This window comes from Zingiber officinale, chromosome 4A, assembly GCF_018446385.1.
Source record: "Zingiber officinale cultivar Zhangliang chromosome 4A, Zo_v1.1, whole genome shotgun sequence".
NCBI lineage: Eukaryota > Viridiplantae > Streptophyta > Magnoliopsida > Zingiberales > Zingiberaceae > Zingiber > Zingiber officinale.
In genome coordinates this window covers 156,742,406-156,886,584 of record NC_055992.1, presented here as the reverse complement: position 1 = coordinate 156,886,584, position 144,179 = coordinate 156,742,406, and the positions used below count along the sequence as shown (strand labels likewise).

Genomic DNA, 144,179 nt, shown 5'->3' with positions numbered 1-144,179 from the left:
TGTTTTAATTTGGGCTAATTGAGTAAGAGTTTCTAAAGTTAGCTTCTAGGTCGTGATGAGATACAGAGTCTTTTTGAGAATCGGAACTATAACCACTTCCTTAGACAAAGCTAGCTTAAGAATCTGGAGTTAAATCAACTTTAATATAATGCCTTAGTCTAACTCATTTAGAGTGAGGTTAGTTAGCTTATTCTAGTTTCACTTAACTAGATACACCAAGTAGGGTACTTCTTATCCAGCCTAGACATATACCTAACCAGGATTTCTTAGCGTACTATCAGCTCAACATGCTCTTATACTAAATTGTAGGATCAAACTCGACACTCGAGGGAGGGTGCATAGAATTAAGAATTTTTAAATGAGCATATAGTAAAAACAATTGAATTAATCATAGTAGCACAACATAAATAAAGATTACTTAAACCGATTCAATCAAATAAGACAAAACAATATAAACATGTAATAGATTCAGTTAACAATTTAAGCATGCAAGTAGGTGATCAATCACATGCAACAATAATAATAATAATCATAATAATAATATGCTGAAATCAGGCCTTCCCAGCCAAAATCAGCAACTTGGATCGATTGGAGTTGGGTTCCAATCGATTGAACCTTTCTGAATCGATCCACGGATCGATTCAGACTCCCTGGATCGATCGGCTGATCGATCCAGCGAGCTTCTGCTCGCGGGAATTGCCGTTTGAATCGATCCATGGATCGATTCATGGAACTCCAATCGATCCATGGATCGATCGGAGCTCTGATAGTTGCTGAAATTCCATTTCAGTCAACTTCAGAAACCCCTAGAAAATTCTACAAAAATCCAAAAATTATGAAATTTCGTGTAGACATTATTTAGGGCATACTTAAACATGGAAAAGTAGTCTTCTATGAAAATACATCATATTTTCAAAGATTGACACAAACTTGAAAACTTGCAAAAACTTTAGTGTTTTTCTTCAAGTTTGTGTCTAACTATTCAATGGTGATTACTATCAAAAGATAGCCTTCACCAAGGTTTTCCAAAAATATTTTAAAAACATTTTCAAAACCAATATCCCATCATGTTCCTTGGGCATAATGCACATGACTTGTACATTAGCTTTCCCAATGATGGGAAAACACATAACTATGTGTTTTGATGAACTTAAAACTCAGAAGAATGCACTAAATCAACATCTTGAGTTTTGTTCATCTTCCTAACATCTCACTTGTATCTAATGTGCACTTAAACACATACAAGTCACCTTATAGTCCTTGTGAGATGTGAGATTTTGGTTTTAACCTATTCTAGGGATCATGCATATCTATCTAGGCATTTTAAAGATATTAAACATCCACCTAGGATGTCACTTGTTAATAAGTGATGTTAAATGCCATTTGTCCTTAATTTACAAGGAATTAAACTTAATGCATGATTATGTTATGACATACATCAAAAGGAAATAATTTTCAAAAGAAAATATCCTATAACTACATGATGTATGTATGACATGACATGGTATTTTTGTATTTTTCATGATAAGTCATGAATGCAAAATACAAATAAGATAAAATATGATGTCATGGCATATTATGAGCAAACAATCATGGCAAGGTTTAGCATAAATAAAATATACCTAGATTACCTATCTAAGTATCGTTAATCTTAGCTAATCCTAAAACTTAAACCCTAGATTGCCCAAAGTGCTTCAAGAGAGTGCCAAAACCTAAATGGGCATTTCTAATTCTCTTGATTAATTTATGCCAATTAAAATGAACATGTCCTCAAATGTTGGCATATTCCATTTTTCCTCAAGAGCAGCTTTTTTTTTTTTAAATTTAAGGCCCGGATTGCCTTAAATTGCCTAAGAGCATACCAAAAACCCAACTTGATAGTTCTTATTAATTTTCCAATATGTGCCATTTAAGATTAAAAATCAAATCTTCCACCATTAGGCACATTTTACTCTTTCACGGAGTAAATAATAGGTCCATTTCATTTTCAAAGGTTAACTAAACCTTGAAAATGCTCCTTGAGTGTCAATTTCCTCAAAGTTGGGTTAACTACCCTTCTAATCGGAGTTGACACTCTCTAACCCATCTATGGGGTAGAGAAGATGCTCCTAGGGACCCAACACCTATTGGTGCTCCTTGGATGCTCTAGGTACTCACTAGGGATAACTTCCCTAGATACCTTCCTAGTGACCTTGTTGGGCTTCTTAGAAGCCTTGGTCACATTTTCTAGGTCAACTCTAGGGATAACCTCCCTTGTGACCTTGTTTGTGACTTTCTTAGACTTCTTAGAAGTCTTAGTCACATTTATTGCAAAAATACTCTTAGGGATGACTTCCCTAGTATTTTTGGCTTGACCACTAGACCTAGGGTTTGTTCCATAGCTATATGGAACTCTATGGTAAGAGGGCACATCCTTCTTAGCCTTTGGTTTGTATCCCAAACCTCTATGGCCATTAGATGACCTTTGTGCTCCTAGACCTAGGTTATGCTCATTTTGCCCTAATAGGATATTTTCCATCCTTTTTAGGGTCTTTTCCATTTTATCAAGTCTTGACCTCAAGACTTGATTTTCTCTCACTAAGTCCTTAGTATTTGACCCATGAGCATTTTTGTTTCTAGGCTTGTATCTAAAATCCTTAGAGTTTACGCCTAGATTTTTACCTACAATCCTAGCCTTAGGTGTAGTAGTTTTAGCATGAAAAGCTATATGTTTTTCTTTAACACTATCATGCTTTCTATTTTCATGGTAAATAGCATTAAAATGATAAAAGTTAGAACCATCATGCTTTTTACCATAATGTAAAGGGGTAGGCTCAATAAATGTTACCTTCTTCTTTACCTTGGAGGCTCCCCCTTGCCTAGTGCCTCCTTGAGCCTTGACCACCTTCTTCCCCTTGGGGCATTGACTCCGGTAATGCCCCTTTTGATTGCAAGAGAAGCATATGATATGCTCCTTGCTCTTCTTTGTCCCGGGGGTGGTCTCCTTGGGCTTCTCCTTGCCCTTTTTCGTCACTTGACCCTTCTTCTTGGCCAAGTTGGGACACTTGCTCTTGTAGTGCCCACTTTCCCTACACTCAAAACATATTATATGATTTTTATTTTTAATTGAAACATTTATACCTTCTTGTGTAGGGATGGCACGTACATCTCCATTTTCTATGTCTTAAATATCGGAGGTGGCACCATCTTCTTCTTCTTCACTTGACCCGGATGTAGAAGCTTCTCCTTCTTCTTGATCCGGCGTCACCAAGGATTGCTCCCCCTCAATCCTAGAGGTGGAGGCTTCATCATCTTGAATGTGAAACAAGGAGTATGCTCCCTCCTTGTTCCCTTCGGTGCATTCCCTTGAGGATGAAGCTTCTTGGATTTCCTCTTCTTCGGAGATTGAGTATCTCTCAACCTCGGGGTCCTCCTCTTGGTCTTGCTCCAAAGAGTCACCCTCTTTGGATTCTTCATGATCTTGTACAGTGGAGGGGATCTCTTCATGAAGCTTGGCCAATTTGCTCCAAAGCTCCTTGGCATCTTCGAATTCTCCAACTCGAGCCAAGATGTGGCTAGGCAATAAATTGACCAGAAGCTTGGTCACTTTGTCATTTGCCTCGCCCCTTTGAATTTGCTCTGAGCTCCATCTGCTTTTCTTTAGAAGCTTGCCCTTGGAGTTTGTTGGAGCTTTGAAGCCTTCCATTAGAGCAAACCATTGCTCTATCTCCATCATAAGAAAATTTTCGATTCTTGATTTCCAAGAATCGAAACTTGTAGAAGTGTATGGTGGAGCCACCCTTGTATCAAATCCAAGTCCATCTTGGAATTGCATCTTGAAGTTGAGCTTCTTGAATTCTTTGACTTTGATGAATTTGCTCCAACTTCTTCACCCTCTAGCTTTTCTTGATATGCTTGACCCTTCCGGCGATGATTCCGGTGAAGAGCAACCTCGCTCTGATACCACTTGTTAGGACCAAAAGTAGCTAGAGGGGGGGGTGAATAGCTCGTCGCGTGCTCGTTGCTCGGTGTTGCTTGTTTCTTCAAGAATGCGCAGCGGAAAATACAGAAACAAACACAAACACGCTAACACTAGGATTTTACTTGGTATCCACCTCACAAGAGGTGACTAATCCAAGGATCCACACCAACGCACACACCCTCCACTATGAATAACACTCCTTTATGGTAACTACCAAAGGCGGAGAAGCCCTACAACACTCTCAATACAAGAAGAAGAAAGGGAAATACAAGTTAAGCAAAAGCTTACAAGATGTGCCGTAAAAACCCTAACCCTAACTTCTTCCTCTTGCAATAGATCCGCCTCTTGACTTGGAAAGCCTCCAAGAACCTTCAAGAACTGGCGATCACGTGCTTGTAGAGAGCTGTGGAGGAGCTGGAATGAATCTGAGAAGAGCTCGTAAAGAGATCCCGAAGACCACGCTCGCCTGCGGCTTTAAACCCGATGCAACGGTGGGATCCCGATCGATTCGAATGTTCCGATCGGAGGCTTGGATCGATCCACGGATCGATCCAGCGCCTCATATCAGCGCTCCGATCGATCCACGGATCGATCCGGCGCTTATCGCGCGAAGATCGCCCGATCGATCGGCCGATCGATCGGGACCTCGATCGATCCACGGATCGATCCGTGCTTCGTCACTGGGAAGAATCTAGATCGATCCACCGATCGATACCTGGATCGATCCACGGATCGATCCAAGACTTGGTTTTGCCCAAAACCAAGTTCCAAACCTCCCTAACCAACATCCGGTCAACCTTGACCTGTTGGTACATCATGCCTCGCATCCGGTCACTCCCTTGACCTGCCAGGACTCCCCACCAAGTGTCCGGTCAATCCCTTTGACCCACTTGGACTTTTACTCGTCGTGCCAAGTATCCGGCCACTCCATTGACCTACTTGGACTTCCACCGGATGTCCGGTCAACCGACCCATCCGGTCTTCCTTCCTTGCCAAGTATCCAATCAATCCTTTGACCTACTTTTCCAACACCTGATGTCCGATCATCCTCGATCCATCCGGTTTTTCCTGCCCGGCTTCACTCACTGTGGCTTTCACCTAGCTTTACTCACTAGGGTTTTCCATCTGCCTAGCTTCACTCACTAGGACTTTCACCTGGCTTCACTCACCAGGGTTTCCATCTGCCTAGCTTCACTTACTAGGACTTTCACCTGGCTTCACTCACCAGGGTTTCCATCTGCCTAGCTTCACTCACTAGGACTTTCATCTGCCTGGCTTCACTCACCAGGACTTTTCTTCTGCCTGGCTTCACTCACCAGGACTTTCACCTGGCTTCACTCACCAGGATTTTCACCTAGCTTTACTCACTAGGGTTTTCCCTTGGCTTCACTCACCAGGACTTTTCTTCTGCCTGGCTTCACTTACCAGGACTTTCATTTTGCCTAACATCCCAGTTAGGACTTCCCAGTCAAGTATCCAGTCAACCTTGACCTACTTGACTCTTCTTCAATCAATATCTTATTGTCAAACATCTAAACCCAAACCAAGACTCAGCTTGGTTACCCAGGTCAACCTTGACCTGAGGGATATTGCACCAACAGTCCAAATTAATGTTTTTCACTGTTGGTTGAACCTGTTGGAACCCCAAGGTGTTTTGATGTAATCAAACGAGTTAAGTTAGGTCATGTTTGATTTAACCCTTATGTCTAAGTGTGCAGGAGCTTAGGAACACAAGAAGTCGAGCGGAAGACGCGGCTAGCGAGAAGGACGACACGGGGAGAGAACCAACGGGTTCGATGCGTTTGATGGACGAGGTGCCGCGGAAGAGTACACCAGTGGACGAGAAAATGTACACGACATTCGGGGCACGAGCTAAAGACCTAAAACAAGCGCTTCTTGGGAGGCAACCCAAGGGGTTTCAATTTAATTTGTTATCAATTTGTCATTCTATTTAGTTCAATGAAGTTTTTTTTTATTGTCGAATCTTAGTTCTCAGGATGTGCATAACCTCTACAAGCTAGTCATGATCGTTTCATGGGTGTGGAGGCGTCAGAGGACTACGCGCGTAAGAGAGTTGGTAGTGTGACCCCACACGGCCGTGTGAAGCTAACAGAGGAAGAAATGACACTAGCCGTGTGACCCCGCACGACTGTGTGGCTTGTGCAGAGAAAGAACAATATACGACCATGTTGAATGGCACGGTCGTGTGAAGTCACCAGAGGGGATGTAACACCCACTAAGCTTTTAAGAATAAATATGAGAATGATGAATTTGCCTTAGAAAAATAATAAGAAGTGAGTTGAAGTAAAAAGAAATAAAATGAAATAAAAAGAAGTGATGGTCAAGGATTGAACCTTGAACCTCTTATATTATAATTCATAGAATTAATTAGTAGAAACGAATTGGGATAGAGAGAAGATATTGATAGCAAAGGAGGGAAACTCATGATAAAGGTGAGAATAAAAGATAGCTAAAAGAAAACAAGAAAAGAGCAAGAGAAAGGCAACTTGCCTTCCTCCCTTTCTCTCCCTCTTCCTCTTTGATCTTGCCAAAATTTTAAAGAGGAGTTAAGGGGATTCATTCCCCCTTATTTTATCATGAATGGTGAGAATAAATGGAAAATAAGATAAATAAAATAAAAATGGAGAAAAAGGCTAAGGGAGAAGGAAAGCAAAAATCAAGTTTGCTACCTCTTCCCCCTTAACATAAAAGGGAGCAAGAAAAGAGAAAATTATTTTTCTCTCATTTTTCTTTCACTCATCCTCTCCCTCACCGAGAACACCACAGTTCCCTCTCCTCCATCTTCGGCCCCAAAGCCAAGTTTGTCCCTAAGAAAGCCTAAGATACAAGGAGGACTTAGCAAAGGAATCAAGGGAAAGGAACTAGAAGAAGAGACTATTTCTTCTTCACCATACCTTAGATCCACAAGCGAAAAGGATGTAAGATTCCCCTCACCTGTGGCACAAGGCGTTTTATGTAATTTTCAGATTTTATGAGGATTTTAAAACCTAGAAACAAGTTTGAGAAAATTCGGCCAAGAAGAGCTTTCAAAATCTAATGATGTTTAACTAGTCTACACTATATGATAGATTTTTCTATGCTATGTAGAGGGGTTCTTCTTCATGCTTTTATACCTATATGATGCTTGATCAGAGGAGTACTGAACCCTAGAATTTCCGCCAAAAATATTCTTAAGAGGCTAGGGAAATTTATTGTTTTACCCAACTAGTACAAGGTTCTCCCTATGAAATATTAAGGATTATGTATTGGTTTTCTTCCTTAGAAGATATTTGAAACTAAAAGAAAACCCACTCATATGTTTCGGCCAAGGAAGGGTTTAGGATTAGGAAGGCCTTTAAATTTAAATAATCATGCTCATGCTATAGAATACAAAGATCTTAAAGGATTTGTATGCTTGAATATTGCTAGAATTTCATGAACTCCTTCTTAGTGTTTTTCGGCCATGATGAGATGGATAGCTTAGAAAGCTTAAACAAAATTTTAAAATGCTCAAGACCTCTGTGCTGTTTAGATATGAAAGTTGTTTAATGCCCTCATGCTTAATTAGGGTGTAGAAAAATTAGTAGCATAACATATATCATGTATGACCACAAGGGGTCCTAGTTTACTCATGAACCAATTTGTATATATGTTTCTTAGTAACTTTTGCCATGAAACTTACTTAGATTTTTCATGCTTTAGGCCACTTAAAAACCTAGCTAAAGAATGGTAGGTTTCGGCCATGGGAAAAAAATAAAAGAAAAAGAGAAAAAGAAACCTAGAAAGCCTAAGACACAATTCATATGTATACTCATTAGGCTTGTCTTTACACATGCTATGAAACTCGTATGACTTCACATGTTTTTTATGTTATTGAAGCAAGTTTAAGCACTGATGAGTTTCGGCCAAGTAGGGTTTAAATGACCTAGAGGCCTTAGAATTTAAACCAAAGGTGTTAAAATGCTTCTTATGAAAATATGATAACCTATTGATTGTGTCACATGCTTGTATAATTTTTCCATGATCTAAAAGGACTATTGTAAGTCTCGGCCATGGAGGGTTAGACACCCTAGGGACCCTAGGACTTAAATTAAATATGCTCATGTCACCCTACATGAAATGTGATAAGTAGAAAGCCAAGGTTCAATTGCTATATGTTGTTTTATGACCTAAAATGATGCTAGGGTATGTTTCGGCCATAACTATTGTATGATGCTTTGTATGAATTTATACATAATGTTAGTCCAAGTTCACATGCTTGTATGCTTGTTTGTAGCCCTAATGAGAACTTGTTAAATTTCGGCCATGACATATATAAGGGCTTAAAGAACTTAGGAACTAATTCAAATATGTCAAATGTGTTTACCTTATTTCTTGGTAAAAATGTTATAGATATGATTTCAAGTTGTCTATGTTTTTATGTCATATGGAACCTTGTTTCACACCTTAAGGTTTCGGCCACATGAAATTAGGGACTTGAAGAACTTAGAAACTAAGTTAATCATGTTTATAATGCTTCCTATGAAAATGTTATGATGATAATTTAGGTACCACATGCTTGGATGTTGTGTTTAGCCTAAATTGAGCTCTAAAGGGGTTTCGGCCACAAGGGTTAAGGAAGCTTAGAACCAAGATAAATATGATACCATGTTTCCTATGATAGGATAATCACAAGATACACCCTTATGCTTAATATGTATGCTTGTGATTTATGACTTATGATATGATATGCATGCTTTTATGATATGATATGCTTTGTGCTTAAAATATGCATGTTTTTATGATCTATGCCTAAGTGATGCATATTGTTATGACATGATGTATGCCTAAGTGATGCGTACCTTTATGATATGATGTATGCCTAAGTGATGCATACCTTTATGACATGATGTATGCCTAAGTGATGCATACCTTTATGATATGATGTATGTCTAAGTGATGCATACTTTTATGACATGATGTATGCCTAAGTGATGCATACTTTTATGATGTGTACCTAAGTGATGCATGCTTTTATGATGCATGATATGTATGACATGTACTTTACTTTATGTGTGAGTGGCTTGTACCAAGGGTGGGCTCCATAAGCGCCCCGGGGACTAAGGACCTCGTTAGGGATGGGCTCCTAAGTGCCCCTAGGACTAAGGGGCTAGTATGTTTGCCTCGTAGGGTTCAAGACTTGCTACCTTGGACCTACAAGATTGCGCGCAATATGTAAGTGGTACATAGCCGGGATCCCCCTTATGTTGAGATTATTTTCAAGTATATATACATATAAAAGAGAATGGTTTTAAAGATCATGAGACATACACATGTTTTTTCGGATACATGTTTTCCAAAATCATATTGCATACACTTTTTGATTATGCTATGTTTCATGCTATGCTCTTGATTATGATATGCCATGATAAGGTATGTTTATGTTATGTTCATGCTATACCTTATAGACATGTTTCGGCCATGGATATGTTGATGCTTGATATATATAGATTTCGGCCATGGATTTGATGATGCCTTGATGTACATATTCGGCCATAGCTATGATGTTTTGATATACATGTTTCGGCCATGCTTTGATATACCATGATACTTGTTTGTTATGCTATGTCTAGCTATGTTTTATGCAATGCACTATGTATATGTTTCGGCCATGATGATGTTTGATATGCCATGACTAGTTGTGATTATATTATGATGCATGATAAGCTTGAATAGAATGCTATGTTATGCCATGATTAGCTGAGATTATGACTTGTTGATACATTCTTGATTATGTGCTGATTGTTGGCTTTAGTGAGTAGGAAAGGAACTTACTGAGCCATGAGTGCTCATAGCTTACTTTCCTTGTACCACAGATAAAGGAAAAAGCTGGATGAGTTAAAGGAGCAGCAGGAGGGGCAACAAAGATGTGTGTGGCGGTGGCTAGGCAACTAATTAAGAACCTGCTTTAAAATCTTTAAGAACTATGCTTTGGTTTTGTGAAATGTAATACAATATGAGTGACTTGATTAGGGCTGCAAACGAATCGAGCCGGCTCGCGAGCTTTTCGAGCCGGTTCGAATAATATTTGATTCGTATTCGAAATTATCGAGCTCGAGCCGAACTCGAACATGTTCGATACTGTTTTCGAGCCGAATTCGAATACTTAATAATTTGTTCGAGTGTTCGCGAGCCGCTCGCGAGCTTTTATTTAATTTATTATATATTTATTTTTTTAGATACTGATTCATTATTGGGTTATATTCTAATCTATTATTGGGTTAATGGGTTAAAGGGTTAAGTAATTACCCATCCATTAGCATTTGTGCCTTTCTACTAACACTATATAATCTAATAACCCTAATGTTTACAAACCCTAGCCCTGCTTCGAGTTTTTTTCCCTTCGACGCCGCCGCTGCCCGCTGCAAACATCAACGAGTGGATCTGTGGAAGGGCTAGCTGCAAACATCAATGAGTGGATCTGTGGAAGGGCTAGCTGCAAACATCAACAAGTGGATTTGTGGAAGGAGATAGCCCTGCTTCGAGCCTTTGACGTCGCCGCTGTAAACATCAACGAGTGGAAAGAGGTTGAAGGCGACGAGTCGACCATAGAAAGTTGAGAGTAGAATCACATTGAGGACTCGAGGTCATGTGATCGTGCTTCTAGTGGTCGGGAACTCCAGATCTAAAGAGTGGAGATCATCCGCAAGCTTCTTTTTCTGCTTCAACGTTCTTCATCAAGGAAAATCTGAGACGTGAGTTCCTTTTTTCTCTTCACAATCTCTGTTTTACTTACTGCTTGTTTTAATCTGTATATTCATTTTATTTCGTGATGAAATAGAAGCTGCTCGTGTGAACATGCTTCTAGTCTAGTGGTCGGTAACTTGGGATCTAAAGAGTGGAGACCACACATGATCTTCTTTCTCTACCTCAAGCCCTCAACATTCTAATTAGAGGAAATCTGAAAAGTAAGTCTCTTTTTTCTCTTCTCAACCTTTCTCTATTTTTTTTTTGAAGCATATAATTACTCTAGTTCTGTATCATTCTTAGTATTTTTAAAATTTTTCTTTTAGAAGAAATTATTTCTTGTTGTTTTAATCTGCCTGTTCATTTTATTTCTTGAAGAAACATAAGTTATTAGATATTGTTTTCAGTAGAATAGTATTGATTTTGATAACTTTTCGAGTTTATAGTTTTGCACATTTAAGTAGAGTAATGTTCGTTTTCATGAAATTTATTTGAGAAAATTTATTCCTTGATCTTGAAGATATGTTAATTTCATAGGATAATTTCTCTTTCAATCTTCAAAGAATATGGCTGATTCTGCTCCAGCAGCAAATTCAGCTATTCAAGTTTCGTTAGATTCAAATGAAATCCCAGAACAGATAAGGGATAAAGGGGATAGTGTGAATAATAATGCGACTGGGGATGGTAATTTAAGTCCTAAGTTAAAGAAACAAAAGAGATCTCATGTATGGTCAGAAATGATTGAGGTTGAGGATCCAAAAGGTGATAAGTATAAGTGCAAACATTGTTAACTATTCCTTGCAAAAATGAAGACTGGTACTACAACACATTTAAAACGACACTTGGATCATTGTGCTGAACACTTAGAGTCTAAAAAGAAACTTGAAGATAAACTCAAACAACAACAACTATTGTTAGGATTTGAAAGTGTTGATACAACTATGCCACCTTTGTTACATGATGGAAAATTTTGTATGGAACGCATGAAAGAAGCAGCTGCCTCATGGATTTTAATGCATGAACATCCATTTACATTATTAGAAGAAGAAGGTTTTAATATGTTTTGTAGACGTGGAATGCCTGAGTGGACTCGTATATCACGAACAACAGGAAAAAAGAGTTGTTTTGCAATATATGAAGCTGAGAAGAAAAAATTACATAGTTTGCTGAAAAATGTAACAAAAATCAGTCTCACAACAGATTTGTGGAAGTCAAAAAATCAAAAAATAGAGTACATGGTTATCACTGGTCATTGGATTGACTCTTCTTGGAAATTGAATAAACGTGTTCTCAATTTTTTTAATATACCTCCTCCTCGTGGTGGCCCTCAAATTTCAGATACCCTTCTTAAGTGTGCAAGGACATGGGAGATTGAAAATAAAATATATACTGTTTCTGTTGATAATGCGAGTGCTAATGATGCTGCAATTAAATATATGAAGGAAGATTTCTTGAAAATAAATAACAATCTGATTTGTGGGGGAAAATTATTCCATGTTCGGTGTTGTGCACATATTTTAAATCTTATAGCTCAGGATGGTCTCAATGAAATTAAGGATATTATTCATGTTATTCGTCAGAGTGTGGATTTCATTAGAAGAACAGATGCTAGACTCATTCAATTTGCTGAAATTGTGAAGCAATTGAAATTACAAGAAAGAAAATTGGTTGATGATTGTAAAACAAGGTGGAATTCAACTTATGAGATGTTGAGAACAGCAATTGCTTTCAAAGAAGTTTTTCCAAGATTTAAAGATCGGGAACCTAACTACGTTCATTGTCCAACAGAATCTGATTGGGAGAAATTGCTTAAAGTATTTTCAGTTTTGAAAGTTTTTTATCAAGCAACCAAAATTATTTCTGGAAGTGAGTATCCTACTACCAACCTTTTTCTAAATGAAGTTTATCGAGTAAAATTAATCTTGGATGAGAAATCTTGTGATGAAGAAGAGTTCATTAGAAAAATGGTGCAAAAAATGAAGGAAAAGTTTGATAAATATTGGGGCGAATGCAATTTATTAATGGCTGTTGGTTCAGTTTTGGATCCTTGATGCAAAATGCGATTACTTGAATTCACTTTTCCTAAACTTTATAACACATTTGAATCAGAGAGTAATATTAGAGAGGTCCAAAAGCTTTTGTATGCAATTTATAAAGAATATGCAGATGCAGCAATTGAAAATCTTCAAGGATCGAAATCCAATTCTGAATCTCAATCTAGCAACAGCTCAACTCAAAATATTAGAGAGCAAGCTACCTTTTCTTCTGGATGGTCTGAGTTTTCATCTTATTTAAAAGAAATTGAAATGGTACAACCTGAAAAATCTGAGCTAGATGTGTATTTAGAGGAAGGGTGTCATAGGCATAATCCAAATGATGCATTTGATGCTCTTGGTTGGTGGAAGCTTAATACATACAAATTTCCAGTGTTGTCAACTTTAGCTAGAGATATATTAGCAATACCCATTACCACAGTAGCTTCAGAAGCAACCTTTAGTGCTGGAGGTCGTGTTATTGATAAGTATCGTGCTTCTTTAGCTCCTGCAACAGTAGAAATGCTGATGTGTGGTGGAGATTGGTGTCGAAAACGACATGGAGTGACTAAAAAGACTAAGGTATGCCACTGAGAGATTTTGCTTCTGTTTTTAGCTTCCAATCAGAAAGTTTATTTTAAAAAAATAAATGATACATTTTATTCTTATTGTTGTAGGTTGAAAAACAACTTTTGACAATTGATTTGCCCATAGATTAAATGAATCATTTTAGGTTGAAATTTGAAAAATCAGTCATGCCACTAAGGTACAAGTTCAGTTTAATTTTTAGCCTTTTATATTTGAGTTTACTAACATGTGTTATATTTTATCTTGTGATGTTTTGCAAGATTGAAGAGGTGGAAGTATCAAACTTTTTATTTTATGAAGCTTTTGTATATCTTGCTGGATTGAAATTGTTGGTAGCTGAACTGGGAAGGGATAGAAGTACGAACTGTCAGTGTAAGTGTCTCAATTCTCCAATGTAGTTTCTTATAATTGATGAAGCAAATAGAATATTATTGGAGGCTAATTTGTGGAAGACATGAAGCACATATTTAAACATTTACCAAAGGTATGCTATGTAGTTTCCTGGGTAGTCCTCACAAAAGTGGTGCAAAGTTTGCATAAGATTTTTTAACGTTACATGCTTTGTTTGCTCATTCTTTCATGGAATATATAGTCTCCAGTTAACACCAGCTTAACATATAATAATAATATGCAAACAATGCAAATTGCTATATCTACAGCCATCGAGACTAAGCAGATTTGATCTACTTCAAACCTTTGGTAGAAGTATCAGTTTTTGCTTGTTTTTATAATGACGAAACTTGTTTTTATAATGACAGGTTGAAGATGGTAGATTGAACTTTGAAGCAGGGGTAGCAGCCAGCATGAACTTTTTTTATTTTCTTTAGTTTTGTATGTTTTTTAAACTGGGAAATGTAAGGGCAGACCGGTAGAATGAAGATGCAGAATGCAGATTGAAGCTGGGATAGATTGGCTGTATAACTTATTATCATCCCTTTTTGTTTGTTTTTCAAAACCCTGAAATGGAATGTTAACTTTTAATCTGCTAAATTTGGATGTTGAGTGTTCTATGTTTTGAAACATAAGAACATCTTTTATTTTGTTATAAATTATTGAACTATCATTTTGTTTATTGGCCATGTTTATTGTCCTTAGTTTTTATTTGTCTAGATTTATTTTATTTCTTTCCAAATTATTGGAATGGAAAATGGTGTTATATTAAATTTTTATTCTATTTATATATATATATATAAAATGGTGTTATCATTTTATTTATTCATATTCTATTGCATATAATTTTAGTGTAAATGACTATTTCGAATCATTGGAATAACTCAAATTCAAGACATTTTGAGCTAAAGTTCGGATTTAGTTCGAATCGAAGTTCGAATAATTCGAATCGAATTCGAATTCGAATCCATTTCGAATCGAGCTCGAGTCATGGTAATTAGTATTTTCGAACTTCGAATCGAATTCGAATAGTATATATATATTTCGAACTCGAATCCGAATATCAATATTTTTATAATATTCGACTCGATTCGATTCGTTTACACCCCTAGACTTGATACTAAGTTTTTATTTATTTCGTTATCATGTTATGAAACCATGTTAGTGTAGTTCGGTTTTAATTAAGTTAAGAAAAATAAATTTTAAGTCTTCCGCTGTAGTACGTACGTAGAGTATCGTAGCCCCGTCCCTTAGGGTTAGCAGGGAGGGCGGGCGTTACAGGGGAAGAGGGCACGGACCGTGCAAATTTGGCACAGCCGTGCGATCGCGGCCGAGAGGAGGAGAGAACCGGCCGTGTCAACTGACACGGTCGTGCCAAGCTATCAAGAGGAGGGTGTGCGGATTCTTACACGGTCCGGCCCAATTCCACTCCTATTAGGGCACGGGTGAGCATAGGCTTACACGGTCGTGCCGCCACTATCATCTCCTTCCTCATACCTCCTTCTCTTTCCTTCCTCCCACAAGTTTCCAAAAGTGCTACCACCCATCTCACACATTCATCTCATTCAAATCTACCTCTCCCGTCATCCGTGATGTCGAATACCATCGAAGAGAGCTCTCGTCAAAGGAAAGGAAAAGAGTTGTTGGTTGTCTCAAACAAAGGGAATCCACGCCTCAAAAGTATATCTAACAACTGCGACATTACTTTCTCTAGTGATGAACAATTGCATCGTTATCACTCTTTATCCAAACGTTCTATTTTGAGCACTAAGTTTATGGACCAAGAAACCTTGGAAGTGCTGGGGTTTAGGAATAATATTGATTGGTTGCTTGATAGAATAGGTTGGACTAACGTAATGACCACGAAGAACCCAACTTATCATCGTATCGTTTTGAAAATTTTAAGCTCCATCACTGTTGATAATGTTCAAGGAGGAGGAAAATTAAAATTTCATTTATTTAATGATGACTATGAATAGAGTCTTGAGGATTTTAATGTATGCTATGATTTGCCTAAGGATGGAGATTACATAATCCTACCTGCTTTTGAAAATTCAAATTTATGGGACCAAATTGGTGGGCGATCTTGCTTTAATCCACATGTTTCTAATGGTACTAGTATTATTAACCCAATTTTTCGATATATCCATATAATGATGAGGAACACGATATTTGGAAGGGGCGGTAAAGAAGGAATTGTAAGACTTTCAGACTTGTATTGTTTATGGGCAACAATAGAAAATGTGTCTATTAATTCTAGATATTTCTTTTTAAGACACTTGATAATATTAGACAAGGCTTCTTCCTCTGCCCTCAGTATTTAAGAAGGATTCCTTACTCATATTGCGGAAGTACAAGGATATGATCTGAGTGGTCTTGAAATGATTGAAGATGTTTATCGAATGGATTTAAATTTTTATTTAACCACTCATTTGATTTGCCAAGAGGAACATGAGTATAGTCTTGTGATTAAGGATAATTTTCCTCATAGATTGCCCAACCCGGCTTTAACCACGATCCATGTTAAGGAGAATTGACATTTGACTTTAGCAAAGCAACAGATTAACCCACCTCCAACCTCCCTTCCTAGAAATATGCCTTCGGTTGGTCGAGATATTTTGTGATTCGATTTCCAAGAATTTCGTCCTATTATCAACTGTCTTGATCATGACTTGGAACAAACTAATAGATTGTTTACTAGAAATTTTTACATGAAGGAGGAGCAATTTAAGCACTTGCAGGACTGTTTTAGGAGTGAAAGAGATTTATGCACCCGAATGCTTGAATTCATGGGTGCTCATAGGAAGAAAATGGCTTGGAACGAGGATTTTAGGTGGTATATGAGGAACTTTCAGAGTAGCATTGACAAGTTGTTCTCGTGTCATAAACAAGTAAGGGACTTGAGATGGGTAGTTGAGTCTTATCCCGAGCTTCCCGACCTCCCCGACCTTCAGCCTCATCGGCCATTTTGATTTCATCGGGACGATGAAAATTCTAAGTCTGGGGGGTGTTGTGTTTGCACAAATTGAGTCGTGTCGAGTCCTTTTCTTTTCTTTCTTTCTTTCTGCAAATTTATTTAGTTTGCTTTATCTACTTGCATTTCATTTTTATTTCTTTTAGTTTTATATTTCTACTTGCATCTCATTTGCACTTTTTTTCCCACTTATAGTTTTGAGGCATATTTGAGAACATCAAACCCTCTACTTCCTTTACTGACTTGTCCAATAGTAAAATGACTAGCACGTGTATTTTCTTAGTTCATGTGTTGTAGAAATAGTGTTAGTATGTTTGGTGTACCTCCTTTCTCTATCTTTAGTATCCTGAAATAAGCTAAGCATTTTACGGAGTTTAGTATAAGTCTTGGCCTAACCTTAAGGATCTTACTTTCACTTCACTTAAGTACTTAAGCTTGAATAGTAAAAATATTTTGAAATAGTTATGATTCATCCAATCTGCTTAGTACTTTTGTTACCATGAGGATTCCTTAGTTACATTTTGGTTATTGGACGACCTCAGATCATGAAAGCTCATTTGGAAAAATCTAAATCCCAATATATGCATATGGCATTTGTGATTAGTGTTACATCTCTGTAGCACCAAAAAAAATAATAATAAGAAAAAAATAGATGAATAAGGGATAAAAAATAGTTGTCGTGAGTGGAAACTAACAATTTACCCCTTTGAGACCGAGTTAGGTTACTGGGAAATAAATGTTATGTTTCTCTTAATTCCGAGTAGTATCCTTTGAGACCTTGTGTGATTTAAGGAAAACGAACCAAGTGTGTGGCAGGTAAGTGTCTATCACCGGGAACATTAGAAATTCAATTATATGACGACTTAACTAGGACAAAAAATTGAAACTTGAAGAGTTTGAGTTACTTATTGCACCGAGCACAAATAACTTATGCTTAGGTCATACTTAGGTTACTCCATAATCATATTTATCAATGAAACTAGTTGATAGAGTTAGGTGAGTACACTAGGGATTATGATATACTATAGGAACTCATGAACATAGATTACAGCGTTTTGCTTGAGGACAAGCAAAGGTTCAAGTCTGGGGGTATAATGTGCGTAGATATTATGATCGTTTATGCATGCTTTAACGCATATTTACTTGCTTTATTTGTATATATTCTTTGCATGATCATCTCTCTTATCGTTTATTCAGTATTTATACTCTTTTGTCCGAGATCTTCTCTTTGTTTAGTTTTGTGTTGACAGGGATAACTTTTGGAGCGAAAACGACGATTGTCGATGCACCCGAGCAAAGAAGAGCACGGTCGTGCACCCCTGCATGGTCGTGTGGCAATTCCATACAGATAGCAGAGCACGGCCTTGCAACCCTACATGGCAGTGCAACCCTACATGACCGTGCCTCACTACCAGCAGCCAAGAACCACACGGTCGTGTGAACCTCAAACGGCCTTGCAGTGCAACCCGAGCCCAAGTAAGACACGGCCATGCAAACGTGGCACGACCGTGCCACTTTACCCGAAGACAAGAAGAGCTTGGTCGTGCGGATTTTGTACAGTCATGGCACGGGTCGTGCGACGCCCGTGCCCTAGCCTATATAAAGGCTTTTAGCTCTTCTTCTCGGGGGGAGGAGGCGAGCCGTCAGAAAGGATTTATCTTGGTGTCGTTTCACGTTATCCCGGACTTCCGAGATCACCGTCATCATCACATCAACTCCAGAAGCAAAGGATTGGACCCGAAGATCATTTGACGTTATTAGATAAGCATCTTTTCTCTTTCTCTCTTCTCGTTCGAGGATTGTATGCTTACTTTTATTATGTCTTTGGATTTTTCTCCGACGTCTATGAAGTAGATCCCTTGTTCTAGGATCAGAGAGTAGTTTTGGATAGGGTTTGATGTAATACTCATGTTTATGCCTTTACTTATTGGATGATTTCGCTTGCTTTGTTTCTATTTGATATGCATGAGACTCGCTGAGATTATCTCGTCATATTGGTCGATTGTATATGAATTGCTAATTTCGTAAAGAGAGGATCTTAGATCTTATACTCGAGGGGCCCTAGTGACAGGGGCAACCCGTTCACGGACATCTAGAATCCTCACTTGAAAAGAGAAACAACTTCTCCACAAGGAAGTAAGAGACCGAATTAACCAAATCTCTATCTCTATCCTTAATGATACTGATTGGATTTGTATTCTTGTGATCTACCGAGGTGCCCTAGTGACAGGGGTTAACTATAACAGGATTTTACAGGGATCTTCTCTGTTTAGTGCTTAAGGATAACAACTTTAACATCCGGCGAATGCATGTTGATTGACAATGAGGAAAATGTAGAACATGATACATCAGGTTCCACCACAACGAAACTGAACTCCTAGAACTCTTCCCAAGGCAAGTTAACCTTTTTCTCTTTTGCTAGTTCTCACGTCTACTTCCCCATTCCCTTTCCTCTTAGAAAATAGTTAACTTACAACCATCGATAGTTTAGCTAATTCTATGTGAACAATCGCTAGTGCTTATAATCAGTCTTCATGGGATCGATAATCTTTTATTACTAACGACATATCCGTGCAGTTACGGAAACGTAACATTAACGTTGTAAGAGGCTACTCCGCCCGAAGAAAATCTTTAAATAGTGCGCTACTTGCTCCTTGGATTAACAATCTTCTGATTGCAAACTAAGTAACTCCCTTGTGTTTGCTTTCTTTTAATTAGTCTCTGTCTTTTTAATTACAAGTATTCTTTATTTAGTTGATAGTCCGAGAAAAGGTAGATTTATTTTTTCAGGGCAATTCACCCCTACCCTCTTGTCGCCCTCTAAAGGGACCAACAAGTGGTATCAGAGCGAGGACGCTTCAGAAGGACTAACCGCCGACCGAAGCAAAGCAACCAATGGCCCGACCAAATTCCACCGAAATTCAAGGGAAACTTCGCACACTGGAAATGTCGTATGGAGGTATTTCTGAAAATCGATTTTGAACTTCATTTAATAATAAAATATGGTTTGTAGCTCCTACGAATCAAAATAGAGAAGACAAAGAAGAGAGTCTTTGGATAAAGAAGGAGCAAAATGATTCCGTTGCGAATAACCGAGCAGAGTATCTCTTGCTGAGGTGCTGCCGCCTCAAGAAGTCAACCGCCTCGGAAGCTACTTGTCGGCCAAAGAACTCTGGGAAAAATTTCTAGAACTTCACGAAGGCACGTCCGAAGCCAAGCTCGCTAGAAGAGATATACTTCAGAACAAGCTGACAAATATCCGTTTGGAAAAAGGTGAGAAGGTAGTCGATCTACACGTTAAGGTAAAAGAACTAATTACCGGACTCAAGAACCTCGGTGAAACGGTAACCAACCGGGACATGATACGCTACGCATTCAATGTCTTTCCCAAAACTCCAGAATAGACCTCAATCATCGATGCCTACTCATCTCAAAGGACCTGGAGGTAAGTACCTTAGAGGAATTATTTTCTACTCTTGAATTACATGAAACCAAATATGCAGGGAAATCAAATGACTCAAGCCAAATTATGACCCTAAATGCAACCAAGAAGGATGAACCCGAATCAGATTCAGAAGAAGAACAAGAAGCTTATATGGTAAAAAATTTCAAAAAGTTCTTTAGATCTAATAAATTTAAATAAATGCAGAATAAGAAAAATCCAAACAATAGAAGAAGGGTTCATTGCTACCAGAACTCAAGAAGGTTAAAGTCAAGATACCCAAGAAGCACAAGAATCTAAAAGTAACTTGGGACGACAGTTCATCATCTGAGTCTGAAATACAAGAATATGTCGGACTAGCACTGATGGTGAGCTATGAAGGGCAAAGTACATCAGAAGCCAGCATCGATGAAGGGGGAGCGACTTCAGATGAAAGCAGCGAAGCAGAGGGAGAGTCAGGTTTCAAGTTTGATATGGTAAGTGAGGTATGTCTGTAACGCCCAAGCCCGGGCGGGCCCCACCCGGACCGAACCAGGAACGACACCAGAATTACATATCGGTTTGATGACTAGCTCCACAGACCACCGGAGGTCCTTTCAGCGTGCTTTGTCCTCACTCGCACGCACCCTGGAAAACTTCCCAAGAGGTCACCCATCCTCAGATTTCTCCAAAAATAGCACGCTTAACTTTGGAGTTCTTAAGTTTGAGCTTCCGAAAAAGAAGGTGCACCTTGGTGATATGGATAGTATCATCTAACCTTTTAAGTCATATTTAACCAGAATCTCAGAACCGGGGTATTACAATCACCCCCACTTAAAGACACAACGTCCTCGTTGTGTAACCACAAATCACACCACAAACAAATCTCAGAATCTCCCTCGCTAGGTGGTGCCCTGGGTGCTCCTACCACAGGCGCACTCACGGTCGCAAGGTCGCTCTGATACCATCTGTAACGCCCCAGCCCGGGCGGGCCCCACCCGGACCGAACCAGGAACGACACCAGAATTACCTATCGGTTTGATGACTAGCTCCACAGACCACCGGAGGTCCTTTCAGCGTGCTTTGTCCTCACTCGCACGCACCCTGGAAAACTTCCCAGGAGGTCACCCATCCTCATATTTCTCCAATAATAGCACGCTTAACTTTGGAGTTCTTAAGTTTGAGCTTCCGAAAAGGAAGGTGCACCTTGGTGATATGGATAGTATCATCTAACCTTTTAAGTCATATTTAACCAGAATCTCAGAACCGGGGTATTACAATGTCTCTTACCTCCTGATCAACTTTATTATGGTATTAAGTCAATGGCAAAATCCATGTACAAATTAAAAAGTAAAAATAATAAATTAAAAAAATGAAAACTTAGAAATAAAATTTTTTTTAGCAAAATCATGTCTGTTAGAAGATCTTGATAAAGTAAGACTTGAAAATGATAAATTAAAAGAAGAAATAGAAAACTTGAAAAATTCTACTTGTTCAAATATTTCTACTTTTAGAAATTATAGAGGATTAAACTGGTACTATAGGTTTTACAAAAGTCAAATCAAAAAAATATCAAAAGCCTATATACCTAGAAAATATCTGATTAACCCTGTAGGAAAGAACCTCTATTGGGTTCCAAAAACTTGTTTAATTTAAATATAAAATTAAGACCTAGCACTTTCAGCGAGAAAATTAAACTTTTAAATTCTTTATGAGGCTTTGTCTAGAAAGTGGTTGTTGCTCCAATAACCAAGAAGGTCTAGTGCCTCACCACTGCTTGGAAGTCAAATATTGAAATAAAAAATTTAATTGACTAACTGAAAAAAACATTGAATTGAAATTACTTAATGCTTTTAAGGGTTATTCAATTTGTTTTAGAAAATTCTCAAAAATATTTATGTTTGCAAAAACATAGAATTTTTTTAACTTATAAAATTAAATTGTTTTCATTTAGAAATTTTCTTTCTGCTAGAAAATTTTTAACTTAAATTTTTTTTTAGAAAATTAAATTGTTCTTACTTAGAAATTTTCTTAATTATAATTTTTTTCTACTTAAAAATTTTCTTACTTAAATTTTTTTAACCTTAGACTTGTTAAGAAACCTCATTTTTTATGTGATCAAAAGGGGAGAAGAATGTTAAGTCTTGAGGGAGGTATAATCAAAATTTTATCATTGAAAAATCTTATTTGCACTTATTTTCAAAATTATTTGTCTTTACATTATGTTTGTTTTACCTTAGCTTAACTTGGGTTACTCACATCAAAAAGGGAGAGATTGTTGGAACCCCAAGGTGTTTTGATGTGATCAAACAAGTTAAGTTAGATCATGTTTGGTTTAACCCTTGTGTCTAAGTGTGCAGGAGCTTAGGAACATAAGAAGTCGAGCGGAAGACACGACTAGCGAGAAAGACGGCACGGGGAGAGAGCCGACGGGCTCGGTGCGTCCGAGGGACGAAGTGCCGCGGAAGAGTTCACCGGTGGACAAGAAAAATGTACACGACGTTCGAGGGATGAGAAATCGGGGAGGAAGGCTGCTCAAGGAAAAGGTCGGAACTTGGGTTTGGGTGAGCCCTATTCCGGATGGCCGAGATCACCCAAGCTAACGAAGTCGGAGCGGAAGACCCGGACCGAGACGAGCTGAACCAGAGCAGAGGAACCAGACCGCAAAAAAGTCAACTTGGTTGACTTATGTGGTCCAGGCGCCCGGAACCCTTTCGGACGCTCGAAACCTAAATTCTATCAGCAATGATGTGGACACTAACCGACGCGTTGGGGATAGAATTCTATCCCCCCAGGCGCTCAGAACCCTTCCAGGCGCCCCGAATAGTACTATAAATATAACACTGATTTCAACAGTCAATTAAATTCACTTGTGATCCATTTATTTGTGTTATACTTTTCTTATGTGCTGTTAACGCTATAAGAGGCTACTCCGCTCGAAGGAGATCTTCAGATAGTGCGCTACTTTCTTCTTGGATTAGCAATCTTCTGATTGCAAACCAAGTAACTTCTTTGTGTCTGCTTTCTTTTAATTAGTATCTGTCTTTTTAATTACAAGTATTTTTTATTTAGTTGATAGTCCGAGAAAGGGTAGATTTATTTTTTCAAGACAATTCACCCCTCTCCTCTTGTCGGCCTCCAAAGGGACCAACAGAACCCTCTTTTTATAGCCAAGTTGAACCTGATTCGATCCACTGATCTCGGGATCACTATTTGACTCAACTTTTATCGGTAGACCAATCCTCCCTGATCGGTCGACTGATCCTTTTGAATCAGCCCAGCTTCCCATCCAGATGTTGTCGCTTCGGATAAAGTCTTCATTCGGTCGATTGATCCCATCGTTCGGTCGACCAATCCTCTAATCCTCCCCGGCTTATTTGGTCTAACCAACCCGCTATTTATCCATCGTTCGGTTGACTAAACCTCTATGTTCAATCAATCGATCCCTTGGTTGAATCTTCACCATAAGCTGAAATTCTAATATGATTTTCTAGGGTTCGGTCGACTGATCTGGACATTCGGTCAATCGAACAAGGCAAAATCCTAACTTGAAAATGTTAGTCTTCCTGCAACATAAAGTTAGAATAATAAGGAAAACATAGTATTTTGACAGTCTCCAAACTGTCCGGTCCTAACTTTGTGTTTTACTAAAATCCTAGGTTAGGCTGACACCTACTGTTACCTTTACAGGGAATACATTCTCACCTACTCCTCTCAAGAGAGATTACCTTTTTCCAAATTGGTTCTCCAGACCGTTTGGACTTTTGATCAGCATCTAAGACCTCAAGACTTTCCGCTAGAAATTCGAATCCCGACCAGTCCAGTGTTTTTTCTAGTGTCCGCAACCCCCATGACTTTCACCTAGTGTCATCGACCTTAGGATTTTGTCCAACGTCCTTGACCTGCCAAGACTTTGCCTAGTTCTACGGACTAGGACTTTGTTGTCTAGTCGCAACTAGAACTTTACACCTACCTAGTGTCTATTATGACTTCTTTGTCTAGCCACAACTAAGACTTTCACCTGGCCTAAGATCACTTTGGACTTTCCTACACACTCAGTTAGACTTGTTAGATTATAACACAGCTTAACTTTGAACCTTTGTTAAATATTAAAATACAAGTTTAATTAGCTAATGCTTCTAGCACCAACGTTAGTCACTGCTTTGTACCTAACTAGGACTTTAGCATGCATCAAGTAATTTGCACTTGCATACTTGGCATAACTATTAGATCACAGGCATCAACCTACATACATAAAAAATTTATAAAATAAAATAAGCTCATTAATAATAATAAAATTGTAATATAACTTTATAATTGACTTACCAAGTTTATTGTATGCTCTACAATAGATCATGATCCAGTCATATATGTTTTGTGGATCTAGTGAGGGGGCCAGAGGCCTTAGAATTTCTATTGTTTGGATCAGCCGATGAATTTTGCTACTTTTTTTGTAACCCAAGTATTCTTCTATACATCCTAAATCACATCTGATATATGAGAAGATGACCTTATTCCCTCTATATCAGTTTGTATAACAAATCCTTCTATAATTTTATACAATAATTATTTTATGTTCCTTTAAACTGTGTCTCATATACGGTCTCCAAATATATATTTTGTTACAATAATATCAAGAAAATAAATTACTATAAAAGAATATTATATTTATGATCTTGTGGTATGTCTCCGTGAGGTATCAAAGCTGCACTGACGTTTTTTAAATTTACTGCTTATATTCCATTTCTTTGTGTTGCTTTAGGATGCTGTAATTAGTCAATCTGTAGAGATCTCCATGCTGACTTCTCTCAATCACTGTCATGGGAATATATATATATAAAAAGAGCATCATCACTGCATAAGAGGTTGCATATAAATAAAACTGAAGAAACTGCAAACAAGTGTAATATCCTAGATCATTCTTTTGTATTAATAGATATCTGGCGTATGCAGAAGCATTTCTTTGGGTTCTTTCCTTTCACTGTCATGCCTTATTCATGCTTCTGTGAAGGAGTGGTGCTATGATTCTTATATTCATCACTTGTCCAGATGAAACTTGATTGGCCAAAACCATGTGGCCAAATTGCTTAAACCCAACTAGTGATTAGTGTCCTTAAGATTAATCAAGGTTCATCAACAAACAGACTGCATGCGTATATCATAATAATATGAATCTATATGCTGCCATGCAATAATAAGATTAGAAATTCAGATTTAATTGTCAGTGGATAAAGGATTAAGATATGCTAGTTAATGAATCAAGCTTACACATGCATATATCAACAATATTCTCTTGCAATTTGCAGATAATGCAAGAGATGCTTATAAAGCTTCTCATGATATTTTCCTCATGTGCATTTTAAATTGGTTTAGCAAATTGATATATTGAAGGCAATTTATTGCCATTCTTTTTTGAGCATATGCCTATCCTGGAAATTCTCAATGGAACTTTCTGCTTTAGAAACAAAGGTAGTACTAATATGCCTTCCCCAGCTAAGGTTTCTTGTAATCGCATTCTTTAGAATATATTTTTTTTAATGAAATATCTGATGTTAGAACTTATGTAAAGTTAGATACAAATATATATTTGCATAATTTGGTCTTCAAATCTCATAAATTTTTGATATATCAAAAAAAGTTCTTAGATACACAAAATGTATCAAAGCTTAGAACTTGTGCAAATTTGATATTATGCTCATGGGGAGTGGGTTACATGCGACGATGCTCTATGACGGCATGTGCATTTGTATAGTGCTTATATGATGGTGGTTCTTGTTGGGACCAGATGGTGAGATAGTCGGAAGGTAGAAGGGGGGAGGGGAGAGGAAGGGAGGGGTGAATACCAATTTTACTTGCGATGTTAGCAGCAAAATAAGAAATGCTTAGCGGAATCAAACACAAAGCTTGAAGTGCATAATTATGTGCTTAGTTTATATATGTTCAATCATCTTTTTTTTTCTATAATCTCAACAGCCAATGTCTTAAGTTTTTCATTCCACTAAAGGAAAATATACTGTAATGTGTCGTAACTTAGAATCAAATCATAGGTGTTTGAGTAACCAATTTAGTTTATTATTATATACCTATTGAGAATAAATTTATTTTCAATGAGTGTCAGGGTAGAAGCATACCCATTTAAATTAGTAAATCTCTTTTCCCTAACTGGAAAGAAAAATGGTCACCTCAACGATAACTTACTTGAAGATGAAATCCCTAATGGAGAGGGAGCCATGAGTTTCAGATTGTTTATCTATTTCTTTATTTAGTTTTTACCCTAATTTAAATTTTAATTGGCAAATATCACAAAGGAAGAAATTTTTAGTGTAATGATGCATCTAAGTGGTTGGATTTAACTAAGTTGTTTTGCACTACAAAAAAAACAGTTTTACCGACAAAACTACCAACGGAAATTTTTATCCATCGGTAGAGTCTGAATATTACCGACGGAATAAACTTCCGTCGGTGATGTGTGTTTTTTTAAAAAATAATAGCTTTACCGACGGAATCTAGATTCCGTCGGTAAAGTCGAAATAAACCCTAACCCGGCCCCTTTCTTTTCTTTCCACGCGCGCGGCAGCATCTCCTTCCTCTTCCTCCTCCCCGATCTCGACGATAAGTTCCTTCTTCTTCCTCTTCCTCTTTTCTAACTTCTTTTCTTTGTGGCCGCCAGTGCCCTGCTGGCCTTTGTGCCGGCCGCCAACGACCTGGTGGCCGTTGTGTCGGCCGCCACTGTGTCGGACGCTACTGTGCCGGCTGCAGGTATGTCAGAACTGCTATGCTGATGGGTGTGTCGAATATATGCTGTTGTGCTGGCCTGTGCCAGTCATTTTTCTACTTGTTAATTTTTTGATAAATTTTGTGCTAAATTATTTTTATTTTATAAACAGATAGCATTTGCTATTTTTCTCCGGTACACATTCACATCTTCAGGTATAATTTAGTTTATTGTATTTTATATTATTTGTCATTGTTTAATTTACATATATGTTATGTTCGTATCTTAATCTGTAACATAATATCATTCTTTTGTTTGTTTTGTATTTGTACGTTAATTTAAGATAATTTATAATTATCAATTTATTAGTTTAAGGTGAAAATGTCTATGAATAAAGCTTGGATGTACAATCGATTAGAAAATGAATTTATTAGAGATGATTTTATTGCTGAAGTTGAAGAATTTGTCAACTATGCTAAAAGTCATCCAGAATGTATGAATGATGCAGAATTAAAGTATCCGTGCAATCATAAAAAATGTCAAAATAGAGCTTTCCATGATGAAGATACTGTAAAAATGCATTTATGTAGGAATAGTTTTGTGCCAAATTACTACAATTGGTACTGTCATGGAGAACCTTATTTGTACGAACCAATTGGGTCTTCCAGTGGTTCATCATCTGGCACAACTTTTACTGCACATGACTCATCAACTTATGATATTGGAATGCAATCGATGGTTCACGATGCAATGAATGTCGCAGTTGATTATTCCAATCTAAACGAAACACCTGCACCTGAATATCAGCAACTATATGAAATGTTAAAGGCTAGTGAAAGAGAAGTGTGGGAAAGCATTCCCTAAAGTCACTCGCAATTATCAGCTACTGCAAGGTTGTTGAATATGAAAGCAGAACATCATTTTTCTGAAAGATGTTATGATGACATTTGTCAATTAATGTCAGAGTTACTTCCTGCTGACAACATAATGACAGATAGTTTTTACAGTACCAAGAAATTGGTTAGAGGTTTAGGTTTGCTAGTAGAGAAGATTGATTCTTGTGTAAACAACTGCATGATATTTTTGCATGAAGATAACGAACTGAGTGAATGCAAAATCTGTACTCACCCTCGTTATAAGAATGTTACCCGCATACCTGGGAAGAAGAAGAAAAATATTGCTTGGAAAGTGATATATTATTTTCCTTTAACTGTTAGATTACAACGTTTGTATGCATCTGGCGCTACAGCTTGTCACATGACGTGGCATCATGAACATGAGCATGAAGGAGGTATTATGTGTCATCCTTGTGATTCTTCTCTATGGAAACATCTTGATACTGTATTTCCCTCGTTTGCAATGGAAACACATAATGTGAGATTGAGATTTTCCACTGATGGATTTCAACCATTTGGTCAATCGGGACAGTAATATTCATCCTGGCCAGTTATATTAACACCATACAATTTACCACCCTGGATGTGCATGAAAGATGACTTTATGTTTCTTATTGTGCTTATTTCTGGTCCAACCAATCCAAAAGAGAAGATAGATGTTTTCTTGCAACCTTTAATTGCAGAATTAAATGATTTATGGAATGTAGGGTCAGTGACTTATGATGTTGCAAGTAAAAGTAATTTTAGATTGCATGCTGCATTATTATGGACGATCAGTGATTTCCCAGCATATTCAGTGTTGTCAGGATGGATCACGGCGGGTAAATTAGCTTGTCCACACTGCATGACAGATTCTGATGCATTTTCATTATCTTGTAGTAGAAAAGTATCTTGGTTTGATAATCACAGAAAGTTTTTACCTATTGATCACTCTTTCAGGCGAAATAAGAAATATTTCCTAAAAAATGTTGTAGTCAGAAAACCTCCTCCAGCATTCCATATATCAGGTGAAGAAATCATTGAACAAATAGACAATAATGGATTTCTACCAGTACCTCAATTTGATTCTGATGAGATAAATAGATACATTGTTAGGATGTGCCAGTGTGGTTGGAAAAATAGGAGTATTTTTTGGGAGCTCCCTTATTGGAAGTATTTACTCATTCGACATAATTTAGATGTCATGCATGTTGAGAAAAATTTCTTCGATAATATCTTTAATACTGTGATGAATGTGTCTGGAAAAACTAAGGACACTGCAAAATCACGTGAAGAATTAAAACAATTAGTAAACAGACCAGAGTTGCATCAAAATGAAACTACTAATAGATTTCCAAAGGCTTGTTATACATTAGACAAAGATGGGAAGCAGGCTTTATGTAGTTGGTTGAAGGAAGTAAAATTCCCAGATGGGTATGCCTCAAATATGACTCATTGTCTGGATATGAATATGTTAAAGATGTTTGGGATGAAGAGTCATAATTGTCATGTGTTCATGCAAAGACTTATTCCAGTAGCTTTCCATGATTTACTTCCGTATAATGTTTGACAAGCTCTCACAGAATTAAGTCTATTTTTAAGAGATTTGATAGTGAGGTGTATTACGATGGACGATATGCTTCGATTAGACATAGACATTCCTCTCATATTATGTAAGTTAGAGTGCATATTTCCACCCAATTTTTTTAATTCAATGGAACATCTGCCGGTACATTTGCCATATGAGGCACAAATAGCTGGTCCTGTGCAATATAGATGGATGTATCCATTCGAACAGTTTTTGAGAAAATCAAAGAATAATGTTCGTAATAAAACAAGAGTTGAGGGCTCAATATGTAATGCTTATCTGGTTGAAGAAGCATCTTCTTTCTGCTCCTATTATTTTGCTAATAATGTCAAAACCAGACATCACAAGGTTCCTAGAAATTATAATGATGCTCAAGAAATAGACAATTCGATGCTTTCTATTTTTAAGTTTCCTGGCAAACCAATGGGTGCATCTATTTCTAGATTCTTAGCTCCAGAAGAATATCATGCTGCAAGAACATACATACTCTTAAATTGTGAAGAAGTCAAACCATACATAGAGTAAGTTGACTTCTCTAATTAAAAAAGTATTCCCCGTTCAATTTGTTGCTTGATATCTCATTTACCTTAAAATTACCTTCTTTTCCAGCTTATATGAACAACAACTATATCTACAAAATCCATCAATGGATGCAGATGGTGTAGCTGAAAAGTTAGAGGTTGAATTTGCATTATGGTTTGAAATATATGTAAGTTGGAGATTTTATTAAGTATTAAAGTTCGTGTGTGTTAAGTATTGTTCCAATATTTACTAATTGTGCAGGTTAAATACAGTAGAATATCAAATGTGACAGATGATAGGATCATGAATCTTGCATCAGGATCTCTTCGTAAAATAAAGGTCTACTCTGGTTTCTATGTTAATGGCCTCAAATTCCACGTGGCACTACGAGATTCAGGGAGATTAACCTATAATTCTGTTGTTTGTGTCAAAGGATCTATGGACAATAATAACACTCAGTATGATTATTATGGTAGACTTGAGGAAATCATAGAAGTTGAATATCCTGCATTACCTATTAAGAGGTGTGTGTTATTTAAATATTCATGGTATGATCCTACCCCAAGAATAGGTACCAGAATACATCCAAAGTATAATTTAGTTGAGGTTAATGCAAACAAAAGGTTCAACAAGTTTGAACCTTTTATTTTCGGGGTACAAGCAGTACAGGTTTTCTATCTTGAATACCCTACAAAGAGAAGAAGACCCAGTAAATGGTTGTCTGTTTGTCAAACGAAACCTCGCTCGATTATAGAAATGCTGAATACCACTCAGGCTACTGATGCATTTTAGAATGACGAAGTTGAGAGACATTCAATTGATACACAACTTGAATCTACATCTCAATTACTTGTTGATATTGTTAATGTCACTTATGAGGAGATAGATGATAGAGAGATGTTCAACAGTGAAGATGAATTGGTACTAACAGAGTCTAGTGATGAAGACTTGGAAACTTTTAATGTTGATTAAATAGTTGCTAATGTAATGTCTAAACTGTACTTTTCTATATAATTTTGTATTGTGTTGCTAATGTTAATGTTATGCATGTGTGTATATATATTTTTGTATTGTGATGTTAATGTTATTACTAGTACATGCATGCTATGTTTTTTTGCAGATATATTATTATGGCTGAGCAGCAGACAGTAGCACCCCCATGGCTACAAGGTTATTAGAGTTGTCGGAGATACATATGTATTTTTGTTATGATTAATACAAGTTATTAGAGTTGTCGAAGACTTGTTATTATTCATATCTATTTTTTTTTCCTTGCAGATTTGTTCCTGATGACCACCGGGTAGCCTCTTATACCACTAGTAAGTTTAAAGAGCGAGTATGTGCTTCTGGTACTACATGGAGGCATGTAGATCAGGAGATAAAGATATTTTATTACAATGAATTCGTAGTAAGTAAAATTAATATATTTGGTATTCAATAATATATTTATCCTTTCGTATACTAAAATCTATACTTATAATTGCAGAAAAGGTATACATGGGAAGATGGTCAAGAAAAACAGTTTAAAGCTACATGGAATATTTATTGTGCTAAACTGTACAGAGACCTCATGTATTATATCAGGAAAAAGGGCACTAGGCCAGCGTATGTTTTGGAGACGATATGGAGTGCATGGACGGCCACCTGGGCTGCAGAAAGATGACGAGAAAATGCTGAAAAGGCTCGATCTAATAGAAATACAGAGCCAGGTGACCCGAGCACCGGAGTCGCTCGGCATATGTCAGGATCGAAATTTATTGTTGAGCATGCAATGGATTTGGTAATTTAATTTAAAGCTATAATTTTTAACAAATTTTTATTTTATTATCACATTAGTATGTATAATTATGTCTCAAAATATTTGTGTATGTAGGAGCATGATCTTGCTCGGCAGCCCACATGCATGGAGGTATTTCTGAAGACCCATAAGAAGAAAGATAGGTCATTTGTCGATTCTCGATCTCAGGGCCTACATGTAAGATTATTAACTTTATTTCATTTGTTCATGCATTTCTATTTTGATTAATTTTAATAATCAAATTAAATATTGATCAATATTATAATTTTGAACACAGAATCAAATGACAGAAAGAGTGGCTCAGGCCTCTCAGCCACCATCAGAGGGGGGAGTCACAGTCTCTATCCACCGACGCGCTAAATGAGATATATTATGATGTTGTCGGTGGAAGGACAAAAAACTCCACCCTCTACGGCCTTGGCTCCCAGGCCAAAGTGGCATTTGATCGTTTGAGGACTCCTAGGGTCGTGCTAGTTCCTCTTCTTCTAGTGAGGTGCAGTCATTAAGACGCAAAAATCAAGAACTGCACACTCAACTGAAGACAATGGATGAGAGGATGGCTTCTATGGATGAGTGGAGGGCTGCTGAGGAGAAGAGGAGGACTGACCAGGAAACTCTCTTTGCTGGTATGCGAGAGATCGTGGCAAATTTTGCTCGCACCCAGACGCCAGATGGTCTTGAGTCCTAGGAGACTTAAGACCCATCAGACCGTGATGATTAGTATGTTTCGAGGTTTGTTCAACTACTATTTAAATCTTTATTTATCATACAAGTTACATGCAAAATATATTTGATTGTTTTATTCTACTCTGCTCATTTCTAATATTTATATTAATATATGTTTCAGACGTCAGGGTGTATATATTCAGCACGATCATCATCATCGTCATCATCATTTACTTTCTATCTAGGTATTTATTTTTTAAAATGTAAAATTCATTGTACATCTATGTAACATTTAGAATTATAGATCGATATCAATCTCATCATAATTTATTGTATTTTACTTTTTGCAGGATTTTACACTATTAGTTGTTTTTGGAGTATTTGTTATCATGGTATGAATTTATACATTTGAGCACGGAAATACTTTGTTTATATTATGTTTGTTTATATATGTTTTGTTAGAATATGTAAACTGTGATTGAGTTAGTTTATTTGTAAACTGTGATTGTATCTGTGATTCGGTTAATTTATTTGTAAATTATGATTGCATCTGTGTCGATATTTGTGATTATATCTGTGATTGTGTTAGTTTATATCTGTATTTGAGATTATAACTGTGATTGTATTTGTGATTATAATTTATATACATGGGATGAATGGGAATACAAAAGGAATCTGTCAGTTTTTTTTCTTTTATTGATAAAATACCGACGGAATATGGATTCCGTCGGTATTCCATATCGTAATATACCGATAGAATTGGTATTTCCGTCGGTAATTTCCGACGAAAATACCAATTCCGTCGGCAATTGCCGACGGAAATACCGATTCCGTTGGAAATTACGATATGAACAGGACCCCCCTCCTCCGATGGAAATTATATTTCCGTCGGAAAACTGGGGCGCCAGGTGTCCGCGTGTTTACTGACGAAAATAGATTTCTGTCGGTAGATACCGACGGAAATATTCCCTCCGTCGGGAAAATAGGTCCCGACGCATATTCTCGCGACAGATTAATATCCGTCGGTAATCTGTCAGTAAGACCCATTACCGACGGATAATTCCGTCGGTATTGCTGGATATTTTTGTAGTGTTGATGTGTTTGACAAAAAATTTAATATGAAATCATATGCTTAGGGACTTAACGGAGGGCACATGAAGCTCATCAAGCTTGTGACTTAACATAGTTAAATTTTGTTGATGGATGACCTAACACGATCAAGTTGGAGGTTTGTGCTTGATGGCTCAAAGATTTGATGAGTTGAACTCAGAGATGATTCATGAAGGATGGTATGAGGCATCTAAGAGACTCAAAATTGCTAGCAAGGTGGACTCTAAGACAAGGAGCATAATACAATTTGTTGGTTTGATTGTTTGATGACCTATAATGAGGTGAGCTTGTAGGTGATCAATGAATGAGGGTATGAAGCATTTAAGGGTTTGGAAATTCCTTGTAAAGTGTTCTTTAGGACAATGAGTTTTATATGACATGTTAAAGCAAGATTGGAGGGCTTGATGCATGCATTTAGAAACTCAAAGCTTTGCCCCAGTGAACTTGAGAGTAACATAAAGGGCCATTAAGGTTGAAGACCTACTTGCAAGAGAACCACGAGAGATTACAAATGAAATGTAATTTTGATTTTGAGTTTTGACAACGTCACCATTCCTCTTGGAAAATATGTGATATGTGAGACATTATGAGTGACTATGATATTGAGATTCACACTTTAGGGATCCCTATCAGGAATGATGTGTATGACTAAATATAGGCGTAGGCTACCTAGTGGCTTATCAGAAGCCTCAGACTAAGGGAATCATAGTTGTAGTTGATAGTTAAACTTGATCATGCAAGTTTACGTAGGCTTATGAGGTCGTAAGACGAGTGAAGTTAGGATATTTAAGTAGATGAAATTGGTTGACGGTGAGTCTTAATTGATTAAAGTGTTTAATTGACTCAAAATCAATTGAACACGAGGGTTTTGAGAACAATATATTGTTGTTCAGATTCCAATTGGTTGGAATCTTCGGTTAACTAGATGCTTAAGCACTCGACTCAACTAGACTTCTAGTCTTGTCACTAACACTCCATCTCTACCTCCCTCTATCCCGCTGCTGCTCCTCCACCCTTTTAAGTTTTAATTGTATATGGCTGAGTTGATATTCAGGTAGTGGTAAAATTTTCATACAGGAGCAAGTTTTGAATCTCGTGGGTTCATTCCCATAGGGAATAAGTTCATTCCACCTAGGAGGCCACTCAGTATTGTGATTTATCATCACAACTTTTAATCGAGAGTTTTGATGTATAATTAAGGTTAAAGTTACGTGAGTTCTGATCTAATAATTTGTGTCAAATGTATAAGTACAAGTTACTTGACAAGTGGTGAAGTCTTATTCCGTGTCAAACAATGACTAAGCTCTAGTGGAACTAGACAACTGAAAATCTAATTGAGTATCATGCATGAGCTAAGTCTTGGTTAGAACTAAGTACGAAAGTCTTAGTAGAAGTCAGGTGAATCAAGTCCAAGTGGAGTCAGCTGAGAGCTGAAAGCTTAGCATACAAAGTCCTAACTGGGAGCTAGATGAATCAAGTCCAAGTGGAGTCAACTGAAAGCTAAAAACTTGATAGACAAGTCCAAATGGAATCAATCGGGAGCTAAAAGATTGGCAAATAAAATCCAAGTAGAATAAGCTAGGAGATATAACTTGGTAACTCCGCCTAGATGAGTTAGCTGGAAGCTGAATATCTAGACCCAAAGTAAGTGTGAGTAACTTTACATTTCTATTAAACTCATTGTGTATAACAACTATAGGAAAGCAATGTTCGATGGTTCCAGGCAACCTGAGGGAGTCCGAAGGTACTGAAGGAAGCCCAAGTGATTGTATCGGGTCTAGGCCACCGGAGGATACGGGCAACCGGAGTAACTTCCAAGCAATCGAGAGATGATGTTATCAACAATCAACACCAGTTGGGTCAAGATTAGGGTTGCCCCCTCTCAAGGCAACCAGAGAGCTTTGTTAACATTATCTGACGGATAAAAGTTGCAGCCATATCAGCACCTCTCTAGGTGACTAGGAGGCTCCAGGTGATCGGGAGACTCTAGGCGACCGGAGAAGAGCTATCAATAGAGCTTCGAGACAGAGTTTAAAAATTACTCATCTATATAGAATTCACTATTGTTCTCGTGCTCTAAGTGCTCTTTTACCTTTTGTACTGTGACACGTTGCAACATACGCTTCATTTTTTATCGGCAACACATGAATAGCATTTTCATTCTATTTTTGAGTTTGGCATATTTTTGTGTTTGTATTTTACTTTTTAGATTCCTTTTTAATAAGGTTTTTCTACCCCTAAAGGCTTTCTAGAAAGAAAAAATTAGAAATAAGAATCATATTTTTATAACTGCTACATTTGTCTAGTTTCTATATTTCTGATTTGGTTGATCAACTGCTTACATGTCTACTTGATTGTTAGTTAAATATTTTCGATGCTTACATTGTTTTATCTTATTTGATTGAATCAATCTAAGTAATTTTTATTTCCACTGTACTACTATGTTAGTTCAATTAATTTAGTTATTATCTATTCATTAAATTTGTAACAATATTCATTGGCCCCCTCTAGCATCGAATTCAATCCTACACCTTCCTCTTCTTTTCCTCCCACATTGCTCCTCTATGCTCCACGTATCTCTTATAATATGGCGACATGCTATGAGATGTGCTTGGGATGAATGAAATCATCTTTTGCTAAAACAATTTATCTTTTTTTCTTTTGGTCCCTCCCTTCATCCTCCTCTTGCATCTCCAACCACTGAAAACCCTAGCAAAGTCCCTTACCCTCTCTTTATTAACCACCAAAGTACCCACGCTCTTCTACCATAATCAACTCCATCATTGTAGTTCCTCCTCCCCAGCTAGCGATATGCGAAAACTCATAACATTTCTTACATTTCCTTTCTCATTGATTGAGCTAATAATTTTAGCAATTTATCTTAAATTTTAAATTTAATATTTTATCATTTTACTAATTGATATATTTCAGTTAACATTTATAATATGGAGTAGTTAAATTTTATTACTTAATTATATGTGATATTGTAGATAATGATTGAATGATAACTATTAAAATCTAGATGAGTAAAGGGTGTTCTTATTGTTTTCTAGGTTTATTTTTAGGATTATTAAGATTAAGAATTTAGTACTGTAAACCTTATGTTAAATCAAATTAAACTATGATAAAGAGGGCAAATTAATTCTTGTTGTCTCGAAGTAAATATTGTCAAAATCACTTGTAATCAAAGGGCAAAAAAAATAAGGTTTTAACACATTTAACATTTTATGTCATTGACAACTTAAATATTCTTAGGAAAAAATAATAATATGTGTAAAGTAAATAACAAAATGATTAATTATTTTTATAAAATATATGTAATGCAAAAGGGGGATAACACTCACCCTAGGTCTCCCTCCATTGTTTATGCCAATGCCTTGTAGAAGGGACGTACCTCACGGTACTAAACGGCCTCCTAAGTGTGAGGAACTTATTCCCTAAGGGAATGAGCCCTAGGGATTAGAACTTTGCTCTTGTGATGCAAATATACCACTTGAGTATCAATTCAGCTATGACCATGGGGCAATTTTTATAAAATATATAGGTCATGGTGATAAAAGGGGAGGGGTAAATAATAAACCTACAAATTGCAACCTAGCAATGTCACAGAGTTAATTAGCAACGAAAATAATAGAAATAAAATGACACAAATGATTTTACATGGCTTGACAACTCGTAATCTTCTAATCCACGACGTATGATTCTTTGGTGAATCAGTCTCTGACTCCTCTATCTTTCTTCTCTTCATTGAAATGACTCTAAGTGGAGAAACCTCTTTTAAGATCATTAAGGATAGTTGTGGAGCTTACAATAGAATTCTAGGATTTCACAGTGTGACTCAATACAATAACAAAAGAAATGATTACAATCAATCTATTATTGTTGTCTTTGTCATCTTTTAGCCATCTTTTAAATCGTGACAAAAGGTTATACATTCACCCTAAGCATTCCTCCACATTGCCCAAGACATTTGGAAGAGAGATAAATTACGATGAACGAGCATGTCTCTTTAAGGTGGAAGGGATTTTATTTTTCAGGGAATTATTCACCTAGAAATTCAATCTCTCTCTTGTAGCAATCTATTATCGGTAGGGCTGTAAACGAGTCGAGCCGAGCCGAGCTTTGGGGTGTTCAAGCTTGTTTGATAAGATAATCGAGCCGAGCCGAGCCGAGCTTAAAATGAACCAAGCTTTTGAAATGACTGTTCAAGCTTGGCTTGGTTTATTTTTTATGAGCTTGAGCTTGTTTGAAGCTTGACTTGAGCTTGGTTCGTTTAGATGTTATCAAGCTCTCAATTCAAGCTTGGCTTGAGCTTGGCTTGGGTTTGGTTCGAGCTTGGCTTGAGCTTGGTTCGTTTAGATGTTATCAAGCTCTCAATTCAAGTTTGTTTGATTGTTTGAAACTTTTAATTGTTTGATTAGTTATTAAGATTGATAATTTAAATTTATTTATTTTATTTTATTATTTATTTAGCATATTGAAAGAGTTTTATTAATAAATATGGTTCGTGAACATTGTTCACGAACGTTGTTCACGAACATTGTTCACGAACGTTAACAAGCTGAACACATATGTGTTCAAGCTTGTTTGTTTAGCTTAACGAGCTGTTCAAGCTTGTTTGTTTAATTAATCCTATGTATATTGAACGAACATAAACAAGCTCTTACCAAGCCGAACACCAAGCTTGTTCACGAACACTTGATTCATTTACCGTCCTAATTATCGGAGTACTAACTCACCTTTAAACCCTCTTTTAAAGCCTCCTCAACACAATAACATTTTCACATGATCTTGTTGACGTGACACCTATCAATCCATTGACAAATCACCATTAGTCAACTGATGCCACTGATTCTGTGATTTGCAATTGATTCTTCCAACAACTTCTCCATCTATAATTCATCAGTCGACTAACAATCATCCATCGTTCTACTTGGTCATGACCAAATCTAACAACTTACAATTGATTTTCTTGATTCCTCGTATAACACCTACATCAGTTGATTGATCACAACTAATTAGTCGATTGGGCCAAAAAAAGTATAAAACAAAATATTTCTTAATTGGTTGCACCAAGTCAATTAGCATATCAATCAATTTCATAGGAAATCGATTGACTACTCAAATACAAACAAACTCAAGGTAAGTTTTATGGTCATTGCCCTTGGTCGACTAGTAAGTTGATTCCAACTCATCTAATGATATAGTCCACTTAAATTGATCAGATCAACCCACGGTTGAGAATATTTTCACTCAACGCTTAGCATATCAACAACTATCTTCCAATACAAGATATTTTTCCGTAAGTTTCTTATCTTTCGGATGCACTAAGCTCTCTAGTTTTCTTCCCGTGCTATCTTTCTTATTTTGCTTATGTAGTATCTCCACCAATCCTCTTCCAAGCTTTTCATTCTTAGGGTACACCAGGCTCTCTGCTCATTTCCATATCATCCTTCTTGATCTACTTAAGTATTCTGCTTTCTAACCACATTTCCCTTTGATGTTGCTAGTCCTGCATCCTTAGGTGTCCTATATAATCCTTCTTTGGTCTTTTACAAACCTCAAGTCATCATATGCTCTCTATGTGTATGCTAAGTGCCTTGTACACTTAAACATGCAAATCAAACACTAAGACATGCATGACCTAATTAATTTAAATCCTTTATCTAAACATCAAAAAAATGTGGTTGCACCGACTATTTGGGGACCTAAAGTTCCAACGTAACTAATCACCATAATAAAAATTACTTTTAGTGTAATTATGTCATGATTTATCTATCTTCATATAATCTAAGGATGAACTATGAATTATGATAGATGTTTGTCGTGATTATAATAAACTTTTTCCTACATTGAATTTAATTTATTGATTTTGATAGTCAACTAATATTTTTAGTGTGACTTTTAGCAATCAAATCACTCTTAGAAATCTATTAATTGATGTCATAACAGTAGAATCATAATTAAACTCCTATTGTGATTGCGACCCCAAATCACCTTTTCTTAATCTAAATATATCTCTCAAAAGAAAAGCAATTTACTATATATATAAGGTTCTAAAACAAAATTCCAAATTAAAATATTATATTCTAGTTTTGTAAAAGGCTACTCACCTAACATTTCTAAACGTGTTTTTATTCCATGCGTGAGTCACTCCACATTGGAGGCACAATTAATTTTTTTTTATTTGAACGATTAATTTTAAAAGTGATGGGCTCTTGATTTTTTTTTTGAAAATCCTTGTAGTATGTTTTTTTGAAAATTATATTGGCAATGGAAATAAACTGAACCAAAGTGGCTAGTGTTTGCTAATGGCAAACCACACATTAATGATTCTAATTCTCTATCTTCAACGCATTATTTTGTTCTCCAGCATCCATGAATTTACACCTAATATAATTATTTTCCATGCATGTTTTCTATGCATCTTTCTTTCTATTATTAACAGGTATTATTCTCCAAATTAATTAGCTTAAAATAACTTAGCCACCAACCCACTGTTCCATCCACTTGCCCCACCAAGCTCTCGCCTCCCATCCCTTTAAATACTCGATCGATCTCCAGTTTCAATCACTCTCCGTCCACGAATTTCCAATTCATCGATCGAAGATATATATAAACTCGATATATATTCTTCATGTAAGAAACCAATTCACGCTGTTCCATCTTACTTTCTCGATGTCCTCCGACGCTTTGTTTAAATTTGCATGCATGCAGAATCAAAATGAATGGGAAGAAAGGAAGCGACGACGTCCGGATCGACATTTGCTTGGCTGCACGAGCAGGAACTGTGAAGAAATTATCTACTGATGTCGATGACAAGGCGGTGGCCGTACCTATACCGATGAGGAAGATGATGCTGGAAGTGTGGCAGTTTGCTAAAGAGGACAAGAATAGGGTGACATTTTCCCTCAAAGTGGGCTTGGCTTGCCTCCTCGTTTCCCTTCTCATCCTCATCCGTGCTCCTTATCAAGTCTTTGGCACCAACATCATCTGGTCCATCCTCACCGTCGCCATCATGTTCGAGTACACAGTCGGTAATTAATTAAACAAAGAGTATGTGTCTATAGATATATATATAGAGAGAGAGAAATTAAATTGAATACTTTTAATTAGGTGCAACTTTTAATCGAGGGTTCAACCGAGCGTTGGGGAGTTTGCTTGCAGGAATCTTCGCCATCGTGGTGATCCAAGTAGCCATGTCCAGTGGCCACATTGCCGAGCCTTATGTCATTGGCCTCAGCATCTTCCTCATCGGTACAAATTATTTAATTTAGCTAATTAAAGATTGAACTGCATGCCGTACGTACGTTGATCCATGCATGCATGCATGAACTGGCCGTGCAGGGTCCGTAGCGTCGTTCATGAAGTTGTGGCCGTCGCTGACGCCGTACGAGTATGGCTTCAGGGTCATCCTCTTCACCTACTGCCTCATCATCGTCTCGGGTTATCGGATAGGAAACCCGATAAGGACGGCGATGGACCGGCTTTACTCCATCGCCATCGGCGCCATCGTCGCCGTCCTCGTCAACGTCCTCATCTTCCCCATTTGGGCCGGCGAGCAGCTCCACAAAGAGCTCGTCGACCATTTCGACTCCGTCGCCGACTCCCTCGAAGGTACGTAAAATATGACTATATATATATCTATAAACACCATGGCCAACATGCATATACAAATTTATCTCGCCAGAGTGTGTGAAGAAATACCTAAGCGATGATGGAACGAACCACCCGGAGTTCTCAAAGACAGTGATGGACGACTTCCAAGATGAACCAGCGTATCGCAAGTGTCGAGCCACATTAAACTCTTCTGCCAAGCTTGACTCATTGGTACGTATTCCATCGTCAAGATCGATCGTAATATCCTCATAATTAGCATGCGTATAACATCTAAGTATTATGTGCAGGCGAATTCGGCAAAATGGGAGCCTCCGCATGGGAGGTTCATGCGGATGTTCTACCCGTGGGGAGAGTACGTGAAGGTCGGAGCCGTGCTTCGCCACTGTGCTTACGACGTCATGGCACTGCATGGCTGCCTCCACTCCGAGATACAGGTATATATATACGTATTAGATATATATAGTTATTTGGACGTATATTCTTTCTGGTAAAAAGAATTAAATCTGCGAAGAATATTAATGGTATCTAGCTAGCACAAATACTCTGCACTGCAAGGCTGAGAATAGCATCGTATGCTTAATTTGTACTCTCGAATTTAGCATCTGAATCCGATTCCATGAAACCTTAAATATGAGACTGTAAATTTACCAGACGTGCGTGCATTCTCTTGGTTTCTCTTTCAGGCGCCGTTCAATCTGAGGAGCACATTCCGCGCAGAGATTCTCGATGCCGCCGAGCAGGCGGCGGAGCTGCTCCGCAGCTTGGCAGAGGGAATCGGCCACATGAGGCACGGCTTCCGGACGGGCCTGCTCAAGCGCGTCCACAGCTCGGCCGAGCGCCTCCAGCGCTCCGTAGACATGCACTCCTACCTCTTCACCTTGTGCCGCCGTGAGGTCGCCGGTGCCTCCGCCAAGCGTCCCAGCACCGTCGACAATGGCGACGACGACAAGGGTGGTAAAAACAGCTTCCCGATGGCCGCCAAGCTGTCCGCTGACCTCTCCTTCGGCAGGAATAGCAGCAACCTTTTGCCGCCGGCGGTGCAAGGCGAGTCGTACCATGAGATGATGAAGAGGCAGCAGCGGCGGCTCCACTCGTGGCCGTCGAGGGAGGTGGACGACGACTTGGAGAAGGACGTCGGCGAGGAGGCGATCCCGAGGATGCGCGCACTGGAGAGCACCGCCGCGCTGTCCTTGGCCACCTTCGCTTCCCTTCTCATCGAGTTCGTAGCTCGGCTCGATCACTTGGTGGAGGCCGTGGATGAGCTTGCTAAGCTGGCCAACTTTAGGCAAGAGATTGCGTGCTAATTCTAAATCTAAATCTGGAACGGGAATTAATTAATCTTAAAGATCTTTGAATACATGTAACACAATTAAGTAATTAATAAGAATAGATAAACAAAAAGACAAAAGGAAAAAAGCGATATTTAACTAATCCATTCTCCTCGTTGAGTTTCCACTGTACTACTGGATGGTAAATAAATAAAGGTGTCTTTAATTATCAATTTTTTAAAACAATATATTTTCTAAAAAATTAAAATAATTTTACTATCTTACTATTTTATTTTATTAAAAATAAAAAAAATAATTTTAAGAGTTATTAATAAAAATTTTAAATTATTTATATATAAAAAATATATACTAATTCTTTTTAGTCTCACATTTTAAAATTGACAAATTACAAAGAGAAAATTTTATAAATACTTGGGTTAACGATTGATATGAATATAGTTTAGGGGCAAGGGAGTAATTAAGAGAGGGAGGAGGAGCATTTTCATCCGTTTGCCGTTTAGGACTTAAGAGGGCTTCGTGGGTTTGGTTTAAGGGGGGTCTTCTTCTTCGTTTGGCTCCGCCGCCAACCCTCTCATGCTCTTAGCCTACGTCGACGTCGACCGCTCCCCTCTTCTTCCTCCGCCCGCCACCTCTTCTCCTCTCTCTCTCCCTTTCTTCCGCAACCAAACCGCATCTCAAGATGAGGGGAGGGCTTTCCTGCTTCGTGTCTTGCACCGCGTCGCCACCTCTGCTCCCTCTTTCATCGCCACCCTCGAGCGACGACCGCCGGCAACGACCTCCTCCTCTCCTCTTCCTTCTCCTCACGACGCCACCCACAGCATCTCCTTTTCCTTCTTCCTCTCCATGCCTCTGCCATCGTCGATCAGACTGACGCCAACACCAGCAAGGGCTTCTTCTTCCGCAGCTAAGAGGAGCCAAGGGAGGAGCTCGCGTTTTCCTTCCTCGCTGCCACCACAACAGCGAGGGACGTTGCCGCCACCCCCATTTGGCGATGCCTTGCCGGAGGGTCTCGTCGTCGTCGGGTCCTTCTCGCACCACCTCTGCCCTTCCTCTTCTCTCTCTCTCGCACAGTCGCCTCCTGCCATCGCCGGCTTAGACGCACGCCACATTTTCTCCCTCACTCACACTGCCACGCGTCGATAGCCCATCGTCCTCCTCTTCCTCTCTTTCCGTTGCCACCATAGTTGTTGGAACCGCTGCCCGCACCTCAAATCCGTTGGTCTGGTTCTCCGGCGCTTGATCTGTAGTGTTGTATGCCTCCGATGTGTTGGACGTTTAGGCGTTACTGGAGACGAAAGGGTTCGTCCCTTTCGCTACTGCAAACTGATGTTTGCTGCAAACGCCAGGGAGACGAAGGGGTGTCCTTTCCCCTTTGTCTTCCTCACCCTTCTTATTTAAGGTGCGCCCAAGCACAGATCCGAAGAGGAGGGAAGGTGAAGAGCGAGCAAGAGATCGAGGTTATCAGAGGAGTAGCGGAGGTGATCGTGTGCGAGCAAAGGGAGAACATCCGTAGGTTGGGATTTGGCTCGTGAACCTTGAAGCGCTTTCCGGCAGCTCCGTGATCGCGCATCCAACAACGGCAATCTCTTCATCGATCTGCGTCTTTGGTTGTGGTTCTTCGGGAGATCACTGTGAGTGGTCACCGCATTATTTTAATTGCTTCGCTTTAGTTTTCATGCTCTCGAAACAACCAACAATGGTATCAGAGCATGCATAGTTTTGAAAGCATGGAAATCGACGCGAAAAAGTTAGCATTTTTCTTCTTCTATCGCGAAGAAGATGATACTGTTCATCAATTGAATCGATTAATCAATCGATTCAATTTGAATGAATCGATTGAAATTGTACTCCAATCGATTCAAAATCGCAACAGAGAAAAAAAATGCGCAGAATCGATTCAACGCTATGGATGAATCGATTAAAAGCTACTGTGTCTGTGCTGAATCGATTCATTAATCGATTCAAAAAGTTTAATCAATTCTTCAATCGATTAAAAAGAAAAAAAAAAAAAAAAAGGGTATGAACAGTGCATAGTACCGTTCGTTTCTTGCATGCATGAACAATAGTGCTCAGTTGAAAAAATCGTGTGAGAAAAAAATGAAAACGTGTGTATAAAAAAAATAAATAAATAAAATAGAAAAAATGTATCCATGTTTCATTTTTTCCTTCACGTACAGAATATCTAAAATTTAATTAAATATCTATTAATTAATTAATAATACATATCTATATGTAATTAATTAATTAATTAATTAATATATTTAATTAATTTATGGTTCAATTTACTTAAAATGAAACCAGACCAACTTGGTCGATCAAACACAGGTCTGATTTAAATTATTAATTAATTTAAGCAGACCAGTTTGATTCAATGATACTTAAAGCTGGTTCAAATTATTTGTTGGTTTAACCAGCTCGGTTTATTGTTGAATTAATAAGGGTGATCTTGATTACAGAAGTTGGGTTGATCAAATATGACCGGATTAGTTATGGTGTGTCAGATTTGATCATAAAAAAAATTAGATTTGTTCTAATGAGTCAGACTTAATCCAATAGGCATTGGAAGAATCAAACGGACCTAAGTTTGATCAATAAGTCTGAGATTGACTTAAATGGGCTTAAACGATAACAGAACATAGGTCCAATTAGATTAGTTCTAATGAGGATAATCGATTAAGTTTAAGATTCAAATTCCTGATCGACCAATCCAATGTGTCAGTCACATGAGACTACCCAAAATAAGAAAATTTGTTTTTCTTAATTGCTTGTGTATATTGTATATTTTGTTCTATATGTGGGAATTGAATTTGACCGGTTTTGTTACTGGTCAGTCGATTTTGTACTGACATCATGATTTTCAATTCCAGATACAAAGAACGATATACACGATGACTGGTCGCTATGAACGACAACATAATATGTGGGAGGAGATCAAGAAGCTGGAATATGACCCGGATCACGGAGTTGGTAGGCTTATTGGTCGGCTCGATTGGTTATTCTGGAATCTCGAGCAAGAAGGGTATCTAGTTCAGGAAACAGAAAGAAGATAGTATCTAGTTTATTCATTATCGGAACATCTAAGGTAGATAGCATTCCAACTTTGGGATCAGTTTGAAGGGCACATCTCATACTAAGAGATGTGCAGACAGTTATTTCATTTGGAATGGGGTCCTGATGAATCTGAAGAGAATCCAGATCCCGAAAATATGGACCTCGAAGAATCTGAGGAGGATCCAGAAATGGATTCTAAAGATTTAGAGGAGGATCCAAATCCCGAAGAATCTGAAGATGATTCGGAAATGAATCTCGAAGAATTTGAAGAGGATCCAGAAATGGATCCCGAAGATTCAGAGGAGGATCCAGAGATGGATCCCGAGGAGGATCTAGAGATGGATCCAGAAGAATCAGAGGAGGATCCTCAAGAATGTGTAAAAGATCCAGAAATGGATATGATGGACACATCTGAGGCTGATCCACCCATCATAGAATCTGGGATGAACGGGATGCAATTACCCACTGCTCTAGCATTTATCCTAGTGGGAGTAGTGCTAGCTTATCTAGTCTATTAGTGTTCTGTTTACTGTCGTTATGTACGAACAGAGTTAGCTCATTTAGGTTTGAGTCATGTAATAATTTATATTGTTTTGTACGAACAGAATTATATAAGAAAAGTTATGTTATATGTTAACTAACTTGGAAATGATTAGTTCATTTCATGATATGATTAGTTCATATAAATATGATTCGTTCATATAAAATGATTTGTTCATTAGTCGGGATATGTGTAATATAATTGATCAGTGTTGATTAGATTAGAACATACAAATGATGAGTGGAAACAACGTTATCACTTGATTTTGTAAACTAATTCTAATTTACACTGAGTCAATAAATAGTTGCACATATATGAATTACACTGAAATAATAAATAATTTATTTATTTATGTAGATCATGACAACTAAAAACATTATAGCTGAACTCAATAAGGGTGAGAAATTATATGGGGATAACTACAAAATCTGGCACCGCAAGATACAATACGTTCTTGAGGAACAAGAAGTTATAGAGGCTGTAAATCAGTTCATGGAGGAACCGGTTGATGGTTCCACAGCATAACACAGACGTGACCTTGATGCCTATAAGGCATAGAACAGGAAGGACTTCATTGCTAAGGGTATATTGATTAGTTCAATGGTGGATGACCTAGTATTTGAGTATGAGTCATTACCATCGGCTCATGCTGTCTGGGTAGCCATTAGAGAGAAGTACAGTGGAGTCAGTCCGAGTAAGCTCCGTCAGCTAACAATTAAGTTTGATAGCTGTAAAAAGCGCTCGAATGTTACCATGGCACAACATCTCAGGGAGATGGGTAACATGATTCGGGAGTTTAAGACTATCGGTTATACGTTGACCGATGAACAACAGGTTCAGACAGTTATTCATTCCCTTCCTGATTCTTGGGAAACGATGAAACAGAACCTGACCCATAGTGAGAGTATCAAGACTTTCACTGATGTGTCATGCTATGTGGAACTTGAGGCGGAGAGGATTGAATCCGCAAGGATTTCGGGTCAAGCTTTTGTAGCTAAAGGTTCTGGTTGCAAGAATAAGAACAAGTGGTTTAAGAAAGGAAAGGGGAAAGGAAAGAAGGCTAAAGTTGTTGCTGTGAAAAACCAAATCAAGAAGAAAGGAAAGAAATATGGACAAAAACCTAAGAGCAGGTTGACTTGCTTCAACTGTGGTAAGAAGGGTCATTTTGCTCGGGATTGTACTGAGCCTAAAAAGGTAAATCCATTTTTATCTTCTTTTCACGAGCAATATGTTGCAAGTACAGTGTTGTTAGCTTATTCGTATCCTTTGTGGATTGAGATTCAGGAGCAACGAACCACGTAGCTCGTGATCGAGCTACATATGTGGAGTATCGTCGGGTACTAGCTGGCAACAAATGGATATATGTAGGAAATAATTCAAGAATTGAAGTCAAAGGAATTGACACTTGCAAGCTCAACCTACGTGGTGGAGGCACTTTGTTTCTACATGATGTCCTGTACGCTCCTAAGATTCGACGGAATCTAGTTTCCGTCATTTGTCTTCTTGATTTAGGTTATAATGTAAATTTTTATAGCCGTTGTGTGGAACTTCGAATTAACTCTGTGTTAATTTGATATGATTATGTAACAAATGGTTTTATGGTTCTTGATGTAGAACCAAATAATAATAGTTGTTTTTCAAACATTGCTCTTACTAGTAATGCTGATGTTAATGATGAAATTTGGCATGCTAGATTGGGACATATAGGACAAGAACGAATGAATATATTAGCTAAGGAGGGCCTCTTAGACACTCATGATAAGATTAACTTGTCTATATGTGAGCATTGTCTTGCAAGAAAGACGACTAGGAAACCATTTGGTAAGACTATTAGGGTTGAATCACCATTGCAATTAATTCTTTCGGATATTTGTGGTCCGATGAATATGAAGGCTAGAAATGGGAGTTCTTATTTCATTATATTTATCGATGACTTCACACGTTTTGGTCATGTGTATTTGATTTCTCACGAATCTGAAGCATTGGATTGCTTTATTCGTAACTTGAACGAAGTTGAGAATCAATTGGAACGTAAGGTTAAAACCTTACGCACTGACCGTGGAGGAGAATATTTGTCTGATCAGTTCAAGACAATGTGTAATGAGAAAGGGATTATTAGACAGCTAACTATCTTTGGAACTCCACAACAAAATGGGGTTGCTGAAAGAAGAAATAGGACTCTTCTTGAAATGGTTAGGTCTATGATGGCGCAGACTAATTTACCAATCTCCTTTTGGGGAGATGCATTATTAGTTACGACCTATATACTTAACAAAGTGTCTTTAAAGTCAGTTCCATCTACCCCACATGAACGTTGGACAGGCAGAAAGCCAGATTTGAGTAATCTGAGACCTTGGGGGTCAGCTGCCTATGTTCATGATAAGACTCACGAGTATGAAAAATTATGACCCAGAGGTAAGAAGTATATCTCTATAAGGTATTCTGAGACTTCTAAGGGTTATGTTTTTATTGGTGAGTGACAAGATGGAACCATCTCTGAGATAGAGTCAAGAGATGTTACTTTTCTATAAACTGAGTTCTCAACACGAGGTGAAGTTGATAAGACAATTCCTCTATATGAGATAGAGGAGGAGGATAATGTTCCTTTATCAACGAATCAGGAGATGCCTGAATCTAGTCAACCGAATGGGAGTAATTTGCCACTGAATGAGTCAGTTTCTCAACAGTCTAACCTTCGAAGAAGTAGTCGTCAGATTATTCCTCGGAGAAGGTTTGATATTGAGAATGAGGCATTAATGGTTCTCCCAGTTGACGATGAGGAACCTCGAACAGTTGAGGAAGCTTTGAGCAACTCAGTTAGAAAAAAATGGAAAATTGCAATGGATGAAGAAATGAAGTCAATGAGAAAGAATCAAGTTTGGGATTTAGTCGATCTTCCTCCGGGCCGAAGGGCTATTGGGAATAAGTGGATTCTCAAAGTAAAGAGGAAAGCAGATGGATCGATTAATCGATACAAAGCTCGATAAGTTGTAAAAGGATATACCCAAATGGAGGGTGTTGACTTTAAAGAAACATTTTTCCCAGTTGTGAAGTTTGTGTCAATACGTGTCATCCTAGCTATAGTAGCACAATATGACATGGAATTACATCAGATGGATGTAAAAACGGCTTTCCTTAATGGTAATCTTGACGAAAAAATCTATATGGTACAACCAGAAGGTTATGTTATTGAAGGCCAAGAGAAAAAAGTATGTAGATTTTGGAAGTCTATATATGGGCTAAAGCAAGTATCAAGACAATGGAACATAAGATTTAATGAAGTAATATTATCTTATGAGTTTGAAATGATCAATGAGGATCATTGTGTTTATCTAAGAAAGGAAAAAGGAAAGCTTGTCATTTTATCATTATATGTTGATGATATGCTAATAGCTGGAAGTGACATAAAGTGTGTGATAGAAGTCAAAAGTTGGATTTCATCACAATTTGACATAATATATATGGGAGAAGCAGAGTACATCTTAGGAGTGAAGATCGTTAGAGACTGATCAAAGAAGTTTTTGGGTTTGTCTCAAGAAGCTTATATCTCTAAGATACTGCAACACTTCAATATGCCATATTGCAACATTGAACAGATGCCTATAGCAAAAGGCACTGTCTTGAGCAAAAGTATGTATCCCAAGACTCCTGAGGAAATAGCCGAAATGAAGAAGAAACCATATGCAGTGCTATTGGTAGTTTGATGTACACTATGTTGTGTACTCGTCCCGATATAAGCTATGTTGTTGGCTTAGTTAGTTGTTTCCAGTAAAACTCAGGATCGAGACACTGGAAAGCGGTGAAGAGGATATTCAGATATCTTAAAGGAACAACTGATTATTGCCTCTGTTTCCAAGGATCAGATATGAGCCTAAGTGGCTACTCAGATACAGATTGGGTAGGGGACCTTGATGACAGAAAATCCACATCTGGCTATGTCTTCTTGTTGAATGATGTCGTCATCTCATGGAACAGCAAGAAGCAGGCTTGTGTAGCCTTGTCGACAATGGAAGCTGAGTATGTGGCTTGTGCAACGGCTGTGCAAGAGGTTGTCTGGCTAAGAAGGTTCCTGAAGCATCTGAGGATTGCTGAGGATAGTGGGAGTCATGTTACTGTGTACTGTGACAGTCAAACTGCGATAGCTTTTTCCAAGGATCCTAAATACCATAGCAAAGACAAGCATATAGAAATTAAGTATAATTTTGTAAGAGATATTGTTGACAAGAAAAAGATTATTCTTAAGTACATCCCTACACGGAATATGCTTGCTGATCCTTTTACTAAGTCATTGACTAAAGAGTCATTTCATGGGCATATGAAGTCTTTGGGACTTCGAAGAATGTAACAATTATAAAGACATTTTGATAAATGAAAAATGTCATGCTCTATTCAGTGTATATGTCTTGGTTACATTCGAATAAAAGTCTCGATAAACATGTTGGCAGATTGGGATTGGTCTACTCACATGGACAATCATCTCTATTTGTTAAGTACGAATAGAGGTAAGACCGTTGCTTATGGGACAGCTTATGTAGCTGTGAATAGAGACATACCCATAAGTTAAGGTCGCCTTGATATTTGTGTCAAAATGAGATCATTTGTGTAATGATTAGAGTAAATGCACCCACCATTTACTGAATCTGCTTGAGGCCAGATTAGAATTCATATGTTGAATTCAAGATTAGACATTGGGAATATCTAGATCGAAATCTGTACGATGTTAAATTTTGGAAAAAAACATGCGCTCTTTTTGGAAAAGAGAATAACATCGTAGCATGTGATTCATACCACATGTGCTATGACGACAAGAAGGGTAGTAGGAGAATGGATCTCTGCTTCTCTACTATGTGAGACCCTTGAGATTATAAGTTAATCTCAATCTTACTCTAAGTGACTATTTAGCTGTCTACTTGAAGTTCTGATCAGTGTCTGCTACTTTAGCATGTTTCCTATTGGCTATGGATGATTCGGTCTATGGAGCATAACTAGAAAAGCGACTAATTAGAATGAATAGATTCTAGCTAAAAAGGAAGATTAAGATTGATTTACATCTGTGACATTTATTCACTGGTACCAGTTACATTTTTAGTTCAGTACATAAAATGTAATTGTGAATAATTTGTTTGATTGGAGATATTGAACATGCTCTTGACATATGGTCAATATGAGGGATTAGAGATGTTCATGATGATGTAAATAATTTAATCTGGGGTAAAAGCAAGCCATTTATGTCTTTGATTTGTTCTATGGACATTTATGTCTCTGATTTGTTCTATAGAGCAACTAAGTAAGGTGTGACAATCTTCTTAGCAATTGAATGTTCACTGTGCTTGCTGTCGCACAAACCATTTTCCCTAATGTATGGAATGAATGTTCTTATTTGGTCTTTGTGACTAAATTTTGCTCTGGTCTCGTGACTTGATCCTCATAAAGTCTACGTGACTTATTTGGTCTTTGTGACTAAATTTTGTTCTGGTCTTCATGACTTGATCCTCATAAAGTCTATGTGACTTATTTAGTCTTTGAGACTAATTTCGCTCTGGTCTTCGTGACTTGATCACCTTGTGGTCTATGTGACTAACATGGTCTATGTGACCGTATGGATTGACTTGGACGAGTGAGAGATGTTGGACGTTTAGGCATTACTGGAGACGAAACGGTTCGTCCCTTTCGCTGTTGCAAACTGATGTTTGCTGCAAACGCCAGGGAGATGAAGGGGTGTCCTTTCCCCTTCGTCTTCCTCACCCTTCTTATTTAAGGTGCGCCCAAGCACAGATCCGAAGAGGAGGGAAGGTGAAGAGCGAGCAAGCGATCGAGGTTAACAGAGGAGTAGCAGAGGTGATCGTGTGCGAGCAAAGGGAGAACATCCGTAGGTTGGGATTTGGCTCGTGAACCTTGAAGCGCTTTCCGGCAGCTCCGTGATCGCGCTTCCGACAGCGGCAATCTCTTCATCGATCTGCGTCTTTGGTTGCGGTTCTTCGGGAGATCATTGTGAGTGGTTACCGCATTATTTTAATTGCTTCGTTTTAGTTTTCATGCTCTCAAAACTACCAACACGACGTCGATCGAGAGCCCCAAGCCCTCGTTGTCATTATGTTTTGACCAGACTTGTGTGATGTTTTATGTCCCGATATGCGTGTCGATATTCGTATTCTGGGCTACATGTCGATATTTATATCCCGGCCTATGCGCTGATATTTGTATCTCGGCCTACGTGCTGATGTCTTATCTCGGCCTGCGTGCCAAGGTCACATCCGGTTTCGTGCCACCGCGTTCGGCTCCGTGTCGTCAGATCTAGCTCCTCGTCCGACACATTATCTACCCTTCTGGGTCACGACAACTTGAGCAGCGTCCCATCTGAGGGTGCCCCCCTGGGCCAGGGTACATTTTCCGTACGCGCCCCTCATTTATTTCATTATTATATTATTAGCCTGTTACTTATATATTCGTTGGATCTGCCTCGAGCCTCGGGGCACCAGAGACCAGGGCGACCCGGTCGTTGGTTGCAGGTAGCGTTGACCAAAGGACTTTTGACGACTTGGTCAACAAAGAAGTTATCTCAGCATACCCCCCTCCGAGACATCTTAGCCCGGTCAACATTCCATCCACCTCACCCCACGATCCATCTGACTCAGTTTCCGGACAGAATCAACCACATTAGAAAGTATATTTTTCTCGACTTTTTGGCTAAAATTAAATATGATATTAAATTAATTTTTTATGAAAGATAATCCATTATAGTAACTTGTGTAGGATTGGAAGGGCGCTCGCTAGTTTTTCTCCTTTCTAAAAACTTACTAGAGACGAAGAAACCACTTACAGCTTGTTTTACAATCATAAATAATATAAAGACTCAACACATATATAAAACAAATCAAACAAAAGATGACGGTTGATCTGGAAGTCTTGAGCGCAGCGCACTTTTCTTGGAGCTTCCCCAGTAGTAGAGCTTCGCAATGTAGATTTCTGTGCAGAGAGATGGTAGTAGTATAAAGAATGGATGCATTTGAAGCTTTGATCGAAGTTCCTTTTATAAAGTGTTTTCGGGAGCCCGAACCAACCCTAGGCGCTTAGACTAGCCCTAGGCGCTTAAACTAGCTTCATTTGATCCAAATTCGTCACACGTCTAGGTGTTTGGACCAGTCAAAGGCGCCTAGACATGACCAATCCCGACCATGTGTTCAGTTGCCTTCCGTTTGCGTCTATTTGCTCCCCGTCTTACTTTAAGCTCTAGATTCCTGTAAGACAAGTTACTACAACAAATAAGCAACCTAAGTTTTAATCTTGTAAGTCTACTCTAGCTACTAGATTTATCTTTTGTTTAGAGGTCCCTCCTCTAAGTCTACCACCTAAGGGTCAATTCTTTAAAATCAAAACATACTACTGTAAGTCTACTTGACCTATTAGGTTTTATGCTTAGACTACATCTTAAACTTTACCACTACCCAGGGTTACCCCAATGTGTTTTCTCTCGCTTAGAGTTCCCTCTTCTAAGACTTCACTACCTAGGGTTACCTCTCATAGGATTTTCTACTGCCTAACATCACTTATCAGGGCTTTTATCATCTAATTTTACTCACTAGAGTCTGCCTTCACTCACCAGAATTTTCACCATCGGGGTTATCTCCACCTAGAATTTTTTCTTGCTTAGAGTTCATTCCTCAAAGATTTTTATTTGCTTAACATTCAGTTATGACTTTCCTTGCTAATTATCTGGTTCCGACTAGATTTCTCTCTTTCAAATACCAAATCCTGTTTAGATCAATCCTTGGTCAAAATTGAATAGATTTTGGTATATTGTCAAATATCGAAACTCTAGAGGCTGATTGCACCAATGACTTGTTGCTTGAGTTCTCGAGCGTCACCCTTACGTTGCACTATTACATGGGTTTGACATACTTTTATCAAATCCAATTTATAAGTCTGAGGTACTAATTTATTTGTATTAATGCATTATATTACAATTGCAATGTGTGCACGATGAATTGTATTTTATTATATATATATTTTATTTAACTATTATTATTGTTAAAATAAATTATTCATATTATTTTAACTTAATAAAAAAATATTTTTATAAAAATTATATATCAATTTAATTAAAATTATTTAAATTTAGTGAAAATTATTTTATAATATTATTTAATAATTACCAGAGTAATATAGTAACTATTTAGCTGCTGATTAAATAGCTGTTATTATTTTTAAATAATTGTAATTAAATAGTAAATATTAAAAATAATCTACTATAAAAAATATAATTGAGTGTTGTTTTATTTTATTTTTTGGGTTGTTTTTATTAAAAAAAAGTTTTTTTAGTTGCATTAGATTGGCCTCTCAAGATGAGCGGCTATTGCCTCGCAAGATGAGCCAGTATTTAAGAAATTGTTCATTCGCCACAAGAATAAATTAAGAAGCCTTCATATGATCTATCAATTCAATTATTTTAGATTAATCATCAATTAAAAGAAATTTATCTATTAAGTTTTAAACTCGATATTAAATATTTGAAAAACTACACTATTGCCTCCGCACAAAACGATTTTTCTTTTTAATTGACAACCATAAAAATTTCCTACTCGGATAAATCAAACATTTATAACGGTGGCTTAACAATTTCATAGTCTTAGGTCCACCAAATTTGATTATTAAGAAACTGGCGCCTTACATTATGTAGGGGGCAAAAGTGACTTTTTAAACAGTAGGGATCATCATTCATCGTTGGCGCTGAAAGTAAAAATAATTTATCGCAAGATCCACCGTCGTTTTGTTTCCGATGCACAATCCAATGGTTGAAAACGATACGGATCTAATCGTCATTTCCAGATCGACGACGCCTCGATCGAGTCCTGGTCCATGTCCTCGCCGCTGCCTCGCCTTTCGATCGCCGCCCTTAGCACGCCGAATCCGAAGATGCTGCGGCGCTTTGCTGCTGCACCCGTTCGCTTTCGTTATCCGACGATGATGATGTCGTCGTCGAAGACCTGCGAGTCACGGCGGCCTGCGTCGTTGGAGGCCGTGTCGGAGGCCGCGGACCTCCGCGAGTTCCTCGATTACATGGAGAGGCTGAAGAACTACGAGATGGTCGGTGTTCCACAAGGGGCAGGAACGGACACCGATGAAGGGTTCGATCTCGGGAGGATGAGGCGGCTGCTCGGACGGCTTGGCGATCCTCACAAACAATTCAAGGTGCGCGACGCCTCGTCTTGAAACCGAGACTTTTCTATATTTCTTCGTTCTAGTTCAGGACAATGACTACTGATCAAGGTTCCACTGGTTTTTATAACTGTGTTTTTTTTGCCTCCCCTCTTGCTTGATAAATCTGTAATTAAGCTCAGAATACTACCTTAGTTTCACCATGATGGCATTTTTAGGTTGTTCATATTGCTGGCACCAAAGGAAAAGGATCCACTTCAGCTTTTATATCCAATATTTTACGGGAAGAAGGTTACTCAGTTGGCTGCTACACTAGGTGCTTAATGTTTGGTTAATTGCTGCACTGTAAGTCCATTTATTACTGAAAATGCCAGGTCAACCACCTAAAAATGGAATGAAAATATGACTAACTACTACGAGGCACCTAAGCATGTCTGTGTATCAGTATGTATCAGTTGATTGCTTTATATCCGACAATGGTATGTTTCCTTGCATGCAGTCCTCATCTTTTGAGTGTTCGGGAACGCATTTCTGTTGGAAAATCTGGGAACCCTGTTTCAGCAATATTACTGCAGGAGCTTTTCCAAGAGGCAAAGGGAATCCTTGATCAATTAATAATAAAGGAAAATGAGGCTTTGAGCCACTTTGAGGTATTTGTTCATCAAAACTTAGAGCAAGAATTTTGGGTAATATCTTATCAATTCTGTATTTCTGTGAATAGCTTAATAGGAAAGCTCTAACACCTGTCCTGTTACATCACAATATACAGATTGAACCAAATTTGTTTCCCAAGTTTATATTAAAATGATTTGTGTGGCTATTTATAATTAAATGGTTTGCGGTAGAACTCTAATTTCGATTCCAACATTGAACCTACGTTGAACTTATTGGTTTAGCCCACGTATGGATGTCAGTGTGAGCCGTATAGCAATGAAGCTATTGGCTCTTAATCAATAACTTGATTTGCATGTTTATCCTGATTGATTATGTAGACATATATCTGTTCCTTTTTCAGTTTTATAGTATATGGATATTTTATTTTTTTTCTTCTAAGTATTTTTAGCAGTGCTAGTATTTTCTTACTAGGAGATGCTACTTTTTACTGCTCAAGACATTTGACAGTCATTTATATTGTCTATGTAGGTCTTCACTGCTCTATCGTTTCTTCTGTTTGCCAAAGAAAGGGTTGACATTGCTGTCATCGAAGTAATTTTTTGCCTTTGACACCTTTTCGACTAACATTTTGTACCTTATGATTAACATATATTCTTACATTTCATATTTTATTTTTGTTTCAGTACACTAGTATGATCGTATTGTCCTTATCTATGGTCAGGCAGGCCTTGGGGGAGCTAGAGACGCTACAAATGTTGTATGCAGTACTGAACTAGCTACTGCAGTCATAACATCCATAGGCGAGGAACACTTGGCTGCATTAGGTGGATCATTACAAAGCATAGCATTGGCCAAGTCAGGAATCATCAAGAGTGGGTGTCCAGTTGTGTAATTTTCTTTATTCTTTACATAGAAATCCTTTAAGTTTTTAAATAGTTTCTATGTGTGGTTCTATATCACTTCACAAACTTTAACCTCTAGTGTGAATATAATTCAACCTAAATGTGCCTTGTTTTTAGTTAATTTTTATCTTGTAGCTTTTTGATAGATGCTAGAGGTATGAGATTTGTAGGGTTATTGGTCTAATGGGTTTGATTTCACATTGGTAATTTTATAACATGTGTCTACATTTTCCTTTTCCCAAATTCAGTAGTGGTATCATAGCCTTCTTGTTAAGGTTAGATTTTCTTAAAGAGGTATTCCCATAGGTCTACCCCTCATCTGTTGATCCTTTCACTCCTATATCTTTCTTTGCCTTGTGTAGCCCCATTTGCTAGCCTCTTCTCTCTATAACACGTGCTCGCTATTGAGTCAACACTACATCAAATTTATCTTGTTGTGCATGGTCTAGTTACCTTTGTTTTTGCACACCTGCATCCTTATTCCTTGCAGGCATCTCTACATGAGCTTCTTGGTTGTTCTTATGCTTTGTTTACTTCGAGGTGTCGATTTAAGAAAGAAGGAATCCAAAGTGGAAAAAAGTCACTAGGGAAAAGGAAAGGAAAAGAAGGGCAAGAAGAAGAAAAGGAGAGGGAAAGGGAAAAAAGACAGTGGACTTCTGCGAGTTCACAGTCGCCTTGCGACCGTGAGTTGCCTCTCTCGTGGCCGCAAGCTACCTCGCGACGATGCAGCGCCATGGGAGAGATTCGAGCATTCACAGGCTTGACGACGAGGAAGGAAGGAAAGTTCGTTCTACTTGAAATTCAGGGATGAAAAATGTCAAAAAAAATATCACGAATGAATTCTTTAATGTCTCTTATACGATAGGTAAACAGAGGAAATGATTAAGTCCTTATTGGGTTTGGGTTTTGATTTGATTGGATTTGGGATATAATGATTAGATGGTTGTAGAGTACTCATTTTGGATCATTTATTCTTTGTGCAAAACATGAAGGGTCAATTTTTTTTTAAAAGAGAAAACAGGACACTTGATCTGTTTGACGGAACCATTGCGAAGACTTTGGACAGAGCTAAATCTGAAGGTTTCAGTTCATTGACTAATATGCTAGATCAAGCTGAGAGAATTAGTATTATCTTGCAGCGCATACATGAATTATACGATCCAATTACAGGTTGCACAGAAACGGGAAAGTAGATTTCAGAATTAGAAAAATAAAATAAAAATTAAGATGCCTTTGGATTAGAAGATTAACCAATGTACTGGGAAGGTTGCACAATGTTAAGGATTGAGAATCCATGATTGATATATAGAAATGATGGATATACCACAACAATATCCTGGCAAAGCTAGTGAAGAAGTCCATTATAATTCTAGTTATTTGCAACAATTTGAAAATTGCCACTGAATATAGGTACAAATAATATGAGAGGAAGAAACATGGAAAGAGAACATGAAGGTATACATTTAATTTGAATAGTTATTGTCTTATAATTTGTTTGCATTGCATGCACAATTAGTGAAGCTTACCTCTTGGTGGGTTTAGCTTGTGCAGGGCATGACATCAACAACTGCCTAATTCTTCTTATTCTAGCATAAGAACTTGCACTTATCAGCAATATCCTCATGTTTCTCCTAGAGGATAGGCTCCACTTGCTTGCCATATTTGTCTAAGAGACCTTACGAACTAGCCTTGCCAGCCTGATTCTTTGATGCTTTCTTCTACTAGTTGCCAAGACATTTGAGGAAAGCGAGTACTAGCCTTTGCTAGTTACAAGGACTTTTAGGCTCTTTTTACTCAAGAGGGCGGATAGAGGAGGGAAAAGGTTAAGGGTGAAAAAGCAATAGAAAAGGAAAGCAAAGAATAAGAGAAAGAGGGGAAGAGGAAAGAAATTGGAGAAGAGGGGAAAAGGAGGAGAAACTCATGACGACCAAGCCACGAGCTCGCTAAGCTATTGGCTTGATGGAGGCAAACTCACTGGGCTGTTGCTCTGAGCAGTTAGTCGCTGGATTTGGCACGAGAACTATTGGGTCATTGAATTTGTCACAAGAGGAAATTAGGAAAGTTCTTTCCGCCAATTTTGGGAGGTGAAAAATAGATTAAAGTTGATCCTCAAACGGATTTGGAATCCTTCTTTAATTTTATGCAAGTAAACAAAGGAATGTGTCTTGACTCTTGTGCAATTCATTCTTTTCTTCATCCGTCCTTCAAGATCAAAGAGCATTAGAAGGCGTGAGCATTGCTAGTACTAGCCTTCTTGTAAATTGACAACTTGCCAATAATCTTGTCTCATGCAGAGATGATCACCACCACCACTAGTCTCATGACTTGATCAGACAGTCTACAAATGATGACGTGTCAAATAGACACGAGAACTGCCACTATTAGCCTCTACTCGTGGCCCTGCTTCTTGTGTGCTCCGTCAATAGTTTCCATTGTTTTGCTAGTAGTTTGTTTCTCATTTTATTATTGTCATATCTAGGTTATGTTTTGCTTTTGAAAGGTTTGCTAGTTTATGTAAACATTAATGCTTCAGCTTGAATTGGAGTGTTAGAGGGTATTAGATTAATTTGATTATTGGTTTAGTGGATTTAATCACAATTTTGTAGTTACATTTAAATTCTGGTTTTTATCACGAGTCTATATGCACCGTTAGTAGTTTACTCATTGATTAAACAATGCAATATTTCCATCACCAAATTCTATAGTAGAGCTATAAAGAAAGATTTGAGTGAGCCATATTTGTATTTTTCGCTTGAATTTGGTTAACCTATCAACTGTCATACACCTTTTTTCCTTCTCTAAAATAGATAAAATTATTCTATTCATTCTAAAACACTACCCATGTTGCTGTCACCATTTTTAATTCTAATTCATTAATCAAATAAATCTGGTTGACATTATTTTCCTGTTAAAATCATTCCTATTTTTACAGAAGTCTTTCAAAATGTAATCAGAAATGTCATTTAAATGTAGATTATCTTGTTCCAGATGTCTCCAAAGATTGACCAATCATGCATTTTGCTAATTTTCTGTTAATTTATTAAGATAATAATCAAAATTGAAACTTTTAATTTTTCTTATATAAGTTCAATTACTCATTTGAATTATGCTGTTTGTTGTAAAATATCCGTGGATATCTCAGGTTGTAATTGGTGGGCCCTTTGAATCACATATTGAAGAGATTATTCGTCATAAGGCATCCTTAATGAAATCCAAGGTCATATCAACATGTGATCCTGGCATACAGAAAACATCGAAGTGCTTGACAATGGGAAAGGATGAAATCCCTTATCAGACTTGTGACATACAAATCCAAATGCATAACTTACAATCAGTATGAATCAATAGGTTTTTTGGTTTTGTGTACTTGTTTTTTTTAGAAAAACATTCCGAATTGTAATTGATAATCCATTATAAAATAGCTGAAAGTTTTTTATTTACTGTGCAGTCCATCACATTGTCTAATGTAAAACTCCACTTGCTTGGTATTCATCAACTTCAGAATGCTATCTCAGCCGTGTGTACAGCTTTAAGCCTTCGTGATCAAGGTATCGTTTTTTTGGTTCATGGTTTTCTTTTCCAAACAGTACAGTGGTTGTTTTTAACTGCCATTGTTTTTTTTCATTTTGTTAATTACTTTATTTTTTTCTTATATGAATATTTAACTGAGAGAAATAACATACAACCTTATATTTTCATGGAGTCTTCCTCGGAGGCTCGGAGCTAGAACAATTCCTTGATTTGATATCTTAAGTTATTCTAATACTAGGAAGTTTCTGTGTGAGCCTATGAAAATTAAGGATTCCTTTATTTGAAAGAGGGCATACGTTGGGAAAAAAAAATCCTCCCACTCCCAATATATTTTTTTTCTGTCTATATTAATTCGTGTAAATTATCTGTCTTTTGGAATTACTCAAATGACTTTTCAGCTCTTTCTTTGTCAAATAGTCTGGCACCATGGCACCAAACTTTGATTGAATGCTTTATTTTATCTTTTCAACTTATATTAGAGTGATTCGCACATTACTGGCAGGATCACTGCTGCTATGTCGCCCCTTGGTACCATGGTGGTGCTGCAGCTACAGTGTATTTGGTACAGTACCTAAATGACTACCTCACTAGCCCCTTCCTTTCTATCTTCTTTTGCCCACTTCTCCTCTCACCATTGTACCTCCTAGAGGTTTCATTCTCTTATACCTAGACTTAGGGATGCCTTAAGTTCAAAACCCTCATCCTTGCTCTCCTAACCTAGTCTCTCTTTCTTTCTTTGCCTGTGAGTTGATCTTTTTTTGATTGAATCTATCTTTTATCCTTTCGATTTGAAACTGTAAACCACAATCTTAAAGTTGAACAACAGTTCATCAACAGTTGCAACTTTGTTCTTTGGCACTAGGGAAATACCATTATCTTGAAGACTCCTCCAAGACTTCCCTCTAAATAATAATGTTTCTTATCAAGTGCTTGAACTGCATTGATGTACTTAGCTTATTAATCACATGGAATCTCATTAGGGAAATTTTTTATTCTCTTAAGAATGCTTTGCCCATGAACATGAAAATTTTAGAGTTTATAAGTTACGAGAAAAGCAATTTCTCTGTTTGACAAGTTGGTTAGCCCTTCCAAGAACATTCTCACAGCTTAAAAGAAAATGCAAAAATTGCCTGCAACACGAATCACCATTTATAGTGTTGGTTTCACAGACCTTTCATCCACTGAATTCTATATAAAGTTATAGCACTCCTAATATCCAAAATTTTTAATTCACTTCTATTTTCTTGTCTACCAGGCCTTTACGTATGCCTTCTGTTTCCATTGCTGATGGCTCTCATAACCCTAAGGGTGCGTTTGGTTCAAGTTATCATGTATAACCTTGGTTATGTGATTATCAAGTAATCACATAACCAAGGTTATGGGGAATAAAACATAACCAAATATTGTTTGGTTCAATCTAGGTAATGCAACAACAACTTGTTTGTTTGAAGGTTTTACTGAATAACCTAGTTTAATATTTTACTATATTACCCTCAGTTACAAAACCAACTATACTTAACTCTACGTTTTTTACTTTTTCTTTTTCACATTTTTCTTTATTTATATATATATATATATATATTTTATATTTTGTTTGTTTTTTTGATTTTTTTATTTTTTAAAGTTTTTTTTACTTTTTTTTAAAAGTTTTTATTATTTTTTAATTATTTTTTATTTTTTTACATTTTTTTTAATTTTTTATGTTTTTTACATTTTTTTTTATTTTTAAACTTTTTTATGTTTTTTTTTATTTTATGTTTTTTTTACATTTTTTCTATTTTCTATTTTTTATGTTTTTTAACATTTTTTAATTATTTTTTACTTTTTAATTTTTTTTAAAATTTTTTTTACGTTTTTATTTTTTTTACATTTTTTTATTTTTTTCTCATTTTTATGTTTTTTTTCTATTTTTTTAATGTTTTTCTATTTTTTAAGTTTTTTACAATTTTTTATTTTTATTATTTTTTATGTTTTTTTTAAATTTTTAAAATTTAAAATTTTATTTTTTATATTTTTCTGTTTTTTCTTTATGCTTTTCTTTTTTGTCACATTTTTCTCTTATCCGAGGGTATTTTGGGTTAAAAAAATTTGTTAACCCTGGAATCAAGAAAAACCTCAGTTTTCCGAGGTTTTCCGATTTCTGGTTGCATGCCCTTTTTGCTGACGTGTCGGGCATGGAACATTACTCGGGAATCATCAATTACCTAAATCAAACAGGGTTTTTGTTGATAACCTTGAATGGATAACCAAGGTTATCTAACCAAACACACCCTAATTGTGATATAATTTTATGGATTCATCTTTTTCAATTGCTGATAAATTTTTTTTATGTGTCCAGTTTATTGTTAGTTTGCTTTCTATTGGTACACATAACAAATGTCAGATTTTCTGTGGCATTTTCCACTACTCAATATATCAAAATTTGTGCACAAAGACAACAATGGTGATATCTACTATGTGTGATATACTTTATGCCTACTCAGTGCTTTGTTTTTTGGTGATCTACTCACAGACCTATTTTTGCTGAATCTATTATACCTTATTAGTGGCATTGTCTCTTGGGTCACTTGACCCTTAAGCCTGTGTAATTTTGTACATCTTTAGAGTGTATTCCACTGGTTTTCGTTACAAGGCTTGTGAGTTAAGCACACATCATAGTATCTCTATTTTTGTGTAAAAATAAACAGTCTTCCTGCTCTTTCATTTTCTCCAGTTTATGTGACATGTGGTTTTAAGCAATTTATTACATTGCTTGATGATTATTCTTGTATGATTTGGTTTCATCTCCCTAAAAGTTGAATTGATGTCCTTAATGTGTTCAAAGTTTTCTCTTGAATAACTTACGCAATATATATTGAGATCAAAATTTTACATTCTGTTAATGGCTTAATGCTATATGTCTTATAATGCATAGTCTACTTTTACTACCTTTCGACATTGCCATGGGTATTCCTTAGATTCTTGTGCTCCTATATCCCAACAAAGTAACAAACTGAGGTTGCTGAATGCAGAAACCATCATTTCTTTAATGCTGCTTGTCCTAGGAATCTAGGATGTTTTTATACACGATCCTAGGCATCTTTGGATTGATGTTGTTATTACCACTTGCTTTCTCATGAATCTGATTCCACATCCACTCTGATTGTTAGATTTTCCTCTTCTGCATGTGCCCTATTGTGGTTTTTTTCCTTGTACTACATGAGTTTTTGGTTGTCTTTTCTTCATGCTTTGTGACTAGGCCGTGTTGTGATTAGCTAAGTTCTAACTCTGTTTGGTGTCTTTCTTGGCTGGATATTCTTAAATTAAGAAGGAATATCACTTCTACTTCCCGTCTCCCGTTATTGTTTTGATTTGATTGTTACCTTTCTTCAGGATGTTTCTTATTACTTTTCTGTTCCTCTTGTGCTAATGTCTGAGCTATCACCACCCACTACCCTTTTTTGTACTGTACCTAATTACTGTAGGTAACTACTATTCGCTCAATACTCTTAGCAAGAGCTTTCATTTACAAATCCACTACTCCTGTGTTTGTCTGAATTAGCGGTGCTTATTTTTCTTTGAAATGGTAAATATTTCATAACTTTTCACCCTTGTACTCAGGTACGGAATTATTGTGTTTCCTAATTAGGGGGGTTTCTTTTCTAATTTGGTTGATATTGAATCTATAGCTTTTGGTTAATGAGAATTCTATTTTCAATTAACTAAATGAGACTTTTCCTTAGTAGGAGCTATTTTCTCTATATGGGAGATATTGATCCTCTTTAAATATTCCATTCCAATTTTTTTTTATGTGATTTGATGGGTCTATTTTTATATGGCATCAATTTAGTATCAGCCTTTCCTACACATGTCCTATTATCGCCACCAATAATTTTGAGTCTGTTTCTACCCATACCTTCCTGAGGTCTGCATCTCATGACAAGCCTGATACTTTGTGGATTCATGCCAGTTACACATCAAGCTTAAATGTTGGTCTCGTTGAAGCCATGAATCCCGCGACACAGTTACCTGTAACATTCCTTATGATGCCTCCAATTTCTTTTGGACCAAATTGGGGTCTAAGATCGGCATCAGTGTTTACCTTGACTTTCCCCTCAAGTGGTGGTAGCCAATACCTCATTGTTAAAGATCTTTGAAACTTTGTAGTTTTAGCCATCATCATGGTTAAAAAAGCACACATCAAATTTACTTGGTGAAAATTTAAGATTGATTCATCAAAGTGGATAAATGCAAAATAGAGTTCTACCAATTAACAAATTACAACTTGCAACTACGTAAGAGGAAGAAATATTTGGAGTCAACTGCTGAAAGTGGGTGATTAGTCTTTGTGAATTTTGTTGACGAATTGATGTTCTATATATATGGAGCCATTCTCTTAGATGCAAATATTCATTACTATTGGAAATTGGAATTTGAATTTTGTATTGATGTTTAGTTTTCTATTACCTAAATCCTATTTATCTTTTGGCAAAGTATTTACCCAGCTTATGATATTAATATCAGAATTCATATATCTTTATCATACTGATGTTCATCTATATAATTGCTCTGTTATTGGCATTAAGGCTGATGTAATCATTCCCCTTGAACAAGTTAATATTGTCATAAGGACAATGCTGTTATTTTTTGTTTTTGGTCTTATCATTTCCGATTGTGTATTAGTCACTGAGCTTATAATCTTGAAAACGTAAGGATGGGTGATCTCTGATAAGTCCATTCGAGTTGGTTTGGAGAAAACTAGATTGAATGGGAGAAGCCAATTTCTTACACAAAGGGAAATTTTGCGAATTGGATTGTCCGACGTCAACATACTAATTGATGGAGGTAGGAGAATATTTTGATGATTTATTTTCTTTTCCTTAGTAATTGATAGACACTGAAACCTTGAACATATATTTTAGCGCATACTGAAGCTTCTGCTAAAGGTTTAGTGGAGGTGATAAAGATGGCACATCCACATGGAACATTGGCATTTTTGGTGGCAATGGCCAGTGACAAAGACCACTTATCATTTGCTAAACAACTTCTCTCAGGTAAAGTTAATGCTCTTCTCAAATGTAAAGGCTCTTCGATACTTTCTTCTAGGATAGATTGATTGCAGTAGTTAATTAAAAGGTCAACATATTGAGATTAATTTTAAAGCATATTGATGTCAACGCCAATTAAAAGGTCATTTGAATTAAAATTTTAAAGCAATAATATAAAATATTGTGTACCAATATTTGACACACTTTGGTATGTCTTAAAACATATTGAGATTAATTTAAATGAGTTTTACTCATTTAATCAATTTCACTTGGATTTTTGACTTTAATTAAAACTATATTAATTAGATGCTTGCATTAAAAATGCTCTTTTACTTATTGTTTTCTTCAATATGAGTTATGATGCATTCATATAAGATTTTCTTTTATAATCTTAATGCATTTAGCTTGTTTACTGTCAGAATTAGATAATAAATTGAGTTAGAATTTTAGAAAAAATAAGACATTACTTGAATTCATTTTGACACATGCATACATTCCAAGCCTGTTTTGTGTTGACATGGTATGATACTTATTGACACGATTGGCATGGACAACACATGAGAGATTTTTACTCATGTCAATCAACAATAGATTTCAATAATTTACCAAAACCATACATTTTCTATTGTGTAGCTTGATACGTATGAGATTTTTAACCATGCTTTTAACCTCCAGTTGTGTGAGTCTCAACTATTTTGCAATGGATATATGTGCTCTGTTTCTCCGCATTGAACTGTAAGGATATATCACCACTATTATTTAGATTTTTAAATCATAAACCTGTTTAAAGTAGAGGTGTAACCATAAATCTGTTTAAAGTAAATATTTTTATTAAGTAAAATATTCCTCATTAACAAGTCTACATCAAAAATTCAGAGGTGCCGTTGCTTGCCTATTAATGTCGAGTACATATCTTCTCACTACTTTGGCCCTTCATAGGCTTCACTATTGGCAAATTTATTTCAAATGTAATAAAAGACATCAAATGGGCACACAACAAATCCTGAGCGCCAATTATTCTTGGAAGTGGTTGCTTCGAATTGTTCTGTTTTATTTAACTCTATACAATACCATATTGTTAATTTTACCTGACTCTTTTTAATTATGTTATAGGGAATAGGTAGAAAATATAGTTATAGAGTATTGTGTGCTTAAGCTCTTTTTTATTTTTTTATCTTTTTATGTTCCAACTTGGATGATAACAAGGCACTGGGAAACCTGTGTCTAATTTACTTAAGCATAGCACTGGTATTGCCTAATCTTTAAGCATGTAAAAGCGGTAGGATCTTAATATCATAGTCGTCAAAATCAGTATCAGAATTCAAATCATACAGTAAAAAAAAAAATCTAAGTATTGATTGGTATTGGATTAGAAGCATCAGTGAATTTGAAATAGAAGGAAAAAATGATCAAAGTATAATAAAATTATTTTATATATGAGATTACAACAATGATTCTAATTATTGATAATAAGTATACAAATAATGTCATATTTATTCATGTGAAATTAACAAACAATAAAAACAGATCATAAGCAATAATATAATTATATTTTTTACTATAAACCATGGAGTGTTACTATAGTTTAAGTTTGGTACGGGCTCCTCTCCTGTTTCTTCTGACACTTTGCCATTCCTCTGGACATTGCAGCTGGAAGACCTGAGCTGGTTGTGTTGACTGAGGTGAAGATAGCTGGGGGAAAATCCCGCATGGTTTCGGCTTCAGTTTTGAAAGATGTTTGGGTCAAGACTTCAAAGGATTTGGGGATGGACTTTGTGGACATAGGTATTATTGACGATGATAAGAGCGAAAAGGAGCCAAATTGCAAGAAAATGATGTTGGCTACCTGCAAAAGTACATCGATAATCGATTCAATTAAGCATGCAGATCAGTTGCTCAAATCAAGATCAAAAGATCATCCTGGTCTTATTGTAGTCACCGGGTCATTACATCTGGTTGCCTCCTTGTTAGCTGCTATTCAAAAGTAGTTCTCAAGACTTGAAGCGGTTCTTAAATTATTTTTGTTGCTTTAAACATGCTCTACTAAGATTGGCATTACAACTTTTGTCTGAATAAAATTAAATCTATTTAGTGTATTTGGACTTCATATCTTCATATGCTCTGTTTAAGATTCTGATGGCTTCTTGCACAGGACTTTTGTTCTTGTTCTTCCAAGATCTTAAATTTCTACCAATATCAATTCATGCTTAAACTAGTACCATGCCTTTAGCTCTTGTGGCAAAGTGTACATCTCATGTGAAAAAGTAATAGATTGGTTTGTTTGATGTAGAAAGTTTCATGTACTAAAATAATTATTAATAATTTCGATGTAAAAAAAAAATCCATTATCAACATTGTTTTACATACTTTTTCGATCCTTAACCTCTTTTGTTCAACAATAAACATGAGTACCTCACTAGGTTTGATAAGCTTGAATTGACATTTCATTTGCAAAAAAAAAAAAATCTAATTTTTATGTTACGGCTAACCATGCCCACACCATCTCTCTAAAATCAAGTATAATTCAAATTGACTATTGATTCGAAACGATATTATACATTAAAATATTAGTACATAGTAAATTGATAAAAATATATATGATCATAATAATATAAGATTAAGATTGATGATCAAATAAATAAGAATGAATATTTTATATTCTCTTCATAAATTAAATGAGATTATAAAAATTATCTAATTTGTAATCAAGAAATAGATGAAATAATAAAACAGTAGTGATGAAGTTTGCTGATATGTAAAATATTAAAAAACGTAGTTTTTATTATTTAGAAATACACATAAAATTTTAGAAAAAATTTAAAATTACAAAATTTAGAGATCAAGTGTATTTAGATGACTCTACCAGGAAAATACGAACTATAAAAAAATTATATTTAAATATATCTGAATAAAAAATGGACTAAAATATTTAACGCATTACACACCTTTAACAATCCAGTCTAAAATATTATTTGCATTTTTACAGTGTAATAATTATAAAATAAATATTTTTTATATATTAGATGGGTTTATGTCAATCAAGTTCGTAAGGAATTATATAATATTTTATTATGTTTTAGATATGCATTCAATATTAGTTTATATATTTTTTATGACAATAAAAAAAACAAAAATAAGGAATATTTTTGGATAAATAATAGGATAGGAAATTATTTTGATATTAAAAAAAACAAAAATAATAATAAGGAGCATTTTTTTTTTCTCTTTTCCTCCTTGTTATTTATCGTTGGCCTATAAATATGAGTTCGCCCGCCGTTATTCCTCGTGCACTCGGGGCTGCAAATGGCTCAGTTCTGGCGACCCGGTTCGGCGCGGCCCCGAGCAAGCCTCATCGACGATGAAGAGGGCGGTGTTCTCTTCCTCTCTTCTCCGGCTCCCTCCTCGTCGTCCGGGTACTCTCCTCTTCCTTCTCCCTTCCATTCCCCCTGCCTCTCGGTGAGCTCTTTGTATAAACCCTAATGCTGTGCGGGGTTTTTGGATCGCATAGATTCGGGCATTCGAGCTTGGAACGGCAGCGGCAGAGACTGCCCGTGTTCAAGTACCGCGATGCCATTCTTTACTTGGTGGAGAATCACGCCACCACCATCATCGTCGGCGAGACCGGGAGCGGGAAGACTACTCAGATTCCCCAGGTTTTAATTTGAACTTTTTTTCTTTTTCAATATTACACATTCGTGGATCAGGCTTTGACGAGTGATAGTTCAAAATAAAAATAAAAGAAAAGAAAACCAAATTGCCAATGTCTCTTCAAATCTCATTTTTGATTCCCTTTTCTTCGTCTTCTTGTGACTCGTCATATCTTTTTCCTTCTTTTAGAAGTTGACCCAGAGAAAAGAGTTAATCTTTATGTAATCCAATCCTTTTTGAGATTAAGAATCTGCTAATCTCTAAAAGCTTCCGTACTTCAGCTCTTTGCATTTTAATCTGCCACTGGTGCCAGCCGTAAAAGATGGCTTTTTTTCAGCTGCTAGCATATCAACTTTTAACAACATCAACAATATCCTATCTTTTGCAATCCATCTTTGTAGATAGAATTTATGCTGTATTAACTAACATCCGATGACAAAGATTTGTCCTTCCATTAAGGGTAGAGATAATGTATTCTGGGTTTGTTTAATATAATTACGTTACCTTTTGCAATCTACTTTGGGCTTATTTCTACTTGATATGAAAGGGGAGTCATTTTTTGCACTAGAAAAAACATACCTTAGATGATATTCACTTTTTCTTGGGTCTTTTAGTAGTGAAATTATTCTTGGTGAATGGTCTGAAGACCCAAGATAGAATATCAACTTGCGTAACTAATTCTAATTGATAACTAGAGCTGTCTTTATTTTTTTTTCCTTTTTTTTTTTTGAATTCTAGCTCAGAATTGAACAGTCATCCATGTCTACAAAATTAATAGCTTACAATAGTTTGATTCTTGTGATTGTGATCAGGCATGCATTTATAGTAGATGACTTCTAAATATTATAGTCTCAGTATCTTAGTCTCCCTGTCCTAGCATTTCCTTTTCCGGTTTTGCTGATATATTTTAATTTCTTGTATTTTGTTCATTTCTTCAGTATCTTAAAGAGGCAGGCTGGGCTGAAGGTGGTCGAGTAATTGCTTGCACTCAACCTAGACGATTGGCTGTACAGGTGATTTTTTATTTTGTAGTTCTTTTTAACTTATAAATTAATACTTCCAATTATCTAGCCTCTATTTAATAACCTTCAAGGTGTTGAGTTGGTTGCAGCTATTTTTGTGTTTTCAAATTTTCTTATATGCACACCACATTGCATGATAATTGCTTTGTAGTCATGCACAACATTGTAGCAAAAATGCGAGTTATATATTTCATGCTCATCAATAGTTCAATATTGTGCTTTGATAGGCTGAGAACAGTGAGTGTAGTAGGTTCTAAATGCTATAATGTGAGAACATAGGTTAACATTGCATGAACATGTTTGATAGAGTCTGCAGATAGACAACTTGAATCATTTAGATTTGAAGCGTAAAGGTAGACTGTATAGAGAGACCAAAACGATTGTACACGACATACTTAAAATGATTTAAAAGATTTGCTTGTTACTATGAATATAGTCTTTAATGGATGAATATGATTCATTCAACTGTTTCTAATTAATTCTCACTCACAATTTGTTCTTGTATGCTCATAAATATTGCATGCCCTATCATTATAAAATATATTTTCATGTATGTTCTTATTATGATTTATATTTTTTGCAAACTTGTCTTCAAATATAGCCTTGAAAGACAAGGGGAGTTTTTGACCATAGATTATACAGTGAATTAAGGCAACAACTACTTGGTCTAATTTTCAACAACCAACTGGTTTACAGCCTCAGAACTCAAGCTCTCTATTGTGTCAAGTCTTTCATTTGGTTGTCAATGTTCTTATGTTCTATCATTCTGTGCATTACTCTTCCTTGTCTCTTCTACAGTCTACATGAATGTTCTTACTTACATGTTACAATAGGTAATTACATGGCTGCAACATATAATGCAATCTACTTTAGCCACATCTGTTTTTCCTTGACTCAAACTGTATAGCTTTAGGTTACAGCTTCAAATGTTGTAGATAATGTTTAATTACCTATATATCATCAAACATTGCTACTCACAATTATTCAAGTTAAATTCATTCCTAATACCAAAGTGTTAAAAAGAAGTAAAAAAATGTAACCATCTGAATTGTCTTGCTCTATGGTATTTTATTTAATTATATGCATACCATTTTCTGAATAGTCAGTTGCATCACGAGTTGCTGAAGAGATGGGTGTCAAAATTGGAGAAGAGGTTGGATATACCATTCGGTTTGAAGACCAGACAAATCCTGTAAGACCAGTTAGATTTTTTTGTGGATGGCATATTTGACCAATGGTGCTTGCATCTATTCTCTTTCTCAACTAAATAATTTAATAAGTTTTCATTATGAATAGGGTGTGACTATGATAAAGTTTCTCACTGATGGGGTACTGATTAGAGAAATGATGGATGATCCACTATTAACTAAGTATAGGTATGCCCTTGGGTTTAACTTTCTTGCTCTTTCAGGGATTCTCACGAAACTATAGGTGTGGCTCCTTAGGAATCTTCTTCTAGTTCAGCCATACATGCCCGTTTACTCCAACATGAAGTGTTTATACCTATATTAATTTAGCTATTTTCCTACCCATCTCATTGTTTGATGATAATGACATTAATAGCTACTTTCAATTTCCATTTGTTTGTCACTTTTCCTTTGTTTAGTGTCATCATGGTAGATGAAGCTCATGAGAGATCTATATCAACTGATATGTTATTAGGCCTCTTGAAAAAGGTAGCTCTCAGTGAACACATGTTATCATCCAATTTCATGTTGCTTTCTGATTGTGCAATAAAGATAACCATCTCATTATTGCCAGATCCAACGACGGCGACCTGAATTGCGCCTAATCATATCATCTGCAACAATTGAAGCGAAGTCCATGTCCAACTTTTTCCAAAATAGGTCAACCCATTTTCTAGTTTAGTTCATCTTATTTGACTTGTGTTTTGCAATATCGTCTCTTGCTATGGTAATAGTTAAATTACATATTGGTATGAATACATGTGAAATAACATTTTTAGCTTGCCTAAGTTCATGCATTGTTTCTTCAGCAAGGACCTCGTTGGAGTCCACAAACATTATCTTTGAAGCTCCCATGTTGAGTCGTTAAACAAATTGACAAGCTAAGCAGTGTCATGGTTTTTTTTTATCTCGTTCTCATCATCTGTCAATAGTGAAAGATATTATTTTGGTCATGTACATAAGTGAAACTAGGTCAACATTAAGAATATTGCTTGTTTTGGATGCACTATTCATACAAACAGTATTGGTGGTACAAGTGTTTATCTTGGCCGATGTCAAGTGAAATCAATTACATGTTGGGCCAAAGGATGGGCAAAGAAAAGACAAAGGTGAACAATAGGGCATCAGATGAAGGTTTGTGACAAAGAGCTAGAGCTGAGATGCACACAAAATACTTTGTGAGATTTCTAGTGTGGCAAGCGGGTTAGTTCAATTGGTTTTTGAAGATCATATAGAGATGATGTTGGGTTCGTCGGGCCGCGAAAATCACTTTTTCGCGTCGCGGAAACCCCGAGTCACCCAAAGCCATGGATCTCGTGCAAAGATTCGTAAACAAAATTTTTCGAAAAACCTTTTTCTTGTACGAGTTTGTAAAAAACTTTAGATCTACACTAAAGTTAAGATCATTACCCTTGTAGCGAAGCCCTTCGCGTTCCCGCTTGTCCAAGATGTCGCCGGATCTCTAGTTGTCAAAGTAGACAACCTCTATATGTATCCACATGGACACAAGTAGAAGGAGATGACCAAAACACAAGGTGTGCTAGCACCAATGGAGTGTTCGGCCAAGGAATGGGGAAAGGAGAAGAGAGAGCACCCCAAGGGAGAAGAAGAGTGAATGAAAAATCAATCAATGAGAGGAAATTCAAAAACCCCTTAGCCATCAAGTGGCCGGCCACTCTAGGAGGTGTAACCCTCACATTAATTCCAATTAATGTGGAGACCATTAAGAGTTGTAACCCCCATGAGGTGGCACTCTAGGATGATGTGGATCAACACTATTGGTCCACATCTTGCCACCTCACTAAATGACATGGCAACAAGTGTAATCTCCTCATTTAATGTGGGCCGACCACATTAAATGCTATGAAGGCTTGTAACCTCCATGAGGTGGCACACATTGATGATGTGGAGCAATCCTATTGGTCCACATCTTGCCAACTCACTAGTGATGTGGCAAAAAGTCAAGTCAAACATGACTTTTTCTCTTCCTCTCAAATCAAGTCAAACTTGATCAAATCTCTCTCATGGTTGATCTAATCCAACCATATGATTCAAGCCAACTTAATATAATGAATCTAATTCATTAAATTAAGTTGATTTAATGAGTCATAATCTAAATTAGACTCATTGAATACATGAATCAACTTGAGTCCAACTCAATTAGCCCAATTTGGATTACTTTTAATCCAATATGATTCATCAAATGAATCTAATCCTCTTAGTTCATCATATGAACCAAATCTCCATCTAATTGTCCTTAGTGTGTGACCTATAGGTTCTTGTAACATTAGCAATGCCTAAACCCATCTAGGAGCATAAGTAATGAGCGGTATCTAGCAACACATCATTACTACCCAAGTTACAAGAATGTCGAGATCCGACATCACCTTGTGACTACCAATTGTGACTCCTCACAAAATATGTCATTGTCCTTCTATCCTAGACATCTAGATTGATCAATATGAGGCATAGACCGTGTCATCCTCTAATCAATCTAAATCTTGAACTCCAAGTAGACTCACTCGACCAAACGAGCTCAACATCTAATGTCGACTCATTTGGGCGTGACCACGCACTTCGTGGTCTAACTCTATCAAGAATATTGATGTCGCTCCGTCATATGGGAGGATAGATCCCATCTACATCACTCACATCCTCTGCGTAATTTGTTACATACCCGAATCGCCTTTATAGTCCACCCATTACGGGTGACGTTTGACGAAACAAAACATAACTCCATGTAGTGATCCATGGTGACTTCAGGTCTAAGGACTAATAGTCATACTAATAGCCACATGAGAAAGTATATGACACTCATATAACGATCCATGATACTTTCTCATGGCGGGTCATTCAGTATACATTCTCCAATGTATACCCATGTGTCAGCTTGATATCTCTATATCCATGACTTGTGAGATCAAGTCATCGAGCTGACCTACATGTTAGTCTTATTGCATTAACATTGTCCCTGAATGTTAATACTCGACTAGGAATGATTTAGAGTAGTGTTCCCTATATCATCTCACTATCGATTCAACTAATCGATTGATATAGGTATGAACCTTCTACTCTAGGACGTTACTATACTTATTTTATCTGGCACTAATATAAATAAGTATAATAACCAAACAAATGCCTTTATTAATATACAAGAATATGATACAATGAGTCCATACAATCATCAAATGATTGGCTCTAGGGCTTTAACTAACAGATGATTAGTATTGAAGGTCAAAAATCGATGATCATCATGCAACTAAACAAGGAGTTTGAGAATCCCTATTTTAATTTGTATTAATTAATAGGTTTATTATATAATATATATCTACAGTAAATAATCTGGTTAGCTTGTATACCCATATAATAACTCAATTTAATTTGATTTAGACTCTAGTACTACCTAAATTGAACCATAATTGAGCTTATAAACCACTTAGTTCTAATTCCATTCATTGGAGATGTGATTAGGCCTAGGTTGAAGTCAATTAGGTCTAAATTTAATCCTAAATCTACTTATTTAACCCCAAAACTAGATTGCATGAGCTGAATCTTGCCGAGTTGTGGCACATTTGATGCTGATAGAATATCTTCGTGGCTAATAACAATACTAGTATTGAAACAAAAATTTTTGAACCTTGGAGAGCCTTTCTATTGGCATGCTGGGACACCAATATAAGATTCAAATACAAAGCAACTTGTTTGCTGGTCACAAGATCTAAAGAGGAATGAGGACTTGGAGTATTAGGCAAAAGGATGCATAACCTGTCTTCTTACCTCCACAGGAAAATGACGGTGACAGAATGGTTATAATCTCCTATCCATAGTGTTATATCTTCCAATATAAATGCCTCTTGGGAGATTACTAGATCATAACGTCACCTAGTACTAGATTCCCTTGGCTGATAAAGAAAAGAAACCTAATATTTGAAATTTAATATCCTCGTGAGTTGGAGATAGGGATGCCAACAAGGAGAGAGAAGGGTTAATCATATTCTCACTAGTTTCCTATGCTAGAAGCAAGACACGTATCAACAAGATACTCTTCTTCAGTCCACACAAAGGGGTAGTGACATAATGATAATTTTGAAATCATATCCTTATACACAAGGGCGCATCCACGTTAACGCCTACCTGGGCTTTGGCTCAGGGGCCCGCGTCGAGAAGGAGACAAGCTCAGATTTATGGCGGGAGAAAGGAAAAACGTGAGAGAAAGAGGAAGGCAGCTCAGGGTGATAGTGTCTGTGTTCGTGGCCCACAACTCGGGTAGATCACCCAGGCTGACTCTACCATTGCTTGTATATATAATTCTATTTGTGCTACTTTTATAATTAGATCTTAATCCTTAGTTGCATCTTTCCCCTCTTTAAACCAATATCGATGGGATGGTGATTAACTTAGATAAAGCTGGTTTATTTTGTAACATGATACAAACCACTAATAAACTTTAGAAGGCATGGTTGTTTGTATTGGTAGACGGGTCACTATCAAAACATGATTTAAAATTTCATACCATAGGGTTTAGTAAATTATCTTAAAACCTGATACTGACTGACTCAAGTAATTGTTGTGTACCACCTATGCTAATTGTACTAATTATGTCCATGAGTATTATGTTGCTCCAGCATTCAACATGCCTTATTATGCTATGATATGCGCTAAAATTTATTTAATGATTGTTACTTTTTATAATTTGTTTTATCAAAATTTTAATTCAATTGATTATTTTCTTTTATAATTTTTTTTTCATGTAAAAAAAATTAAGATTATGGTAGTAAATTGATATAAATTGATCTTAACACACATTATAGTAAAAATGAGTAACATCATTCTTAATCAATTATTAATTGATATAATGAATAAAAATTTATTTAAATACATCTTGACATGTTTTAGCATATGCCAAAATGTGTTGGGTATTAGTAGGATATAGTACAATAAAAGATAATTGATTATCTAATTCTTATAACTTTATTTTTATAAATAAGTATATTAAGTGATATTATACTAAATTAATAAAACTCATCTAAATTTATCTCGACATGATTCAATGCATGCTAAAGTGTGGCATTGTATTGAGCATTAGTACAACACGATACTGAAACAATACCTTTTCAATTGGGGACCAGAACTTTGACATAGAATGCTTCTTATAATTTAATCCACTCCCTAGATATTTATCTTCCTTCTTACCTTCCTCTTCTTCTTTTTCCCTCTGCTGTCAATTAGCCAATGTAACATGATCCTGTCCGAACGCTGACTCAACGGACGCTGGGCACGTGGCGCTCTCCTAATCGATGACGTGGGCCTCCGGCTAGTCGTACGAAGCTCCGGCGGACCTGCACAGAAGTCGGGCCGGGAAGGGGTTCCCGGCGGCGACCCTCCGACGCTTAAGTCAGGTAAGCAGATGGTGGAAAAAGTAGCTCCAAAGGCCTTGAACGCGTACCTCCGGCGAAGTCTGCGGCTCTTTATATAGAGCGGTGAAAGAGCTTCTACACGCCCACCGAGGCGTGTACGCGTACCTCAGATGTGTTTACCTGACGCCATACTGCAACAGTCCCATCGCGCCTTCGATGGGACAACAGGACACCCCGTTGTCAGACTAGGAGTATGGCTTAGCCATACGACTTGACGACTGTCAGCAGATGTTCCTGTCCCTATTTACCCACCGCCGGCGAGGACGTCCATCCGGCCGGCTAGACGAAGAGCGCCGTCCGGAAGGCTTTAATTCCCTGCGCAGGCCGGGCGGCGCGCCCATTACGTCCTGCCTTCTCTTAGGCCTTCCGCTCGGTCATTATTTACTGTTTCATTGAGCATCGGAACCCCGATCCCTGTCAGGGCGCCTTTTACTATCAGATGTTTACTGGCAGACCGATCGGCTTGCCCTTTTCTCCTGAGTCCGATCGGCTACCTGGACCTTTGACTTTCACGTGGCGTTGACCCCTCAAAATGGGGGTCCCCTGTTCTATCCGTCGGATCACTTGCCTCCCCCTCAAGTCTAGTCGAAGGAGGCGAAGTCCGACTGACTGGACTGTCGATCAGACTAAGTAACGGCCACTGCATTAGTCCGCTCGGCAAGGCTTAGGGATGCACATCCGTTCGGCGGTGTCTTGCCCGTGCCTTGTACTCCCTTGGAATCCATGCAGAATCCTCTTCTTTTGTCATTTGTTTGTTCGACCAGCATCAAATCTTCAACTTTTGCCTCGGTCCTAATTTTCTTGCGCCAAGTATATTTTATAAGGGAGCCGCTCGGCCACATGTTGCCTTTATTTTCGCCTTATCAGCAAGCCCGATCAGAGGTCGGCCTTTACAACCGAGCAGGACCTTGCAGAAAGTTATCCGTCCGGAGGATTTATAGACTCCGGTTGCTCGCCTTTTAACGTCGAATTTTACCGTTAGCGCCTGACAACCTTCCGCTCGGCAGGTTTATAAACGCCGGCACGTCTCTCGATATTTAACGTCGGAGTTCGACGGTCTTCCGCTCGGAGGGTTTATAGACGCCGGCTCATCTCTTTAACGCCTGAGCACGGTCTTCCGCCGGAGGGTTTATAGGCGTCGGCTCGTCTCTCGATTTTAACGTCGAGCTCGACGGTCTTCCGCCGGAGGGTTTATAGGCCGGCTCGTCTCGATTTTAACGTCGGAGCTCGGCGGTATTCTTCGGACGCTTATAGACGCGCTCGTCTCGATATTTGCGTCGGCTCGGCGGTCTTCTTCGGACGCTTATAGGCCGGCTCTCTCAATATTTAACGTCGAGCTCGGCGGTCTTCCGCTTGGACGCTTATAGACGCCGCTTCGTCTCTCGATATTTAACGTCGGAGCTCGACGACCTTCCGCTGGACGTTTATGGCGGCTCGTCTCGATTTTTAACGTCGAGCTCGACGGTCTTCCGTTTTTAGACGCCGGCTCGTCTCTCGATATTTAACGTCGGAGCTCGACGGTCTTCCGCTCGGACGTTTATAGACGCCGGCTCGTCTCTCGATATTTAACGTCGGAGCTCGACGGCCTTTACGGCTAATTTCGATACTGCCGATCGGCGTAACCCTTGGCCATCTTTTGAATTAATTTCGCTTCCTGCATTACAAGGATACGGGCGACTAGCATATACAAATATGAGTTACATTCGTGCACCTTTCATCCCGCTCGGATAACGTACTCCCGGCCGAACGGCTCGGGGTCCTCTTCGTCGAACGCTTGGCTCGGATAACATACTCCCGGCCGAATGGCTCGGGGTCTTCTTCCTCGAGCGCTGGGCTAAGATACTGTACTCCTGGCCGTACGACACGGGGTCTTCCTCGTCAAGCGTTTGGCTCGAATATTATACCTCCGGCCGAATGGCTCGGGGCCTTCATTATCGAGCGCTTAGCTCGGTTATTATACCTCCGGCCGAACGGCTCGGGGCCTTCGTTTTCGCGCCTTTGGCTCCGATGATATACGCCCGGCCGAACGGCACGGGCCTTCTTTCGGAAAATTACGATGAATTCTATGCCCGAAAGAAACTATATTTGGAAAACTAACCTGCCGATCAGAATAAGATCTAACTTAATTTCTCAACTCCCGAATACCCGTGGAGTGAGGTGGATACAATGTACTCGTCGAAATTTATCAAGGCCAGGAGGATGGCGAAACTCCCCGGTCGGTCCCCCATGGCCGCTCAACCCACCAGAGGTGGAGGCGGCCTGCTGCGTTATCCTTTTACTTGATCCTTCTGCTCCCGTTACTCCACGAGCCTTCGTCATCAAGCGCTTGGCTCGGATATTATACCTCCAGCCGAACGGCTCGGTGCCTTCGTCATCGAGTGCTTGGCTCGGATACTATACCTCCGGCCGAGCGGCTCGGTGTCTTCGTCATCGAGCGCTTGGCTCGGATCTTATACACCATGAAGATAGGCCGCTCGGCCGATAACGCCAATTGCGCACATTATAACATTTTGCCTTCTACATTTCAAATATACAACCAAACGGAAAATATACAGCACATATTCTATTGGTGCACCTTTCACCCCGCCCCGGATAGGCTGGAGATAATTTGCGCTTCATGGTGGATCCAAGTGTCAATCCATCTTCATCCGCTCGGCAGCTCGTCCACCCAACTCCCTCGTATGCGATCGATTCATCGCCTGACATCAAGCTCCCGCTCTTGAGGTTCCAGAAGGAGGGGCTTGCTATAAGTTGAATTCGGGAGATGAAGTATCTGCTTTTGAGGGAAATGGGACTGTGGCAGTCGGTGCTTCCGCTCGGGAGATGCGTCCGCTCGGAGGGCCTTGGCTTTTCTGTTGTCCCGTATTGGTATTTCATCTGACGAAGATCCCCGATTGCGACTCACTGCTACAACATCAGGAAGCGCCCGGAATAGGGCCCGACGGAATAGAACGGTAGCCGGTGGTATTTCCGCTCGACCACCGGGCGCTGACGTTGCTTGCTTCTCCGGCCGCTGGGCTGTTGCTTTCTGTTTTTGCTCCACAAGCGTGGCGGCCCTTATCTCGATCAGAGCGTCGAGTTCCTCCGTCGAAAGCGTCACCATGTGTTGTCGTCTAGCCTCGTCTATTGTTTCCGTTCGGATGCAGGAGCGTTCCCACAGACGGCGCCAATTTGATCCTGTCCGAACGCTGACTCAACGGACGTTGGGCACGTGGCGCTCTCCTAATCGATGACGTGGGCCTCCGGCTAGTCGTACGAAGCTCCGGCGGACCTGCACAGAAGTCGGGCCGGGAAGGGGTTCCGGCGGCGACCCTCCGACGCTCAAGTCAGGTAAGCAGATGATGGAAAAAGTAGCTCCAAAGGCCTTGAACGCGTACCTCCGGCGAAGTCTGCGGCTCTTTATATAGAGCGGTGAAAGAGCTTCTACACGCCCACCGAGGCGTGTACGTGTTCGCAGCCCATACCTCGGTATGTGTTTGTCAGAAAGCTTACCTGACGCCATACTGCAACAGTCCCATCGCGCCTTTGATGGGACAACAGGACACCCCGTTGTCAGACTAGGAGTATGGCTTAGCCATACGACTTGACGGCTGTCAGCAGATGTTCCTGTCCCTATTTGCCCACCGCTGGCCAGGACGTCCATCCGGCCGGCTAGACGAAGAGCGCCGTCCGGAAGGCTTTAATTCCCTGCGCAAGCTGGGCGGCGCGCCCATTACGTCCTGCCTTCTCTTAGGCCTTCCGCTCGGTCATTATTTACTGTTTCATTGAGCGTCGGAACCCCGATCCCTGTCAGGGCGCCTTTTACTATCAGATGTTTACTGGCAGACCGATCGGCTTGCCCTTTTCTCCTGAGTCCGGTCGACTACTTGGACCTTTGAATTTCACGTGGCGTTGACCCCTCAAAATGGGGGTCCCCTGTTCTATCCGCCGGATCATAACATGTATCAATAGACTTAACACTTTCTCATGGTACCTACTCAAAACTCTCCTTGCAGACTGCCACTCCCTCAGCACACCTGTACTTATTGCAGCCTGCTGCATGTTGCACGCCTCTTGCACATGCCACATGCCACATGCCACATGCTTCTCTTCATATCTAAAAACAGGCCCTTCCCTTCCCATCAATAGCTGAACACCCTTTTCTACGATTATCACATCCCTTATGACCTCTTGACCCCATGTGCTCGTGTTTTGGAATGATTTAAGTGGGGTTAGCAAAATCAAGTGAGATTAGTTGCATATTGAGCTTTTTCTCGATTTTGTCAACTTCTACTTTTTAAACAATTTCGATGATTTACACCAAAATCTCATTAACTTGAATTTGATTTTTCAAGATTTGGAATATTCTCAAAAATTTGTTTGAGAAATTGGTTGGAATCAGATAGGCCAATCTAATTAGGCTAATTTGTCTCTACTTACTGCAATAAAAGCAACCACACTATGGATCTATAAGTTAAAGGTCGAGATTTGAACATGCTACTACTAATGCTCAAGCGATCACTATTGTACGAGAACCATCTAGAGGCTTAGAACCTATTTCCCATCTATACGCTTGTATTTCTTTAAGGTACCGGTAAGTGTTTTGTTGGTACAATTGGCCCAAAGTGGTGAGGTTTGACTTTGATGTCTTGATATGCAGTTAAGGGTTTAAGTTATGTTGGTTGATTATTGTTATTTGAGATAAAAAGAATTGATAAAGAGTGATGCATATTTATATACAAACTACGAATCTATCTTAAAAATTTATAATTAGGTTAATTGTCAGATATATTAACTAATATATACATATAATATGGTAATTAATATATATAGATAACACTTCCCCTCAAGTTGGAGCATAGATATTAATCATGCTCAACTTGTTACAAAGATAATTAATCTAAACCCCATTTAAAACTTTTGTGAAGATTTTCCCTAGTTCTCCCATCTTCACATATCCAAATCAAACTTTGTTGAATTTTCTCACGAACAAAATGACAATCAATTTCAATATGCTTAGTTCACTCATGAAATACAAAATTCGATGTAATATGAAGAATAACTTGGTTATGACACCACAATTTTGCTGGTACTAAAATTTTAAGTCTTACCAAGTGTTGATATATCTACATTATCTCACACACAGGCTATGTTATATCTCTATATTGTGACTCTACACTGGATTGTGACACAACGTTTTTCTTCTTACTCTTTAAACTAGCAAAGATACAATAATTTGAAGCAGATCTTCAATCCATTTTGGAACCTGCCCAATCTATCTCTGAAAAATATTCAATATGAGTGTGCCCATGATTTGCATATACGATACCCCAGTTGGGTGATCTGAAGTAGATCTTCTATCCATTTTGGAACCTGCCCAATTTGCCTTTGAAAAACATTCAATATGAGTGTACACATGATTTGCATATACGATACCCCATTTGAGTGCTTCCTTTAAGTAACACAAAATTATTCTAACGTTGCCCAATGATGAACTGTTGAGGATGACATAAATTGACTGACAACACTTACTGAATATGCAATATCAGGACGAATCATGGGAAGATAATTCAACTTTTCAACAATCTTTGATATCTCTTAGGATATTCAAATAGTTCTCTCTTCTGTGAGGTGCATATTTTGAGTCATTAGAGCATTACAAGGCTTTGCCCCAAATTTTCCTGTCAGGTTGAGGACATATTTTGAGATATAAATCTGCCTTTTTTACTCCTTGTAACTTCAACATCCAAGTCTTTTGTGTGAAATTGAGTATGAATGAAAGATTTAAGAGATGAGATTCTCGTAGTATCACTTCCGATTATAACTATATCATCCATACACATCTAACATAATGATACCAACTCTAGAACACAGAATGGTCAGACTTGCTTTTCATGGTACAAAAATTTTCAACAACCTGACTAAATTTTCCAAACCAAGCACGAGGACTCTGTTTCAAACCATACAAAGGTTTTCGAAGATGACAACTCGCCTTAACTCCCCCTAGCAACAAAATCAGGTGGTTGCTCCATATACACTTCCTCCTTAAGATCACCATGAAGGAAAACATTCTTGATATCAAGTTGACGTAAAGGTCAAATGATGAGTAACCACCATTGAAATAAACAATCGAATACATGTCAACTTTGCAATATGAGAAAAGGTGTCAAAATAATCTACACGGATTTTTAATCGGGTAATTGATCCATTCGAATTGGCTTTCATTTGCATGCAATAGTCCATTTCCTTAAAAAGTAGATCAACCAAGTCCCAAGTGCCATTGCCATCTAAAACATTCATCTCCTCTATCATTGTATCTTTCCAATCAGGATGAGATATGACCTCATAGACAGTTTTAGGAATAGAGATAGAGTCAAGTGAAGCAATAAAAGAACAAGATGAAGACGACAAGCCATGATAAGAAACAAAAGAAGTAGGATATACCTTTGTGTAACGTAATAGGAAGATCATCGTTCGAGACGAGATAACGAAGTAGTAGGTGTAGAACATAAATCAAGAGGTTGATAGGAGGCTTGCCACGAGCCGGTTCCGGGACTGATAAGGAGGATATGATAGAATACATCAACAAATCATCATCTTCCCTTTGATGAGTTGAAATAGGTGAGGATGAAAAATAAGACGTGTCTTCCATGAATGTAACATCAATTGAGACAAGATATTTGTTAATACTAGGACAATAACTCCTATAATCTTTCTTAAGATGAAAATAACAAAGGAAAATATACTTAAAAGACTTGGGATCTAATTTAGTGACATGCGGATGAACATCTTGAATAAAACAAGTGTTACCAAATATCCTAGGTTAACAGGAAATGACGACTTATTTGGAAAAAAGATTTTGTAAGGGATCTCACCATGAAGAGCAGAGGATGACATGTTATTTGATCCGGTTGTGTAAGGGGCAGAAAAGGAGATAGGAGAAAGTAGAGGGGCATTTAGGTCTTTTAGGGGGAAGCTAGGGTTTTGAAAGGAAGAAAAAGGCTCGGGTTTGAGGAGAGGGGGGGAGGCGGCGGTAGAGAGGAGGGAGAGAAAGAAGAGGCCGCCGCCAGCAGAGAGAAAAAGGGGGGTTTCGTGATTTTGGGCCGCCGCCAGCCATCAAGGAGATTTTTTCTCCTTCTCCAGCTCTTCGCCGGCGCCAACGAAGCCGCCGGCGCTCCCTTCTTCTCCTCCTCTCCTCCCTCGCCGGCAGCCTCCGCGCGCACAGCAGCCCTCCTCGACGCCGCCCCCAGCGGGTATCGACACCTCTCTCACACTGCCGGCAGCGAGTGCCTCTACCGGCCGTGGCTTTCAATGGCCGCCAGCGCCTCTCACCGGCCACGCGCCTCCTCCAGTGGCTGCCGCCACCGGCATCACCTGCTGCGACCACTGCCGCAGACATCTCCGGGTAGCATCGTCACCCACGGGACAACCGTCATTCGGCGGACTCAGGTTTGTTTATTCCGGCCATCGCGCCGAGATTGGGTTCGGCCATCGAGCCGAGGTTGTTCCGGCCATCGAGTCGTTGGGTTTTACTCTGTGCATCTCTCTTATGATTACGAGCTATCTGTGTTATCCGGCCTGCGTGCCGCGTATCGGCCTACGAGCCATTATGTCTCGGCCTACATGCCGCTTTCGGATCCGGGACCACGACGACTGATCATTAGCTCGACCACCATCCATCCATCCGAGGGCGCCCCACAGGCGAGTGCGTTCGTACCTTTCTGCGATTCGCTAATTATGCTATATTATTACGCGGTTATTTATACGTACGTGGGATTCGCCTCGACGCGGTACCAGAGACCGGGCGACCGGTCTGGATATGTCTGATTGACCGGAGGAGGACTTCGACGATCCGTCAACGAGAGGATCATCGTCGGCCGGGTCGTGGGACGCGGTCAACCTTCCGACACGTCGCCGCGAGTTCGTTTTCTCGCCTTCAGACAGATCAAACGGCGCTGGAACGCCGATCCGGAACGTGAAGATGGACGACGGATAGTTCCGCCATCCTCGATCACGGCCGGTTTTCCGGTATTTATCCCGCGTTATATGATCCGTATTAGTCCCGAAGCCCCGAGCCGGTAGGAGGTTATATCCGGCCACAGCTCGGCGAGACCCCGGCCGAAGGGAGGTTTATATCCGAGCCACGCGGGCTCGAACGGCCCCGGCCGATCCGGCGGGAGGTTTATATCAGCCAACCCGGGCTCGGGCCCCGAGCCGCGGGAGGTTTATATCCGAGCCATGCTCGGCTGGCGAACCCGAGCGTCGGAGGTTTATATCCGAAGCCACGTGCTCGGCCAGACCCCGGCCGAGCCGCGCCGGAGGTTTATATCCGAGCCACGGGCTGCAACACGAAGACCCCGAGCCGTCGTGGCCGCATACTATTATGGCAGGATGGAACCAAAACCTCACTGTCGAATGATAGAGGAGGTTATCGCCAGAGCGAATGCAGGCTCGGCCGGTACATTATAGCCGAGACTACCTCGGGAGGATTACGCGAGCGCAGCGCTCGATGTGAAGGCCCGAGCCGTTCGGCTGGATGGTATGCGAGCCAAGCGCTCGATGTGAAGGCCCGAGCTGCTCGGGATATGTATCCGAGCCCGGCTGACTGAAGGCCCGATTGAGATGGTATATATATGTCAGAAACGAGCCTCGATGTGAAGGCCCGAGCTGCTCGTAGGGTAGATGGTATCGCGAGCAGCGCTGATGTGAAGGCCCGAGCTGCTGGCAGATATGTATTCGAGCCGGCGCCGATGTGAAAAGGGCCGATTCGGCCTATATGTATCCGAGCCGGGCTGATGTGAAGGCCCGAGCGCTCGGCCGAGAGGTGTATTCGAGCCCGGCGCTCGATGTGAAAGGCCCGAGCTGCTCGGAGTATATGTATCCGAGCGGCGCTCGATGTGAAAGGCGGCTGGTATGGTATATATGTCGAGCCAGCTGATGTGAAGGCCCGAGCCGTTCGGTATATAGTATCCGAGCTCGATGTGAAGGCCGAGCCGTTCGTGGGTATATGTATCCGAGCCGCGCCGATGTGAAGGCCCGCTGCCGTTACGAGTATATATTATCCGGCCGCTGCGATGTGAAGGCCCGAGCTCGTATATAGTCTCACTTGAAGGCAGCACCGTCGTTAAAATCGAGAGCCGCGACCGCTATAAATATCCGCGCCGACGAGCACCGTCGTTAAAAATCGAGAGCCGCCGGCTATAATATCCGCGCCGACGAGCACCGTCGTTAAAATCGAGAGCCGCGGACCGCATTTATAATATCCGCTACCGACGAGCACTCGTTAAAAATCGAGCCGCCGGGCCATTATAAATATCCGCTACCGACGCACCGGCACGTTAAAATCGAGAGCTACCGACCGCTATAATATCCGCGCCGGACGCATGGTTAAAATCGAAAGTCGGACCGGTATAAACCTCCGCGATCACCAAGAGTCGGGACGCAGGGCCGGCGATTATAAACCTCCCGGTCAAGACCTGCGACCAAAGATATCATATATTCTCCTCCTGCTCGGGTCGAGTTATCACCGAGGCCCCCACCGGTCGAGAGGTTTATATCCGAGCCACGGTGCTCGAAGTCAACCCCAGCCGTTCGGGGAGGACCAAGATATCGGACAAGATATCATACATCTATCTCCCGTTTGGGTCGAGTAGCCGTCGCGACCCAGATCTATTCGACCGATCACCACGGTCGCACGAGCAGTCCTCGCGACCCAGCATCTATTTGACCGATCGACGTCACCACGGTCGCACGCCCAGCATCCATACATCCGATCGGCAGCGTTACGACCGGTGGGGGTCGATCCGTCATCGCGGCCCAGCATCTATTTGACCGATCGACGTCACGCTCGCCATCGCGAGCAGCCCCGCCCAAAGATCTATTCGACCGATCGCGTCACCACTGGTCGACGAGCAATCCTCGCCCAAAGATCTATTCGACCGATCGACGTCACCACTGGCCGCACGAGCAGTCCTCGCGACCCAGCATCTATTTGACCGATCGACGTCACCACGGTCGCACGCCCAGCATCTATACATCCGATCGGCAGCATTACGACCGTTCGGGGTCGATCAGTCCTCGCGGCCCAGCATCTATTTGACCGATCGACGTCACCACGATTGCACGAGCAGTCCTCGCGGCCCAACATCTATTTGACCGATCGACGTCACCACGGTCGCACGAGCGGCATCGTCCGCCCAGTATCTATCCATCCGATCGACAGCACTTCGATCGTCCGGTCGGTATTTTCGCGGCTGCGCACTTGGCATTGGTCCAGTTTCCGACTTAGTTTGCTCGGTATCGTAACCATCTCCTGCGACACCATTATTATCGCAACCGCTCGAGGGACATTATATTATTGGTTCAGCGTTTTGGCTTTGACATCGAGAGTGGTTCAATTCTTTGCAATAGACTGTCCAGTCAGTCGGACTCACGCCTCCTTCGACTAGACTTGAAGGGGAGGCTTGTGATCCGGTTGTGTAAGGGGCAGAAAAGGAGATAGGAGAAAGTAGAGGGGCATTTAGGTCTTTTAGGGGGAAGCTAGGGTTTTGAAAGGAAGAAAAAGGCTCGGGTTTGAGGAGAGGGGGGGAGGCGGCGGTAGAGAGGAGGGAGAGAAAGAAGAGGCCGCCGCCAGCAGAGAGAAAAAGGGGGGTTTCGTGATTTTGGGCCGCCGCCAGCCATCAAGGAGATTTTTTCTCCTTCTCCAGCTCTTCGCCGGCGCCAACGAAGCCGCCGGCGCTCCCTTCTTCTCCTCCTCTCCTCCCTCGCCGGCAGCCTCCGCGCGCACAGCAGCCCTCCTCGCCGGCAGCCTCCGCGTGCACAGCAGCCTTCCTCGCCGGCAGCCACCACGCGCACAGCAGATCCTCGCCGGTAGCCTCCGCGCGCACAGCAGCCCTCTCGCCGGCAGCCTCCGCGCGCACAGCAACCTTCCCCCGCGGCCACAGCCGCCGCCGGCAGCCACTGCTGCCTTCCCCCGCGTCCATAGCCGCCACCGGCAGCCGCATCTTCCCCATCTCGCATCTACTGCCGCTGTCTTTAGTGGATATCGTCACCTTCCAGATAGCCGCAGCTCGATACTATTTGGGTTATTCCGGCCATCGCGCCGAGGTTGGGTTCGGCCATCGAGCCGAGGTTGTTCCGGCCATTGAGTCGTTGGGTTTCACTCTGTGTATCTCTTATGATTACGAGCTATCTGTGTTATCCGGCCTGCGTGCCGCGTATCGGCCTACGAGCCATTATGTCTCGGCCTACATGTCGCTTTTCGGATCCGGGACCACGACGACTTGATCATTAGCTCGACCAGCTCATCCATCCATCCGAGGGCGCCCCCCTGGGCCAGGGTACGTTCTCGTACCTTTTCTGCATTCAGTTAATTATGCTATATTATTATGCGGTTATTTATATGTCTGTGGGATTCGCCTCGAGCACCGAGGTACCAGAGACCGGGGGCGACCCGGTCGCTGGATACAGGTACAGTTGACCGGAGGAGGACTTCTGACGATCTGGTCAACGTAGAGGACAGATCATCGACCGGGTCATGGGGATGCGGTCAACCTTCCAGACACGTCACACCGGCAGGTTCGTTTTCTCAGCTTCTAGACAGGATCATTATTAATGGAAAACTGCCGTAGAAATTGCATGAGCCCAAAAAGTTATGGGAACATTCATTTGAAATAAAAAGGCTCGTACAATTTCAAGAAGATGACTGTTTTTTACACTCAGCAACACCATTTTGGGATAGAGTATCAACACAAGCAGGCAGGATCCTATTTCCGCGACCATTGGCCCTCTCCTAGACAAGGGGTCACTCATAGGTGGGGGTCTATGGATCCCACCTGTATAACAGGTGAGGTCCATGAAACCCCACCTATGAATGATTTGGTTCATCCTCTGGACTAGAAAGTGTGGTCTAGAGGATCTGCGCTCCAACACAAGAGGTTTCATGAAACATGTCATTCTGACCCATATAAGATTGGAATAAACTGAACGTATATTTCTCACATTATCACTTCGCAAAGTACAAATAAACACATTGAACTTAGTTTTTAATCTTAGCATAAAAGGCACAAAATAGAGAAAATAACTCAGAATGATTTTTCATCAAATATGGCCAAGTTATATAAGAATAATCATCTATAAAAGTAACAAAATACCTAAAATAGGTTTAGACAAAATAGGACAAAGACCCTAAATATGAGAATGAATTAATTCAAAAGGAATAATAACACGTTTATTTACTCTAGTCGGTGATGTTTTGCAAACTGACACGACTCACAATCTAATGAAGACACCTTATCATATCGTGGACAAATTCTTTTAGCAAGCGAGAGATGGATGCCCCAACCTACAATGAGTCTCGAAAGGAGATGTGACACTCGAACAAGCAAAAGAATTTGGGAGCGGTGTGTCAAGAATGTAGAAGCCTCCAGTCTTTTACCAATAATCTTCTTCGTCAAATGATCCTTAAAAAATGAGATGCAATAGTTAAGATTATAAGTTAGTTGATTGACTGCGAGCAAATTAAAAGATAAATTAGGTAAATGTAAGACAGAGGATAGAGGAAACAAAGGGGTGGATTGACAATGCCAGACCCACGAACACAACATGGAGACCCATCAGCTAAAGTAAGGTAGGAGTGTTAGTTTTGGACTGAAAAGTAGAAAAGAGACTAGAATTACCAATCATATGATCCATGTCACTAGAATCAATGACCTATTTGGAGTATGAGAAAAGAAGACATACATTTTGTTTACCTAAATCAGCAATAGCAGTAACAAAGGGAGATGAAGACTTGAATGATTCTTGATATTTTGAGAACTTGGCAAATTCATTTATAGAGATAAGGATTGATTTATTAAAGGAATTATTGGTGGATACAATATGACCAAGTGTTTTTGCTAATTTTTATACTGAAGCTTTCTACACTCAAACTTCGTATGACTTGCCTCATAACTTTAGTTGCACATAATACCTTTGGCGTTCGAGTTTCAAAGTCATGTGAGCCACCACCTTTGTTTCCACTGTGACTAGTTGATCTTTTAGGCACATAATTAGTATTGCGATTAACTAAAGCACCACTAAACAGAATGAGTGCAGTACTTTTTGGGAGAACATGACTTAATACATCTTGTAAAGAGGAGACCTCAGAATCAGAGAGAACTTGTGACTTAGCAGACTCAAAGTTGATCGGTCAGCGAGGAAGCCCATGATAGTCATTTGCTCTCGTTGACATTATTGAACCTTCACATTAGGGCTAAAGGGCAACAACATATTAAGCTCTTTATATATCTTCTTGAATGCCATAAAATAATTAATCAGGGGCAGATTTTGTATTTCAACATGGTAAAATGCTCTGTAAACCTTATACATGTCAGAGAAATTTCCTTTTCCAGAGTACATAAATTCTAAGTAATCCATTAGTTTTTTTAACAAATTCAGATTAAACTAATTATCTCACTATTAATACAATTCTGAATCTGAAGGAACAAGCAAGCATCTTCTGTAAGCCATTTATGCTTCGAATCATCTTGAGGAGGGTCATTAGTCAAATGACCATCTTTGTCAATATTTCATAGATAAAGATGAACAATTTTACTCCAATCCAAATAGTTTGAACCATTTAGCTTATAGTCCATGATTTTAGACATCATGGGCACCACATCCGTCACAATGGAAGACTTATTTTCAGCCATAAGAGTTTATCCTAAAGGAAGTCAAATAAGAAAAGAATCTTAAGGAAGATCCAAACCAACAAGTACAGACCAACCCACGCGTGCTTCGGTGTTGCTCGCGTTAAGGAAAGCAGAGTGATAGGTTCAGGTTGGTGCCAAGGGTCGGTGGCGACCAAGATTGGGCGACGTCAGTGATGCTTTTGATGACGCATATTGGGAGAGCAGCGACCGTGGTCGCCGGGGATAAGGCTGATATGGTGGCTGGAATATGAGACGGCGATGTCGTGGAAGGAGAATCAGTAACCGGTGTAGTAGTGGGTCAACATAGGAGCAACTATGTTCTACGCTCGGGATGGTGAGGCGTAGCAGCGACCTACGGTGACGAGTAGTAGCCGGCTTCATGCGCGGACAGAGGAGGGAAGGAAAGAGTGTCGACAAGGATGTTGTGGTCGACTGGTGGAGGCGCGTGAGCGATGGCGAGGTAGTGACGCGCCGCAGAGATGAAAGTACGTGGGAGGTAAAAGAGGTGGAGATAGAATCCTAATTTCAAATTCCTAATTTCGAAGTTGCTTTGATACTATGTTATATGAGATAAAAAGAATTGGTAATCTTTATTAAAGAGAGATGCATATTTATATATGATCCTGTCTGAGAGCTTGCGGGATGAAGCGCTGGGCGACGATGAGTGATGGCGAATAATGACCATGTTGTCGACGAATAAGAGAGGATCCGAGTAAACCACAGTGGACCTCACGAGAGCCTAAAGGAGAAATGATAAACCTGAGAAAACCAAAGCGGGTCTATGAAGAATATCTCACAAGAATGAACTCCGACGAGGTGTCTCCATGAATCTGGGGGGACTCAGCAACCCAATAGATGATCTCCTTTTCTTGCGCACAATGAGACCCAACCAACAAAGCGTTAGTGACCTAAGACCAGGGTGGGAATCCCTGGTTAGGCCCTCCGACGCTCAAGTTAGTCTCCGGCGAGAAGTAGTGTGGAAGAAGATGAAAATTAGGGTTTGATTATGATGCAATGTGTATGTTTGCGTACCTTGCCAGTGGAGAGGATTCCCCTTTTTATTCCACCTCATCTAACCTCCACAGTCATGAGGTGAACCCCGATTTGTTAAAGTTTGTTAAGAGATGACGCAAGCCAGAACTGCAATAATAGTTTAAGGAATCTTTTTCTTACCTCAGATGTACCTTCTTTGTCGTTTAGCATATCTGTGGAGATTTCTAGAAGCTATTTGCCACCCAATTAATTAAGCTGTCATATGATCACAGATTGTTATGGTTCACCTGTTACATACACTTGATTAGTTACACAAGCCCATCATGTATTGTGAGGAATATCTTCTGTTTGTACTAGTCTCGGTCGGTATTCTCTACTCGATTGGTTATTTGTACCCGACCATGACTTTACTATTATAACTATGCCAGAAATCGTACAAGGTTAAAGATCTTTATGCTCGATCTACTTTTCATACTCGACCGGTCTGTTGAGTCAGGCCAGTCACATCTTATCGGCCGAGATTAACCAGTTGGGTGTATAAAAGCATTATTGCCCAGTGACCCTTCCTTCAGTCGATCGTATGTTACTAAATGTCTCTGTGCTCGGTCGGTCTATTGAGCATGATCGGTCCTAGATTATCGACCGAGATTAACTAGTCGGGCATGTATAGGCCTTCAGGACAACTTAATGCTAAGTGTCTCTACGTTCGATCGGTCTCTTACACTCGGTCGATCTTTGCCTACCAAACTGATACGTTTGGTCGGTCTATTACGTTCGTCCGGTCTTTGTCTGTTATGCGCAAGGTTAAGAACTTCTACGTTCGGCCGACTCTCCATGCTCAGTCGGTTATTTATGGCCGACCGAGCACTCGTGTTTGATCGGTCTTTGCTTACCAAACTCATATGCTCAAATGACCCTACCATGCCTCGGACCGCCTAAGGTTAAATTTTCTTTATACTGAGTCGATCTTTTATACCCGACCGACTATATATACTCGGTCGGTCTTATATATTTGAACGACCTCCGCCTGCCGGTCTCATATGCTCCGTAGATCCACTATGCTCGACCGGTCTATGGAGCTTGGCTGGTCATGCCTTACCGGTCGAAGTTAATCAGTCGGGCGCATACAAGCCTTCTCGCCCGGTCCTCCCTCGGTCGGTCTTTGCCTGCCGATCTTATATGCTCGGTCGGTCTATTATGTTCGACCGATTTCTGTCTGTCATACGTGTAGTGTTGACGTTCCACAAGTGTACGGAAATATCGTAAGTAATAATAAAAGATATCGTATCCACAGAGACTGGAATAATCACTAAAGATGTTTCAACACGAGTTAGCTAAACAACTAATCAATGAATTGACAAAAGCAAAGTACAACTATGCAAAGTAAAACATAGAAACTAAAGAATAAGAAACAAGAATAAGAGCTATGATAAAGGTATGTTCTAGGAGGTTCGGTTTCTTTGTAAGGTTATTCAATGTAAATGATCTACCAAATCTTATTCCTCAATTGTCCATCATTTGTAGAAGGTTGCCGGTTCCCTCTTGCAATAGACAACCGGCCTAGGACTGCAATTTATATCTAAATGTGATCAACTAGGTATGAATCGTATGATGTCCTTACACGGGCTTGCCTGTCACGTGCGTCCATCGGATAATCAACATAGGAACTCATTGCTTCTCAACCTCATCGAGATACAAAAGATTAATGCACACAATCTATTCTACCTCCTTGAATAACCCTATTTCACCCTCAAGATCATTCCCTCAAACGTCCTTACACGGGCTTGTTCTTGTCATGAACGTCCCTCGGAAAATCGAATGAGAAACAATCTCTACAAGATCCACAAGATATTTAAACATTTAATCAAGTATGGGAATTAGGTTCAAATCACAACAAACCACACAAGATCAAAGAGATACAAATAGAACAAAATCATAGAAATAGGAAATGGCAAATCCACAAGAGTTTTACATCAATTTCACATTACAAATACTCCCTCCATCCTAAAACATAGAGATCTAATCCATAGAACGAAGAAAGAAATCCAAAGATAAGAAGAATACAAGCATCTTGATCCCAAATCCAAGAAGATAAAGGAAGAAAAACTTATCTATGATGAAGAACCGCCTTCGGATCCAATCCTCGATCCCCGGAGTCGATACGTTGAAGATCTGCCCTTGAATCGCCGGAAAATCCCTCCAAGAAGGTGGAGGAACGCCCCAAATCTTGCTCTCTCCCAAAAGGGAGAAGATCCCCTTTCAAATGAGGAAGAAACCCTTATATAGAGCTGGGGCGCCACACGGCCCCGAGACACGGCCGTGTGAAGCTCACACAGCCTGGTCCATCCCCTTCACTGCCCAGGTGACACGGCCGTGTGATGCTCACACGACCGTGGCATGCTCTGCCACTGCCCCCTTGCACGACCGTGTAGATCTACATGGCCTGCTGCCTCTGGCTCTGGAACTCCTGCACGACCGTGTCTGGGACACGACTAGGGCTTTCTTGGCTTCTGGCAATGTTGCACGGCCGTGTAGATCTACATGGCCATGTACTGCTTTGGCTATGGTAGGCTAGCACGGCCGTGTTTGGGACACGACCATGTACTGCTTTGGCTCTGCAAATGTGACACGGCCATGTCATGGGCATGTGGTTCTTACACGGGCCTTGCACACCCCTTGCACGACCCTTGCACAACCCTTGCACACCCCTTGCATGACCCTTGCACACCCTTGTCATGACCCTTGTCATAGCTCTAAATGGCTATGTTTCATTTCAGCGTCTTTTACACCATCAATATGGGGTTTTCTCTGGTTGAAGTCTTCATTCAAGTTGTAGGTCTTGAAGTTATCTACAAATCGGTATAAAGAACAACCCAAAATTCCAACCGAGCACAAAGTTATGACCATTTTACTTTTGGTCTGCAGTGTTGAAAGTTCCACACGGCCTTCGCACGGCCGTGTGACATTCACACGACCTCAACACACCCCCAACACGGCCTCCACACGGCTATGTGGTCTCCACACGGCTATGTGGTCTCCACACGGCCAGAACCTGCAAGGATTTAGTTTTTGCATGCCCGTGACACTCTGGAAGCTCTAGACTTCATTTAAGCTCCGTTTTTGCTCCAAATCATGTTCTATCAATCAAAACGAGCAAAGAGCAGATCTCCGAACAAAATATAATGGAAGTATGACATTACAATGAAATAGGGTGCAATAAACATAGATTATGCTAATGAAATACAAGTAGATGTGCGTTAAAGCATGCATAAAAGTGTATGTAATCTACGCACATCATGTATCGACCCCCTTACTTGGTCAGACCTTTTCCAGGCGGCCCCTCCTCTCGCCCTTTTCATCCTTCCTTGTCCTTGTTGCTCCCTTTCTTTCTCCTGCAAAGGGTCCATTTATCATAACCCATATCAATATACAAACTAGGAATCTATCTTAAGAAACTATAATTAAGCTAATTGATAAGATATATTAACTAACATATACAAATAATATGATAACTAATATATAGAGATAATAATTATCTAACACATTGATGTTTCAGGGGCTTGGTAGTTGTACACAGAATTGAGTTAATATATGAGAAGGATGGTAATGAGACATTTGATCAACTACTAGTCTTGGGTATCTTTCAATGCGCATTGAGGCCTTTAGGTGAATGGTGAAGTTTTGCAAGTGTGACTTTTAGCAAGTGAAAGAAGTTCTTGAGGATGGATCTTTAAGCATTGGAAGTCATGGAAGCATAAGTGGATGTCCTGAGAGCATGACACTTGGGTAAATCTGTAAAGACTCGAAGATAGTGAGCTATGAGAGATTGCGTGACTTATAATCTCTAGGCTCACGTATTTTGGCTGAAATCAATATGGTTTTTTAGAGAGCCTTCAACCTAGGAACAAGAGTTTCTAGTTGTAGTCAGTGACTAAGTTCGGATCATGAAGTTTTATGGAGACTTATGGAGGCATTAGCAAGTAATGTCAGGATCTTCGTATAGGTTAGTCCATTGGAAGTGCTTCTAGTTGATAAATGAGTTGGGTTGATTGCTGAGTCGACTAAAGACTCCTTGCTTGGAAATAAAATGCTTTCTATTGAGCTTGAGTCGATTGAAAAGGGACCTAATCGATTCAATTGGATATGAATCAATTCAATTGGAACTGAGTTGACTTAATTTGATTGAGTAGACTCAATCGGATTTAAGTAGACGGGTGACACCTTGAGTTGATTGGAGATTATATCAATGACCATTTTATTTGAATTCTACTAGATTGAAGATGAAGGGGAGCCTTGGCACAACGATAAAGTTGTTGCCATGTCACCAAAAGGTCACGGGTTCGAATCCTGGAAATAGCTTCTTGTAAAAATGCAGGATAAGGCTGCGTACAATGGATTCTTCCCCGGGATCCTTCATGGCGGGAGCTTCGTGCACCGGGTTGCCCTTTTTTTTTTCACTAGATTGAAGATGATTTAATTTGATTCAAGTAATTTCAAAAGTGCTCGTTGGGCAACCATGTTAGGCCTGTATATCATCAATGGTCTCATATTCTCGCATCTCTGCACAAACACTACTACTAGTTTGATGCTGCATCTAACTAAAATAAACACAAGTAAAGAGTGTTAGAAACCCTCTCCTACACACTTTGGTAAACTTCTCTCTCATACTCTCTTTGTGCATCATCTATAGAGAAGTAATCTACCAGGTTTCTTCACCTTCAAAAATGTAGATTTTTATAAAGGGATTATAGGTTTTATCCGACAAACAAATTGCTGCCGTAAAACCACCTCTATTATCGTCTCTTGGAGGAGATCTCATAGGTTTAAAAAAGTGCTCTAGGCATCTGCACAGGTGCTTTTAGATAGGGGCCACTTCACTTAGGTGGTACGCCCCCCTACTAAGTGTGACTTTTAAAAGTAAAAAATTACCCCTAATTCTTTTAATTTGCAGCCCGACATCCCACTTACCAAGACTACTATTCTTAGCAGTGTTATGACTCCCTCCTCACCTGATGTCTGCCCTTTTAGGGTACAAGTATTTGCAAATGTTTAGTGTGTTGATATTTTACTAGTGCTATAGGGGTGATATTAGAAGCTTGTGGTATAGATTCTCTTATAAATAATGTTACATCTTCTCATTCATGTGAAAGTACAAAATCACCTCAGTTATAGTCTTTTGGAGGAGATCTCATAGGTTTAAAAAAGTGCTCTAGGCATCTGCATAGGTGCTTTTAGCTAGGGGCCACTTCACTTAGGTGGTAGGCCCCCCTAGTAAGTGTGACTTTTAAAGGCAACGCTGGTGGTCTTTTTGTGTGATCTATATGGGTTTGGGATAAAGAATTATTTTTCCAAGTATGGGGTTTATTTGATAAAAATTAACCCTAATTCTTTTAATTTGCAGCCCGACATCCCACACGTACCATGCCTACTATTCTTAGCATTGTTATAGGTCATCTTCACGCTACAGGCCTCTACTTTATCATTTTCTTACCCTATCTTGTTTCTTCTTAAGCAACTTGCTTATCAATATAAAAGGAGATCAAAATAAAAATCATTTGAATTCATATCAGATGCGTTGATGTCTGCTGAAGTGTGTCAAGTGTTGACATCGCATGGTACTAAAATGGTTGTACTGTTCTGGCTGGGGATTGATATCCAACATGGAAAGAATACTTTGAACCTTGAGCTTTACAATTAATTTATATATTCTTGTTATTTGAGTTTTATCTAGCATGGCTTCATTTCACTCACAGAATAGTTAAGTGCTACAACTTTTTGATTATCAATTGTTATTTTAGAAAGAAGGTTCTTGAGCATTTTGCTGTGGATAGTGTCCCTAATCAGCTTCCTGCCATTGTTTCTGTTGAGGTAGGTGCTGATAATACTACTGATTTCAGTTACCTTGAATACATTTTTTTTTTATTACTGCTAGACCTGTTAAAAATTGATATTTTGTGCTGATGAGTTGAATCCTTGTCTGTCTAATACTAATTGTGGCAGGGTAAAGGGTATACAGTGGGCATTTATTATGTTGAAGAACCGGTGTCTGACTATTTGCAAACTACTGTTGATACTGTCTTGTTAATCAATGAAAAGGTAGATTTATTCCTGGTAAAAGTTGCAGTTTCTTATTTGAAAAAGAATGTTCTCAGTATGTAGTTCCTTAATTCAGCTTTTGAAGCCTTAGTTGGGTGCAGTCCATATTATTCATGCAACTGCTGTTGTTCCCTTAGTGTTCATGCAATTACTATCGCGTTCATGCAACCGCTGTTGCAGCCTACTACATTAAAAAGGGTCATGTGTTAGTCTTCAATCTTCTAGATGCCATTCCAGGATATTTGCATGGAACAGTAGTCTTTGATAAATAATGTACCCTCTTTTGTAACCATTTGAGCTTACCATTTGATTTTCTCTTATACCTGGTGCAGGAGCCGCCAGGAGATATTCTGGTTTTCCTTACAGGTCAAGATGACATTAATGCCGCCGTAAAGTTATTGACTGATGCTACCCATGATGATAAAAAACGCTCATCAGGTGAGTTTCCTATCTTTTTTGTATTCATATTTTTCATTTTACCATATAGAAGACAATCAGAGAGCTTTAGGCAATATCTGGAAGATTGTTAATGAAAAAAAAACAATTTATTTAATCAAAAATGCTTATTCAACAATGTTGTGAGCAATGTTACATCCTAATTTGTTTTGGTATTATACTGATCATTTTTTGAAATGCTGTATGTTATTCAACCCACCATGATGTATTCATATAAAGCTTAAATACATGAATACATAGAGTTCTAGAAAGGTTTTGACTCAGAATAGAAATCTATCTCAATAAAGGCATAATTCAAACTTTCAAAGCATTCTTCTAAGAGAGAAGCATTATTCCATTATGTACTTCCGCAGCAATCCAAGCAGAATACTGTCTCGAGAATAGAAGAGACACATTCCCTTTAGGAAATTACATAGGACAACTAGGTATGAAGCATGATAATCTTTATTATGCGTTTCTAAACAATCTGCCGAAATATATGACAGTTGACATGCGAGGATAGGTAAATAAACTAGTATCATAATCAACGTTTGCTCTCAATATAGTTTAATAAATTAGTCATGAATGCTCTAAAAGGATATGAAATGAGACAATTTAAATTTATAAATGCAAAATGAGAACTCAGTATAGTGGCAAATAGTAAATATAGAAAAGTACATGAGCTTTCGAGTCATGCATAACTAGAAAAGTGTTGGGACCTTTGTGCCCGCTAGAGGGGGGGTGAATAGCATCTCGTCGCTTCGTCTTGATAATATGCAGCGGAATACTAATACAAACACAACCAACGCTAACTCAAGGATTTACTTGGTATCCACCTCAAGAAGAGGTGACTAATCCAAGGATCCACACACCGAGCGCACACCTCCACTATGAAACACTCCTTCTTGGTCGCAGCCGAAGGCGGAGAAGCCTTACACAAACACCTCACAACAAGAATCACTCAAACAAGAAGAAAATACACAAGGGTATAAAATAAAATCTCTCCTTGCTTGATCTTGCTGATATAGGTTGTCTCTTGAACCTTGGAGATGCACCCCAAGAGCCTTCAAGAATTGGCGGTGAAGATCGGAAGAAGCTCGGTGAAGATCGCACGAAAAGTCGCAGGAAGAATGCAAAGCACCGGCGAAGAAAACGCTCCGCCCAGGCTTTATACAGTGCTCCCAATCGATCCAAATTAGTCCCAATCGATTGCCACATCACATCTGCACAATCCCAGCCGTCCATTGCTTGTTTCCTGCTCAACGGTCACTTCCCAATCGACCGATCGATTGGGACCATCTGAATCGATCGACCGATCGATTTAAACCCATTTTGTGCTCTCGCGTCCGCGCGAGAGCTTCTCCTCCCCAATCGATCGACCGATTGATTGGTAAATCCCAATCGATCGCCCGATCGATTGGTAAATCCCAATCGATCGCCCGATCGATTGGTAAATCCCAATCGATCGCTCGATCGATTGGGAAAGCTTATGTGCTTGCGAGTAATGCTCCCAATTGATCGGTCGATCGATTGGAGTCATCCCACACTCGCAGCACACTCCAATCGATTGACCGATCGATTGGATACTGGTTCAATCGATCGACCGATCGATTGAACACTTGTTCAATCGATCGACCGATCGATTGAACACTTGTTCAATTGATTGACCGATCAATTGAACACCCTGAACTTGCCTCAAACTCAAGTTCAAGGTCCCAAACCCAACTCCCGGTCAACCATGACCTGTTGGGTATCCATGCCTAGCATTTGGCCAACACCTGACCGACCTCGAACTAGTCTTCTAGTCTCCTCCATCAGCCTTACGTCCCTCGGATATCTCCCATCCTTCACGCCTTGCCTTTAGGAGCTTCCTTCGGCCTCATTCTAGTTGTCGGATTATACACCACACTCGATCAACCTCGAACTAGCCTTCTAGCCTCTTCCATCAGCCTTGCGTCCCTCGGATATCTCCCATCCTTCACGTTTTGCCTTCAGGAGCTTCCTTCGGCCTCATCCTAGTTATCGAGTTCTCCTTGCCAAGTCACACTAGGACTTACCTTGCCAGGACCACATGCTTAGACTTTCAACCTTTACCAAGATCACACTTGCACTTTCCCAATTGCCTGGCTCCTCATCAGGACTTTCTCCCTTTGCCAAGATCACACTTGGACTTTTCAATTGCCTGATCTCACTTATCAGGACTTTTACCACCAAGTCTAGTCAACACTGACCTACTTGGATTTTCACTCTTGCCAACCTTCCTGTTGGACTTACCTTGATGCCTAAACTCCAGTTAGGACTTTCCCATTGCCTAAACTCCAGTTAGGACTTCTCCTGCCTAACTTCCAGTTAGGACTTCTCCACTGCCTAACATCTAGTTAGGACTTCACCATTGCCTAATCTCCAGTTAGGACTTCACCACTGCCTAACCTCCAGTTAGGACTTCTCCACTGCCTAACCTCCAGTTAGGACTTCCAGACACCTAACCTCCAGTTAGGACTTACCCAGTCAAGTCTCCTGTCATCCCTGACCTACTTGACTTGTCTTCTTCTCAACCTGGTCAACCCTTTGACCATCTCCACAACCGAACGATTGCCCTAGCAATCTCCATATATTGTCAAACATCAAAATTCAAATCTCGACTCAAGCTTGACTCAACTCAAGCTTAGTCAAACTGGTCAAACTTGACCAATGAAATGAGACAATTTAAATTTATAAATTCAAAATGAGAACTGTCAGTATAGTGGCAAATAGTAAATATAGAAAAGTACATGAGCTTTGGAGTCATGCATAACTAGAAAAGTACATAGCTAATGAGAATTTTAATTGATTTACCAATTTTAAAATTTGTCTTGTATTTTAGATTATGGTGTTCGTTTTGTTCAATTTCCTTTTTTGGCTTCTTTAGAAAATATGAACAGTTAGAATTTGTCAGCTTAAATTCAAATTCAGGACATGTTGATGATTCTCTAAAAGGCTTAAGTCTATAGATTATTGTACTAATGTTGCATCATTAAGGGATTTATTGGTCTCATCAAAGGGATCTTCTAATATGCTATTAGAGGATCTTTTTAAGGTCTAAGTTACTAGGGAGTTTTCTATGGTTAAGTTATTAGGGCTCCTTTAAAGTCATCATATCTTTGCAAGATTTTCTACGGTTAAGATATAAGATTTTTCTGAATCCAGTGAAGGAAGATTATATATTTTTCCATCATTGTTTTTCATTTTATGTCAATAAATGATGAGTCTTGCGTGCGTCATTTAATGGTGGTATCGGACACTTTGCTAATAGAGCAGCAAATTTATTATTGGAAAATTATGCTCATTTAATCGATTAAAAATATTTTTCAATGTTAACTAATCAATCTATAAATCTAATTGTCTATCAAACATAAGAATGCCCTATTTAGGCTTATGCTGATCTCATGGAAATAAATTGGCTCATATCTGAACATGGGATAATTTGACTTTGTATGAGTATGCATGTAATTCATGGAGTTATAAGTGTAGATGATTATTTTGATGATCAGTTGTAATTGTCAGGACTTTCGAAGGATAATTGGGTTTGTCTCTCATCTATCATGGATTTGGTGGAAGTTGGGCCATTTCTCTCGTCAACCAATCTACATATATTGACAAATAGTGATGATTAGAAAAATACCATAATTCGACAAATTAAGGTTACTGACAAAATCATGATGGATGATAATGAAAATTAAGGTGCAAGTAAACAAAATTATGCATATGTTATCTTGTATTTTTTGACAATCAAACTCAGTTGTTAAAAGCAAGTGCTTCGCTCGCTTAAGCATGAAGCAAAGTGAGGTGCAAGCCTTGCACTACAGAAACCTTGGAAGCCCACGAGGTCTCTGAAGCGCAGGCTTCACGCAAAAGCGGAAGCGTCGCGGGATGCGTCCAATGCCGTCGGAAGCGTCGCGGGACGCGTATGGAGCTATCAGAAGTGTCGCAATGCCCGCGGTTCCGCGGTTAGTGTGGACAATCTAAGTCAACTTAGTTATATGCATTTGATTAATTTAATCAACTACCAACTTAAATGAAATAGTTCGAATAGGCTTTCATACATCCTAATTAAATTATCCAAATAAAATATATTTAAATTTTAAAAAAATATAATAAATTTTATTAATTTATATAATCTGATTTATATTTTAACAATTTTATATATTTATATGAATTATAGTATTTTCAAAGACTTTTGATTAGTTTTTTGAATAATCTACCGCTTCATTAAAGAATATTTTGTTTATGATCATTTGGATTTTCAAAGACATTTTCATAGATATGATAGTCCTTTTGTTTATTACGCTTTTTTTCCATAAAGCGTGCGCTTCGCTTTGCGCTCAAAGCTTTATGCCCCAAGACCCTTGAGTGCTTTTTTGCACCTTGTGCTTTTGACAACTATGATCAAACTAAATTATCTTAAGTTTATGCATAGGTTATTGATGACAATCAAACTAAATAAGAAATCATTAAGCTTATCTTGTATTTTTCGATATAAAATGATATGCTATAAATGAGAAAAATTAATTAAATACAATTTAAACACTCTAACAAATTAAATAAAAGTAATTTTTAGAAAAGAAATTTCATTTATATTAGTTTGATGTTGAAGTTGTAATAAGAAGATTATGTCTTGCAATAAATCTGATGCCCTTACAGGAGCTTTGGCAGAATGGTCTGTGTTATCCCCGTAGGCAGGGTGTTCAGATTGCTGGTGCTTAGTTTTTCTGGTGGTGGCACATGGAAGCGGAAGAAGACAGCAGAGGCTTTGATATGTAGGATTTGCGTGGTGTTCTTGTAGCAAGCAAATCCAGGTGGAGGTCGTGAGGAAGCAAGTTGTCAAGAAGCGTCTATCCTAGCAGAACAACAATGGGAGCTTGATGAAGCAGAAGAAGGCAGTGATGGATTGTAGAAAAGAGGGCTGGAAATGATGAGGTGGAGTCAGCAGCGACTCTTTCCCAGGTTCTACCACTTCAGTGGTGATTGCTGCGACCTGATATGATGTATAACGCGGTGCAAAAGAGGTGGGGGATGGATGGTGAAGCAATATAAAGGAAGGCCAAGCATCAAGCACTATAGGAATCCACTCTGATACCAATTGATGTAGGGCAAGAATGCTCTGATATCAATTGCTACAATACCAATTTTAACTCTTAGATCGTTCAGAAATTAGGATGGAATGGAAAGCAAAGGAATAAATGTTCATATTAGAGAAAAAGAACCGCACACAAACATTAATAAACAATTTTTATTTATCAAGCTGAAAAATACATAAGACTGACACTTGTTTGTTATGAATTTGATGCTAATAATGACTAAGCAATCCAGGAAATATAATTATCCTAATGAAAACTAAGTAAATTAAAAAATAACAAACTAAATTAGAATAATTACTAAACAACTCGAAGTTAGAATTCAAAGAAATAACATTGATTCCTCTTTTGCACCATTTATGTTCCTTCATAAACAAGTCAATGAAGGTTTATTAAAGTTGATGCTTGGTTGACTAAAAGAAATGAAGACAAGCAGAATTATTTTCATGTGTTGTAGTTCTTTCTCCTTAGTGATGCAACAAGCATGGTATCATCAACAAATTACAGAATGCTGAAACCATTTGATCCTTTTGTCACCCATGTCGTGGCTAATCCCTTGGCAACATTAGTTTTTCGGACAAGCATCAATGATTTGTATGACTTGTCAGCTGAAGAGAAAAGGGGAGAGCAGCTTTCCTTGACTTGCAACCTCTTCTAGATTTAAACCAATTACTTGGTTTGCTATTGATGAGAGCAATAGTTGACTAGTTGATGTTATCTGTTCCACTAATGTATCCAATGATCAAGGAAACTTTGCTATTTAAGTACTAACAGCAATGTTTACTTCTTGTTATCCTCTATGTAAATGATGTTTCCCAAGAAAAATAGTGGGATACTTTTGTGCTTGCCGTTAATAATGCAATGCTTGCCTCTTTTTTGTTTGGAAATTTATAAGTGTATTTACGGACTTTATTAATTCAAGTTTAGCCGTGCCTAGGGTTGTTGATTTTGCCACTATTTTCGGGGCTTTCACGTGTTGACCAGGTAATTATTGGATATCAACTATTATAAATTATTCAGAAAACCAGCTTATATGAATAAGCACTTCTAACCCTGGAGGTCATCAATATGACATTAATCTTGCATTTAGGACCTTGTTTTTGCTCCTACTCCGAGGGGGAAAAGGAAAGTTGTTATATCAACTAATATTGCAGAGACTTCATTGACTCTAGAGGTACCATCATATTCTTCTTTTATTTCATAGAATGTTGGCTTGACTTTCTTCGCTTGTTCATGCAGGGTGTTGTATACGTTGTGGATAGTGGATTCTCTAAGCAACGATTTTACAATCCGGTAGATATTTTTGAATTTCTTATGCATGATTTTTGATGAAAATGTGAGTAGAAACAATTGCAATTGGTAGAAGGGTGAATATATGGGAATAAGGAACAATTGCAATTGGTAGAATATAACTTAAATAAGTAATTAGGCCACTCTAACATCCACATTTGCAAATTTACATTTCTCATGTGAATTTGATTTTCTTACGTGTTTCTCTTATTCATTGGATGAACTTGAGCTATCTCAAGCATTGTTGTCAAATTGAGATTAGTATCTTTAATCTTTGTAATGAACCATGAGGTCATATAAAAGAGAGTAAAATTGATTTTTAGAAATTCCTTGCCTTATTTGGAATAATTTTTACATCCTAAACTATAAAAGCACAAAAGTATCTTATTTAATAAAAGAGTATTGGTAATGGAGTACATTAATGCTAACTCATAAAAATAATATATAGGATGTTATCTCACATTCATAAAACTGTTCATATTATTATCTTTTATCTATGTAGCATGGACACTCCAAAATTTTTTTTTTTTGAAGTGTTGGACATGGACACGACACAAAAATACGCGTGTCAGATACGACAAAAACCGTGTCATTGACTTGTTAAAAGATTGACTAGTCGGATACGGCAAGGACACGGATGAGACGTTTTCGGATACTTTTGGGCTCAATTGTAAAAAAATTAAAAAATTCAAGGTTAAATTAAAAAACATTAAATTTCTGAGAACTAATTAATAAATAAAAATAAATTTAGCCTAAAAAACCCTAAATCCTTTCTTTCTTCTCCCGAGTCTTTCCCGTTCACCTTCTGCTGAACAAACACCTTCTCCTTCTTCTGCCGAACAAACAAAAGGGCAGCCCCTTTTTGTTTCTGCCGTCGACAAAGGACAAACTGCCGTCGCCCACTGGACGCCGGCCTGCCTCCCACCTCCGGCGAACCTGCTGTTTCTTGCTGTTGTTTGCGCCGCCGGACTTGCTGCCTGCTGTTGCTTCCCTTTGTACCACTGGACCCGCTGCTTCCCTTTCCCACCACTGCCCTCCACTTTCCAGTTTTTGGCAAGTTTACTGTTTTGTTTTTTCTTTTGATATCACTGCTCAGAATTTCTGAAATATGATTTGATATCACCAGTTGCTGGATGTTTGATTTTTTTAACTTGTTTAAGATGGATTTGGTATTTTATATTTTGTTATGTTTACTTTTTGTTTGTAATGGATATTATGATTGATGTTATATGGTTTTCTATTCCAGGATTTTTAATTTTTAATACTATATATATATATATATATATAATATTTTTATATTTTTTTAATAATGGCCGTATCCTAGCCGTATCATGTCTTATATTTTTAAAATTTTTCGTGTCGCCGTATCTGTGTCGTGTCCGATATGATACTCGTACCTGTATCCATGCAACATAGTCTTTTATTCATATGAATTGAAATGGTCAACATGACATGCACTGTTTCATTCTTTTGACAAATACTTATTTCACCATGACATTAGTTGATGTCTTTAAATTTCAGCTTGTACTTTTAAACAATTTATGTTCTATAAATTACAATCTAGTTATTTATTTATTATGCTTCAATCTTGTTATACTATATTTTGCATGCTCATGTTAGTTGTGTTTTGTATTACCTTTTCCTTCACCACATGAACTAATGTTTGGCAGTTGGGTTTTGATAATTTGACTGGTGTTAGAACATGTTTTCAATGTTGAGTACAGAGATTTTTTTTTTTTTTTTTTTTGTTTTGCAACAATATGCCGTAGAACAAGGAGTTGGCTATTTTAGGGTCATAATGATCATTCTTTTGTCTTTTTTCTCTTTGTTTTAGCATGGAAACTCCCTTTTTCCTTATACTAAATAGGGAATGTTGGGTGTATGAGTTGTTCTTATTGATAGAGGTCATGGCCTAGTTTGATGAATGGCATGAGGGACCCCTTCTTGTAGTCGTGGCGTGGTTTACTATAAGAATAAGAATATAGTTGTAAGGAGTTTTAAATTTTATAAGAGCTTATTTTGGTTACATCTCCTTTTTAGGAGAATAAATTTTTTAACGAAGAGTGTAAAGTTGGTACTTGTTTATTCTAGGGTTTAAGTAGTTTTGATTGAAGTTTAATTTATATTTGTTTATTTCGTCAATTTATAAAATAGGTGTAATTTTTAATCTATTTTCTTATTAAAGTAATAAAATTCTCTTTGTTTAATCTCTATATGAGATCCTCTCATTTGTGTGTGTGATAATTGCCCCTACATATTGTCAATTTGATATCAATTCTCAGTATGAGTTTGTTTTGAGTTGGTACTTCATCAATTTAGTATCAGAGCGATTTCATGTTTCATTTGATATCAAGGTTGAGTTATTAATTTGGCTTTTGATACTTTGTCGTCCCCTTACACTAATTCTTCTTTTTATTATAATTCCTCTTTGCACGTCCAACAACTTTGCATGTTCAAAGTCTACAACAACAACAACAATCAAGCCTTTTCCCACTAGGTGGGGTCGGCTATATGAAATATTTTACGCCATTGAGCTCTATCTCCTATTATATCATCATTTATATTTAAATAAATTTTATCTTATTTTATTGTTGCTAACCAAGTCTTTTTTGGTCTTCCTCTTTCTCGTTTGATATGCATGTTCAAAGTCTAAAGTTCAAAATCTTAACCCTACCAAAGTTTCAATCTTTGGTTGGAATGATAGTATTTTAGTATTATGTCAACATTCTGATCTGTGGTGCCGGTAGAAAATTAGCGGTGGAAGGAGGAAGGAAATAAAGAAAAAGATTAGATAGTTGTATTCTTAAATTTAAACTTTGTTTTCTATCTTAAAATGATACTTTTTGACATTATCTTTTATGGAGACAAACTATAAAAAATTAACAATATTATTTCAATTCCTTTAAATCTATATTTTTAGTATGCCAATGGGTGTCGATTATTTTCATGAAAATATACTCATCGATATGATTGACACAATGTCACATGAGACATTTCTTGTGCCAAGTAATATCCTATTTTAGTAGTTTATCGGTTGATACATTTAGAGCTGTAAATGAACCAAGTGTTCGTGAACAAGCTTGATGTTCGGCTTGGTAAGAGTTTGTTTATGTTCGTTCAATATACATAAGATTAATTAAACAAACAAGCTTGTTAAGCTAAACAAACAAGCTTAAACACATATGTGTTCAGCTCGTTAATGTTCGTGAACAATGTTCACGAACCATATTTATTAATAAAACTCTTTTCAATATGCTAAATAAACAATAAAATAAAATAAAATAAAATAAAATAAATAAATAAATTTAAATTATCAATCTTAATAATCAATCAAACAATTAAAAGTTTCAAACAATCAAACAAGCTTGAATTGAGAGTTTGATAATATCTAAACGAACCAAGCTCAAACCAAGCTCAAGCCAAGCTCGAACCAAGCTCAAGCCAAGCTTGAATTGAGAGCTTGATAACATCTAAACGAACTAAGCTTAAGCCAAGCTTCAAACAAGCTCAAGCTCATAAAAAACAAACCAAGCCAAGTTTGAACACTCATTTCAAAAGCTTGGTTCATTTTAAGCTCGGCTCGGCTCAGCTCGGTTATCTTATCAAACAAGCTCGAACACCCCAAAGCTCGGCTCGGCTTGGCTTGGCTTGTTTACAACCCTAGATACATTTCAATCGTTTTGCTCAACACGGTATGTGATTTCCAATCATGATATTACTCCACATCAGCTTTACTAAAATTCATCAACTTTGCTATAGTTTTTTGTCGACCAATGCTTCATCTCTCCCTTACTCCCCATCCATATGTTTTTCTCTACTACATTAAATTTATCCTCCTTAAACTCTTAATGATTTGCCTTAGATTTGCCATAGTTGTGACTTCACATTGCCACTTGTGGGTTGCCTTTAGCTTTTCTCAATACAGCCGCTGAAGAACTTAACACATAACTGCATGGTCATTCGACTGCAAGTGTGATCCCCACAACTCCGAGAAGCCATCTTTGTAGATCAAGTTTATCGAGATTTGACTTCTAAAGTTCTCTTAAGATCAATTCGTGTTTAGTTTGAGCCATACCCAGCAACAATGCCTCTGCTTTTTGAGACCTTCATTTCTTGATGATGCATGCTATGTGATTGTGCAAGTCTTCACTAGTTGTTTAGTTGTTTGATCTACTTTCATGTAGATCTTTCCCAACCTCTTAGTTGCCAAACCCCTTGGTTCTCTTGTCTGGATAACATGCGACATCACGCACCTTGTCTCTTCTTTTCTTGCTGGCGATTTCCTAGATTGCGTGCAAAGTAACTCAAGGATGAAGGCGTCAAATTATGTTCTTCCATGGTGAATCCATTGCCATTCCCTTTGCCAGTGGTCATTCAATTGCACCCTCCACTCAAGACCTACCCATGGTGAATCCATTGCATTTACTTTATTATAAGTAACCAAGGCACAAAATGGGTGATTGTTGTCAGAGGGTGTAAAATGACTCTCGGCCTACAGTTTCAATTGCAACAACAATAGTAGGCTTAGTAGTATTAGAATTGATAATAGTTGTAACTAAAGTTTAAAATTTTGAGCTGTGAAGAAGTTTAGTTTTATACGATTTCAATACCGTATTGTGAAATGTCGATACAATTTTAGTACTTTTTAAATCTAAATATATTAATTATTTTTTTTCATTAATATTTGATTGTTATAGATGCTTTCTATTGAGTTATATTTTAGATATTAAATATTGAATTCAAGTTTTGATATTATCTTGTAAATTGTCCGATGCTTATTGAGTAAAAGTCGAATTAGGGTTAACTGAAATCCACCAAGTAGACATGTAGGATCAAGTAGGTTGAAACTGAATTTAATTTGAATTTATTTTGATTAGTTTAAAATTAAATCAAATTTATATATACAATAATTTAAATCGCAGTAATATATTTTATAAGATTAGAAATTATATGATATTTATTTTTAAAAAATTTCCTGACAATCTGGTTGCTCCATCTTAAAATGTTTTTTTTTCTCTCTTTACCTTGTGGATAGATGAATGAGGGAAAAAAATTAATATCCTTTAAGAGATTTATTTTCCACTGTTTATCTTGTGGGCGGATGAAAGAGGAAAAAAATTTAACGATCCGTAAAAGGTTTGTTCTCTCTGTTTACCCTCATAGACGGATGGAGGAGGGAAAAAAATTAACGATGATGGAGGAAAAAGAATTAACAGATGGAGGGAAAAAAACTTAAGAGAGGGAAAGGAATTAAAATTAACTGTATTAAAAAATAAAAAATAGAAATGAAAAAAAAAAGAAGGGAAAAAATTCCATGACCTCGCAAGGTCACAATGGCCTTGCGGTTGCAAACTCATGCTGTGTCAGTCGGCAAGCGGAATCGCAAATTTTGTGCACAACTCGTTATTTTATACCATGGTTGCAACAACAACGGACTATGTAGTCGTAGTCTCTCCAACTATTCACTTTGACTCAATAGGAGGCCTACTCGGCAGAAGTTGAAATTAGGAATAAGTTGTATAACCTACAACAATTGATGCGAATTGGTATTGTGTTCATATTAAAACAGGCCTTCGTATCAAGGCAATTTTTTTTATAATAATCCAAGAAATAAAGGCATTAGGTGATACTCCATTCCAAATCTTAATTTGGGTGGAAAAAAAAGCAAATTTAGATATACCATAGGCACGCACCAAATTGCATCTTTCTTTGTTTCTGCAAAGTTAATAATATTAATAATATCTCAGTATGTTTGAAAAAGGAAATAGGGTTTGTTACTGGAGAAAGAGCTGAGCAATAATGTCAATTGAGAATTTGAGATACAGTTTCTAGTAAAACCACATGTGCTTATTTTGAGTCAATTAAGGATAAGGAATATAGCTACTCTAAACATGGAGGATGTGACAACTTGGATTCACATCTGATAGTAATTGGCGATGTATTCCTAAATATATTGTTGGACAAAATTTTTGTATGCCTGTACCATGTTACCTCATGAAAGGTTAAACATAATTAATTATGTTTGATACAATGGTATACACTCATGCCATCAAAGCATTTTGTTATTTTTGATATCATTCATGTATTGCCAATGATGTCAATGTATTGCAGCAGTTGAAACAGTATAATATATTCTATTTGCTTTTCCACCTCCATCGCCGAGTTCACAACTTTCTAAATCTATGCAAGATTTCCAATGCTTGATCTGTGCTAATTATCACCTCATCTTTGTTCTAATGATTGGTTTATAATGTTCCATTATTTTATCAATTCATTTTCCAAATGTATTCAATTGGGCAGTGTATTTTTTTTTTTTGTTTGAGAAATGCACATTTCCAAGTCTAAGAATTGATCGGTACTTATTTGGCTTCATTAAGACAATAAACTTCATTATTTGAGATTTGTTCTGACATGCTTCTTATTAGGTTTCTGACATTGAGAGCTTGGTGGTGGCACCAATATCTAAAGCTTCTGCACGGCAGAGAGCAGGTCGAGCTGGAAGAGTACGACCTGGAAAATGCTTTAGGTAAAACACAAGCACGCCAATTTTTTTACCATCCTGAATCTTAATTCAATTAAAAATCTAAACAACTAAACAATATATTCTATATTTGTATAATTTATCATAGAAGTTGATGCATTTAGATGGAGTTTCTATAATATGCCTTATTTGCTTATTTGCATCATTTCAAATCTTGGTTGCAGATTTCTTTCAATTTGCAGCCACAGATTTCTTCTCAGTTTTGCAGAATCATTTCTATTTTTGCATTCAACCTGTAGATTTCACGTGCTCAATTTGTGTTCAATGTACAACTTCTAACAATTTCTGCTAGTGATTCACAATTTTCAGCCACCTATTCAATGTCTGGTGCGTTCCTCACAGATTCACGATCTACCTTGCAAAGAAGCTGGATTTTTTAGTTTTCTCTGTTGGATCTGCTGTTCTTTCAAGTCTGATCTCTTTTGTATGTTTCCAGATATTGGATTTATTTCTGAATTTCCAAATTTATCTTCTGCTATCTTCTTTCAGTAGCGTTTGCTGTTTATCAGATTTATTGTGGAATCTTTTCCGGCAGGATTCAAGGAACTAGGTTTCTTAATCTTCCAGAATCTGTTTTCTCCATCTTATTTTGTTTGCTGCTGATCATTACATATGATCATTTCCTTAAATAGAATTTCATCCCAGGATTCGTCATGTTGTATTCTTATGATACATAAATCTTGATTCACTGTTAATGTATCTATTGAGGAGTATTAACTTTTTCTTTAAGTGGTAGAAGTTTCAGGGTGCAAATTGTGCGAATCTATAGCATCATTGGTTTTGTTATGGGCTTATTTGAGGCTTATATGTAAATATATAAGGTGTAGGGTTGTATTTACAATATTCCATAGTTCAGATTCCTTAGTAATACCTATGTATAAGCAGAGAGGGGCTACAAAGGTTGTATGTAGAATAATCCCACCTAACATAGTGTCAGTGTCAATCTTCTAACTTGGTAATATTCTATAGGTCTTCTGTGTCCCTTTGCTTTCCTCCTATTGTAACTCGAGGTGATGGAGGTTCTTTTATTAGTCGAAGATCACCAGTCCAAACCAACTTCATAACTCATCTTCAAGCTCTTGTTTCAGAACTCAATTTTGTTCTTTCTTTCTTTTTTCTTTTTCTGAAGTAACATTGGCTGATGTTGTTCAGCTGGCATAAAGGGAGTTGGTTTCTGGTTTGTTACAGCTTTACCTAGCGTGCTTGAGCAAAGGAAATAATATTCCTATTCCACCTCACCCACCTGCTCATGCCGACCTCATTGATCAAACACCTTAGCATATGTCACTACCTTTTATCCTATCTGCATTAGTGTTTCTGATGAAGCAGTGACTTACAATTCTAGCATTCTTTTGTCTAGAAAATAAATTGCACTGTTCAAGTTCTGCTAAGAAAAGTTCTGGTAGATTTAACCTACTCGCAACAAATATATACTGTTGCACTATGCTGATTTAATCACCCCATGTTTACAGTGCTGCTGGTTTTATTTATTTATTTTTGTCATTTCTAACAGGCTATATACAGAGGATTACTTTTTGAAGGAAATGGCTGCGGATGGAATTCCAGAAATGCAAAGGTCAAACCTTGTCTCTTGTGTGATACAGGTATTTAAGTTATTCACGCTTTTCTTAAAAAAAAATCTAAACCATGGTGAATCTTCTTCTTGTGTGATAGTAGTTTTTCATATTTCCATTCCATTAGGTTAATCACTTGTAGAAATAATAACCTTGTACTCAGTGACAGCTCTGCTTCTGATCTCTATTTTAGTCTTTGATTCAATATTGTGGAAGCTTCTAACTTTGTAACTATCCATTTCCCTTAGTCAATATTTTCAAAGATTTTGTAAAGACATCTTTTCAAAATCTTGAAATTCAAAATGGTCTATAATGGTAATTAATGAAGATAGTAATCCTAAATCCATTACTGGAAGAGTATAGGATTGTATTTAATGTGAAAAATGTATGAAATAGTCACAAATGGCTAGTAGTTGGTTTGACTATAATGTTTAATTTACCTCCCATTATAATGTAAGAAACTAAGAATAATACATGAGCATCCATTTTTGTTATCTCATCTGCTTGGTTTGATTAGCAATTTAATATAATGTTTGTCTATAATCTCATATTTTAAAATAAGCTATTCTCTTCCAACTTGCAGTTAAAGGCATTGGGCATAGATAATATATTGGGCTTTGATTGGCTAGCTTCTCCACCACCAGAGGCCATGGTGCGGGCTCTTGAAGTTTTATACTCTCTCAGTATTGTTGATGATGATGTCAAACTCACATCACCAATTGGTTATCAGATAGCTGAGGTTCCAATGGTATTCTCATATCCCATTAACATGAATGATTCTGCTAATGTATATATCCTATCCTTGATATTCATACCTCAAATTACAGGATCCTATGGTATCCAAAATGGTATTATCAGCATGTGACTTGGGTTGTTCTGAGGAGATGACAACTATAGCTGCTTCTCTTTCTGTTCAGGTGAATATTTGCTGCTTTACAATTAAATTAATGTCTCTTAAACCACTTAATATCTATTGTATTTGCAGTCCATTTGGGTTTCTGGGAGGGGAGCGCAGAAAGAATCTGACGAAGTGAAGCTACGTTTTGCTGCTGCAGAGGTTCCTATTGTTTAATTCTAGTATGGTTAATAAGATTAAAGTTGATATGTTAATTCCTTTTGTTTTAAATCTTTTTCTCTATTAATATTGCCATTTTCTTGTCACTTTCCATCATTTTCATGATGTCACCTATTTTAGAAATTTAAGATGTCTCTTTGCTGGACCCCCAAAATGATGTTCTGTTCTTGTTAATTAGTATTCAACTCTTATTATTGAACGTGTTCTGTTCTCAGTAACGGGTTCACAGTGGCTTCCGCACCCTGCATAGTATAATTGAGGTCCAGAATCACATAATAGATGAGGGAATTAATTTAAAAATGGACATATTTAGTAAAATTTGTAAACTAGTAGGCAATCTGTTACGGTGTTTTGTTGTTTGAGTTTCAGGAGCATACATATAGGTGGGAACCTTAAATTAATTCATCATTTGACTCTTGAAGAAGCAAAAATATTATATGGCTATTGACAATCAAATTCAACTAGTGAACAACATACATGATGATTGCACGGGAAAAAAAATCATTGGCAACCCTTGTCCAGATTCATTCATCGACTATTACCCGTCTTGAGATAAGATGCTATCATCTTTCAAAAATTGTTTCAGTTGGATTTTCTTTATTATTGATTTGATTGGTCAAGATTGGGAATTTTTCAACTTTAAGCGTACCATTTGAGAAATTTTCTTTAAAAAATTGATTAAAATAATTTTCAAAAGGGCCAAAAAAATGATCATGAGATTGACTCGCTATTGAAGTCTATGTTAGCTCATTTATGAATTATGTTTTATGTACAATTAAATTTTATCCAAATTCCAATCATGTAAGTTTTCTGGTCTTAGTTGTCATATGGATGGTTTGATGCCAAATTTACCATCCATATACTTTCATCTGCCAGGTATTACGGGAAATGATTTCTTGAAGATGCAAGAATGCTACTGATTTTACTTGTCTCTTATTATGCAATATTAATTTAGAGTGTAAAATGAGAAATCTTTTTTATTTTAAGACAATTAGATGATGAGATCATTGTAACTATCTCATTGTATCTTCATGAACTTCATTGTAAAATAACTGATGGGACAAACTCTAATATTTCACCGTAATAAGATGATGAGATCAGTCAAATTGTTAAATACTAGTTTTTTTATCAGAGATATATGCTATGCTCACTGGACTACAAATAGAAGCCTGGTCTGGTACATGTTTTAATGATCTTTTACACAATGCAGAAAAATGTGTATAGCACCTTGTAGCGGCGTGTTTTTTGTTGATGACTAAAGTTCTCAAAAGCAGTTTTAGCATTACATAGTACCTACACAGTATGTGGGATATTATGACAGAGACAGTCAATAAGAAGTACTTATAAAAAATAAATTGGCACTAATTTTCAAAATGGCTAACATGTATCTCTAACAGATTACATTAATCAATCAAAATAAGCTGACAAGCAAACAAGTGATACTTGCTGATTCCGTCTCGAAGCGGTGGAGAGCGGGACTGCGAGTGATGTGACGTGAAAGTTGACCTAACGGAAGAATTTTGGGAATTGCTTGTGGACAGTAGCAAAGGGAGGAATGAAATCGTTAGTAAGCATGCCAGGGGGTCCTTGGTGCAGCTACTCCGACGATCAAGTTAGAAAACAATGATGACACAAAAATAGAAGAAAATAAGAGCAAATATGTGGATGTGCGCGCGTACTTGCACCAGCGGAGGTCTCCTTTTATAATGCCCCTCACAATCTCCGCATTTAACGATGCATTATCTTGCTGTTAGACAACTTGTCCCATCACCATGCTTACATCGTATTCGGTAGTCATCTCAAGTATGGAGAGGGTATGCTGCATATCTGTACACGGATACGATTCTCTTCCTTTCTGAGAAGTCCACATGCTGTATTAATGGTGAGATGGGCTCACCGACCGGGAGGCCTATTGGGTTGTTAACCAGAAGATGGGCCCCTGCAGAGAATCTACTCTTTTATGAGGCCTAAATGGGCTGCAACGATATTCCCTGATGAGGGCGTAAAGTTCCAAGGACGACCCAGCAAGCTAGTGTGAGATATTATCGCCAGTCCGATTGGCAGAGAACCGATCGAGAGAGAATGGGGAGCAGAGTCCCGTACGGGTCCAGCAGAACTGGGAGTGGGGCCTCTAGAGAGCCTATCCAATTGCTTCCACCGATCGGGGAAGACGGGTCTGGTGGAGCCGGGAGTGGGACCCTTTCTGATTGGCAGAACTGATCGGGAGAAGATGGGTCTGACAGAGTTGGGCCCTTAGAGAGCCTGTCTAGTCGGTTACCCGATCAGGAGAAGGAGGCCCCACTAGGCCAGCTACTCGGCATTTTGACCCATCTTGGACCTTGACCGACACCTATACTGGCTTGTTTACCCTCTGGGCTCCATTGGAAGGCCCTTCCCTATTCACCGCATCACTCACTAAGGAAATTGGTACTAAAGTAATGAATGGCAAATTGGTAGAACTATAGAAGAGAAGATGGAGAAGACACCTATCAAAGGAGAAGGAAGAGGAAAGGTGGCTGGAATTTATTTGGACCATCATACTGCAGTTCATTGTGAGAGTAGCGCCGAATGGGGGAAGAAGGGCTGCATACAAGTTGAGGTGTCAGGTGGGATTCAGGGTTTTGATTTGTATTCGTTCAAGTGAATTAATTTTCTTTTTCAAATGAATCATATTTCTCTTTAAATTGAACCTGCCTAATTGTCCTCTTAGATTGCACTGTCGCATTGTTAGGTCCGCTGAGTCGGATGACTTGGGCTTCCTTTTCAGATGCCTAGGCTGCTTTTTGGACAATCCAGCCAAGGGGGCTGCATGTTGGATAAGCAAAGCGGTCCCTGTCCAAATCGCTTAGGTGGGCCACCTAGGTGGTTTAGGTGGCTACTTTTTAGAAGATTGTTAATGAAAAAAGAGAGTAAATCGAACTCTCACATTGTTGATACTTTTGTATTGTTTAATGCCCATTATATGCCTCATAGAATGTTGTCTTAAATTGGATTGGAATATTCTGTATTTGTTGAATATACAGTTTCTCTGTTATGTCACTCTAATTCCTGTTTAAGATAGTTCATTCCTTTTTACAGGGAGATCATATTACATTTCTTAATGTCTATAAAGGATTCATTAACTCAGGAAAATCATCACAGTGGTGTTACAAAAACTATGTTAACTACCACGCTATGGTGAGTCTCCTAAATTTATACGAGTCTGGTGTTTCTCTCTTCATCAACACTCTTTATTGGTAGTTTTTTTGGATTGTATTTTGGTAATTTATATAATTTGATTGGTTTACTGCAAAAAATTTCTAGAAGAAGGTTGTGGATGTCAAGGAACAACTCTGCCGCTTGTTGAGACGATTTGGTTTAGCACTCAAATCATGCGAGCAAGATACACAGGCATTTCACTTCTCTGTTCACTTTGTTCAATTTTTGTGGTTCACACTTTATGTTTTGGGTTCAGCTTTTATTTGAATTGGTAAATCATAGATAGAGTTATCAAATGGGCAAAGCAAGCACCTCCTAAGAGCATGGTTGCCTACTCCAACCCTTGGGGTTGGGTTGGGTTGGGTTTAAGGTATTGAGTCATGTCGATGGCTCTGCATGTGCTGCATTAGGCTTGCCATGTAGGTTGGGCACATCCATACTTGATTTTTTTTTTCCTTTCAAAAATGCATTACCATTTCCAATTTGAAAACATTGACTATACTGGCTTTGACCAGTTGTTTCGTAATATAAATTATATAACATTGATAACATACAGACTGATGTAGAATCATACTGACCTGAATCACTTTGATTTGTTAGCGACAATGACTGGCCAAAACAACTCTTGGATTGGCCATGAATGATGATTGGCACCTAGGCATCAGGTTGCTTATTTCTTAATTTTTCATTCCTAGTTTATGTTGTTGCTCTGTTTAACAAATGTTTGTGATAAAAATAAAAATGCCAAGGCCTGAAAATTCTAGATGAAGGTATTAAATCCTGACTTGTGTATTCAGTTCGTTCCTTAGAATGAGCCCTAGTTTTCATTAATGCTCCATTAAGATAGGTATTGAAAATGCCCAATTGAGGTCCATATTCTCATTAATGGCTCTCATTGGCCATGTCAGGTCGCTCGTAGTCAATGAACTGTTGCCCTTTGACCTCTTAAATTAATTATGTAAATAATGGAAAACACCAAGGCCATGGGTGAAATTATGTAGCAAAAATACAACCTAATCACTTGGCCACCTTACCAAGATGGGAATAATATGATATATACATATAGTTAGATACAGCCTAAGTCTGGTCTGTATAGTTTTATGTAAGATTTAGGGTACTGCTCCATGTCTGAGTTTTAGGCTCTGGCTATGATGGTGGTTTCACGTGTCAGAGAGTGCAAGACAAATTTAAATGTTTAAATCCAATAATACTTTATATTGGCTTGTTTAGCTCCAAATAGTATAAATCTAAAGTCTAATGCCTATGAGAGCCCGATGCATAGGCAAAAGATATAACAAAATTTTGAAACAAAAGAAGCTGAATATGACAAAATATATATTTCACCTGCACCCAATGCATCCTCAATATCATCTCCAGTCTCACCAGTGCTTCACCACTAGTGCCATTACTATTTCCATTCTGGACTCCAAAAATTTAAACAATGGTATTTTCTGTTTCTCAACTACTGTTTGAGCTTTATATTTCCTTTTATCTAGAAAACTGGCACTGAGACCATCTAGAACATTGAGGGAATTGCTCCTATTATATACATGAGATTGGGCTCATGGATGAGACCAGTAAATGGATCAAAATAAGAAGCCACTACTTGAGGAGACAAATTTTATCATGCCTTGCCTGAGTAGGCACGCTTAGAAGCAATCTTTACTCACTGCACATGATCTACAATGGTGTCATTACAAAATTCAATATCAAATCTAACTAAAATGCATACTTCTAAAAGAAACATGACTAGCAGCATGACTGCATAAATAACACATGCACCTGGAGGTCTCAGAACTTCACAAAGTAAGCATAAATTTCAAAACGGGTAAACATAAGGGATGTGCATGAATTTGATATTTTAACTTAAAGTCTAAAGGAATAACAACAATCAAAGTTCATATTAAAGTAGTATCATTCTACTATCACATTCACCTTTTATCAACATCATCATTCTTTTTCAACTGAAGAGCAATCAGAATATTAATTTTATCTTTTTCAAAACAATCTTTTCTCATGATAATCCCTAACATGATCACCGACATCTATATAGAAAGAAAAGAATCATTTATTTATCTTCCAATCGTTTAGTTTCTTTTAGAACTCATCTTGTTAAGTGAATTCAAGGGTAAATTTACCCACAGCTACATAGTTGTTTTCATGCATAAAGAATATATAAGTGAATCCAAGGGTAAATTTACCCACCTTAAATATATATCAAGTAAAGATCTGATACCCTATAAAGTCTATGTGCTCCTCTGGACCAGTATCTATTATTACTAGGATATGAACAACATAGAAAGGCTCAAAATAAACTAAACATGATTATAACACAACATCTAGGAATTACAAGGCTAATGATCCAGTCCTAGTCTAATTATCCTAGTTCAATCTAAATGTAAGAACTCAACCTTCATTACTAACGAACATTCCTTAATCTCCCTTCCTAAAATTAAAAAAAATTTACCAAAATAAAGTATACTGGCATAAGCATTAAAAAAAAAATTCTCATAACAGAGATAATAACACTAAGCTCTTACCTGGCAATTCTCCTAGATCGAAGAAACAAAATAGATGCTTCAATAATATGAAACACTTGAGCCAATCTAAATAGTACCTAATTATTAGTCCAAAATAGGTAATCATTCTGAGACTAACAAAAGAAATTACACGCAAAATCCTCACCAAATTCGCTGAAATCAGAGTGTGCAGGAGTAAATTTACAATGTTGGGGTGCACATTATTGTTGGGTGATGATGCTAGAACACGCATGACTTCAAGAGAGCATAAGGGTGGTGTGACACAGGGAATAGGAAAGGGAGAGAGAGGAAGGAGAGAGGATAGTGGCTTGCCCTAGCTCCAAACAACACTGTCAACGCCAGGGTGCCCAAGTGGCAACCAGTGAGTGGAGCATTGATGCAGAAAGGGGGAAGGAGAGAACAAGAGAGAAGGAAAAGAAGGGAGAGATGGCCAACGGCTGCGTCAATCCTTCTTGGCACCGAGCAGTGGCAGCTCATGTAAGTAGTGGTAAGGGAGAGAGGGGAATAGCAAGAGAGTGAGAGAGAAATAAAGAAGGGTTGTCGAAGGACACATAAGGAATGGTAGTGGTGCCACACACAAAGGGAGAGAAGCGATTTGTTGAGAAAAAGTGTGTGGAGAGAGAATAAGTCCACTCCATGAAAACTCCACTAATCCAATCCAAAGTGATTAAAACAAATTATCCCAAACCTGGATGGAACGCACATGACCCTAATCATCATGTCTGCAATGGGTTGCATCTAAACCCAACCCAACTTCAATTCAACCCCTAAAATCTAATTTGTTGGTTCGTTTCAAGTTGATTTATTGTCTAAAAATTTGGAAAAATTTGATTTAAAATGTGAAATTTTAAATATGATAAAATCCGAATCCAACAAATTTTTTGAAAGTTAGAGTCACTCTATACAATAGCCACATTGTAATTGATTAAATACTTATAGTTATGCTTTGATATTCAACCAATATTACTCTATGGACAATCTTTTAACTTCAAAAGGGATTTTCCTTTTGGATTCTTCTACATAGATATAAATGTATTAGGGTTAACTGATACCCACATTGCACCGTTTCCTTGTTCCATGTGGATTCTTCTACTTAGATATAAATGTATTAGGGTTAACTGATATCCACCTTAACTCAGTAACACCGTTGCCTTGTTCCATGTGGATTCTTCTACTTACATATAAATGCATCAGGGTTAATTGATTCCCACATTAACTCAGTAACACCGTTTCCGTGTTCCATGTGTTTTTTGGGCTTCATAATTCTAGTGATAAACTGTAACCTCAAAATTAAGATAGTGAAATGTATTTGCAGTATGATGATTAAATCAACTTCTTTTAACTGCAGATTCTAAGAAAAGCCATAATTGCCGGGTTCTTTGCAAATTCATGCTACATGGAGGTATGCCTACAAGCTACATCTACATTAGTTATATGAGACACCAAGATAAGAAATTGGACACCAAACAATACATTAATTATACGTAAGAAAAAGCTATATTTTGTTTTTCTGCTGGTGGGACCTTGTGTGAAGGGTTCCACTGTTAAAAGTATTTCTAACTATCCTGATATGTATTATAGATACTATATTAACACTATGTTTACTGCAAGGTGTATCCCATTATCTTATGTATTTTATTCCTTTATTTTCTTCTTTGTTTCTTTATCCCATTAATAGTTTTAAGTTTACATTTTGGAAGTTTGTCCCATGTTCTAACCACCAAGAGTTTTCCTTCTTCATCGAGCACTTGTTTGCAACATCATATTTCAGTAACTTGATTTTCTCTTGTAGGAATACAGTCACAATGGACTGTACAAGACAATTAGAAGTTCTCAAGAAGTATACATTCATCCTTCCTCTGTACTGTTCAGGTTAGTGGGTCAAATTATCTTAAATTGCTAAATTTGGCATATGTTTTCGGCAGCTATATGTGACTACAGCATACTACTTATGTGGTATGAAAATTATGCAGATCTTTATGCAGAAATTATTTAAAGACTATTTAACATACTAAAAATAAAAAGTTTTTGTAAAAATAGCATAGATCTACCTCCTAGAAAATAACAAAATGTAAATGCCCACCACCTCCAAGGTGGTAGAGGCTGGCTATTTTGCCACAGTTACTGGGCTCATTTCCCCTATTTGTGTTTATTGGCTCATTTCAAAGAATAAAAAATGTATACAAAGTCTAAGTTCTGAGATTATAAACCAGCAAAATATATAGTACCTATGAAGATGTTAGAAGATTTAATATGCAAATTGTTTAATCTTTCTTCAAGTAAATTTAATCTCTTTGAATTCCTCCTAGCAGCCAAATTTCTATTGTCTGAACCAAGTTGTGATTCTTTTGTTTGTATTTTCTATTACAATGTATAGAGTAGTTTTGAGTCCTTCATTAAGGTTCCTCATTAGCTTCACAAATTATGTACTTAGATGTATGCCAAACCAAATTTAAGTGACTCATTTTATTAATTCTAGGTCATTTATATTTCTACATATCATATTCATTTGAATCCAGGTATCTCTTTCTTTCATATTTTCTTGAAATCTCTAATCAAATAATTAGCTGAGCTAATTTTATGATTAATCAAATATGTGAATGATTACATATGTATTTGCAGACATATACAATGCAGTGAAGCAATGCAATGCGAATATATATGCAGTTATGCACATAGATTATTTTTTTAAACAATGCTTCTATGACTAATGCTGCATAGAAAATATTCCAAATTAGCTTTTTTCTTAGAGAAATGTTTTCTCAAATGTTGAGATTTTAAATATCAGTATTTTTGATATTTTGTTCTCAAGAAATAAGGAAATAGTGTTTCTCTCCTCTATACAATAACTTATAGTTTGTTTAGAAAATAAACATAACTTATGTATTATTGTAATTGATATTAATTTATTAATAATACAGTAGTTAAATCTGTTCTTCTCGCTGGTAATGTCCAGTTTTATATGATTATTTTTTTTTTGGTTCTGGGAAGTTGAAATGCATATTTACTTATCACTCCTATAGTTCAAAATTCTGGGATGAAATGATACTTGCCATGTATGGTGGGCATTCTATTGTGAATATCAAGTTAATCCCTAGATTATGCGTGTTATATTTTTATTGAGAAGCTCGACTGCAATGCAGCTGTTTAATTCTCATTCTAGGTACAGAAACTGTTAAGAAAACATACTCGTTGGTCGAATATCAGTTTAATTTTGTCCACCCCATTATGAACCGTGTGCTATCTTTGCAAACACCATAATTTTTTGGAATGTTTCTTCTTTCAACCTTTAATATTTCAAATTTTTATGGCAAAGAATAAATATGCTTTCAGAGTTCTATATTGTTCTTTCTTTTTTCACTTGCCCCTTTTCTTCAAGATACCAAACATTTTTATCTTGATGTTTTTCATTTACAGGGTTAACCCTAAGTGGGTGGTCTATCATTCCCTTGTGTCAACCGACAAGCATTATATGCGCAATGTTATTGCAATTGATCCATCCTGGCTTATTGAAGCTGCACCACATTTCTACCAGACGCGTTCACCAAACCTTGCCCTTTACTGATTGTAAGACGATAAGCTTTTTGGATCTGGTGAAGCCGAGATGCAACAAACAGACATGAGAGACATGCGATGAAACCAATCAGAAATCTTTGGGGCATTAGTTGTTTAAAGTTCCAACTGTAGTTTCAATGATACCACTCTATCAAGGAAATGAAGGCTTAGCTAAAATTGTGTACCATGAGAAAGAGAAGTCATGTCCCCACAGAATGAAAAGAAAGAAGAGAGAGAGAGAGAAGATACATATTGATAACTTTTATACATACATGTATATTTGATGGGTTTTTTATTTAAATGCCTTTTTCACATTTGAATATAACTAGTTGTCACCGTGAATTTTCTTGTAATACATTTGAAATCTTAAATTTATTGTCTCCTATTTTGTAAAATATTTTTAAAATTGAGAATGTTGAAGAAATATGATGAAGCCGAGCAACACATGGATTATCTTAGCTACCTAAAAGTACTCACAGAGGAGACGTGAACATAAACCAGAAGAGTCACCCACATCAGTATGTGGGATACTGCTTTGGTATTATTCTTACGAATAATAATAATAATAACAAGTATTAAGAGCATAAAACCCTTTATATATTGCAGATTAAATGATTAAACATCTGTATGGTAACAGAAAGGCATCTAGCTTGTCACATTAATAGGCATGCTAAAATTCTCAAGTACAGCAACAGAAGTTCATACACAAGTCATGTTTATCCTGATACTACATGGATTTTTTAGACCTAGGCAAAAGTTGGATTAACTGGTACAGCAGCAGTTCATAAATACATGTACAAAAGAAGCTATCGCTTGGTTGGCACATATAATCATCAGATTAATTTAGAATCACACAATCAACAGTCAAAATGGCTACAGAACTACTAAAGCAATCTTCATAGTAATAACACCACTAAATTGAGGCAGTTTGAGGGAAGGGTCATCAAGGGTTGTGCTTCTAGTACTTAAGCATCTGATGTCACAGGTTTCGCAAACCTTTCCTTCAACAGCTTGATCTTTCCTTCAAGTTCCATCATCCTCCCGAACAGAATGGAAAGTGATGAGGCAGAATGTTCGAGCTTAAGCATCCATTCCTTCTCAAAACTATCGACTAAGTTTGCCGTGAGACACCGAAGTTCATTTTCCTTCCCCAAACGTTCCCTCTCCAACTCATTGGTGCTCAGAACCAAACCACCGGATGCAGCAACATCCTTGTAGAGAGGCTCATCGCCCTGAGGGTACTTCTTTCTATATTCCACAAAAGCTCTGCGTGTCTCATTCAATGCCCTCCTGTAACCGATCACTAAGTTACCTAACAAATTGATCTCGTGCTCGTAACGGCAAGCCTCCATATGCCACTTTTGTTGCTCTTCCACCCTTGTTTTCTCCAACGACTGGATAACCCTATCCTTCTGCTGAAGCATCTCATTCAAATACTGCAACTGTAAATGGGCATTGATGGATGCTTGCTCTTTTTCTGCAGCAAGAAGTCTAGCTTTTCCCACATACAATTGGATTTGCTCCAGTACAGAATCAAGTTCTGATGCAGGATTCTCCCACATTATGCCGCTCCTCGCCCTTTTTTGCTGATTACTCTGCGTGAATGGCTGAGTGTCTTCCTCCTCATCTTCCTCGTCGTCATCTATCTCACTAATTTTTCTTTTGCCATTATCAACAGAAAAGTAAGGCCTATCGTTATAGTGGTTTAGAGGCATGTTCTTATGCCCATCGCTCCTCATTGTCAAGAATTCACCAACGGGGTCAACAACTTGAAGGAGATCTGTTGATGTTAGCCTATCAAAAGAACCCAACCTATCCAGGTAATCATATTTTGCTGAGAAGTCTTCACCATCCCCCTCTTCTCTCCTTCCTTCCTCATCTCCATTACATAAATTTTCGAACTCCATACTTCCTGCGCTCGCTGAATTGCAAAGCCTCAAGCAATGCTCTGTTCCTCCATGATTTCCCCCCTCTATCTGTTGCTCCTTTCCTTCCTTGAACTCTTCAAACCCCTCCACGGTGGAGGAATCCCCACCCAGTCCTAGAGATAACCCAGGCCCACACTTTTCTTCGCCGACAGCCCCAAAATGATCTGAGCTTCTAACCCTTGCAGCAGCATCCTCAGTGACATCTTCAGCATCATCATCATTATCATCTTCTTCTTCCATTCCTTCGTCGGCGGAGTTTTCAACTTCAACCTCAACTTCAGGAACAGGCTCGAGCTTGGATTCAGATTCTACGAGCAATCTGGGTTGCTGGTATTTTATCAAGCACTGGAGATGCGAGGCGTAGTGGCAAAACCCTGAGTTGGGGGCCTCCAGCAACTCCTTCTCCACCAGCATCCACAACAACCCAGCCCAATCGACCTTGTGCGGCAGTCCTTCCTTCACCATCCGGTGCGCTGTCACGACCTCAGTGGGCAGTATGCACGCATCATCCTGGAATTGGAAAAGGAGGAAGGCCGACATGAAGTCCATAATGGCGGAAATCGACTCCTCCATGGAGAACAAGTCCTGGTTGTTGCCCGCAGCGCCAGGCTCAGGGAGGCCAGATTTGTCCTTCTTGACGGGGAGCATCAGGGCACGCGCCAGATCCGGACGGCTAACTGAGACGCGTAGGTCGCAGACGAAGCTGCAGCGCTTGGCGGGCTGGTAGTTGGCGATGAGGGGTATGAGCAGGTCGGAGCGGACGTTCTGATCGAACGGGAGATGAGCGAAGTCCCAAAGGCCGAGGGCGTGGAAGAGAGCCTCGTGGGCGGCGAGATCGATGTTGGCCAGGGCTTGTCCAGGGGAGAAAGGGACGGGGCGGAAGGCGTCGGTCAGAAGCGCGAGCTTCTTCTTGGCCGCGGCTCGCTGCTTGAAGGAAAGAGGCTTTTTGCGCTTGAAAGAGGTCTTTCGGCGGAGCTTGGGCGAGCGTAGGAAGGGTGCCGGTGCCGGTGCTGTTGCCTCCGCCTGGGGATCGGGGACGACGACGTCGGGGGTTCGGGGAATGGCGGCATCTTCTTCCGAGGTGGCTTGAGGATCGCGCGCCGGTTCCGTCGCCGCCTCGGAGTTTGGCGGTGGAGGCGGATCGGGTAGGTCTTGCTGGGACGAATCGGGAAGGTCGAGAGGGAGATCGGGGAGGTGGATGAGGCTGGGCAGTTGAGGCTCGGCGTCCGCCATCGTTGAAGGAGGAGATGAGGCAGGCAGTAGGAGCTGCCAGGGTTTGTCTTCTGCGTCTCCGTCGCTTCACCAAAAGTATTATTGTGTCATAAATAAAAATTATTTTAAAATATTTTTTTATAATCTAAAAAAAACATAAACAAATCTCGACAAACATTTTTTGTTATTAAGCAAAAGCGAACTATTTAAATGAGGATGAATCCTCTAGTCCGATCCATTTTTTTAGAAGAGGAGGGTAAATTAAAAAAATGACCTTAAAATTTCTTTGTGTACTGACTCTTAGGAGAAAAAAGTTTCGGAGAATTAAACCGTCTCGAGCAAGTTTTTTATTTGGTGGGTAATATTGATAAAGCTATCGTGAAAGGCTGAAAGCTATAAATTTAGAAGAGGAGGGTAAATTAAAGAAATAACCTATAATTTGGATGTCTTATACACTATAATTTCAGGAAAAAAATGAACTATTTAAGATTATATAAAGAATAAACAAGGTCCTGACTAAGGGGATAGACTTATTATAATAGGATAAATCAGTAATCACTTTTTTTTAAAAAAAAAATTATAATATAAGAAATAACAGCTTATAATGTGCTAGTTCCACTTCCACCTGTAACATTTAATTATCATTTTAAATGAGGCAATAACGTAACTCTATATAATTAAGAATAAAACATTTAACTAATTTAAATGTGTAATGTGTTACTCCCTTTACTCATATTTTATAGATAATAATCACTTTTTTTTTGGAAATTTTTTTTCTAAAGCGTGTATTTTTATTGGAATAATAAAAATATATAATAAAAAGGAGGAAAATCATAGATAATTACTGATCATTAATACAGATGACTAAGATATAAAGAAATACGTTGAGTTTTAACTTCAAAACTTCTCATATGGTAATAATACTTATGATATATTCCGAGGAGACGTGAATAAATTATATTATAGGAATTATAGTTCATAATTATTATAATATAAATATATTTTTTAAAAAAATATATAATATATACACTTCAAATCTGATGTATTCGATTCTGACATGCACTAATAACGACTGTAGTTCATAACTTTTATAATATTGAGAGCATGAGAGCATTAGTCAACCCATGTTAACATCATCTTATAACAACTACTATTAATAACTGTTATAATATAAATTTTTTATTTATGATTAATACTATTAATGTTATAACAATTACTATAATTTTATAACAGTTATGGAATGATAACTATTATAATTAGGTAGCAGTTTTGAACTAATAATTACTATATCAATGTTAAGAAATAAAAATGGGCCGACTCTTAGGGGGCGTTTGGTTTGTGTTTTTCACGCTATTTTCTGTTTTCATTTTCTGATAAAATGGAAAACGTGTTTGGTTTACGTTTTCCACATTCATTTTTAAGAAAATGAGAGAACATTTTCTAAGAAAACGAAAAATACGGAAAAGTTATTTTCTAAAAAAATGAAAAACGTGCGTTTTTCAGAAAATGAAAATGGGACAAACTAAATGCACCCTTAGTTTTTGAGGACTCTTGATAAAAATGAAAAAAAGGGACCTATAAAATATTTTTTTACTAACCTACAATTTAAATAGAGTTTAATATAAAAACTTAAAATCAATATAATTCATTTAAAATAATATAAACTCTATATAAAATATATTTGATAAATAATAATATTGATAAAATTAAATTTTTGAAGAATAAGCTTTAATTAGAACAGATTCAATGAAGAAAAAGGGAGGAAATTGATGTTCAATGATCCTGTCCGAGCGCTGAGTCGACGGATACTGGGGGCGTGACGTTCTCAGCTGTCTCCGACTGATGATGTGAATCTCTGGCAAACCTGCAAAGAAACTGAGCAGGGAAGGGGTTCCCGGCAACGACCCTCCGATGCTCAAGTCAGACAACGAAGAAGAAAGGAGGCAGAGTAACTGTGACTACAGTACTAGCTAGGATATTTACTGTCAGAGCTCATTGCGTGAAAATTCTCATATCTTATCTCTTTTAGATTTTGAATGTTGACGAATAAGTAAATGTGGACATAAATATACCACCACCTTTTAAGTTTTAACGCATTTTTAATGTAATCTTGAGTTCATGAATGATTATGTAAATTATCTAGAGATCTTTGCTTAACATTGAATGTATGGTTCTCTAGTTTATTATTAGTTTAGCTCGCTTGTTTTCAGTTCACTTATTGTTCAGCCCAAATTATTTTCGCGACTTACATTTTGTTGAGATATGAATCTTTACATCTTGTTTTCATCAATTTACAAAAAAACTAGATCAAGATATTAGTGGCATTCTCACAACAATTTGCAATCATTCTTTTCACTGTTCATGCATATCTAAATGGACAGATTCATCTTGTCCCGGTAAGAAACGTGGTTTCTTTATATTGATGCTTATTTGGAACTTTTCCACCCTTCCTTTTTTCCATCAAATAAGCTATAGTTAGTTCTGTTCTCATAAAACACATTGGTTGAGAATTTGAGACTAAACAAAAACCCAAAGATATATGTAGAGGGAGCTATGAAATCGCAAGGAAAAAAATATCAATCATTTGGCAATTTTGATGAGGCGGAAGAGAAATAGTTTGGGTGGGAGAGAAATTACCTCAAGATGAATCATACGATGACAATGATGGAGGTTCTCTAGCGTCGCCTGGTCCGCAAGAGAAGAAGATGAGGCGTCGTCGGTTGGTCCGCAGGAGAAGAAGATGAGGCGTCATGGTCTGCGGGAGAAGATACTGAGGGCGACGATTAGGGATTAAGTGCACAATCCTAATAGAAATTAGTAACATTAATATGAATAAAATTTATTTTATAAAATTTCACATTAAAATATAATAAAAGATCTAACATAAACTATAAGAATGTGATTTTTTTAATAACTTTAAATAAACCCCCATAATAAATTAAAGTTTTATTAAAACATAATTTCAAAAAAATAAATATATAATATGGAAAATTTTAAAATTATAATTAAGTGGGAGTTTTCACAGATTTAGAAATTTTTTATTCTTGGATTTAGCGGCGCTTAATGTCTCCATGTCGCCAAATGACCACAATTTAAGACGGGAAAACTTCCCGCTAATATTAGCGACGTTGAATGAGCAGTGCGTTGCCAAAGTATCACATTTGGCTACGTATTTTCTATGTTGTGTCCTTTTAGCGACGTGGAATGATGTACACTTCACGGAAGACCTTCTTTTGGCAACACGTATGATTTAACGCGTCGCTAAATGACACCAAATACATATGGGGAAATTTCCTCTTAATATGTTATCTTTTAGGGACGCAAAATGCTCCAAGCGTTGCCAAAGGGTTACATTCTACGACGTTGACCGGATTGTGCGTCGCTAAAAGTCATAATTCTTGTAGTGATGAGAATTCTGCATACCTCTGTCGAAGTTTGAGATCCTTATATAGGACCCTTGGGAGGCGCGGGCACGCTTCTCGATGCGTGCACGCTTCCCCAAACATACCTCCAAATGAGTGTGTCAGAAAAGCATGTCTGACACCCTTCCGCAATCGTCCGAGCATATCCCTGACGTGACGGTGGAACTTCCACCATACGATACTCTGTCCGGTCCGGCCGCCGACCATGCTGCTTGTCGGCGGCAGGCGTCTCGAGGATGATGTTTACCAACTGTCCCTTTCGTCCTTTTGCGTCTCTTGTCTGTTCCAGGGCCAGGCGGTCTTGCCGCTCGACGCTCCTAGTACTCGGGTTCGTGTATGTATTGGATCGAGCAGGAAGATCCTTGGTCCTGTACTCGGATGGCATCACACCTCAGTGATCTGTGCTTCGACCTAGCGGCCTGTCCGCTCGGCCCATAAGCTCCTTTACCCTATGCGTCGGAAGCTCGACCTGTGGTCGAGCTATATTCCGATTGGTCTGGAGGACATCCGGCCGACCGGTCAGATGTTCTGTCTACTCGGTAGGACCTTGGGGCCGCCCCTATTGACCTTTGACATCCACGTGTCATTGACCGTCACCGACGTGTGTGCCCCGTCCTTACCACCAGATCATTCAAAATTCAGACTTCATTCTTCACAGTCTTTTGATTTCTATAAATAAATTAAAAAAAAAATTGTATAAGGAATAAACGGTATATATATATATATATATATGTTAAATTTATGGATCTAAGAGCATCTACATCAATATCCTCATACAAAATCTAAAATTTAAGGTAAAAGAACTACTTTATTAAATTTAGATATCCATTTTTTACTACATAATACATCAACTTCCCTATAATTTACCATATATTTATTTTTTATTATTTTTTTCTCTTTCCTCCATATTCTTTATTATTAGATGGAGGAGAGATGAAGGAGTGAGAAAATTTTTATTATTAAAGGGAGGAGAGAGAAATAGTATTTTAATGTTTAGGGAATGGAATCTGATCCTGTCCGAACGCTGAATCAACGGACGCTGGGCACGTGACGCTCCCCGGATGCTGACGTGGATCTTCGACTGGTTGCACGAACCTCCGGCGCACCTGCACAGAAGTCGGGCCGGGAAGGGGTTCCCGGCGGCGACCCTCCGACGCTCAAGTCAGGCAAGCAAGTAGTGAAAAAAGTGGCTCCAAAGGTGTCTCACGCGTACCTCCGGCGAAGTATGAGGCTCTTTATATAGAGCGGTGCAAGAGCTCCTGCACGTCCACCGAGGCGCATACGTGTCCATAGCCCATACCTCGGTATGTGTCTGTCAGAAAGCTTACCTGACGTCATACTGCTACAGTCCAAGCACGTCTTCGATGGGACAACAGAACACCTCGTTATCAGACTTGGAGTATGGCCTAGCCATAGGACTTGACAGCTGTCATAAGATGTTTTGGTCCTACTCTACCGACCACAGGCCGGGGCGTCCGTCCGGCCGGCGGGATGGGGCGTCCGTCCGGCCGGTGGGACGGGGCGTCCGTCCGGCTGGCATTCTTCTTACGCCTGGCCGGACGGCACTTACTTCACATCCGGCCTTCTCTCTCCATCGGCATGCTGGGGAGATCTTCGGTAAGATGTTATGTAGGGACTACTAGCAGTATGTTACATTGCCTTCGGACGATCATGATGTCCGATCGGCACTTCGTTACTGTTCAATTGAGCGTCGGAACCCCGATCCCTGTCAGGGCATCTTTTTATTATCGGATGTTCATCGGTCGTCCGGTCGGGAGGCCGACTCATCCTTCTCTGGTCGGCCGGTCGGTCTGCCCTTCTCTCATGAGTCCGGTCGGCTCACCCTTCTCCGATGGACCACCTGACCCTTTGACTTCCACGTGGCGTCGACCCCTCGCTATGGGGCCCCGTGTTCTAACCGCCGGATCACTTGCCTTCCCCTTAAGTCTAGTCGAAGGAGGCGAAGTCCGACTGACTAGACTGCCGATCTGACAGAGTAACGACCGATACATTAATCCGCTCGGCCAGGCTTAGGGATGCTCGTCCGTTCGGCGGTACTTTGCCCATGCCTTGTATTCCCTTGGAATCCATGCCCCCTCCTCTCCTCTGCTGCCCATCACATGTGCTGCGCACGGTAAGGGGCGATCATTAAATGTGACCTATATTCTACTGACACGTGGCGATCATGCTTTTGTCAGTGTATGACGGTGGCGTCACTTCTGATTGGACGGCCGCCGTTTGAAACGAACGGCTGGATGATGACCTCGTTCTTCACGACCTGGATCGAACGGTGGAGGCTGCTCTCGGGCGGCGATATAAATCTCGCGGCCCCTCTCTCCGCCGCCTTCTTCTTCATTGACCTTCGACCCCCCGCTGTTGTTTCTGCTCCGGCGATCCTTATTCCCCGCCTGTTTGGTGCGCTTGCCATCTTCTTCCTTTCCTCGATCTTTTTCGTACCCGTAAGCCCTCCTTTTCAGCTCCCCTCCTCCTGTATTGCTTTCTTTTTCATTCTGTCGGCATTTTCTTTTAGTTTTTCTGTCAATACCTCTTCTGTTTCGACCATGGCGAGTACTTCTACGCCTACAGCCGGCGCTCCTGGTCTCTGGTATACGACTATGGAGAGCCGATTCGATGAAGAAGACGCACTGCGTCTCATTCGAACGTATGAAGTTCCGGCTGACCATGAGATAGTTGTGGCCAGTCCTTCCGATCGGCCTAATGACCCGTCGCCCGGCACCATTTGCTTCTTCCGTGATCAATTTTTGGCCGGGCTGCGCTTTCCTCCACATCCGTTCATCATCAAAATATGCAACCACTTTCGCCTCCCGCTCGGACAGTTAGTCCCGAACTCGATTAGGTTGCTGAGCGGGGTGATAGTCCTTTTCAAGTTGAATGATATCCCCTTGGACCCCCAAATCTTTCACTATTTCTTCTACCCAAAACAATCCAAGTGGGGGACCTTCATATTTCAATCTAGGTCGGGTTTCGTCCTATTTACCAACATGCCGAGCTCCAATAAGCATTGGAAGGAGCATTTCTTTTTTATGCGTCTCCCCGAACGGCCGGCCTTCCGAACGAAATGGCAGACGGCGATGCTGAATCAACCGGGTCTTGGCAAATTCAAGAGCCATCCGGCGTATCTTCATGCGGCCAACCAGCTGGTTGGCCAACGTTACGATATCGACAAGTTGCTCCTTCCTGGAGTAATGTACATATTTGGCTTGTCTCCCATCTCGGCCGATCTGCCTTGCAGCATGAGTAAACGATTCTTATCCCCCTTTTTCTGTTGTGCTAACTGATTTATTCTTTGCTTCTGCAGCTGAAGTTATGTGGCGTGCTAAGGCAACCGAAAAGTTGAAGCTGAAAGCCGCCAATATTGAGGTGGTGAAGGACAAAGAGGCAGCCGAACGAGGGCTGGTCCTGACCGGCCATACAACTGAAGGGATCGAGGGAACTCAAGTTGCTCCTGAGGCTTCGACCGCCCGCGTCTCCACTGACGAGGCCGCGGCCAATATCACAACATCTGCCCAGGCCGAGGAGGAAGGCCGATCGGCTGACGAGGCACCTTTGGTGACTCGTAAAAACCGTCGGCTAGAGCAAGCCGCTCAACAACCTCCACCAGGAGAACAACTTTCCGAGCGGAGCGATGATGCTCATGTGGTTTTTGAGGCGGTCTCCTCGGAGCACACTCCGACTCAGCTTGACTTGCCGCCGACCATCACTGAGGCGCAACCTTCCACCTCTCAGACTCTACATCGTCTTAGGCGACTGGGCGATCGTCCGGTCCCGCTCGGCGAGTCCTCTGGCCATGCTGCTGCGTCTCAAGATGACTCGAGCGGCCCGAGGGTGATTAAAACTGTCCTCAGATTTCCCTCGGAGGAATACTTACTGGCCGCCGATCGGCCATCGGTTCTCGAACAACAGATCACCCTCATCGGTCCGCTCGCCAAAGTGTGGGAGGACGCGCGTATACGCGTCGCACTCATGTCCCCCAGTCAGCTAGGGGACAGTAACCTGCAGCAGGCGACCGAGGTATGCCTTTCTGCTTTATTGATATTTTTTATTTTAGCTTTTAACTTAACTGCCTTTATTCGCAGAGTTGGGTAGAGCAGATCGCAGTAAGCAATCGACTGGCTGAGTTGGAGGAAGAAATGATAAAACTCAAACTTTCGGAGGCAAACCAAGGGCAATCCACGACTGCTTTGGAGAAAAGCAAAAAGCTTTTGGAAGCCGAACGGAAACGAGCTTTCGATCTGGCGAGCGAGATCGCTCGGCTTGAAGCTGTGGTCAAACAACGGGATAAGGAGATCAAGACGACGACCACTCAGAAGCGCAAGGTCATCGATGACATGGACCTAATGAAGGTGGAGATCAGAGGGCTAGAGCAACGCGTCAAGGAGCTGGATGTTCTCCTGGCCACCGAGAAGGAGGGCCGCTCGGCCGATCTGCTCAAATTTGAAGGAGACTTGAAGGATCTCCATGCCGCCAACGATGCTTCCCGAGCCGTGCTCCAAGGTTATCAGGATGGGGAGTCGACCCGCTCTGACTAAGTGAGGAAGGCATTTGTCCGCTCGGATGATTTCGGAGAGAAGTTCACCGACAAGATTTCCCTCACTTTCGAAGAGGCGATCAAGGCGGCGGTGGATTACTTGAAGGCTAAAGGCCACCTTCCCGCCGAGCTGACCATCCCCCCAGAGGATCTGGCTACCGTGATGGGCGCTATTCCTGATGCTCTTTTTGATTTTGACGTGTGAGGAGTGTTTATGTTTTTGTACTCTTGCTGTTCGGCACAACTTCTTTTTGCTGTAACTTTTTTTGTTTGCCCAGCGTTTGGCGTAAATAGATCATTTTTCTGTTCTTGCAACTTTTGTTTTGGCAAGAAAATTTTCTTTCGTCATGTTTGAAGTGTTCTTTAAAACTCCTCCGCTCGGCTTCATACTCTAACATGGACTCAAGCTGATTGTCTTCAAAAAACGTCTTTCGCCATCCGACTGCGTAGCCGCTTGGCGCGCGAACGTCACTGGTTCACGTGCTCACATCTTTAATTCTTATTAACCATCTTTTGCTTTGCACCTTACCTCAAAGTGGTTTTCCCCATACTTTTGCTAAGTGAGCCGCTCGGCCGTATGCTGGCATTAAAGAACAGGCTCTGTCGTCGGTCGGCTCTTACCGCCGGAATGTATCACGTGGATGGCTATCCGCTCGGGACGTTTATAGACGCCGGCTCGTCTCTCGATATTTAACGTCGGAGCTCGACGGTCTTCCGCTCGGACGTTTATAGACGCCGACTCGTCTCTCGATATTTAACGTCGGAGCTCGACGGTCTTCCGCTCGGAGGTTTTATAGACGTCAGTTCGTCTCTCGATATTTAACGTCAGAGCTCGACGGTCTTCCGCTCGGACGTTTATAGACGCCGGCTCGTCTCTCGATATTTAACGTCGGAGCTCGACGGTCTTCCGCTCGGAAGTTTTATAGACGCTGGCTCGTCTCTCGATTTTTAACGTCGGAGCTCGACGGTCTTCCGCTCAGAGGGTTTATAGACGCCGGCTCGTCTCTCAATTTTTAACGTCGGAGCTCGACGGTCTTCCGCTCGGACGTTTATAGACGCCGGCTCGTCTCTCGATTTTTAACGTCGGGGCTCGACGGCCTTCCGCTCGGGGGGTTTATAGACGCCGGCCCCTCTCTCGATTTTAACGTCGGAGCTCGGCGGTCTTCGCTTCGGAGGGTTTATAGACGCGGCTCGTCTCGATTTTTAACGTCGGAGCTCGACGGTCTTCCGCTCGGACGTTTATAGACGCCGGCTCGTCTCTCGATTTTTAACGTCGGAGCTCGACGGTCTTCCGCTCGGGAGTTTATAGACGCCGACTCGTCTCTCGATTTTTAACGTCGGAGCTCGACGGTCTTCCGCTCGGACGTTTATAGACGCCGGCTCGTCCCTCGATTTTTAACGTCGGAGCTCGACGGCCTTCCGCTCGGCGGGTTTATAGACGCCGGCTTGTCTCTCGATATTTAACGTCGGAGCTCGACGGTCTTCTGCTCGGGAGTTTATAGACGCCGGCTCGTCTCTCGATATTTAACGTCGGAGCTGGACGGTCTTCCGCTCGGGAGTTTATAGACGCCGGCTCGTCTCTCGATTTTTAACGTCGGAGCTCGACGGTCTTCCGCTCGGGAGTTTATAGACGCCGGCTCGTCTCTCGATTTTTAACGTCGGAGCTCGACGGTCTTCTGCTCGGGAGTTTATAGACGTCGGCTCGCCTCTCGATTTTTAACGTCGGAGCTCGACGGTCTTTAAGGCTACTTTTAACATAGTCGGTCGGCAAAGATATTTGCCATTTTTATAATTTTGCTTCCTGTATTACAAGGACATAGGCGACCGAGATGTATATAAATTTACATTTAGCGCACCTTTCACCCAGCTCGGATAACGTACTACCGGCCGAACGGCTCGGGGTCTTCTTCGTCGAGCGCTTGGCTTGGATAACATACTCCCGGCCGAACGGCTCGGGGTCTTCTTTGTCGAGCGCTTGGCTCGAATATTATACCTCCGGCCGAACGGCTCGGGGCCTTTGACCTCGATCGTGCTTAGAATAAAATACACCCCGCCCGAACGGTACGGGGTCTTTACCATCGAGCCTTCGACTCGTGTAATTTATATGCCCGGCCGAACGGCACGGGGTCTTTGCCTTCGAGCATTTGGCTCGTATAATTATATATTATGGAGAAAGGCCGCTCGGCCGATAATGCCAATTGCGTTTAACATTTTGCTTCCTGCATTTCGAATATACAGCCAAACGGAAAATACGCAGCATACATTACATTAGCGCACCTTTCACCCTGCCTCTGAAAGGCTGGAGCTAATTTGCGCTTCATGGTTGATCCAAGTCCCAATCCATCTTCATCCGCTCGGTAGCTCGTCCACCCAGCTTCCTCCTATGTGGTCGATCCATCACCTGACATCCAACTCCCGCTCTTGAGGTTCCAGAAGGAGGGGCTTGCTATAAGTTGAATTCGGGAGATGAAGTATCTGCTTTTGAGGGAAATGGGACTGTGACAGTCGGTGCTTCCGCTCGGCCCCCTGATGCTGATATCGCTTGTTGCTCAACCGCTCGACTTGCACATTCTCTCTCTGTTGCTCCCCGAGCTTAGCTGCTCTTGCCTTAATTAGAGCGTCGAGTTCCTCCGTGGAAAACGTCACCGTATGCTGTCGTCCAGCCTCGTCCATTACTTCCGATCGGATGCAGGAGCGTTCCCACAGACGGCGCCAATTTGATCCTGTCTGAACGCTGAATCAACGGACGCTGGGCACGTGGCGCTCCCCGGATGCTGACGTGGATCTTCGACTGGTTGCACGAACCTCCGGCGCACCTGCACAGAAGTCGGGCCGGGAAGGGGTTCCCGGCGGCGACCCTCCGACACTCAAGTTAGGCAAGCAAGTAGTGAAAAAAGTGGCTCCAAAGGTGTCTCACGCGTACCTCCGGCGAAGTATGAGGCTCTTTATATAGAGCGGTGCAAGAGCTCCTGCACGTCCACCGAGGCGCATACGTGTCCGTAGCCCATACCTCGGTATGTGTCTGTCAGAAAGCTTACCTGACGCCATACGGCTCGGGGTCTTCTTCGTCGAGCGCTTGGCTTGGATAACATACTCCCGGCCGAACGGCTCAGGGTCTTCTTTGTCGAGCGCTTGGCTCGAATATTATACCTCCGGCCGAACGGCTCGGGGCCTTTGACCTCGATCGTGCTTAGAATAAAATACACCCCGCCCGAACGGTACGGGGTCTTTACCATCGAGCCTTCGACTCGTGTAATTTATATGCCCGGCCGAACGGCACGGGGTCTTTGCCTTCGAGCATTTGGCTCGTATAATTATATATTATGGAGAAAGGCCGCTCGGCCGATAATGCCAATTGCGTTTAACATTTTGCTTCCTGCATTTCGAATATACAGCCAAACGGAAAATACGCAGCATACATTACATTAGCGCACCTTTCACCCTGCCTCTGAAAGGCTGGAGCTAATTTGCGCTTCATGGTTGATCCAAGTCCCAATCCATCTTCATCCGCTCGGTAGCTCGTCCACCCAGCTTCCTCCTATGTGGTCGATCCATCACCTGACATCAAACTCCCGCTCTTGAGGTTCCAGAAGGAGGGGCTTGCTATAAGTTGAATTCGGGAGATGAAGTATCTGCTTTTGAGGGAAATGGGACTGTGACAGTCGGTGCTTCCGCTCGGCCCCCTGATGCTGATATCGCTTGTTGCTCAACCGCTCGACTTGCACATTCTCTCTCTGTTGCTCCCCGAGCTTAGCTGCTCTTGCCTTAATTAGAGCGTCGAGTTCCTCCGTGGAAAACGTCACCGTATGCTGTCGTCCAGCCTCGTCCATTACTTCCGATCGGATGCAGGAGCGTTCCCACAGACGGCGCCAATTTGATCCTGTCTGAACGCTGAATCAACGGACGCTGGGCACGTGGCGCTCCCCGGATGCTGACGTGGATCTTCGACTGGTTGCACGAACCTCCGGCGCACCTGCACAGAAGTCGGGCCGGGAAGGGGTTCCCGGCGGCGACCCTCCGACACTCAAGTTAGGCAAGCAAGTAGTGAAAAAAGTGGCTCCAAAGGTGTCTCACGCGTACCTCCGGCGAAGTATGAGGCTCTTTATATAGAGCGCTGCAAGAGCTCCTGCACGTCCACCGAGGCGCATACGTGTCCGTAGCCCATACCTCGGTATGTGTCTGTCAGAAAGCTTACCTGACGCCATACTGCTACAGTCCAAACACGTCTTCGATGGGACAACAGAACACCTCGTTGTCAGACTTGGAGTATGGCTAGCCATAGGACTTGACAGCTGTCATAAGATGTTCTGGTCCTCCTCTACCGACCACAGGCCGAGGCGTCCGTCCGCCCGGCGGGACGGGGCATTCGTCTGGCCGGTGGGACGGGGCGTCCGTCCGGCTGGCATTCTTCTTACGCCTGGTCGGACGACACTTACTTCACGTCCGGCCTTCTCTCTCCATCGGCATGCTGGGGAGATCTTCGGTAAGATGTTATGTAGGGACTACTAGCAATATGTTACATTGCCTTCGGACGATCATGACGTCCGATCGGCACTTCGTTACTGTTCAATTGAGCGTCGGAACCCCGATCCCTGTCAGGGCGTCTTTTTATTATCGGATGTTCATCGGTCGTCCGGTCGGGAGGCCGACTCATCCTTCTCCGGTCGGCCGGTCGGTCTGCCCTTCTCTCATGAGTCCGGTCGGCTCACCATTCTCCGATGGACCACCTGGCCCTTTGACTTCCACGTGGCGTTGACCCTTCGCTATGGGGTCCCGTGTTCTAACCGCCAGATCAGAATCCATTCCCTAAATTTAAAGAACTACTATTCATGAAATGTATATTTAGGGAATGGGTAGGGTAGCTGATGTGGATGTTTTTTTAATGCAAAATATAAAATTTAAGATAAAAATTAAATTTAGGGTAATTGATGTGGATGCTCTAAACAATTGAGGGTCATATCGGTCCTCATGACAAAAAGGAATACCACTCAATCTTTGTCCAGTTTTTTTACCAGTGTTATTATTAAAGCCCTGAAGGTTTATTAGGATTACATTTGTCCAGGCTAATTATATATTTAGTGCTAAACCAAACTAAATCGATACGGTACGCTTTGAGCTCGAACTAGGCTCAAATCAAACTTATTGGTTGAGTCCTAGTTGAACCGAGTACAACAAAGTTTGATCTAGTTGAGTCATTTAGCCTTTGGTGGAATTTTAAAGTTAACCAACACAAGTACTATAATTATCATAGTTTTTAATTTCTACAATTCCAGTTATTTTTCTTAGCATTAAATAATTTCATATCTTAATAATAATGTTAATTAATTATTAACTATCAATGTATGTGATAGTGTCATTTTCATCTACTCGGGCTTCTGTTTTTCCTCTTCCTCTTGAGTTACTGTGACGTGGGTCCTTCGATGTCTTTACTGTCGGAGTTCTGTGAATTTAAGCACGTCAGTCGAAGGTCGACGTTGTCAGCATGACTCCTCTGACGGTCAAATTAGCGATGAATAAAAATGAGAAGCTTGTGTACCTACACTATAGAATGAAAGAGTTTGAAAAAAGATAACCGTTGGTCCGTATTCCTAGTGTTGTGTAGACATTAGCCCGACGTCACTTCACTTGGGTCGATTTTGTGTTAAGGACAGTCATAGGTTGGTTAGAAATAACCCACTCTACTATGATCCCTCGTCATCCCGAAACCACACAGGTATAGATCATAGCTTGATGGAATCATGTTGTTGCAAAGGGCATCGGCCTAAGTATACAAAGAGTCACCCGGACGCATAAGTATGTTTAATTTTTGACATTTAATTTGTTATGCAAAAATTACATTATTGATATGACATTTAAAAATAAATTAATTTGACATTTGAAAAATATTATTTGCCAAATAGTAACACAATAAAATATTATTTCTAGTATTTATAATTATTGTCAATAATTAGATTAATTAAGAAAATGTCATAATTTTAATGTGTTACAATATGAAAAGCAAGCAGCATGCTGAAAGTCCAGCCATAACTTGAATTTTCTCTGATCCCACACAATCATAAAGAATACAATGGTAAAACAAAATAACCATGAAATCTTGTCTTAAGAATAATCATATGATAGAACCGAGCATGCGACCGAAGAGGAAGTCGCAGATGAATATAACTTTGACGACGATTTGGGACATGAATGTTAAGTAAATTAACCACAGTGAACATTCTTTGCCGTTCAATTCCATCAAAACCATGGCTTAAAAAGAGAACTGAGGAAAAGTTGAAGGGAAGGAGAATGTACCTGATGTGTTATTTGATCCAGTGTGGCAGGTAACCAACTGATTTGTCGTAACCACCACTTTACTAGGAAGAAATGAGTTACAAACTTGCAATTGACGGCATATCCTTCAAATCAAAGCATACAAATTATAGGATTCCACAATTCTGAAAGCTTTGGAAATGAATCGATTTAGATTTGTCTATACACCATGAACAACAGGGTAGGAGAATCTCATACGCTGCATTCATCCAGAAGAGTAGCTTAATTCTTGCAGCAATTTGTTACTCTATGACCACCCAAAGACAAAGTCGAGCACATAGACAAGTATCAGCGACAAGGGGTAGAACAAGAAGGCAAGAAAGCAAGTCCACAGAGGGAAAGTCGTCCGGAAACTGGTGAAGAGGCCCATCACCACGCAGACGATCAAAATGATCAAAACTTCAGCTGAGAAGTCCCATGTCAGGTGTCTCAAGTAAACCAGAGCCAAGAAGACAGCCAAGCAAAGGGTGTTGTTCATGGTTACCCCTCCATAGATCTGCACGAGCACATTTTGGGTTATAAACTGCTCATAATTGAGTATCCAGATTGACCGACCTTTTCTTTATTTTGTCTCTTCAGTGTCCCAAATTGAGCTGAAATAGATAATATAAAAATGTACTATGCAATCATGGCTTCAAACGCATAGAAACTTGATAACTGGATTCATTAGCCTATGATTTTTAGTCTCTGATACTTAGCATTGAGGCATGTAACGATAAGGCAATGCCCAGCGGTTGCAAAACTAGATGCACAAAAATAAACCTAGAGCCAGACTCTACCAATGATAAGATCCAACTTATGGGGAAAACAAACGAAGAATAAATCACATAATTTGATTCGTAAAAACAAACCTCTGAGAAAGTGAGTGACGAAGTTCTTTGTTTTTTTCGGCTGGCAAAGATAATTGATGAAACAGCCTCACTGGCATTGGTAGCCAAAGGCATTGCAATGAATGATATGAAGAATGAAGGTATGCTTGTAGCAAGAGAAAAGTTGTCAACAGCATCTACGAGCGGGTCAGCAAAAATAGCAGCAAGGACGGTTCCAAGTAGCAAAAGTAAAATAGCATTGGAGACTACCTGACCAGGATTATCAATCCTTTCTACAACTTCATCATTTTGATAGATCAGCCTGTCATGTTCCCCCCTTGCTTTCTGCACAAATTATAGGGTCATATTTGGCCTGCCAGTTTGCATAGTCTCATTATAACTTCAGGTGGATATAAAACACAAGTTTACCGTGTGAAAATCATCCATGAAATTTTTTGAGTAAGATGAAGCATTTCCAACATCACGTTTGGCCTCGGTAAGCCAATTTGATATTCCCGCAATAAACTCATGTTCTTCGATTGTTGAATTTCGTGATGTATCAAACTCATCCATGATTTTATCAACAGCATCGTCCATATCCAAATCTATTTCATCAACTTGGAGACCTATGATCAGAGCTCTCAACTCGGCACGTGATAGTGATCTATCTGAATCCATATCTAGTGAACGGAACAATCTGTGAACAAACATATTAGCTAAAACCAGTAAACATCTTACAATTAATCAAGAAAAATAAAAATGCCTACCTTTTAAGGACATCTACATTGGGTGTTCCCTCATTATCCACGAGTCGTCCAAGGGCTTGCATCTGAGCATGTTTGAGAATTCCTGATATTACATGTTTGTGCTTCACATAAGCTAATCTTCGCCTCTGAATCCAAGGTTGAAATACCTGACCCATAATACAAAAAAATCAAAGTTAAGATTCTTTTTCATCATATGGTAGCTGAAATCACTATGGAAAAATCGACTATTGTAACTAACTCTAGGCCTAATTTGATTATTTATTGGAAATAAGTATATCAGAAAGGAATTATTATTTTCTATGTTTGAGATATAGGAACAACATGGAACAAAAATGGAAATGATTTTGTACTTTGTGTCTTTCATTCCGATGGTAGGTAAAAGGATATCATGGACACTTAATCAGGTAAGGTCAAACAAAATCAGTTGTATCTTAAATATTAGTTCATATCAAATATTTACCTGATAAACACAATAAGAAACCAAGAGTGCAACTGCAACAATAAGAGAGAGCAAAACTGCTAGACGTTGTCCAGAGGGAAAATTGAAAACTTGTGGCAGTTGCACTATCACAAATGGGATGATGGATATCACCATAATTCTCGCTGCATAGCTTGTTTCAACATCAGTTGAAACACCAGAACCTTCAAATAGGAGAAGGACAATCATTCTTCAGGAAGAGTGGACTTGGTAGTTAACTGATTGTCAAAAGTTAATCATGTATGAATATAACTCATTTTTTTAACATAAATTCAACATTAGATTAGTACAGTTTTATAGTAGAAAATTTATTGACAATATCTTACTGAAGGGAAATAGGACAAGATAACAGTATTCTGTAACAAGAAAAAGGATGTCTAAATCAGGTTCTTATAATGTCTGTTTTGTTACAAAGGACACGGAGATTCTCACAAAGAGAAAGGTCCAACAGGATTATTGGTCATAATAGATAGATTGAACCACAAATAATTTGATTCAATAAAACAATAAAGTGTATTCACTCACGCATTAGATGTAACATATCAACTAGAAGCAGAATTTTCCATCTAAAAAATTGCAACTGTCATGGAAAGAAAAAGGCAAGGTGATTAAGCTTCATAGTCCTACAAGAGTAATTAAAGCAGCAAATCTTCATATGAAAATTTTGGCCAAATTTCACCGAGGAAGAAGTGATGAAAATTACACTCTGTAGAATTCGCAAGTGAAAGGATGAACTAATTAAATAGGTTGCATTTTGTAATCATATAAAGAGAAGGATCTAAGTAAAATATTAACAGTTAAGCTTTACTAGAGCCAATAAAAGCTTTATGTGGTAGTCCAAAAAAGATAAGATGATGCTCACCAAACAGACTGAAGATTTGTGTATCTTGTGGATCAATTGAGGTTGAATTATCTGAAAGGTCAGATTTTCCCACAATAATACAAGAACCCCATAGAGTAGTAAGCAACATCACTGTTGATCCAGCAAGTAAACCCATTCCAATCGACACTTGATTTTGAGCAGTTTCTTTACTCCCAGAAATCCCAGATACTACAGCAAATTTTAAATTTATGGTTAGAATGGACTTCAAGATAACTAAGAGATGCTAAAAAAACATCTTTGATTTTTTTTGATTTTGTAAATTGAATTACATAATTTCCTAAGGAAAAATTGACTTGCTTACCACATAGATGCAAAATCAATTAAACACAATTGGTAATGCAAAGAGGGAAAGGAATCAAATGAATTTTAATTTTTTAATTAAACCTTTGGCAATTATTCATTTTGGGTATCATGTAATTTTGATTTTATTTTTCTTTTACAAGCATTTCTTTGAATTTGGTGGCATTTAGTATCTTTCTTTGGTAGGAGTTTAAACCATGGGATAATTATGTCTTGCTTTACACTATTTATTTTCTATATTTTTAGAATCAAGTCTATAAAGTAGTTTTGTGTACAAGTAATATTCAACTTTTGATGATATATTCCACTTTTCAATCTCTGTGAGGTGATTTCTCTGTGTTCTTCGCTTTATCAATTTTGTGTAAATTTCTGATGGTTTTAGACTTTTGGTTCACAGTTAAATTTTGGTGTTGTGTAAATTGATGCCAAAGTTCAGTGATTCAATCTCAGTACTAATTACCCCTTTGTTCTCCATCCTATCAAGCTTCCTTTGACACTTGACGCCTCGGCTAGATCCCTAGGCGTATCACCTGTGTCCTTGTGTCTTCATTGTGTCATTGTTTTCTTCCTCAAGCCATCCACCACGTGATCAAATCAACCACTTAAACCAAGAGGAAAATCACAACCCCTTATTCTTCTTTAACAAGCATGATTGTACATGCAACACAAGTGACATCGTCAGCTCACCCCATTACTATTATTGTTTCCCATGCTAACCTGATCCCTTTTGGCATTTATGTATGATGAAGAATTTAAAGCATTGGATCTGAAAGATACACCAAATACATCTCTAAATGAATCCCTAAAGACTCTATTGAGACACCTAAATTGATCAAGCAAGCATCCTAGGTCAATCTAACGGAGCTCTTTGTAATCCTCAACTAGACACTCTTATTAAGCAAACCTGTGACCTAAACTCTCCCCTAGAGTTTTTATTTTTTTTTAAAAACAATCTTTAGATAGATAATGTCTACTCAACAACACCACTAAACCTACTAAGGTCACCCTTTAAAAGCAAACAAACTCTCAAAAACCTTAAACTCACTCAAGATAAAGGATATGTAACCC

The 144,179-nt window shown here is 39.0% G+C and overlaps 5 protein-coding genes and 1 long non-coding RNA gene across 11 annotated transcripts in view; 4 read left to right on the top strand and 2 right to left on the bottom strand.

Moving 5' to 3' along the window:
- The first annotated feature begins 13,185 nt into the window (after positions 1-13,185).
- Positions 13,186-13,679, top strand: LOC121973833. The gene is made up of 3 exons (XR_006109776.1): positions 13,186-13,302; positions 13,398-13,486; positions 13,569-13,679. It is a non-coding gene; the product is annotated as an uncharacterized LOC121973833 (long non-coding RNA).
- A 26,271-nt stretch (positions 13,680-39,950) lies between these two features.
- On the top strand, positions 39,951-42,344 carry LOC121973832 (aluminum-activated malate transporter 9-like). Its single transcript, XM_042525178.1, has 7 exons — positions 39,951-40,006; positions 40,085-40,404; positions 40,484-40,624; positions 40,715-40,984; positions 41,058-41,197; positions 41,275-41,421; positions 41,671-42,344. Exons 2-7 carry the CDS (start codon positions 40,092-40,094, stop codon positions 42,289-42,291), a joined length of 1,632 nt encoding a protein of 543 aa, XP_042381112.1. The 5' UTR covers positions 39,951-40,006; positions 40,085-40,091; the 3' UTR covers positions 42,292-42,344.
- Positions 42,345-54,698: 12,354 nt separating this feature from the next.
- Positions 54,699-67,206, top strand: LOC121971840 (dihydrofolate synthetase-like). Its single transcript, XM_042523305.1, has 10 exons — positions 54,699-55,057; positions 55,243-55,340; positions 55,524-55,674; positions 56,168-56,230; positions 56,361-56,522; positions 59,684-59,875; positions 59,990-60,089; positions 64,765-64,896; positions 64,974-65,105; positions 66,750-67,206. The coding sequence occupies exons 1-10, from the start codon at positions 54,725-54,727 to the stop codon at positions 67,085-67,087; spliced, it is 1,701 nt and encodes a 566-aa protein (XP_042379239.1). The 5' UTR covers positions 54,699-54,724; the 3' UTR covers positions 67,088-67,206.
- Positions 67,207-68,380: 1,174 nt separating this feature from the next.
- LOC121971839 (probable pre-mRNA-splicing factor ATP-dependent RNA helicase DEAH9) lies at positions 68,381-122,849 on the top strand. Of its 2 annotated transcripts, none has more exons than XM_042523304.1 (23): positions 68,381-68,512; positions 68,608-68,752; positions 69,686-69,760; positions 70,872-70,961; positions 71,066-71,145; positions 71,376-71,445; positions 71,531-71,616; positions 96,835-96,904; positions 97,037-97,132; positions 97,465-97,570; positions 103,619-103,665; positions 103,772-103,855; positions 103,921-103,974; positions 110,397-110,497; positions 112,026-112,116; positions 112,670-112,834; positions 112,914-113,003; positions 113,072-113,143; positions 116,240-116,338; positions 116,468-116,551; positions 120,248-120,301; positions 120,692-120,771; positions 122,317-122,849. In XM_042523304.1, exons 1-23 carry the CDS (start codon positions 68,403-68,405, stop codon positions 122,462-122,464), a joined length of 2,097 nt encoding a protein of 698 aa, XP_042379238.1. In that variant the 5' UTR covers positions 68,381-68,402; the 3' UTR covers positions 122,465-122,849. The 2 variants fall into 2 exon arrangements, with proteins under 2 accessions (XP_042379238.1, XP_042379237.1); XM_042523303.1 differs by having other exon boundaries at positions 116,465-116,551.
- Positions 122,850-123,419: 570 nt separating this feature from the next.
- Positions 123,420-125,615, bottom strand: LOC121972963. The gene has a single exon (XM_042524572.1). It carries the CDS (start codon positions 125,613-125,615, stop codon positions 123,420-123,422), a length of 2,196 nt encoding a protein of 731 aa, XP_042380506.1.
- A 13,996-nt stretch (positions 125,616-139,611) lies between these two features.
- LOC121971837 (sodium/calcium exchanger NCL1-like) overlaps positions 139,612-144,179 on the bottom strand; it is a 10,752-nt gene continuing 6,184 nt past the window's right edge. The window contains exons 2-8 of one of the 5 annotated variants that reach the window (XM_042523302.1): positions 142,791-142,979; positions 141,911-142,092; positions 141,451-141,596; positions 141,113-141,380; positions 140,954-141,028; positions 140,726-140,880; positions 140,205-140,370 (exon numbers count right to left, since the gene is read on the bottom strand). In XM_042523302.1, coding sequence (XP_042379236.1) covers positions 140,355-140,370; positions 140,726-140,880; positions 140,954-141,028; positions 141,113-141,380; positions 141,451-141,596; positions 141,911-142,092; positions 142,791-142,979 — 1,031 coding nt within the window. In that variant the 3' untranslated portion in view covers positions 140,205-140,354. Of the gene's footprint in view, positions 140,468-140,725; positions 141,029-141,112; positions 141,381-141,450; positions 141,597-141,910; positions 142,093-142,790; positions 142,980-144,179 lie in introns of all 5 variants that reach the window. The other 4 variants (XM_042523301.1, XM_042523299.1, XM_042523298.1 and 1 more) reach the window with 4 other exon arrangements.

Coding starts and splice junctions, on each gene's coding strand:
- LOC121972963 (XM_042524572.1), bottom strand. CDS start 125,615: ATGGCGGACGCCGAGCCTCAACTGCCCAGCCTCATCCACCTCCCCGAT.
- LOC121971839 (XM_042523303.1), top strand. CDS start 68,403: ATGGCTCAGTTCTGGCGACCCGGTTCGGCGCGGCCCCGAGCAAGCCTC. Junction 96,905..97,036: donor CTGCCATTGTTTCTGTTGAG/GTAGGTGCTGAT, acceptor TAATTGTGGCAG/GGTAAAGGGTATACAGTGGG. Junction 120,772..122,316: donor CCTTCCTCTGTACTGTTCAG/GTTAGTGGGTCA, acceptor TTTCATTTACAG/GGTTAACCCTAAGTGGGTGG.
- LOC121973832 (XM_042525178.1), top strand. CDS start 40,092: ATGAATGGGAAGAAAGGAAGCGACGACGTCCGGATCGACATTTGCTTG. Junction 40,625..40,714: donor CCTCAGCATCTTCCTCATCG/GTACAAATTATT, acceptor CTGGCCGTGCAG/GGTCCGTAGCGTCGTTCATG. Junction 41,198..41,274: donor CTGCCAAGCTTGACTCATTG/GTACGTATTCCA, acceptor TATTATGTGCAG/GCGAATTCGGCAAAATGGGA.
- LOC121971840 (XM_042523305.1), top strand. CDS start 54,725: ATGTCCTCGCCGCTGCCTCGCCTTTCGATCGCCGCCCTTAGCACGCCG. Junction 55,675..56,167: donor AGGCTTTGAGCCACTTTGAG/GTATTTGTTCAT, acceptor TTGTCTATGTAG/GTCTTCACTGCTCTATCGTT. Junction 65,106..66,749: donor TGCTAAACAACTTCTCTCAG/GTAAAGTTAATG, acceptor TGGACATTGCAG/CTGGAAGACCTGAGCTGGTT.